We start from the raw sequence: 144,179 nt of genomic DNA on the forward strand, positions 1-144,179 counted from the left end.
TTTTCACATGATTCTGACATGATTTTCTAGGAGGAGCCGATTCCATAATAGGAATATTTTTCTCATTTCCTAAAACTTGAATTCTTTTTGGTGGCCACTAATAAAGAAGAATAGGTTCACTGTTCATCATAACAACAATTAAACACAAGTAAACAACCCTGTACACAGTTTATTCCCTACCTTTATGGTGTTAGGTTTGTCCTTCAAAAGAAGCATTTCCTATACTGTCTTATTGGCCTTTATCTTGTTTATTTCTACTGTTTACTTCTAATTTATACTTTTGTCTTCTCCCACTTATTGCTTTTCCTTCCCCCAAAGCTCCAGAAAATACCAGTTTTGATTTACATGTTCAACGAGAATGCATACATTTCTAGGATGCTGCTCAAAAAGGAAAAGATAAACAATGCAGCGCCCAAGGCGGAGACGCACAGCGCAGCACTCCTGACAGGCTGTCGCTGAGTAATCCTGTTAGGCAAGTGTGCACTCACTGTCAAGTTCACGTTAAATATCATGCTCAGACAGACTCAAGAGTTTGAACAGAATCAAATAGTTCCCTTAATCTATATATATACTTTGGGAACTTTGATAAACATCTGTTAATTTTAACCTTAGACTAAAAGTTTTTGAGATTAAAATCCAAACATCAATAACTTTTCACCTAAAGATGACTTACGTGTTACATTATATCAAAGCACTCAAATGTAACTGTTCTCTTCATAAGAGAAGAACAGTCATGATGTGGCTTTATGATTATGAATGGGTTGTCATATCACCTTACTTCATTTTGTTTAGTCACTGAAACACAGACTAAAACCAAATATACATGTCTTTCATATAGCTATATAGATATATAAAACATTGACCATACTTTGTAGAATATATGCCATTCCCTAAGTTACAATCTACATTACAAAAGCCAATAAAACAAAATATGTTCTGTACATGTTTAAAACAAGACGAAAAATTCGACACATTTTTCTCCAGTGCAAAGCCTTTGAAGACAAACTCATTCAAAGGTGTTGTACAGCTCTACGTTTAGCTAGCTGTCTATTTTCTATAGTCATACAAGATCCAGCTAAAAGAAAACAAGGAAGGAACAAATTAACAATAGTGGCAATACAGTAACTTGAAAATTATGTTTGGATTGGATGAACTCAACCTAAGTTAGCTAATATTTGCAACAACCCAAACCATAATTTAACCAACATTCTAATCAGTTCTAACTTTACATTATTATTCTTTTAGGAAATAAATTCATTAATAACAGTGCTACCTCCTGTAGCTAATTTGCAAGGCCTTGTTATTGTTACCTCCTAACTATAAGATTCATCTTAGGATGATTAAATAGAACTTCTTTACTAACATTTTCAGAAGATTGTAGAACCAACCAAAAATGACTTTATTAAAAATTTTTTTTCCACATCAAAAAGATAAATAATACTCATGTGGTCAGAAATTCCACAGAAGCCAGCAAGACATTAAAATAAACTGAACTTTAGTTTTAAACAGTAATTTTAGTGTTTAATACTTGAAATCTGGATGGCTTATTTCTTTGAAAAATTAGCATTACTTCATCAGATAAAGGAATTAGCCACTTATAAAAAGGTAATTCAGAAGTGAGACTGGAAAATAAATTCAGAGCTCATCTCTTAGGTCAGATTTTTCTCTTTACTTAAAGATTAAGATAAATGACCCGATTCTAACATGAAGAACCTAAACTACCGTTACTTTAAGCCTGCTTTTATTAATATTTTCTTTTACAACCATAGATTTTTAAATCAATGAACCTATTTGATATAGAGGAAGCACCCATATAGTTTGGAAGATTTTCCTTAACTATCTGAAAATTGACTGATAAAATGGTATTCAATGTAGGAACACTGTTTCAGTTCCTAGCAGACCCTGAGTAGGCACTGGGACATTTGACAAGAACAAAGCCATGAGGAGCGTTGCCACTATTGTGTTTATGTTCAGTAAACAGCAGAGTTTTAAATACATACAGTAAATTTACACCGCACCACGGTCACCTGAAACATAGGTGCAAAACCACATACTCTACATCTGTCCTAAACTAGAAATGCTAGATACCTATTTCAAATACTCTAATTTGCAAATTAATATGTTATACAACAACAACATTTTCCATAACAATTTTGCCAATTTTATAGATTAATTTCCTTAACTAACCTTACGATTATATAACATTGGTTTGCCTTTTTTTAAAACCATGCTATACACAACTATAAGATATGGAACTAAGTTTAATCACACTTCAATAAGTTGAATACTCACTTTGTGTTGTTATGTTTGTGTTAAAGAAAGAATGATGTGTTACTATAACACTTTTAATATAGTGACTTTCAATAAAGATTGTGAAAAGCTTGAATTATTTCCCTCCAGACATGTTTGTTTCAAATTTATACAGTGTGTTTAGTCAGCTGAACAAAAAGGGGAAAAAAAAGAAATGGAAAAAAGATCCTTAGCTAGATGAGAGAGAGAGAGAGAAAGCTGACATAAAGGTATAAGATGGCGTTCTTCATTGCTCTGTCCCGTTTGCCAGTGCAGTCTCAGCATGCCAATGCACTCCTCCCTACACAGAACGCCAGATCAGTCCATTCTTACTGGGCTCAAGAAAATTCTCTATCAGAGCTTCAATGAGTTTCTTTAATTCTTCTTCTAGTAAGGCAGTGTCACTAAGGAAAAAGATTAAGAGTTGTGAAATACTTGTTTTTGTAGGCTTAAATGTGTATAAATTATTTTTAAATGGGCACATACCTGATGAGACAAGTAAATAATTGGTAAACAAAAGCTAAATACATTCAGTTAAAGCAAAATACTCTCAAAAATCATATACAGAGAAAAAAATACCAGTATCATAAACTTAAACTGCGTTAATAGGAGTTCCTTAGGACATGATAAAGAATAAGTTACATTATATCTAAAACATTCTTTTAGATCAGGCAATTTAATAGCTTTAACACCACTCTCAGGTATTATGATAAAATGCCCTCCTACAACACTTTGCAGGATTCTCAGCAAAGGTATTATGGGATAATGTGAAATTATCTTTCAGATAATGTTTAAATAATAATTATAATATATTATATATAATATAATAACTATAGACTTACAGGTAAATCCTTCAGAATCATCGTTGAGGAGTGTGTGTGTGTGTGTGTGTGTGTGTGTGTGTGTGTGTGTGTGTGTTATAATAGGGACTGAACCCAAGGGGAGTTCTACCTCTGAGTTACATTCTTAGCCCTTTTTATTTTTTTTGAAACAGGATCTTGCTAAAGTTGCTGAGACTGGCCTTAAATTTGGAGTTGTACTGGGATTACAGGTATGTGCTGCAATGCCCAGCAAAGACTGCCTTTGTGTGTGATACTGGGGATTGAACCCAAAGCTGTTCTACCTCTGAGCTACACTCACCAGCTCCCTTTTTTTTTCTTTTCTTTTTTTTTTTTCGGGTCTGGGGATGGAACCCAGAGGCCTTTGACCTCTGAGCTACACCCCTTACCCAATTTTTTATTCTTTATTTTGAAACAGGGTCTCACTGAGTTGCAGAGAGCGTCGCTAAGTAGCTGAGGCTGTCTGCGAACCGCGATCCTCAGGTCTCTGCCTCCTAAATGCTGGGATTACAAGTGCATCACCACGCCTGACTCAACCTGCTCCCTTTTTTATGTGTTTTTTCTTTTTTCTTTCTTTCTTTTTTTTTTTTTTTTTGGTGGTACTGGGGTTCCTGGAAGCCCTTCTACCTCCGGGCTACACTCTCAGACCTATTTTTACATTTTTATTTGGAAACAGGGTCTCTTAAGCCAGCGCATGCGGCTGGCTTTGAACCTGCGCGATCCTCCTGTCTCTGCCTCCCGAGTGCGGGGATTACAAGCGTGCGCCACCATGCCCGGCTTATGTTTTGTTTTGAAACAGAGCTTTGCTAGGTTGTTGAGAGTCTCACTAAGTTGCGGAAGCAGGTCTCAAATGTGCGCTCCTCCTGTCTCAGCCTCCAAGTACTGGGATTACAGGTATACATCACCATGCCCAGCTTAGACTGCCTCTTTTAAACTACCTTCACAGTCTTTTACCAGATACACAAAAAATCAGTTTTTATTACTTTAATAATTGTCCTTCATTTTTAACCAAATATAGCACTGCCCAATTTGGTTAAATGCTGCTCTGAATGACTTTAGGAGGCCTTCTTTCTGTCCCTCCCTCACCCAATAGAAATAAAAATTTTAGTGCAAAGGAGTGGGGAATTACAAAATAATGTTTTCTAGTTAGTCTCCAAATTCAGTTTTTAAAAATCCCAGCTGGGCGTGGTGGCCAACTCTTGTAATTCCAGCATTCGGGAGGCTAAGACCAGAGGATCGCAGTTCACAGACAGCCTCAGCTACTTAGTGAGGCCCTCCTCAACTCAGTGAGACCCTGTTTCAAAATAAAGAATAAAAAATTGGGCAGGGGGTGTTGCTCAGAGGTCAAATGCCTCTGGGTTCCATCCCCAGACCCGCCAAAAAAAAAAAAAAAAAAAAAAAAATCCCCTTCCCTGGAAATGTATTGGTCTATGACAACATTATAGGAGGTACTAGTTGTTTTTTTTTTTTAAATTAAGTTTAAATATAGGCTTTGGATATGTTGATTAAACATATTAGCAATTTGTGAGGTATTATTCATAATTCATATTCTTACAAGGAAACGAACTGTGAGATTATGTCAAACCATATTAGGCATAGAAAAATATTTGGCAATAAATAACAGATTATTTGTTGATTTTTGTGTGAGTGCTAGAGTGCCACTGGGTTCAGGCCCTAGTTTCTCAATAAAAGATGCCAGTCACAAAGGACCACATATTTTATGATTTCATTTATATGAAATGTTTGGAATAAGTAAATCCATAGAGAAAGACAGTAGGGGGTGGTTGCTTAAGGATATAGGAGAGAAAATAGGAACTTATTTCTAATGGGTCTGGGACTTCTTTTGGAGCTAGTGAAAATGTTCTGAAATTGATCGTGGTGATGGTTGTACAACCCTGAATATACTAAAACCCACTGAATTGTACATTTTAAATGTGTGAACTGTATGGCATGTGAATTATATCTCAACTATATCTCAATCATTTAAGATATGTATATATCTTAAAAACCCCATTCTCACCTCTGGTCAGGAGACGCACACATCTCAGCATAATACTTTATCTTTGGTTCTGTCCCACTTGTCCGAAGAGTAGCAACACAGCCATTTTGAAAAGTAAATGTAATCATTTGGCTATTTTTACTCACAGGCAGCACCTATGAAAGATGGCAACAACAGTTTAATTAAATCTGGTATATTATTAATTTTCAAGAATTATAAAATATATTCCAATTATATGAGGCATCTGAAGTAGTTTAATTCATAAAAATAGAAAAATGTTGGTTGCCAGGGGCTGGGGAGATGAAGATTGGAAGTTGTTTAATGAATACAGAGTTTTATTCTAACAAGGTAGAAAAGTTCTAGAAATCTGTTGTAAAACAATATGAATAAACTTAACACTATTGAACTGAAGACAAAAATGATTAAGGCAGGAAACTTTGTTAGGTTTTAACCACAATTAAGACATCTTAAATTTAAAAAGAATTATAAAATATAGAAGAAAACTACCTACATAATAGTTCATAAACATACCATTTACTGAACTCTTATAATATTCCCAGCATTGGTTATACACACACACACACACACACACACACACACACACACCATACATATATGATCTCCAGATTTCAACAATAATTCTGCAAAGTCAGTATTACTACCATTTTATGCAGAAGGTTCAAAGACAGTAAACAGCCCACTTGAGACAACCAGACAAGTGATAGAACAAGAAATAGCAGCGGAATCCATAGGTTCCAAAGTTCAAAGTGTCTCTGTATTTTCAAAGCCCTTTCAGTTTACCAGTGGTCTCCAAAGAGGAGTAGACATATCCTAGAGGACATGCAAAAGGTACAGGGTGTAGAAAAAAAATCCTCTTTTTTAAATAAAAAATTTAAAAAGAAATGAAGCTTTACTGACACAGACTATATGAATTAACACCACTATTCTTCCTAGTGTACACACCAGCCTGTTGAAGTCTTTCAAGCAGACTATGAGGGATGACCTATGACAGAGCACTGAATATGGTACTTTCCTTCATGTATTTCAAGCTCTGGCCCTGCCTTTGAGCGCCCTCTCTCAGTCAGTGTGTTATCATATAGCAGATGCTTGAAATAAGACTTCTTTTTCTTTCAGAACATAACATAGCAAGTACTGTTTATTAAATCCTTTATTTAACATGCCAATTCTTTCTATCATTATTGCTATTATATTATATTGAAAATACCATCATCTTTCACCTACACTGCTGAAACAGCATAGTAACTGATCTTCCTGCTGGAAGTTTGCCCTTGTAACACATTCACCAAGTAATTCTTCTTCTAAGCCCACACTCCAGTTATAGACGACTACTAGTGGTTTTCTGAAGGAGAACATGCCTTCTCACTCTAAGACCTTGTACTTACTTCTCCCTTTGCTTGAAACAGCTTCTGTTTCTTTCTTCTACATCTGGTAACTGCAAACCATGCTCAGAACAGTTTCAGCAAGAAAGACCTTTCCTATGCTCTTCCATAAAACCCTATGCACTTCCTGGTAACACTACTAAACGTGTGTGTGTGTGTGTGTGTGTGTGTGTGTGTGTGTGCGCACGCGTGCGCCTCATTTTACTTCTTATTTTGAAATTGGGTCTCATTAAGTTTCCGAGGCTGGCCTCAAACCTGTATTCCTCCTGTCTCAGCCTTCCAAGTTTTGGGATTACTATTCTCTTCTCTCTGTCTCTTATTTTTTTGTCTTGTATTAAATCTATTTCATACCACTATACCTAAATACACTGATTACTAGAATCCTCTTATATATTCACTATCTGTAATCTCTACCACTATACATAAACTTAATACACTCAAACTCTCATTCTACTCAATCCTATCTGCTACTTTACCCCATTCTTGCATCCACTTATCTAGCTTTTGCTCCTTACTCCACCTTCACCACTGAATACAACACAACTTGCCCTTGTATATGCCAGCTGACACCTACAGAGTGAAAGAAAGCTATCAAAAGCAACAAAGATACCAACTTAAGAAACCTGAAATCACGAGAAGGAAGAATAGCAAGGAAACAATGAGCTCCTACGACCCCACAATAACAGAACCTTCCAATACATAATTGCAGAGATCACCAGAAGGACAAATCAGAACTTTAAGAGTAGAAATTATACAGAATTTCCAAAAGGGATTTAGAGAGAGCCTGAAAGAAATATAGAAACAAAGAAACAAAGAATTTGACACCCTGAATAGGAATCAGAAAGAAGCTCTGAAGGAAGTGAAGGATGCAATAATTAAAGTGAAGGCATCAATACAAACTATAAACAGTAGACTAGACCACATGGAAAACAGAGTCTCACTTTTAGAAAATGATTACTCTAAAAATGAACGCATAGTATATAATTTAGAAAAAACAATTTGACAGCATCAATTGGACACTGAAGAGATATGGGCCAATTTTAAAAGAGCTAACCCAGTACTGTGCCCTATGTGTCTTCCATCTGGCTATTCCTATAGAAGAGGGACTAGAAGCTTGAAACCAAAGGAATCAATAATCTTTTCAGAGAAGTAATATCAGAAATTTTTCCAAACACAGAAAAAGAGGTCAACACATGGGCACAGGAAACATATAGAACTCCCTTCAGACAAGATCAGAGAAAAGGTTTACCATGCCACATAATAATTAAAGGAGGAAGAGGGAGAGACTGGAGTGAGAATTGGAGAAGAGCTAAATGTGATGTGTATACCTCTACCACTCTTTACCACATAATGATGTGTAATTATAATGCACCCTCACTTCTCGGCCTTTTGGCTAAGATCAAGTGTGTGCATTAAAATGCACCAATATTTTTTTAAATGCCAAAAAAAGAAATGGATCTACCATGTACAAAACAGTAACATGAATAGAAATAAAAAATGACACATATTAAAACCTGGATGAAATTGACAGATTTCTAAGCACAGTTAACCTTCCTACACTCAACCAAGAGGACAAGCCTAAACCAACCAATAACAACCAAAGAAATAGAAATGGCAATAAAAATTCTTCCACCAAAGAAAAGCCCAGGCCCAGATGGGTTCCCAGCTGAATTCTACAAAACCTTCAGTGAACAACTAATACCAATACTTCATAACATGTTCCGGGAAATTGAAAGAGATGGAACTCTTCCAAATTCCTTCTATGAGGCCAGTATCACATTAATCCCCAAACCAAATAAAGATACCTCAAGAAAGGAAAACTACAGACCAATATCCTTAATGAACATAGATGCAAAAATCCTAAACAAAATACTAGCTATATGCATTCAAAACTATATCAAGAGAATAATACACCATGACCAAGTCAGTTTCATCCCAGAAAAACAAGGCTGGTTCAACATACACAAATCAATACATGTTAGTCACCACATAAATAGAACCAAGAACAAAAACCACATCATCATAGCAATAGATGCTGAAAAAGCATTCGACAAAATCCAACACCCATTTATGTTAAAAACACTGCAAAAAATTGGGATAGAAGGAAAGTACTTCAACATCATCAAGGCAATATACTGCAAACCCAAAGCCAACATTATATTGAATGGGGAAAAACTGCAAGAATTTCCGCTACAGTCAGGAACAAGACAAGGATGCCCACTATCACTACTCCTTTTCAATATAGTCCTTGAGACTCTTGCTGCAGCAATCAGACAAGAGAAGGAAATCAAAGGAATCCACATAGGAAGAGAGGAAGTAAAATTATCCTTATTCGCAGATGACATGATCCTTTATCTGGAAGACCCAAAGAACTCAACCAAAAGACTTCTGGAGCTGATTGACAAATTCAGCAAAGTCGCAGGTTACAAAATCAACCTAAAGAAATCAGTGGCCTTTCTTTATACCAACAACGAATCCACAATGAAAGAAACAAAAACAACAATTCCATTCACTATAACCTCAAAACCAATAAAATACCTAGGAATAAACCTAACCCAAGATGTAAAAGACCTCTACAACAAAAACTATAAAACATTAAAGAAAGAAATAGAAGAAGACCTTGGAAGATGGAAAGATCTCCCGTGCTCATGGATAGGCAGAATAAATATCATCAAAATGGCCATTCTGCCAAAACTGATCTATAGGTTCAATGCAATTCCCATTAAAATACCAGTGACATTCTTCAGAGACCTAGAAAAATCAATCATGAACTTCATATGGAGAAAGAAAAGACCTAGAATAGCCAAAGCAATTCTCAATAACAAGAAACACGCAGGAGGCATTACAATCCCAGACTTCAAACTATACTATAGAGCAATAGTAGTAAAAACAGCATGGTACTGGCACAAAAACAGATATACTGACCAGTGGATTAGAATAGAAGATACAGAAACAAACCCACACATCTTTAGTCAATTAATCTTTGACAAAGGGGCCAAACACATACGCTGGAGAAAAGACAGCCTTTTCAACAAGTGGTGCTGGGAGAACTGGCTATCCATTTGTAAAAAGATGAATCTAAACCCCTATATCTCACCTAACACAGGAATCAACTAAAGATGGATCAAAGACTTAGAAATTAGACCTGAGACTGTGAAGTTAGTAGAGGAGAACATAGGTTCAACACTACAACATATTGGCACAGGCAGTAACTTTCTCAACAAAACCTCCAAAGCTCAGGAAATTAAAGCAAGAATAAACAAGTGGGATAACATCAAACTAAAAAGTTTCTTCTCATCAAAGGAAACTATCAATAACCTAAAGAGGAAGCCTACAGAATGGGAAAGGATCTTTACCAGCCACCATTCTGATAGGGGGCTAATATCCAGAGTATACAAAGAGCTCAAAAGACTCTACACTAGCAAAACAAACAACCCAATCAAGAAATGGGCAAATGAACTAAATAGACACTTCACAAAAGAAGAGATACAAAGGGCTAATAGATACATGAAAAGATGTTCTTCATCACTGGCCATCAGGGAGATGCAAATCAAAACTACACTGAGATTCCATCTAACCCCAGTCAGAGTAGCAAGCATAAAGAAATCAAACAACAACAAATGCTGGCGAGGATGTGGGGAAAGAGGAACTCTTTTACACTGTTGGTGGGAGTGTAAACTAGTTCAGCCACTATGGAGATCTGTGTGGAGATTCCTAAGAAAGGTGGGAATAGATCCACCATATGATCCAGCTATACCACTCCTGGGTATCTTTCCAAAGGGGTTGAATTCAGAGAAATACAGCAACATATGCATACCTTTAGAAGCCAGATTTCTGAAGTATTAATGCCAAATTAAACTGGCCTGAAACAGCTATGCTGCTGACCAACCATATCAACAGATGAATGGATAGCAAAACTGTGGGAAATACACACAATGGAATTCTATTCGGCCATAAAGAAGAACAAAATTATATCATTTACAAGAAGATGGAAAGCCCTGGAGAGCATCATGTTAAGTGAGATCAGCCAAGCACAGAAGGAGAAGATACACATGTTTCCTCTAATATGCCCAAACTAGAAAACACAAAGGATACCAGTGGGACTCCAGATATTAGAGGGGAAATACTAGCTAAGTTTTAATGGAAAGATAGGAGAGGAGAAAGGCCGATCTTGATTAATGAGGGTCTACACCTGAACATGTGTAAAATTATGAATAAGACATGGTTAACCTGGACAACCATTGGTGGGAGGGGGGAAGAGAAAACGGGGGTGGGGGGGAGAGGGCACCAAATATAGTGTAAATGTATACTATTTATGTTCAATAAAAAAATTGTTAAAAAATGACACATATTATTTAATAAAACCTCAGGAGGAAGATAGGTGGCTATGGGACCTGGAGGTCATATTTGCCTTAAGTCTTACATAATGGCAAAGTATGAACTTGTAGCAGTAAGAAGAAATATATAAACTAAGGAAACAACTTGAACAAAAATACATAAATTTAAAAATTATGTTTGTATGTATACATGCATATATGTACATATATAAGTTGTTTTTGTTTGGCTAGAGATATAGAAAGTAAGGTCAGAAAAGGATGTTAAAATTAGAAAAATGTACAGATTTGAAATGATAGGATTTGGAGTTTTATTTTCAACATTATTTAGCATCATTGCACATTGTCTCGTCTCCTTCTTTCTCCCTTCATTCCCCTGCTTCTGAGGTAATGCAGAACAGATGACTGCTTGGGAAGTGTTAAAAATCACCAGTCAGTGTTCTAAAACTATTCAGGAGTGAAATAATGGGTTCTAGTCTTAAGAAACTCAGAGGCCTAAAGTTCTACTATTGTAATAAAGTGTTATAGTTTTTTTAAAAATAGGTACTATTGCCGGGCGTGGTGGCGCACGCTTGTAATCTCCGCTCTTGGGAGGCGGAGACAGGAGGATCGCGATGGTTCGAAGCCAGCCTCGCTGGCTTAAGAGACCCTGTTTCCAAATGAAAAGGTTAAAAATTAGGTCTGGGAGTGTAGCCTGTGTAAGTGTATCCCAGAGGTAGAAGGGCTTCCAGGAACCCCAGTACCACCACCAAAAAAAAAAAAAAGGTACTTTTGCTGGGTGTAGTGACACATGCTTGTAATCCCAGCACTTGGGAGGCTGAGACAGGAGGATCGTGCAGATTCGAAGCCAGCCTCAGCTACTTAGTAAGGCTCTCAGCAACTTAGTGAGACCCTGTTTCCAAATAAAGTATAAAACAGGTCTGGGAGTATAGCCTGGAGGTAGAAAGCTTTTGGGTTCCACCCCCAGTACCAAACACACACAAAAAAGGTACTTTCAGGAGCTTCCAGGGTGATTAACACATGGACTTCTGGTAGGGTTGTGTTCCTGGAGAGATATGGAAGCTCCTACTCTATACCCAAACCCAGTACTGTGCCCTCTGTCTCTTCCATCTGGCTATTCCTAACTGTCATCTTTCTAATACACTAGTAAAAATGAGAAAACTGGTACCTACCAGTTCCTACCTCCAGACTTTTTTTTTTTTTCACTAAGAACACCAAAATGTTTTATATCAGGTTCACCTGCTGAACAACCAATGTGACTTGTAGATGCAAACCCGAATACACTGCTGAAAAGGCACAGAACTATTCAAATTAGTTTCTTCTAATACTCGTTCTTTCACAAAGCCAGTAACATAATGAGTGATCCAGCATTCTCTTGTGATAACAGATCAACTTTAATTCCAGCACCTGAAGCTACCCAGGATATACCCTATAAACGTCACAGGACTGTTGTACACATTCAATAAAGTGACAACTGTGCAATACCACTCAGTATCTCAAAATCAGTAATCAAGTTGAATTGTTTAAACACAATCCACAGAATTAAAACAAAATCAGAAGCCATCCACAGTTACACTAATTGTCAATTTAACGTTTTACACTTAATACTTGAAAAACAGTATCTAGCAAGGGATATTAAGAGTGATTTCAGAGTCTCATCCTGTTGCATTCTATTGGGAAGATTTCTTGAGTAGAGATATGGCTGGCCAAAGGTGCAGACAACCAAGACCAGGCCAGCAAGAAAAATTTTGTCAGTTAAAAGTGAACAGTGAGAGTTAAATACTCATCTTTACATATATACAAGGTATGCTGTGAAAGCATATTTGCTTACAAACATATAAAAATACTTGTTACCTAGTTTTATAAGAAAATAATGTATAAAAGTATATAGCAAAAACATTAATCATCTCTTGACTCTGGAAAGATCAATTCCATATTTTATATTACATCAAACAAAAACAGTTTTAGTTTTTGAATCCCAGAAATACTTGAAAAGAAAGACAGACAAAAATTATTCATTCTTACCCTTAGCATGGCTGTGAAAAGAGTTAAATTAAGAAACCAAGTACACATTGAAATGCCTAAGATCAGAATGAGTTCAAATATTTGGCCACATGGAATACTATCATCTTCAAGAGGAGAAGTAATAACAAAGGCTTGATAAGCAGTTTAATCCATAAATACAATAGGCATTCTGGTATTTTGGCCACTGGAAAACAAAAGCTATAGCATCAAGAAAGGTCTGAGATGTCTCATTTTTGTAGATTCCATTCAGTGTATTTAAGGTTACCTACAGTTGACATCAAAATTTTTAAAGATAGGCAAAAATTCACATTTAAAAAAAAAATTCCCTATGTTTCTATTTAGAGTAACAGTAGGCAACATGATTCCAGAAGTTAAAAATTATTTTGCAACCTATGACTTCAGCTTGGCAAACAGCTTTAGTTCCAAAACTGATTCATCTCTATTAAAATGTAAGCCCTTAAAAAAAGAATGTCTGTGTATGTAGACATATATTTTAAAGGAATCAGACAAATCTCTGAAAGCAGCCTTAGTGTTTCCTTTAAATTGGTCTGGAAAGGACCATTGTATCAGCTTCACTGAAAGGATTAGCCGGCTTCTTGGTCTAAGGCTAACACGGTGATCATTTGTCTAAGGCCTGAAAGGTACCAACATGATGTAAACCATGAAGAGAAGGAGAAGATGAGGGCTTTTCCTGGCAGTCGTGAGCTAACACTTCAGGGATCCTTAGAAAATGACACAGTGGCAGCCTTTCTTGTCTTTTTCTTTTCGAGTTGGTTCTGGTGAAGGAGGACATTCTTGCTCTTGAAATTTCCTTATAACCCGGACAAGTTCATGGAAAGCTTGATCTACATTCATCCTAATCTTTGCTGATGCTTCCATGTATGTTACCTTAAGTTGCCGTGCTAACTGCTGCCCTTCTTCCTGTGTTACCTGTCTTTGATGATCCAAGTCTGCCTTATTTCCAATTAAAATCATTGGAAATTCATCACGGTCCTTCACTCTGAGAATCTGTCTTTGAAACTTAAAGATTTCTTCAAAACTGCCTCTATCTGTGACTGAAAAGACCAACAGGAAGCCCCCACCAGTCCTCATATACTGCTCTCTCATGGCTCCAAACTCTTCTTGTCCGGCTGTATCTAAAATATCTAGCCGGGCTGCTCTGTCATCTATCACGCACTGCTTTGTGTAGGAATCTTCAATGGTTGGATCATAATCTGTTACAAAATAGGACTGGATGAACTGGATGGTGAGCGCCGACTTGCCCACGCCGCCCCCGCCGACCACCACGAGCCGGTACTTCTCCTGGCCGGAGCCGTCCCGCCAGCCGGCCGCGGCCATGGGGCCGCCGCGAGCCCAGCCCGGCCGCGCCGAGCCGCCCGCTGGGCCTGGCTCCGGGGTGCGCGGCGGGCGGCGGCGGGCGGGCACGGAGGCGCGGGGCGAGCGAGGGCACGGCGGCCGCGGCTCCGGCTCCTCCGCAGCGCCTGGCAAACGCTGCCTCCAGCGCTGCTACAAATGGCCGTCTCCCTCCAGACTTTTTGATGGCATGAACCATTAAGTTTTTTTTTTATTATATATAAAAAAGTACTTACTGATTTCTTATTAGGCTGGCTGCTGTCATATCCAGTGGTAATATCCCGTATATGCAGTATAGCAAATGTCCCACAAAATTTTGGATATTCTTTAGGAGAATCAAAATTTCGAAGCCTTTCAAATATATTTTTGATGGTAGGTGGATCATAACACAAGAAATATGAAGTTTTTGACATATGATAACCATATCTGCAACAAAGATTTAAAGTATTAAAATTATATATTTATTTATTTATTGCAGTACTGGGGTTGGAACCCAGTGGCATTCTACCTCTGAGCGACACCCCCAGCCCTATTTTTTTATTCTTTATTTTGAAATAGGGTCTCACTAAGTTACAGAGGGCTTCACTAAGTAGCTGAGGCTGTTCACAAGCCTTAATCCTTCTGTCTCAGCCTCCCAAATGCTTGGATTACAAGTGTGCGCCACCATGCCTCGCTCCAGATTTTAAACAACTCTTTAGAAATTACATATTACAGTTAAGTCTAGCCAGGTGTGGTGGCGCACGCTTGTAATCCATACTTGGGAGGCTGAGACAGAAAGATGGCAGGTTTACAGCCAGCTTTAGCAACTTAGTGAGGCCCTCCACAACTTAGTGAGACCTTGTTTCAAAATAAAGAATAAAAAATAGGGCTGGGGCCGGGCATGGTGGTGCACGCTTGTAATCCCCACGCTTGGGAGGCAGAGACAGGAGTGATCACGCAGGTTCGAAGCCAGTCTCGCTGGCTTAAGAGACCCTGTTTCCAAATAAAAAATATAAAATAGGTCTGGGAGTGTAGCCCAGAGAAAAAAGAGTTCCATCCCCAGTACCACCAAAAAAAAAAAAAAAAAAAAAAAAAAAGGGCTGGGGGTGTAGCTCAGAGGTATAATTCCTCTGGGTTCAATCTCCAGTACTGCAATACACACACACACACACACACACACACACACACACACACACACCATATATAACATATATATATAACACATATAACACACATATAACACATATATAGCATATATAACACACGTAACACACATGTACCACACACGTAACATATATAACACATATATAACATATGTATAACACACATAACACACATAGCATATATAACACACATATAACACACATGTACCACACACGTAACACATATATAACATATATATAACATATATATAACATTTAAGTCCATTACAATATTTTGTAGAAAGTAAAAGTCCCTAATTCAGATAATTTTAATACTTTTTTAAAAGGATGTTAAATGTTCCTCAAAAACAAATTTAGCTGGACATGGTGGTATGTGCTCGTAACCTCAGTACTTGGGAGGATGAGACAGGAGGTTTGTAGGTTCAAGGACAGACTCAGCTACTTAGGGAGGGCCTCTGCAAACTTAGTGAGACCTTGTTTCAAAATGAAGAATAAAAAATAGGGCTGGGGGTGTCGCTTAGAGGTAGAATGCCCCTGGTTCCATCTCCAGTACTCTCCCCCTGTCCCCAAAGAAACCAAATTTAGAAAACTAAGCACAGGCCAGGTGTGGTGGCGCATGCTTGTAATCCCCATGCTTGGGAGGCGGAGACAGGAGAACTGCACAGGTTCGAAGCCAGCCTCACTGGCTTAAGAGACCATGTTTCCAAATAAAAATATAAAATAGGTCTGGGAGTGTAGCCCAGAGATAGAAGGGTTTCATCCCTAGTACCGCCCCCCCCAAGAAAGAAAGAAAGAAAAAAAGAAAGAAAGAAAGAAAGGAAACTAAGCACAGACTCAAAAAGAAGAAAAAAAGGACAGAAAAAGAAAAAAAGAGTAATATCTAGCATGTGAAACTCATAATAGAACTTACTTTTCATAAACCTTAATCAGTTGCTCCTTCAAGGTTATATTCATGGTTTCCAGGTAAGAGGCCATCTCAGCAACGACAACAGCTGCACTCACCCCATCTTTATCCAAAACTGAAGTTCCACACAGAAAACCTGAGGATTAAAAGCATCTTTAAAAGCATCTTCAAAGCCTGGCACCATGCTGCTCTCCTGTAATCCTGGTACTTGGGAGGCTAAGACAGAAGAACTGAAAGTTCAAAGCTAGCCTCTACAACTTGGTAAGGCCATGTCTCAAAAAAAAAAAAGTCTGGAGGCTGAGAGTAACTCAGTGGTAGAGCACCCCTGAGCTTAATAGCCAGCAACACACACACACACACACACACACACACACACACACACACACTTTAGAAAAAGGGGACATTTTAGTTATAATTTCAATAGTTTTATATTTCTTCAGAAGGTCCACTAAATTTAAGAGTCTAGTAACAGACAGATGAAACTTATCAATGATGAATGTATTCAAGGGACCTTTAAGTGCTTTTTTTCTTCTCATGAGAAATTCATCTACATATTTCTGAGTTCTCTGCAGTTTTACAACTCAAAATAAAACACCAGAAGGCAAAAAACTCTCTCCTTAGAATTACATTTTTAAAAATTTTCTCAAATTTCAATGATTTTAATATTTACTACATACCAATAGACTCTTCAAATGCAAAAAGGACTTCTTTCCCATTTTCCAGAAGGTCTTTTATCCTGCTTCCAATCCACTTAAAACCTGGTAACGTTTCCTGAAATGCAAAGAAGCCACTCTAGTTAAGTGACACACTCAGGAATGTGTCAGAGAAAAAACTATCACTAAATAGATATAGCACTCATAGTGATCTTCTGTTTTGATATTTGGTCCACAAAAACTTCCAAAGTGGCAGATAATACATTCATAAAGTGCTATAAATACACACACCACCACTACTGATGACCTACTATTTATACTGCACGGTATCAGGTAATTTATACTAGGTATAATTCAATGTTTATACATGATGATTAATATAGATACAAAGTGACATAAATACCTCTGTTATGGTCATCTGCTATTTATTAAGTACTAAAATAGGTGCTTTACATCTTTATCCTAACGCTCACAAATACTGCTGCTAAAACAGATGCTCAGAGGTTATAAAAATTTGCCCAAGTGCTGCATTTAAGAGCTAGAGGCGAGTGGCATAACACGGGTGGGGTGGGACAGTGAGGCAGCCTGGCTGGGTGCCCGGCTGGCTCCGGGTGGACGGGTAGCAATTGGCTCTGACCCACTGGCGCCTTTGGTTCGCGCTGGAGGCCGCCTCTTCAGAGGCTTAGGCGGGCAGGTGGCTGGAGGTGGAGGAGTCCGTCATGCTGGCGATGGCGTGCACACCGAGCCCTGCTATAGGCAGTTTCCCCAGCTGACCAGCTCCTAGGTGATCCAGGCTGAGTTGATGCTGTGCTGGGTCACGTCCCATATCCAAATCCTTCCCAGTGGACAGATGAAGAATTAAGTATTCCTCCAGATGATGAAGACTGAAACTATAGCCTCAACTCTTTACAAGAGCCAAGTGACAATTTCAAGAAATTATGGACTTCATATTGTATGTTAAAGTTATAAATTAAAGTAGATTGGCCAAGGGGGGGAAAAAAAAAAGAGCTGGAGGCAGGGTTCAATTACACTGCTTCCCAGAAACTGTCCTTTAAATGATTCTATAACCATTAATATAAGACTGTGTATGAAGACTGTGATTTAGTCTCCCCAGGTAATCAAAAGCTATTATGTTTTTAGTGCTGCAACATTATCACTACATGTGCTTGAACAAAACACACCTTTCCATAACACTGTGGCCTAAATAAAGCCACCAAGATGGTTATTAAGTCTGTTTTTGGTAATTATATTTGAGGATTTTTCATCTTGCCTTGTTCCAAAGTCAACAGAAAAAGCATATGATACACACTAATTTTAGAGCTATACTTACCAACTTAAGTTTCCTAATTCATTTCTCTATATTCTCGCCAAAAACAGAAACAAAGAAGGTACTATCCCTCCCCAAAAAACAAACACATTTATAATGCTGGTTTTTAGAATCATGTTCTTATTCTCTTTTGTGCTCATGATATATTCTTCTTTCTACTGATATACACAAAGAAAATATTAACATTATTGTAACTCAGAATCTTAGACTTGAAAAAATATTCAGTTTCTTCTCTTTTGCTATTTGTGTTTTTAAAAGTCTAAGATGAAAAGCTATATTCATAAAGAAAAGCACAACATGAGAAGGAAGAAGGGGGAGGGAATGAGGTGGGAAACTGGGTAAGGGTTAATTGAGTGATGTGTGCATGTATGCCTCTACCATCTTGTACTCCACTAAGATGTATGACTACAATGCACCAATAAAAAAATTTTTTTAAGTACAATTTTCTTCTAGTATAGTATTCAGATCTGTAACTTGACTGTGGCTCAAAAAAATGTCATGGGTGGCACTTTGGAAGATAGCAAAATAAAAGCAACTCAGTTGGCATTAGTCCAAGTAGCTGTAAAAATGGTCAACTTAACTATGTGAGGGTCACAAAAGTTAATGATTGGGGTTGAGAGAAGGTCACTATTTTTTACTTTTAATGAAGAACCACTGGATCCTAATTTCCAATTTAGAAGTCTACTTGAAAGCTTCCTAACACTAGTTTGAAGAGTCTAAACAAAGGGGCTGGCACAGACAAGATGCTGGAGTGGAGTCTCTGCAACTGATGAAGGAACCAGGAACCAGGTTTTCTCAGTATGAAAACCAGATATTGCTTTGTGGACTAATATGTATTAATTTCTTTTTTTTTGCGGTTTTGGGAATGGAACCCAGGGGCATTCTACCTCCGAGCTACATCCCCAGCCCTATTTTTTGTTCTTTATTTTGAGGGTCTCGCTGAGTTGCAAAGGACCTCACTAAGTAATAGCTGAAGCTGTCCTCAAACTGATCCTCCTGTCTCAGCCTCCCAAATGCTAGGATTACAAGAGTGTGCCACCATGCCTGGCTCAATATATATTAATTTTGAAGAAATATCTCATCTTAGTAAAAAAAAACTGCATATAGATAAATTTGACTCAGGGTGTCTAAACTACCAAAAAGTATTAAACAGTCGGGAGATGATGCATGTCTGCAATCCCAGTACTTGGGAGGCTGAGACAGGCGGTATGAGGACAGCCTTGGCAATTTAGCAAGGCCCTCAGCAATCTAAGATGATCCTGTTTCAAAATTTAAAAAAATTTAAATTTGAAAAGGCTGAGGGTGTAGCTCCTAGGTAGAATGCCCCTGGGTCAATCTTTAGTAACAAATGTGCAAGCGCGCACAAACACACTAAATAAGTGTAAATAGAATTAGAAACATGGGCTGGGTATGGTGGCGCACACTTGTTATCCCTGCTCTTGGGAGGTGGAGACAGGAGGATCCCGCAGGTTCAAAGCCAGCCATGCTGGCTTAGGAGACCCTGTTTCCAAAAATAAAAAAGTATAAAATAGGTCTGGGAGTGTAGCCCGGAGATAGAAGGGCTTCCAGGAACCCAAGTACCACAAAAAAAGGGAGAATTATAAATGAAATCAATGAAAATCAGTTATGAAAGGGAGATACCTTTAACATATAAAATATATTTATAAAACTAACAAATGGATATTATCTATTCTTACTTCAAAATGAAATCCTTCTTCAAGTGCAATTGCCTTCAAAATTTTAGAAGAGACAGTGGTGGCTAACATATAAACATTCTTCACATCAGCATTTTGTGATTTGTTTTTCTTCCAGCAATCAAACATCCACCATCCAAACAATGCTGCCAACTCATTCCCTGTGAAAATTTTCCAATGACCACTGTAGAGAGAATGGAAATTCAAAGTCAAGACCTTTCTAGCTTCTCACTAAAACTTTTTGACTACAAGGATCTACAAATTACCATCCTCCAGAAAGGAAAAACTAAAAGCTATTATATGGCACTTTTCAGAAAATATTTACACCAGGTCTTTCCTAATTGACTGGGGTGACCTTTAGGGTAGGAATGGTTTCAATGTCTTTTTTTTTTTTGGTACTGGGGTTCCTGGAAACCCTTCTACTTTCAGGCTACACTCCCAGATCTATTTTTATATTGTTTATTTGGAAACAGGGTCTCTTAAGCCAGCGAGGCTGGCTTTGAACCTGTGCGATCCTCATGTCTCCGCCTCCCAAGTGCAGGGATTACAAGTGTGCGCCACCATGCCCAGCTGGTTTCAATGTCTTTTGAAAAATTATTACCATGTTAAGTTCACTTTTTTACTTAATGATAAAAATTATGATAAATATTTAGGTATTTCTATGCAAGGGCATTTATACATGACAATGGTGAAAACACATAGATCCCAGTGCTTGGGAGGCTGAGACAGAAGGATCGCGTGGGATCTCGGCCAGCCTCAGCTTCTTAATGAGGCCCTCCACAACTAGTGAGATCTTGTTTCAAAATAAAGAATTAAAAAAAATATAGGGCTGGGGGTGTAGCTTGGGGGTAGAATGCTCCCGTGTTCAAATCCCAGTACTGAAAGATATATATATATATATATATATATATATATATAGAGAGAGAGAGAGAGAGAGAGAGACAGACAGACAGACAGACAGACAGACAGACAGACAGACAGACAGACACAGACACTCTACTTACTTTTCCTGAAGTTCTGCTACTGCCAGTCGGTCTGCATCAGGATCTGTGGCTAGTACTACCCGGGCATTTTCTCTCTCTGCCAGTCTCAGAGAAAGTTCCTGAAATAGTGATCCAAAAAGGTAGATTGTACCAAAGAATCTAAACTCAATGCTCATATTCCTAAATGTAGGCACTATGTTAGTGATATGAATTTTAGAAGGCATAACAGTTTGGCTAAATTTAAAATAAGAAGCCTAGAAGTAGGGGTACCTGTCACAGAGATTTCAAATAAAACACAACCTATAGCTTCAATATAATTTAAAAGATATAAATTACAGTGGACTCTGTTTTTTAAGTAATCTTTGAATTATCCATAAATTCTATCTATTCTGATGGCTCAATAAATTAATGATAATTTAAATATTTAAGAAATACCAGCACAGATTCTCCTTCTTCAGGATTTGGGCATTTAACAGTAGAAAAGTCTGGATCTGGATCTTTTTGTTCCGGTACTGGAATTGGAGGCTTAAAACCAAATGCTTGAAAGGCCAACTGAACATAATCATGTCCGACCCCATGAAAGGATGTATGCACAAATTTCAAGGTAGTCTTGGCGTTTAATTCTCTGTAAAGGAAAATCACCATTCAATCAATATAAGAAAATTTGTTACCTGTGATGTAATTACAAACACTTAAATTCTGAGAAAGTGATTAAAGCTTCAGTAGAGCTGAAGGTTAAAAAAAAAAAAATGTAAAGCCGGGCGTGGTGGCACTGTGCTTGGGAGGCTGAGACAGGAGGATCACACGAGTTCAAAGCCAGCCTTAGCTACTTAGTGGGGCTCTCAGCAACTTAGTGAGACCCTGTTTCCAAATAAAATATAAAATAGGTCTGGGAGTATAGCCCGGAGGTAGAAAAGCCTCTGGGTTCCACCCCCAGTACCACCAAACAACAACAACAAAACTATGTAGTATTAACTTAAATTTCAGAAAAAAAAATTAATACAACTATATTCTCACTTTGTAGTTTAACTTCTTGACCTGGATGGTTTCTTTCCATACTCTGTACCAGTATCTTTTTTTTTTTTTTTTTTTTTTGTGGTACTGGAATTCCTGGAAACCCTTCTACCTCTGGGCTACACTCCCAGACCTATTTCACATTTTTATTTGGAAACAGGGTCTGAATTAAGAATAATTTCCTAATGTTATCTAATACCCTACTTGTGTTCACATTTTCACCAAGTGTCTCAAAAACACTTTTAACAACTAGTTTACTTGAGTCAGGTCCATATTATTTGGTTTTTATCTTGCCTCAAGTCTGTTTTAATAAATGTTTCTTCTCTCATCCCCATGTCATTTATTAAAGAAACTGAATCACTTGCCCTAGAGAATTTCCCATATATCAGGTGTACAGATGATACCCTTTGGTATTAACATGTTTCTCTAACCTATTTTTTCTATAAATGGCAGAATTAGATTCAATTCCAAATCTTTAGGTAAAAATATGTGTTATATATATTTTCTATTGGGTCACAAAAAGAGGCACATACTGTCAATTTACTTTCTTTTTTTTTTTTTTTTTTGGTGGTACTGGGGTTCCTGGAAGCCCTTCTACCTCTGGGCTACACTCCCAGACCTATTTTTACATTTTTATTTGGAAACAGGGTCTCCTAAGCCAGCGCGCGCGGCTGCCTTCGAACCTGCGCGATCCTCCTGTCTCTGCCTCCCAAGCGCGGGGATTACAAGCGTGCGCCACCATTCCCGGCAGTCAATTTACTTTCAATGGTGTTAAATTAAGATTCATCAGTGTCTTGTCATCCCGATCCATCCAATATAAAATTTCCCATCAACTTTCTAGGAGACTTTGTTCCTTTTAGTGGGAAATTTTATTTAAAGCCACATCTGTGCTTTATAAGTAGTCATAAGCCTTTTTAGTAACTGATTTAGTATTTTAAGAAGGGGTAAGTAAATCATAGGTTTATAGTAATATTTAAAATTTTAAATATAAATCTATAATAAGTTATTATTATTATTAATATTATTATTTTGCGGTACTGAGGATGGGACCCAGGGACATTCTACCTCCGAGCTACACCCACACCCCTATTTTTATTCTTTATTTTGAAACTGGGTCTCACTGAGTTGTAAAGGGCCTCACTAAGTAGCTTAGTTTGTCCACAAACTGCAATCCTCCTATCTCAACCTCCCAAATGCTGAGATTATAAGTGTGCGCCACCATGCCCAGCTGAATTATTTTGTTTTTATATATGCTTCTCTTATACTAAACTCTTAGTTCCCTGTTGACATTAACATAATTATCCATTTGTTGTGTAACATATATATTTCTATAAAACCATCAATATTACTATCAATAGAACAGCTATCAAATATATTTTTCAGATTGTAGTTCTTTATCTTAGGATTTAAGCCATTAGGAGAATATAATCAAATAAAAACTTTCTTAAAATTGCTTTGTGATTATATTTTCAGTTTGATATATCGTTAGATTCATTTGTTAATTTTCTTTTGCACATATATTCTTTAAAAAACAAAAATGTAAATTAGAAAAGATAGGAAATATATAAAAACAATAAAATTGTTTTAAAATTAACTAAAATTACCAGCGTTTAGCTAATAGTCCAGCCTACTTCTCATTTTGGAAGCAGAATCAATGATATCTTGATGTGTATACTTTTGAAAATAAGGGCCAGATGTAGTGGTGCATGTTTGTAATCCCAGCATTTGAGAGGTGGCGACTAGAGGATCGCAGGTCGCAGCTACTTAGGCACTTCACAACTCAGTGAGACCCTGTTTCAAAACAAACAAACAAACAAACAACCCCAAAAAACTAAAAAACTAGGGCTGGGGGTATAGCTCCGAGGTATAATGACCTTGAGTTCCATCCCAGGTACTGCAAAACACCAAAAAAAAAAAAAAAAAAAAAAAAGGTAAACTAGAGAAAAAACTATAATATGTTTTGTAGAATAGGAAAAATACACTCAGTAAAATACTATTTTTAGCAATAGCATTATCTATCTATGAATTAGTTATAGAAATAGTTATGGGCAACTTCCGGGAAGATGGCGACCGAGAAAAGCGGGGCTTAAGAGCCCCGCTAACAACCAATCTCCATTACCACAAAATCAGCGCCTTTCATAGCCAGAAAACACCATCACCAGAGAAACAAAAAAAAATCACCAGGCTCCAGAGAGAAAGCGGACTGAGAACAGAGCTCAGAGCCACAGAGGAGATACACCGGCCTCACGCCCGAGGATGTGGCAGCAGCGCCATACTGCCGGTGGCAGCAGCGCCATACTGCCGGCGGCAGCGGCGATTTCACCGGACGGCTACAGAAAGCCAAGGTGAGCCGCTGCGGAACAGCCAGGCGGGATTTCTCGGTGAAGGAACATCTAAAGCTCCCAGTGGCTGAGCTCAGCACATGCTGCAGGGATTCAGAGTGGAAATCAAAACCAAGAAGAAATACACCAGCCTCACGGCTGAGGGCAGAACAGCGGCGCCATATTGCCACTGGCGGCAGCAGCAGCGAATTCACCGAGTCCAGTACGGCTACATCTGCATACTCAAGAACAGTGAGTCAAATTGCGGGCCACAGAGGAGAAATCCCAGTACTGTACTCCCTGGGACTTGACCCAGTGGGGGAGGTGCAGTGGCAGAGATATCACACCATAGGAGAACGTGCAACCTGGCACCCCCCACAGTCTAAAGCAGCCTCTATCGACTCTCTGGGTCAGAGACTCTGTGATACAACCCAGTAAAGGAGTAGTGGGGTCTGAGATACTATAGACTGGAGATCCAGAGCACCTTAAGTGAAGTCATAGTGCCCCAAGGGAAGAACCCAGAGAAGGCACAAACTTCCGAAATCATGGGAAAGAGGAATAATACTAGAGCAATGAATGCCCACAACCCCACAACATCAGAACTCGATAAAACAGAAAATCAGAGATTTCTAGAAGATCAAATCAGGAAAATAACTGTAGAAATAATAGAGGTGCTTCGAAAAGAACTCAGAGAGAGCCAAAAAGAGATAAAGGATGCAATTAATGAAGTAAAGGCCTCAATTCAAAGCACAAACAACCGATTAGAACACATGGAGAACAGAATCTTGCTCTTAGAAGACGATCATTCCAAAAATGAACGCATAGTTTCTAATCTAGAAAAAAATATCTGACAGCAGGAATCTGATATTGAGGAAATATGGGCCCATTTTAAGAGAGCTAACCTAAGAATAATTGGAATAGAGGAGGGAAAAGAAAGTGATACCAAAGGGATCAACAATCTCTTCAAGGAAGTAATAGCAGAAAATTTTCCAAACATAGAGCAAGAGGTTGATACACAGGTCCAGGAAACTTATAGAACTCCCTTTAGACAGGATCGGAGAAGAGGATCCCCACGCCACATAATTGTCAAAATGACCAATGTGGAAGCCAGGCAGAGAATCTTAAAGGCAACAAAAACAAAGGGCCAAGTGACATTCAGAGGAAAACCAATTAGAATCACTCCAGACTTCCCAAACCAAGTCATGAGAGCCAGAATAAGCTTGGAGTAACATATTCCAAACTCTGAAAGAAAACAACTTCCAGCCAAAAATTTCCTACCCAGCAAAACTTTCTATCAAATTAGATGGAGAAATAAGAAGCTTCCATGACAAACAGAAACTGAAGGAATTTATGTCTTCAAAACCAGCACTAGAGAAAATACTCAAAGAGATTAACTACAAAGAAGAAATAGGTAACACACACCAGAACCAGAGAAACAAGATTTTCCATCCAACAGACAACTAAGATTGGTTATCTGTGGAGATTCATTATTTATGTTAGTCTTTTACCTATCTCTAAATTGTATTGTTTGCCTTTATTGTTGTTAATTTTTAGGATGTCTAGTTGGAATATTAATATACCTTCAGATATAGCATTTGGAAATATTTTATCCCATTCTATTAGTAACTTTTAACTCTGTTTACATTGTCTTTGGATATACAATATTTTTTTATTTTTTAGGGAGTTTGTATACTCTTCTGTTGCCTGTGCCATTGAAATCATATCCAAGAAATCACTGCCAATTTCAATGTTGTGAGGTTTTATGACCCAGATTTTCTTCTAAAAGTTCATAGTCTTAAGATTTATATTTAGGTTTTTTTTTATCTATTTTGAGTTAATATTTGTATATGGGATTAGGTAAGGGTCCAGTTTTATTCTTTTCCATGTAATTATTATTTTTCAACAATATTTAGTTAAAAGATTATTATTTCCACCACCAAATGTTCGTGGAAACCTTGTCAAAAATAACTTGACAATATAGGGAAGAATTTAGCTCTAGGCTTGTATTTAACTCCAATGGTTTATATATCTGCCTTTAGAACAGTACTACACTGTTTCAATTATTGTAGCTTTATATGGTTTGTAATCAGAAAATATATATCTTCTAGCTTTGTTCTTTTTCAAGATCGTTTTGGGTATCTAGAGTCCATATTCCATATTAGGATAGATTTTTTTTCTGAAAAATAAATATATAAATATATGATAGTTTCACCTAAAAAAATAGAAAAAAAATTTCTCTGGTAAGAAAGAAAACAAAAAGAAATATTGAAATGTTATCTTTAAGTCATCAAAAGCTTGGTATCAGACAAATGAAACTGTTATGTGAAATTATCATTTTTAATTTTGGATAAATTGCTATAATACTAGATGTCAACCACTAAGCCAAGCATGGGAAGGAGGGATGGGGAGGGAATGGGGTGGGGATTGGGTGGGGGCTGACTGGGCGATGTGTGCATGTATGTCTACAAAAGTTTGTATCCCACTATGATGTATGAATACAGTGCACCAATAAAAAATTAAAAAAATAGAAATAGTTATGGAAATAGTTAAGGAAAGATAACATTTTAAAAGAAATTTCCTGATCTTCCATAGAGAAAATACATATAGTTAAGTATAATTTTATAACAGTTTTATTGAGACATAATTTACTTATTATACAATTCATAGGATATAACTCAATAGCTTTCACTATATTCATAGCTGTTCATTAATTATCAGTATTAATTTTAGAACATTATCACTACTCCCAAAACAAATTCTGTACTCCATCGTTACCCTTCCCCCTCAACTCTCTGATTCCTCCCAGCCATAGGCAGCCACTACTCTGTTTTCTTTCCATTTCTACAAATTTACCTAGTCTGTATATTTCCTTAACATGGGATCATATAAGATATCCTTCTTAGTGACTTTCACTTAACATAATGTCTTCAAGGGTTATCCATGTAGTAGTATCTGTCAGTACATTTCTTTTTATTGCCAAATAATGTTTCATTGTATGGATATATCATATTCTGCTTATCCATTCATCAGCTGGACACTAGGGCACTTGCCCTCTGGGGCTATTATGAGTGGCACTACTTAGCCATAGTTTTAATACAATGAATAGATGACACTTTACCACTTTTCTTTTCTCACAGGTTAACCTTATCCTACGGTAATATCATACTATATTCCTACGTAGATACCTGTGAAAACAGATCTTTTCCAGATCTTCCATGTATCTCCTGCAAATGTCCTGTAGAGGATCTCTCTTCAGTGGGCTGGTGTCCACTAAGTTGTCATTCCAGGAACCATTCCAGGGTTCTACACATTCTTCTATACATTTCAAAATTTCTTTATCATGAGGAGATGTGATTTGAGCACCAGTTTCCCAATAAACCTAAATGATAGGTAAATGTAGCTATAATTACTTAAAATATTTGTCAGATCTTTTCTTAGCTACAGTAGAGATCTTTGGATTTATGAAGAAGCGTATCAAATTAATCAAATATAAAATATCAACATGAAACTAAAAAGTACCAAAATATATTGATGGTAATAATTCCACAGGAACACATCAACAAATAATCATATTATTTCCCTTTTTGGAATTTACTTTAATTCTAAAAAGGCATGGTGGCACATGCTAGTAATCCCAGCACTTGGGAGGCTGAGATAGGAGGATCTCAGAGGTTTGAAGCCAGCCTCAGCTACTGAGTGAGGCTCTCAGCAACTTAGTGAGACCCTGTTTCCAAATAAAGTATAAAATAAGTCTGGGAGTATAGCCCAGAGGTAGAAAATCCCCTGGGTTCTACCCCAGTACCACAAAAAAGAAAAAGAATTTACTTTAATAGCAATACAAGTAAAATATAAGCAGGACATCATTTTTACAATATCATAATATACATATACTTAGTGTCTAATCATATTCTTAGATTTGTAACTATATACAAAAGATAACCTAAGAACTCATGGAATAACCCATAAAACTTTATACTAACTCAATACCATAATGTGGTTCTATTATATGATATAGAAGAAATCATTTTTATGTTATAAAGTAGAATTTATGTCATACCAAATAAAATCTATATCTAGAGAGACAATTAGCATGTTAACTATTCATATACTTTTCAATACATTTTATCAAGTATTTTGATCAACAAGGCTTGAGGAACAGTTACACACAAAAAAGAAAAATAAAAAAGTGTAATTCTAATAACTCATGGCATCCCAAAGTTAAAAGGGACTTTTCTTAGTAGAGATCATCTATGATAACTTCTACTGTGTATATGACATGAATCCTCTCTACTGCATCCTGAATGAAAGAAAGAAAATACACTTGAATATGTACTAGTACTAAGCTCTGTGCCAAACCAGATGACTTAAAAATTCTTGCTCTAGCTGGATGTGGTGGTTCATGCTTTATTCCCAGTACTTGGGAGGCTAAAGCAAGAGGATCACAGGTTTGTGGCCAGCCTCAACAAGTAGCGAGACTCTCATCAACCTAGGAAGAACCTGTTTCAAAATAAAGAATGAGAAATTGGGCTGCAGGTGGAGCGTGGAGGTAGAATGCCCCTGGGTTCGATCCCCAGTACCAAAGTAAATAAAAATAAATAAATAAATAAATAAATAAATAAGTAAATAACCAAATTGGGCTGGGGTGTAGTGTGGAAGTAGAATGCCTCTGGTTTCAATCCACAGCACCAAAAAGTAAAATAAATAAATTCTTGCTCCTAGGTACAATTAATGTGCGATCATACCCAGCTTAGTTCACAAGAGGAGAGGGAAGGCCCAGGCAGTGGTGGGCTGTGGGCTGACAGCACAGCTGCCTGGGTAGGAACTACCCATCAATGGGGGTCCTGTGCAAGGTGGGGTTGGGATTGAGACCCCTAACAAAAAGAGGAGCCCCGAAGTACTTCATTCTCAGTGAAACAGACAATAAAGAGTCCTGCTCTCTATTATAAGGGGATGAGAAAGTATGTCTGTTTCTTCTTGGTTCTAGAATATTAAAAAAATATTTCAAATGTAAGCTCTGCAGTTCAATTACTTTAAGATGAGAATAGGTACGTTAACACAGAAATTGCTCCCAGTCAATAAAACCCCTGAGGTTCTGATAGACATTAAACAAACAAACCTGCCTGGAGAGAAGTCCCCACATTCAAGTCCCCAAAAGAGATTCTCTCCATAAGCCCAGAAAGCTCACAGTGAAAATTAGTAAAACACAGGAAAAAAAAATGTGTCTTTTCCTCCTGGCCCCCTTCTTGCTTTGCATGTGGACATGATGCCTGGAGGTACAGCACCCATCATGTGATGACCATGCCTGAGAAAAAGGCAGAACAAAACAAAACATACAACCACCACCACCACCACCACCACCATAAAAACAAACAAACAAAAAACCTGCAGAAGCTGGACATGGTGGTACATGCCTATAATCCCAGTATTTGGGAGGCTGAGACAGGATTGCAGTTCATGGATAGCCTCAGCTACTTAGTGAGGCCCTCCATAACTTAGTGAGACCCTGTTTCAAATTAAAGAATAAAAAATAGGGCAGGGGTATAGCTCAGAGGTTGAATGTCCCTGGGTTCTATCCCCAGACTCGCAAAAAAAAAAAAAAAAATTAAACATTTCTGCTCTAGGAAAGACATTATCAAGTGAATGAAAAGATAGGAAATAGTTCAAATAATGGTATGTCCACACATGAAGGTAGTATTACCAATCTCACATGGACAGGGAGGGTAAGGAGGGAAGCAGATCAAGTGCTGTGTGCATGTATGTTGCTACCACTTTGAACCTCACTATAATATATAATTACTGTGCATACATAAAACTGTACTTAAAAAATAAGCCACCGACTGGGAAAAATATTGCAGAAGACATACCTAATAAAGAACTAATATTCAAAAGATATTAAAATTCAATAATAAGAAAAACCCCTTATTTAAAAAAGAGCCAAATAGCCGGGCGTGGTGGCACACACTTGTAATCACAGGATTTGGGAGACTGAAACAGGAAGATCACGGTTTGAAGAAGCCTCAGCTACTGCTTATGCAGCCCTTTGCCACTCAGTGAGACCCTGTTTCAAAATAAGGAATAAAAAATAGGGCTGGGGTGTAACTTGGAGGTAGAATGCCCCTGGGTTTCACCCCTAGTACTGCAAAAAAGGGGGGCTAAATACCTGAACACAGCTCACCTAAGAAGATACACAGAGAGCAAACAAGCATATGAAATATTGCTCAACATCACATGCCATCTGGGAAATGCAGAGTAAAATGATGAGATATCACTACAAACCTATTAGAATAGCCAAAATATAGAACACATCAATACCAATGCTGGCAAGGATGTGAATCAACAACAACTCTCATTTATTGCTAGTAGGAATTAAAAATGGCACAGCCACTCTGAAGATGGTTTGGCAATTTCTTAAAACACAAAGTATACTCTTAACACATGATTCAGCACTCACATTTCTTTTTGTACAAACTCATGGAGTCAACAACACCCAAAGTGAACCCTAACATAAGCCATGGACTATGGGTGATAATGATATGCCAATAGGTTCATCAGCTGTAACACATGCACTCTGGTGGGGATGCTGTCACTGGGGAAGGCTGCCTCATGTGTAGGGACAAATGGAAAATTTCTGGACCTTTTACTCAATTTTTTTTATTAACCTAAACTGTTATCAAAAATAAAATCTTGCCGGGCATGGTGTTGCACGCTTGTAATTCCCGCTCTTGGGAGGCGGAGACGGGAGGATTGCGCAGGTTCAAAGCCAGCCTTGCTGGTTTAAGAGACCCTGTTTCCAAATTAAAAATATATATATATATAAAATAATAGGTCTGGGAGTGTAGCCCGGAGGTAGAAAGGCTTCCAGGAACCCCAGTACCACCAAAAATAAATAAATAAATAAAATCTGTTAAGAAAAGTACCTTAACATACTTCTCAGGAAGGGAAAAAAACAAATATTTTATAGATAGAAAAAAAGATGTATAAAGACAGGTAACAGATTAAAGTTAATATTTTTCCTACCCAACTGACAAGAGATGAAAAAAAGTTTGATAATACAATAATGGAAGGAAAAATACACTCACATATTGTTAGTGTTAGTAGAAGTATCAATTGGTTACAACTACCTCAGATAGTGAATGCCACACTTTCTTTGAATAGAACCTTTGACCCATAAGTTTTATCTGTGAAAGTTTATCCTGCAGATCATCAGAGCCCACAAGAAATGTGAGTCACAGATGCAAGCCACATATAAAAAATTAAATTTTCTAGTCGTATGTTAAAAAAATGGAATTTATTTTAAAATATTTTCTATAACAATACTTTTGAAACATCATTTCAATACTTATCAATTAAAATGACTGAGATATTTTATATTATTTTTAATACTAAACTTCTAGAATCCAGTAATTATTTCACACTCAAAACACACAACTCAGTTCAAACTAGCTATACATTATAAGTGCTCAGTAGCCATGAGTAGCTAGTGGCCACTATATTGGACAGTGTAAAGATAAGAATAAAAACAATAGCTCACAGTTGCTGAGCCCTTATCAGAGGCAGACATTGTGGTAGACCTTTTACATGCCTTTTATCCTTTAATCTTCACTCTTGCCCTATCATGTTGGTTCTATTATTCTCCTTGGTTGACAGATGATGAAACTAAAGCACAGAAAAATGAAGCAATTTATCTGAGATCGCAGAGCTTCTCAGTGGCAGCGGTAGGTTTCAAGCCAATCGCCATAACCACTACTCTACAGTATACATACATCTACTTGCACACATGAACAAAGGTAATCATAGAAGAACATTGATGAGGCATGGCTCATAAGTAGCAAAAGGTCTGAAACAAGTGAAATGTTCATCAATAGAAGATTGGTTATGTAAATTAGAATGGATCTAATTTAAGATAATGAGGCATAAATGCAAGAATATATACACACACAGACAGTAGGGAAAGGAGAGGGAGAAGTAAAAGAATTATCTGTAGCACATATTGTTTTGTGAAATAAGCAAGACACAGAACACTGTATATACTGTCCTACCATTTATGGGGAAAATAGGGATATGACAAATACATATTTGTTTATAAAAGCACAGAATATTTGTGATAGAAAACTAAAACTGGTAATAGTATTTGTTCCTAGGAAAATATACTAGGTGAGGTAGGAGAAATACTTTTTATTATATAACTTTTTATACTGCTTAGCTGTTTAACCTTGTGCTTGTTATTTTAAGAAAGAAAAAATCTTTAGAAACCACTATGTGCCACCGGATTTAGTGGCAAACACCTGTCATCCTAGTACGTGGAAGGCTGAGACAGGAGAATTGCAGGTTTGAGGACAGCCTCATCAACTTAGGGAGACTCTGTTTTAAAACATAATAGATGCCGGGCGTGGTGGCGCACGCTTGTAATCCCTGCGCTTGGGAGGCAGAGACAGGAGGATCACGCAGGTTCAAAGCCAGCCACGCGCGCTGGCTTAGGAGACCCTGTTTCCAAATAAAAATATAAAAATAGGCCTGGGAGTGTAGCCCGGAGGTAGAAGGGCTTCCAGGAACCCCAGTACCACCAAAAAAAAAAAAATAATAAATAAATAAATCAAAAGAGCCGGGTGTGGTGCACACGCTTGTAATCCCAGTGCTTGGGAGGCTGAGACAGGAGGGTCGCACAGGTTCAAAGCCAGCCTCAGCTACTGAGTGAGGCTCTCAGCAACTTAGTAAGACTCTATTTACAAAAAAGTATAAAATAAGTCTGGGAGTATAGCCCAGAGGTAGAAAAGCCCCTGGGTTCCACCCCCAGTACCATAAAAAAATAAAAATAAAAATAAAAAGAGCTAGGGGTGTAGATTGGAGGTAGAATGCCCCTGGATTAAATCCCTAGTAACAACAATGAATATCAAGGTGGACTAAGTGTTTCCATCCTTTAGCTTATATTAGGGAAGGGAGGAGTGGGGATAGAGAGGGTCAAACAAGTCAATAAATAAGATAATTAATCATAAAGAAACTAAATTATAGATAGTGATAAATTCTGTGAGGGAAATAAGGCCATGTGAGTCACTGATAAGGTGGCCAGGGAAGGTCCCTTCAAGGAAGCAGCATCTGAGCCTGAACCTGAATGCTAAAATGAACACGCCAGTGAGATTCAGGGAAAAGCAAGCACAAGGACTCAGAGGCAGGAAAGCAGTACTGGAGGAACTGGGGAATAGAAAAATGCAGCAGTGTGGTGAAATCTAGACAGTCATAAGAAAGCCACTGAGGAACTTTAAGCCAGAAAGTGATACAACTTGTTAAATTCTTAAAGATGACCTGCCCGCTTTATAGAGAACAGACTGCAGGGAAGAACAACAGAAGTAAGGGAGAGGCAGCCAGGATGCTGTGGTTCAGCCAGAAGATAATGATGATTTAGAATAGCGTTGATAAAAGAAATAGGCAAAGGTAAATATACTCAACACACATTTTATTTATTTATTTATTTTGTGGTACTGGGGATGGAACCCAGGGACATTCTACCTCCAAGCTGCACTCCCAGCCTTTTATTCTTTATTTTGAAACAGGGTTTCACTGAGTTGCAAAGGGCCTCCCTAAATAGCTGAGGCTGTCTTCAAACTGCAATCCTCCTGTCTCAGCCTCCCAAATGCTGGGATTACAAGTGCGCACCACCAAGCCCAGCTTCAATACACATTTTAGATATAGAATTTGTAGAACCTGACAGCAGGTTCTTAATGTGTGATCAAGAATGTTTTATTGATTAGGTAGGTGGCAGTGTTAATCTATAGAGAAGGAAATGCTGGCGAAGGACTACTTTGGGCTGTCTATGTGTCAGGTTGCTGGGGAATCGAAACATTATGTTCTGGAGATGCTAATTTTGAAATTTCTGTTAGAATTCTCATGGATAGAAAACAGACAGTTGGATACAGAACTTTGTGTTCAGAGAAGAGACCTGGATTTCTAGCTCTTTTTGAACTCCAACTCTTCACAACTCTTTTACTCTCTTTGGTTTTCATGACAACCATTTTTTTCTGGTCCTCCTGCTTCTCCAGGTTTTTGGTTTTTCTCTCCTTTCCTTTGATGTTAATATTCCCTAGAGATCCATTCTTGACTTCTTTCCTTTCTACTCCACCACTGAATCTTGAATATACACCCAAGTAAAGAACTTCCAAGTATTATTGAATGCTTTAGTAGGTGTGGTGGTCTCCAAACCTGTAACTTCAGTCCAGATTTCTTCTCTGAGTTATAGATCTATATATTCCACAGCCCATAGGACATGGCTACCTGACTGACCCACAAATACCTCAAACTTAATATGTTCCTAAATGAATTAATGAATTAATGAATGGTAATACTACTTGTTGAGCAAGCCAGGCCTAAATCTTAGATTAGTAGTAAATCTTTTTTCCCAGTAAGAGAGAGCTCAGTGTCTTGAGTCCTTCCAAACAAGAGGCAAAACAAATTTAAAAACATCAGGCTTGCTACATGTGGTGGTGCACACTCGTGATCCCAATACTTGAGAAGTGGAAACAGGAGGATCACAGGTTTACAGGCATCCTCAGCAACTTACTGAGACTCTCAGCAACTTACTGAGACTCTGTTTCCAGATAAAGAATAAAAAAGGACTGACTGAGCGTGTAGCTCAGGTAGCATTCTCCTGAGTTCAATCCCCAGTACCAACCAACAAACAACATAAATTATGGCCCATCACTCTGAAGCCCCAAGCATGGGCTCAGTACTCTGTACTATATCTTCTACTTGCCTCTACAGAGCCACTTTTAATCCTTCCCCACTATGCTTCCTGCCGCCAGTGGGCATGTGGGTGGAATGTCTTGGGGAGGGGAGAATGATCGCACAGTACTATTCCTCTAACTCTCTTCCTGGAAATTACCATTCATTTTTCACATTCTTGATACAATATGACTGTATTTCTGAAATGGTAGGATAGATTTGGGATGGAATGGTGAAATCAAGGGCAATAAGAAGTAAAAAGACAAGTGAAGAGACCTTTGTAATTGTATCCATTGAGAAGCAGTACAGACCATTAGGTATACACATTCTATGAGGACTGTGTTTTTATCTTCCTGTTCCCAATGTCTACCTTTGTTTCCAGTGTATAAAATAGGCTTAGCACATATTACTCCAATAAAATAGGAACTATAAAATAAGCAAATGTCAGGAGTCCAAGGTGTACCTTGTATCCGTTGTCTTCCTTGCGGTTGTGAGATGCGGTGATCATCACACCTGCAACTGCTTTGAGCTCCTGGACCGCGTATGGCTGAAAAAGCAACAGCACCATAATTCTATGTGGCTTCCTAACCACCTGCACATTTGACAGGAAAGTAATTTAGACTAAGTAACAGGAAAAGACATTAGGGCGTAAGACCTAAAACCTCATCAACTCCAGACTTGCCTGAGCGGAGTCTATTTCTAAATATGGGGTTTGCGAGGCCTGGTGGAGCATGCTTCCCTGCACTTGGAAGGCTGAGAAAGGAGGACCACACAGGTTTGAAGACAGCCTCAGCTACTTAGTGAGGCTCTCAGTAACTTAGTGAGACCCTGTTTCCAAATAAAATATTTAAAAAATAGGTCTGGGAGTATAGCCCAGAGGTAGAAAGCCTCTGGGTTCCACCCCCATATGTTGAACCCATATGTGTGTGTGTGTATATGTGTGTGTGTGTGTGTGTGTGTGTGTGTGTGTGTATGGGTTCAACAATTATCCAGTCATTAGACTGAGTATCATTCCACCCTGTTTCCTGGCTAATTTAACAGTATTTAATGAGCACATACTACATGCCAGACACTCTATCATAACCTAGAGATAAAAATGGCAAAAAAAAATCATAAAATATTGACATTGGAAATAAATTTAAAATTATTAGATCCACTGGACTTTACACCATTAGGTAGAAGAGTCAAAGTAGAACTCAGGCTTCTTACTTTGCAATGTGAAGATTTTCATATATATTCTGTGTTCTATACATGTCATATAAGGGCCAACTCACCATCTTTTCTGCCACAGTTAATTCTCAGGTTGGCTCTCTCCTACTTTGGAGTAGCCTTTATGTATCTCTGTGGGACATTTCCTCTCCTGCTTCCACCATCACATCTGACTACCCCTCACCACAGTTGGCGGAGAGGATACAAGACCCAGGTCTGACCATAGTAACCTACTCCTTTATATGATTCAAAAACTGTCTTGTAACCCAAGCCTGATCAGAGTCCTTTTCCAAGCTGCTCTGGCGATTGGCAGTGGAGTAAGATTGCCTGTGACTTGAAGTCATGGTGATAAAGAGTATGAAATATCGGATTGCTAAAAATACCTTTTTTTTACTAGTTATAGCAAATCTATCTGCAAGAAGAGAAAAGCCAATACAGTGGGATTGATGGTAGCTGGAACTAACAACTCAGAGGCAGATTCTTACAGAGATGGTCTAGATTTCTTTGGTCTCTATTATTCATTGTGGAGCTAAGTTTTAGTGATTCCATCAATTCTTTGAACCATTCAATGTATTTTCAATAAATTACTAGAACATTTTATAGAGACATTATCTATTCTTAAAATTTTTGTTCAAACTTGCCTATAAAATCATCTAGACCTGGTATTTTAAATTTGAGATTTTTTTTTTTAGGTACTGTGTATTGAACCCAGGGGCATTCTACCTCCAAGCTATACCCCAGCCCTATTTTTTATTCTTCATTTTGAAACAGGGTCTCACTAAGTTGTGGAGGGTCTCACTAAGTAGCTGAGACTGGCCAAGAACCTGTGGTCCTCCTGTCTCAGCCTCCCAAATGCTGGGATTACAAGAATGCACCACCACGTCTGGCTAGTTTGTGGGCTTTTTAACTTCTAATTTTATTGCATTGGGGGCCAGGTATATAGCTTGAGAAGCAGTTATCTGGTAATGTTGAGACTTCTTTGTGACTCTGCTAAATAATAATAATGATAATAATGATAATAATAATAATAAATAGTAATAATGTGGATCCTATCATCACCAAACATGGGGTTTTTACACACACCCACAGCAGATGAAACCTGCTACAATCAAATTTTTCTGTAATAATTTTTGTCTTTCTGATAAATAAACTTCTGAAAGAAAAGTACTGTAATTTCTCACCATAACTGTGGACTTGTCGACTTTTATAGATCAAGTTCTTAAGAGGTTCAACAAAATAAACTCAGGGAAAAATTTTCCCTTTGGTTCCTCCCATCACTCAATACAGAATCCATATGTGATAAAGATTTAACTCCTAGTTGATTTAAAAAATATTTTCAAGGAAAGTAAACTAAATTAGCATTAACACAACATACTTACTACAAAAGGTGTAGGAACATATCTTGAAAAAAGGTACACAGGAACATCTTTAGCCAGCAAGACTGCAGCAGTGAGTTTAGCAAGCCTAAAAAGAAATGACATCTAACTTAGTCCTTAGCTTACCATATTTTAAAAAATTCAACCTTCCACATGATACATATATCATAATTATTTTGAATATATACTAGCTTGATAAAAACATTTCTTTCTTTTCTTTCTTTTTTTTGGGGGGGAAAGGGGGTACTAGGATTGAACCTAGGGGGCTCCACCACTGAGTAACATCTCCAGCCCTTTTTATTCTTAATTTTGAGACAAGGCACCCTGAAATTGCCCTCGCTGGCCTCAAACTTGTGATCTTCCTGTCTCAGATTCCTGAGTTGCTGGGGTTACAGGCATGCACCTCTGAAGTCTGGCTAAACTGAACCCTTAAGATCACCGATTACTTAGGCTTCATGCTCCAACTGCAAAATGTTAAATAAATAAGATATTTTTAAAAAGGACCTTGAGGCTATGGATGTAGCTCAGTGGTAGAGAGCCTGCTTCGCATATGTGAGGCTCTGGGTTTATCTCCATATCACAAAAGGAGTAAACACGCTAAATTAGAAAAAGCTTAATAATGAACAGAATTGACATTACAACTCTTCTTTTTCTCTCATTCGTCTTTTAATGGTTCTTTTACTAAGAAATAAAACCTGCAAAATGTAACAAAAATGGAGGAAAGTAAAATTAAAGGAAAATAAACCAAATACATATAAGTTCCCCCTGAAAAAGTATCACTGCATCATATTTTTATGAAAATACTCTAAAGTTAATCAAATAGATTAAAACAAGAGAATACAAGCTACATAATCATTCCCACATAATGGTGTCCTTATCAAAATATTAAACTTGTAAGCTATGCTATCATTCTAAATGTGAACTCTAAATATCTTAATTATTTCTTTCTGTAAAAGCCAGAGCTTATCTTTGTTGTTTTGCTTTGATTTTGTGTTACTGGGGACTGATCTCAGAGGTATTCTACCTTGAAGCCACACCCCCAGACCTATTTTATTTTGAAACAGGGCCTCACTAAGTTTCAGAGGGCATCACTAAGTTGCTGAGGCTGACCACATGCAAACCTGTGATCCTCCTGTCTCAGCCTCCCAAATGGTGAGATTACAGGTATGTGCCACCATACCCAGCTTCAAAACTTGTTTTTGAAATGCTTTTTCTTCTATTTCAGCTTTTAATTAAACACTGACATATGATCATGCTTCTATTTGACAGTCTCTTGTTTCAGAAATCTTGCTACTGGTAAAAAAAATTTTTTTAATGTCTTATTCCATTTCAATTTAATCCTTGAAACAATTAACAATGTACCTCTGGCTGCTGCAGCTGCTAGTTACTTGACCTCGAGTGTCATAACCAACAACAAAGCCTCTTTGCTTGAAGTCTGAGAAACATTTCTCAAGGTATGTATACATCCCCTGAAGCAAATAAATGCAAAAGATTAGTTCCTGGTGAATGTTTACATTTTATAAGACTTCAAATCTCTCTGTGTTTGGTGTACAGCTTACTGGCTCCAAGGGAACTAGTTTTTGTCTTTATGCACTGTACTAGTGTGGAAGCAATACTCTTCAATGCACAAATATGAGATGACAAACATTTTCTGGATTTTAGATACAGTTAATACTACAGAAATACCAATTTGTTAGTATTTACTTATTGGTAACCATTGAATTTATATAATAAATAAAACATGAGGGAAAAAAAGATGGAACACTGTAAGCTAAAAAAAAACTTTCTTGCTTCAAGACTCTATAGAACATATTTTTAATCATTTAGGCCCTTGGCAGATTCTAAGATTGAAGATAACCAAAAAATATGACCTATTAATGACACTAACATTAAAACTAATTTTTTTGGTGGTACTGGGGATGGAACCCAGGGGCTTTCTACCTCCGGACTATACCCCCAGACCTATTTTATACTTTATTTGAAAACAGGGTCTCATTAAGTTGCTGAGAGCCTCACTAAGTAGCCGAGGACGGCTTTGAAACTGTGCAATCCTCCTGTCTCAGCCTCCCAAGTGCGGGGATTACAAGCGTGCACCACCACGCCTGGCTGACACTAACATTTTTAATCAGCCACATGGTTGGTTCTTCACTGGAACATGATTTTTTGGTACTTTATTATTTTTGTAGTGGTTCATTGTAATCATACATCATGATAAAGTTCAGGGTGACAGAGGCATGCGTGTACACTGCACTCATTGAGCCCACCGTTCCCACCCCACTCCTTCTCCTTCCCCACCTTCCCATGCATGACACTGTGATTGGCATTGATACATTTCTTAAGATGGCCTTTTTTTCCCTTTGTTTTAAAACCTCATTGGGAGAGGGAACCCTGATAGACTAGGGAAAATTTCAGTAAAAAGTAAAGAGTAACCAAATAAACGAAATAATTCATATTAATAATACAACAGCTGGGTGTGGTGGCACACGCCTGTAGTCTCAGCCTTTGGGAGGCGGAGACCAGAGCATTGCAGTTTGAGGACTGCCTCAGCCACTTAGTGAGGCCCTTTGCAACTCAGTGAGACCCTGTTTCAGAAATAAAAAGACTAAAAAATAGGGCTGGGGGTGTGGCTTGGAGGTACAATGCCCCTGAGTTTCATCTCTGGTACTGCAAAAACAACAACAACAATGATAAACTAAAATCATTTAAGTATCTTAGGTATGATTTGCTAATTTTAATAAGCATTTTCACCTCTAAAAATAACATTCATATTCTTATAGCTACTTACACACACGCACACACACACACACACACACACACACACACACACACACATTCTCTCTCACACACACACACATTCTCTCTCACACACACACACAGGAAATTTAATTCTTACACCCCTGAAAAGAAAGAAATGCAGATACGATTTTTTGTCTCTTTTAATATTTCTCTTGAAAAAGGAGACGGAATAAGACTGATGCTTCATGAAATGACTTGCCCAAGGTCATTCATTCAACTAAAACTGCCACTGAGTTACTGAAGACCTAGTACAGGGCGAGCACTGCTAAGTTTGCGGCAGCACCAAAGGAAGCCCCAGTGACTGTTAGGACATGAATCTTTCAAGTATAAGGATTTCTTTTATAGCCTACTCTCTCCATGAACAATTGAGAGACAGAAAATATAGATAAATTAATATAGCCCAAGAGGGCTAGTTTCACCAGCTTATTTCTAAAAATGATACTATCCTACTTCTAACGATAATACTATTTCTAACAATGATACTTATCTTAAAACTTTAGAGCCTCATTATCTGCTATGAGAATCCATTTTCCCCCCTTATATCTAGAGTCTGAAAAGAGTTAGTGCTTAAAAATCAGATTCCACTGGATGTCGTGACACACACTTGTAATCCCAGTATTAGGAGACTGATACAGGACTGCAGGTTCATGGCTAGCCTCAGCTACTTAGTAAGACCTTCTGCAAGTTAGTGAGGTCCTGTTTCAAAATCAAGAATGAAAAACAGGGCTGGGAGTGTGGCTTGCAGGTAGAATGCAAGGGTTCAATCCCCAACTCCATAAAATAAAAATAAATCAGATTTCATTCAGCTTTACATATGAGGAAACTCAATATGTATAAAAAGATTGAACTAGCCAGGTGTGTTGGTGCGCACCTATAATCCCAGACACTTGTAAGTGCAAGACCAGCCTGGGCAACTTAGCCAGACCCTATATCAAAAAAGGAGTGGGGTCTGGGATGGGGGCTGGGGATGTAGAGTTCAATCCCTAGCACCAGAGAGAGAAAGAGAGGCAGGCGGGCAGGCCGGCTGAACTAAAAACATTTTTGGTTGAAGACTAGAAAGGAGATGAAGAGGTATAGGTAAGGAATGTGGCATGTATCCTACCCACCCAGTAAGTACTCTTGTCTCTTTCATTCCCTGCATTATCCCTTGGCTTTAGAGAATCTTTCAGAATAAGAATAAAAATGATTTACTATTTGGCAGTATCCATAGTATCCATTAAAATTATGTCCACTGAGGTATTCTATAGGTCGGAGTTACACGTGTGTGTGTGTGTGTGTGTGTGTGTGTGTGTGTGTGTGTGTATGTGTTTGTGTTACTGGGGATGGAATCCAAGGATGACCAATCATTGAACTACACCTCCAGCCTTATTTAATTTTTTGTTTTAAACAGAGTCTTGCTAAGTTGCCAGGGCCAACCTCAAACCCGAGATCCTCCTGTCTCAGCCTCCCAAGAACTGAGATTACAGAAGTGTGCCACCATGCCCAGTTCTGTACAACTGTCTTAAAGAACTCTCAAATGGATTAGGAAAACCATGTTTAAGTATAATATTTTCAACTGAATTTTTCAATTATCCTGGAGTTAACCTTTATGAATGGCCAAAATGAGTAATCCTCATTCTATCTGAGTCTGTTTTTTTGTATTAAGTGAACATGTTGATATTCATTTCTTGGTTTCAAAAGTAAATTAACACTATCAAGAAGTTGACAATGGCTGGGTGTGTGGTGGCACATGCCTGTAATCCCAACGTTTGGGAAATAAAGACAGAAGAATCTCAAGTTCAAGACCAACCTTGGCAACTTATCAAGACCCTATTTCAAAATAAAATATAAAATAGGGCTGGAGGTATAGCTGAGAAATAGAAGAATGCCCCTGGGTCCAATTCCCAGTACCAAAAAAAAAAAAAAAAAAAGTTGGCAATGGCTAACAAAATGACTGTTATTTAGAAAATTCGTTGGTAATCTTGAAGATATATAAATGACTTCTAAGATAAATCTGGGACAAGACCAAAGGTCAAAATTGGGTCTATAGTTATTAAAGTACCTTCCTGGACAAAAAGGCCTTTTTCTTTTTAAAGTTAAGCACTACCTAATATATAAAACACAATAATACAGTGAGAAAAGGTATATATATTTAAATTTTTCTACATATATGCTTTATATATACATACATATAAATGGTTTATGATACTTACCTGTGTCGACTGTATCACTGTCAGGTCATTGATATAACAAAACCCTGCCCCCATAGCAGAACGAAGTCCCGCAGTTCCAAAAGTCATTCGGCAACAAAGACGATCTCGTAACTCCTTGTTCATCCCATTCCGTAACAGATTTTCAATCTGCTCTTTTGTTTTGGGATTCTACAAAAAAAGAGGTTAAAGCTAAATCACGATTACAGAATCCTAATATCAAGCTCTTCTGATGGCCCAATGCGTGTATATCACAAGGTTCTACATTCACTACAAATCCCCCAGTGCTACTTGTTAATACTGATATTAATATGCCACTTGCTGAGGCCCTAAAGGAGCTAGGCCTTGTTGACAGTGATCTGTATATATCTAATTTTTATATCATTTGAAAATAACATACTCAAAATGTTCTTTTAACAATTTGATAAATTTAAAAGCTATGGATCCAAAATAAATGATATAAATTAGAGTCTATATTAAATTTTAAAAATCAAATCTATAGCCAGGTGTGGTGGCACACACTTGTAATCCCAGTACTTGGGAGACTGAGACAGGAGGATCGCAGTTCATGGCCAGCCTCAGCTACTTAGTGAGGCCCTCTGAAACTTAGTGAGACCTTGTTTCAAAATAAAGATTAAAAATTAGGGCTGAGGGATAGCTTGGAGGTAGACTACCCCTGGGCTCAAGCCCCAGTACCACACACAGAAAAATCAAATCCATATTTAAAAATAATTAAACAAAACAGTTTTTATTTAAATTTTACTGGATAAATGTCACCCAAACATTTCTATCAACTACCTACCTCAACCTCTGCAAATCAAAATGACTAACTAGATAAATCTTATGACTCTTGAAAATCACAGGAAACCATTCAACTTATCTATAGATGAACATAAAAAGATTTTAGGTGTCAAGTGTATAACATTAAGCTGAATTTTCTCTAAAATCCACACGTGGCTGGAGCGGCAGAGCATGCCAACCAACATCTCTATCTAGAAGTTTGTATTTTATTATCATGCATCTTAACTTATTCTCATAAGCTCAAAGATACCTATAACTGAAAATAGTGCTCCACAAAAAGCAGTTTTTGACTCAACATATAGCTCAGTTGTAGAACATGCGCTGAGCATGTGTGAGGCACTGATTCAATTTTTTATATATAAAAATAAAAAGAGCTGGATGTAGTGGCACACGCTTGTAATCCCCACACTTGAGAGGTGTAGACAGGAGGATCGCGCAGGTTCAAAGCCAGCTTCACTGGCTTAAGAGACCCTGTTTCCAAAAATATATATAAAATAGGTCTGGGAGTGTAGCCCAGAGGTAGAAGGGTTCTATCTCCAGTACCACAAAAATAAATTAAAAAAATAAAAAATAGAGTAGCAGATTTCAAACAGAAATGAAATTATAATAAAAATAAAACTTAAGCAAAAATTTTTAGGTTTTTTTTTTCTTTTTCTTTTTCTTTTGTACTGGAGATGGAACCCAGGGGCTTTATATCTCCGGGCTACACTCCCAGACCCATTTTTTTATATTTTTATTTGGAAACAGGGTCTCAGTTGTTGAGAGCCTCACTAAGTAGCTGAGGCTGGCTTCAAACTGCACGATCCTCCTGTCTCAGCCTCCCAAATACTGGCATTACAAGCATGCACCACCATGCCCGGCTTAAAACACAACTCTTCTTGTGACTAGTATGGAATAAGTTTGTACTTATTTACATCTTCTACATCTAAAGCCTACATAATAATAATGAATATTCAGAATAGCAAACCAAGAAACTTCAAAAGGCATAAATATTAGTACATAACTTCTAAAGGCATAGAACCATATTAATATGTAATTTAAACAAAACACAGTTCTCTGGTTACAGAAAAAATTAAAGTAACCAGATTATATGGCCAAACTAATGAGAAAATATAAAAATTCTGATTAAAATTTTAATCTGCTTAAAATTGATGGATATTAAATATATATATATATATATATATATATATATATATGTATGTATGTAACTTGGACTCAGGAAGTTTCTATTTTATAAATAGCACACACAAGTATTATGATATGCATTGCTGTTAAAAGAAATATGAATAGCTATTAAGAGAAAATCTAAACAATCATAATATCTGGGTTACAGACATATTACTCTAATGTCTATGATATCAACAGGTTTGGTAGAGAGGTCAAAGAGACTTGGAGAAGGTTAACATTTAAAGGCAGGTCCAAGAGTGGCAAAACTGAATGTTTTGTCATGTGTACAGGGTACATAGCACTGTCATATAGTTAGACTGTAAATTGGGACAATCTTTTCAGAGTGATTTTGCAGCAAAGTGTCAAATTTTAAACTGCACATGCCTTCTGGCTCTCAGATTTTTCTGTCCATGACAATATCTTCACGTTAACAAAAATATCGATATATGTCATTCATTAAGCCAGGCATGGTGGCACACACCTGTAATCCCAGTACTTGGGAGGCCGAGATGGGAGGATCCCAGGTTAGAAACCAGCCTCAGCAACTTGGTCAGGCCCTCAGCAACCTAACAAAACCCTGATTCAAAACAAAAAAATAAAAAGGGCTGGGAGTGTAACTTGAAGGTAGAATGTTCCTGGGCTCAACCCTCAGTCCACCCCAAAAAGAATATTCATTACAGTGTTCTTACTGGTTCTATTGTTATCAATGTACAAACAAAGAAACTAGTATTTACAGAGAAAGCCTAGTAGCGCTGAGATGGTGCTGGAGATTTAGATAACATTGGAACCCAGGTTCGTCTGTCCCTAAAGCCTATACCATCCCACTCCAGCAAACAACTGTCTTGAGAAAGTTAATGATTCTAGTAATAACCCCAGCTTCAAAGAAAAACAACGTAATTCTAATCAGAGCTATAAACATATACATGGCAGACTATAAGTTTACTGAATCTATTGCCTAATATTTAACTGCACAGCTACTAGAGCCAGGCATGGAAATTCCATTCCCCATTACAAACTGTACAACCCGTACCAACCAAATTCCTGGTTCTTACAAGCTTTATAAGTTAAATTACTTACGGTGGCTCATGCTAATGATTCCAGTACTTGGGAGGCAAGACAGGAGGATTGCAGGTTTGAGACCAGCCTCAAAAACTCGGCAAGACCCTGAGCAACCTAGCAAGACCCTGTTTCAACACACAAAAAAACTTTTAACCAGGCATGGTGGCACAAAACCTGTAATCCCAGTACTTGGGAGGCTGGGACAGGAGGATTTCAGGTTTGAGGCCAACCTCAGGAATGTAGTGAGGCCCTCTGCAACTTAGTGAGAACCTGTTTCAAACTAAAAAATAAAATAGGGCTGGGTGTGTAACTTAGAGGTAGAACACTCCTAGATCCAATCCCCAGTGTCTGCTTCTCTCTTCTCTCATCTCCTCTCTTCTCTTTCTCTCCCCCCACACACAGAGTAAAGCATATAAGTTAGAAGAAAATAATAATTGATAAAGAATAATGATACATTAAACATAATAAGTACACTTGAATGGTAAAAGAACTAATGATTATAATGACAGGCATTTAAAATCTACTTGAAATTCAAACTCTCTACTATTTAATAGCTAGACATTAAATTACATGTTCTTGTTATAAACTTTAAAAACATAACTTAAAACCTGTCTGTGTAACTATTTTTTTCCATTCAGATAATTAAATTGTTTGTGTTTTATTAAAAAATCTTTAAATTGCTATGATTTTAATAAATGATAACATGGCCTGTAATCCCAGTACTTGGGGGGATGAATAAAAGGATCACAGGTTTAAGGTCAGCATGCAATAACTTAGGGAGACCCTGTTTAAAAATTTAAGAAGTTGGGCGTGGTGGCGCACGCTTGTAATCCCAGCACTTAGGAGGCTGAGACATGAGGATCACACAGGTTTGAAGCCAGCCTCAGCTACTTAGTGAGGCTCTCAGCAACTTAGTGAGACCCTGTTTCCAAATAAAGTATAAAATAGGTCTGGGAGTATAGCCCGGAGGTAGAAAAGCCCCTGGGTTCCACCCCCAGTACCACCAAAGAAAAAAAAAATTGAGAAAAATTAAAAAGGGTTTGGAATATTGCTCAGAGGTATAAACACCTCTGGGTTCAATCTCCAGTATCAAAAAAAAAAATGATAAACTATAACATAAAGAGCTATACAACTATAGGCAAATTATTTTTAAATGCAATTTCCATGTAGAACTCAGATATAGTAAATGAAAACAAAATATATAGTGTTTTATACATAGTGTTCTAATTTGTAGAAAAATAAGTATTTATATATTTATATACCATACAGAAATATTCCATTCCAAAGAAACCTAAAAAAGAGTGATTACCTCTGAAGGAGATATCAAGGATGGGATCTATGTAGAAAAGTGACTTCTTGTCACTATCATGATTTACATTATGATGTGAGACTATAATGTGTGTGTGTATGTATGTGTGTGTATGTATGTGTGTGTGTATGTATGTGTGTATGTATGTGTATATATATATATATATATATATATATATATATATATATATATATATATACACATTGCAGGTCTGGGGATGGAACCCAGGGACATTCGACCTCCAGGCTACACCCCTGCCCTATTTTTTATTCTTTGTTTTGAAACCGGGTCTCACTGAGTTGCAGAGGGCCTCACTAAGTAGCTGAGGCTGTCCGCGAACTGCGATCCTCAGCCTCCCAAATGCTGGGATTACAAGCGTGCACCACCACACCCGGCTAAGAGTATATTTTTTAAAAGTGACTTTTTTTCCTTCTTGGTGCTGGGAACTGAACTCAGGAGCATTCTACCTCTGAGCAATACCCCCTGTCCTAATTAATTAGAGGGTTAATTTAATGGTACTGGGATTAAATCCAGAGTGTCCTACTTTTATCTATACTCCAGCCTATTTTACTTTTATTTTGAAACAAGGTCTCATGATTCTCCTGTCTCAGTCTGCCAAACTTTGGGTGGCATGTGCCACCACGCCAGACTTTTTTTTTGTTTTGAAACAGGGTCTCTCTAGGTTTCTGAGAGTCTCATTGAGTTGCTGAGCTGTCCTCAAACTTGCAATCTTCCTGTCTCAGCCTCCCAAGTACTGGGATTACAGTGTGTACCATCAGGCCCAGCTAAAAGTGATTTATTTTTATTTTACAGCCTCAGTATTGTTTGGATATTTTATGCAAATATTACCTTTTTTTTTTTTGGTGGTACTGGGGTTCTTGGAAGCCCTTCTACCTCCGGGCTACACTCCCAGCCCTATTTTATATTTGGAAACAGGGTCTCTTAAACCAGCGAGGCTGGCTCTGAACCAGCGCAATCTTCCTGTCTCCGCCTCCCAAGCACGGGGATTACAAGCATGCGCCACCACGCCCGGCTCATATTACTTATTTTTAATGGTAAAACTAGTTGGACATTCATGATGGCTGAGAAAAATCACTACGGTATAACTATGCCTTTCACCTTACACTCTGCCACTCTCCCACCCACAGAAAGTTAAGAAGATTTGAATCTATAAGACATATTTTGGAGCTTTCTCTGGATTTTTATTTATTTAGTTTTTGGTACTTAGGTTGAACCCAGGGGTATTCTACCTCCAAGCTACACCCTGAGCCCTTCTTAATGTTTTGTTTTAAAACAGGGTCTTGCTGAGTTGCTGAGATACTCACTAAGTTTCTGAGGCTGGTTTCTAATCTGCGATCCTCTTTTCTCAGCCTAGGTGTGTGCTACCATGCCCAGCTTAAATTTGCTCTTAACTAGCATATCTTAGAATCCTAATAATTTTAGTATCCCAAAGAAGTAATCCTGTAGAAAATGCTAAGAGATTTTAGTGACTACTAGCATTTCTATACTTCATCATGAATAAAGCTAGTTGATTAGTAAGAAATCAGTAAACTAAAGTACAGAATTAAAACCATGCATTATTTTTAAATTTTACCTGTATACCCAAAAATTTCCTTTAGGCTCTAATCCTATGGATTGCTGCAACTTTATATGGCTGAAATGAAGAAAAGAAAGTATCTTCTTACACAATACTCATGGAGTTTCATTTTTCCGTATCATAGAACCCTAAGGTCCAAATTCAAAGAGAATATGACAGTGATTAACAAGTGTTTCTTTTAACAAATGTGACCTGCAAACTTTCACAGATGTGAAGAAAGCTATATCCCAGGCCAAAATCATACCCACTCTGCCTGCCATCAAATGAAAGTATCAGCATTCACTTATGAAGGATCATTTTAGAATCACCAAAGCGTTTCTAAATCTACTGTGTTTATAATCAGGGACTTCCATATTATTTATGCATAATAAGTATAAATGCATATAAAAGTATGTAGAAAAAAGCAATCAAATTTGCCAATGAGCTTAACTGTCTTTATTCTACTTATTTTATAAACCTATTTTTATAATTCCTATACAACTTGAATCTACTTTTTTTTTTTTTTTTTGGTGGTACTTGGGGTGGAACCCAGAGGCTTTCTACCTCCAGGCTATACCTCACTAAGTTGCTAAGAGCCTCACTAAGTACCTGAGGCTGGCTTCGAACCTGCGCTATCCTCCTGTCTCAGCCTCCCAAGAGCAGGGATTACAAGTGTGCGCCACCACACCCGGCTGAATCTATTTTATTAACATTCTAGTACTAGACCTAACAACTTAAAAAGAGAGAAAATAGGAAACAGGGACTTGAGATAAATTAGTAAAACAGTGGAAGTTATGGGTGGAGAGAAGTGGGGAGGGGGAAGGAGGCTTGATGAAGGAAACAGTTCAAATAATGCGATGTCTATACATAAAGGTATCAGTGCCAATCTCTCCAACATGTATATGGAGAGCGGAATGGGGGTGATCTGGAGGGAATTACACCCAGTGCTGCAGGCATGTATGTCTGTAACACATTGAATCCCATTGTGATTTATAACTACAGTGCACCAATAAAAAGTATCATTTTTGAAATCTAAACCATGAACTCCATTACTTAGATTAGAACAGATCTAAAAGAAAATAATAAACATTAATGGTCCCAAATTCTAATATTATTATTCATCTAAAGGGGAGCCAAGATGCAAAATTAACTCAAATAAATCTAAAATTATAAAACTACAAATATTCTAAAATGTTACTGCCAAAGACTTATGCCTAAATAAAAAAATACTAATTTAGTGTGACTACAGAGAAAAAATAGTAAAGTTTATTTCTAAACAGAAGTTAAAATAGGAAACTGCAACCTGAAAATTGGGCTGGTGAGCACGGCTGACATTTACTTCTAAGGGTCAGCCAGCTTGATGATCCATTTCCGGAGTCCTGGAATAGAGTAGGTTTTCCAAATCAGCTGCTTCCTCACTAAGTCTAAAATATAGTCATGCTAAGCCAATCAGTGTTTTCCCATTTAAAGAATCTTCATGTAATTCTAAATTTAATTTGATAGGAATTAGCATAAATTGGCTTAGGTTAAAAAAGCTTGAATGACTATGCTTATATACAATGAGATGTACTTTAATAATTACATGAATTAATAAATACAGTCTCAACCTAGGAAATGAAGATGTTAATTACCCCCAAAATAGGAAATAAGCTTTGAAATATAGCATATTGCTATTAATTAAGTATAATATTGGATACATTGGTTGGTATAAAGGATAAATTTTCATTGTTAACTATTTTATTTTAAAACTTAAGTCTGCCTAGATAGTCATTAAAAAATACTGTAATTCTTCTCTAACAAAGCATACACATTAAAGTTAGGCACTGTGGCACATGCCTGCAATCCCAGTACTTGGGAGGCCAAGATAGGAGAATCACAGGTTCAAAGCCAGCCTCAGCAATTTAGTGAGACTCTCAGCAACTTAGTGAGACCATGTTTAAAAATAAAAATAAAAAGGGGTGGGAGTATAGGTGAAAGGCAGAATGCTCTGGGCTCAATTTCCTGTACCAAAAAAAAAAAAAAGCACATATAGTGAGCTGAATTTTACTGTTCAGTGACATAGCTAAACTTGTTTTTGTTAATCTTTAATAAAAATATTTTAAATTAAATATTTTCCATATAGGGTAGACAACATAAAACATTCCAAATGCTCACTGTCTTTCTTAGGTATCTGACACATCATACTCTTCATGACAAACGAAGGATCCAATTATTGGTCAACAGTTCAATGGATCATTACAGGGTACTGGAAAAGATCACTTAGCTGTGATTCTAGAAAGGTTGGCCCTGATCAAATTATTTGATCTCCTCCTGGACTTTTTCTTCCAAGCAGCGTGATGACTTTTCAGATGATCTTTTCAAGTTCTCTAAGTTTTCTAGTAAGCAATCTGTGAAACACTAAGTGTAATAAGTTCAAGGACTCCCGTCAGCACCATCTACAACTAGCTTTATGGCCCTGAACAGGTAATTTCACTCTAGTCTCCTTACTTGCAAAAATCAGGCATAATGTTTTAGTCTTCTTCCTGGGCACATGGCTAGAACATATTTCCAGTGTCTCTTGGAGCTAGATAAGACATATGACAGGGTTTGGATCAATGGGTAAGAGAAAGAGAGGTGCACCATTTCTAGGCCTTGCCCATAAAACCTTCCTCCCTGATCCTATTTCCCCCTTTACTTACTAAATAGAGAACTCTAAGTGCCTACAGGAGTCTGTAACAAAATGATGGAATAAAGGACTCCATGAAGTAAAAGGCCCTCTTCTTTATCTCCTATCCCCTGGGCCAACCTTAGACAATGTGAGCAAGCAATAAACTTTCATTGTTTAAACCAATTAAATTGTGGAATTCTTGTTACCACAGTTAGCTTGCACTACTTAATAGTTAGTATACAGAATGAAATATTTATACCCCCCCTCAAAACTTCATATAAGATGGTTGATTGAAAGAACTTGCTTCATTTTCTATGTTTATTTTTTCAATGCTTATGCAAAATCTTGGTTGGGCTTAGACCATGATGTTTTTAGTTTCTTTACAGACTAACTTCAAAGGCTTATATTCTTACTACATCTCTTCTTTCAAATAAACCTCCATTAAGCTTATTAATACAATTTAGGGTTTGAATTTAATCTGAAAATATCTCCCTCCTAGTTTCCAGTTTATATATACACACACATATATATACACACACATATATTTATGCATATATATTTAAAAAGAAAAGAGCCTTTAAAATTCAAATGGTTTGATTATTACAAACAAGTCTCACCTTGGAATCTAGTCAAGAACTCAACCTCTTAATTACTTTCTATTTATTTTCCTCCAATGAAATTTATTATTTAGCCAATAAAATACATCAATTTGTTTAAAAATTTTTTGTGTGGTACTGTGGATGGAACCATACATTACAGCCTAGTTACTGGCTATTTCTCTTCTGACTTTATAACCACATAACAAAGCTCTGGCCAATAGCATGAAAATGGAACTATGTTCCAGCTTCAGATCTTGCCTTGTAAAGGATTAAAGGTATAGTCTCCTAAGTCTTATCTCCCCTCCAATGGTCTGAGAAATATGAAAGCTAGGGCAGTCACCTAGGACCAGAAAGGAAAGTCACATATTGAGAAAGGAAGACACCCCACCACCCTGGACTACTCTGTCCTTTGAGTGTTGTGAAAGAAATGATCTTCTTTCTCCTTTAAGCCATCATATTATAGTCTTTGCTTGAGCTTAGACTGTGCCCTATGTAATATAGTAGGTAATGTTTGTACCCAATGTGAGATGAGGACTGAGTTTTCTGACAATCTTGCCCCAACCTTATGCTTTTTCTATACACTGAATTCCACCCATCGGCCCTTCTTCTTCTGCTTATCCTTATCCATTCTTCTCGCAATCCATACATTAAATCAACATTCATCAAAGCCCTTATTTTGCAAACTTCTTGAGGGAAATGGTTATGTGTTCTTGGTGTTCCATATGGTACCTATATTATACTTACAGTGTTACTCAAAAACTAGTATTAGAAAAAATTAACAAATGATAGTGGGAATTCCCTTAAAAATAGCAATCAATGATTCACATAGTGGGAGTATCTGTTAACAACAGACACCATTTCAACTTCTTTGTACTTATCCTGCATAATACCTTGTACACAGAAGATGTTTAACATGTGTCCACTGGTTATTATTCATAATAGTGGCAAAACAACCCTCTTCTTTCAGGAAAAGTAAATATTGGAGAAACAAAATTTTACCCATTCTTTTTTTGAGAAATAAAATTTTAGAATAAATCTAAATTACCACACAAATATAAGGACCCCTAAGAAATGAATTTCCTAAATAAAGGGACAAATAATTTCATGTTTTCTTTGAGGATTAAATATATACTTCATAAAATACACTCAAATATTTGTTATAATATATATATATTGTACTTTTGTGTGTGGTAGTGGGGACAGAACCCAAGGCTTCACACTTAAGTGCTCTACTATTGAGTGACTTCCTCTTTTAAGAGAAAAAAAAATCTTATTTTGAGACAAGATCTCGCTAGGTTGCCCAAGAGGGCCTTGAACTTGTGATCCTTTTGCCTCAGCCTCCCAAGTACCTGAGATTACAGGTTTGCAGCAACTTGCTTGGTTTATATTGTATTTAATTACTACTGTTTCTTTAGTACCAAGAACAGAGCTTGACACTCAGTGGTCATTCAATAAATGTTTTGTCTTAAATTAACTTTTAAAAAATACTTATTTATTAAGCACATACTATTTTCCAGGCGCAGGAGATACTATAGGGAACAAGAGGACATTCTTTTTACCTTCACAAAGCTCATCTGGTGAGGTATAAAGATATGCAAAATGGCGCTTACCACAAGAGAACATGAGTAAGTTCTGGGTGACAGAGGAGTACAGGAGGTAACTCTCTAGGTCCAGAATGGGTTGCAGGGCAGAGTGCAGAGCCAGGGAAAGCTACAGAGAGGTAGTACTAATTGAATCATAGAAAATTAATAGGATTGTCGAGGGAGAAGAGCAAGGAAGAATGTGGGAGCAGAGAGATAATGTGTTCAGTGTTAGACTGAGTATGAAATAAGATCGATACTCAGCATGTTAACTATTGCTTCCCTACCTGAGGAAATGAAAATCAAACCAAGATATCATTTTTCATCTAAAGATTTATTATGAGTGTTTAAAGTGAACAAGCCACATTCTGGGGAGGGTATGACTGGGTAGAAAACCACTCCAAACTTAGTGGCATAAATCAGCAGTCACTTGCTACCCACCGCACTTTCTGTGGGCTGGGGATTCAGATAGGGTACAGCCAAGACAACCTGTCTGGGTCTACAACGTCTGGAGCCTCCAGGGGAAGACTCAAAGACTGGGGGCTGGAATCGTCTCAAGGCTTGTTCACTCATACTTCTGGCAGCGGTGCTGTTGGCTGAGGGCAAACTGCTGTCAAATGGAACACCTACAGATGCTCTCTCTTGTGGCTTGGGCTTCTGCACCATGTTGGGTTCCAAGGGCAGGTTCCAAGAGCAAGCAAGCCATGTAGAAGCCATTCTACCATGTGTGCCCCAGCCCCAAAAGCCAGGCAGCTTTATTTCCACTGCCCTGTATTTGAGACAGTTATATGGTCCACCCAGGTTCTGGGAGAGGGAACATAGACCTCATCTTTCAAATGAGGACTACCAAAGTCACACAGGAAGAAGAGCCTGTGGGATAAAATAAATAAATAAATAGGTACAGCCATCTTTGAAAAATATAATCTGCCATAGAGAGACCATAATTGTTATAATATCTCAGATGATAATTCACTAATTTTATAAATATTGGGTATGGTGGTGCATGCCTGTAATCCCGGTACTTGGCAGGCTGAAACAGGAATATTTCAGGTTCAAGGACAGCCTCGGCAACTTAGTGAGACCCTGTTTCAAAATAAAGAATAAAAATATAGGGCTGGGAGTGTAGCTCAGAGGTAGAATGCACCCAAGTTCAACCCCCAGTATCATAAATAAATAAATAAATAAATAGGGGTTCAATATTGTCAATTTGAAAAATTGGGGTTAGGAATGTTCAACCTATAAAATCTATGCAAATGTTCCAAAATGAAAAACACCATAAACTGAAACACTTCTTACCCCAAGCATGTTGGATAAAGGATACTCAACCTGTGGCTTAATTCTATTTCTAGAAATTTATCCCAAGGTTATAATTATGGGTGCATGTTAAGATTTAATTAGAGCCAGGTGTGGTGGTCCACTCTTATAATCTCAGCCTTTGGAAGGCTGAGACAGGAGAATATTGGTTCACAGACAGCCTCAGTTACTTAGTGAGGCCCTTTACAACTCAGTGAGACACTGTTTCAAAATAAAGAATAAAAAATAGGGCTGGGGGTGTAGCTCAAAGGTAGAATACTCCTGGGTCCCATCCTCAGTACTGCAAAAAAAATTTTTTTATTATGGGAATATTCACTAAAGCAATGTTAACAAAATAACTGTAAGCAAACTACATGTTCAATATAAATCTAGTTAAATAAAAAGTATGATATAATAAAATCTTAAAATAATAAATAAAATCATATTAGAATTTTAATAATATGGGAAACACACATGATATTAGGGAGAAAGCATATAAAACCATATGTGCAGGTTAAGATCACAGTTTATTTTAGCCTTCTAGAGGGGACATACTAGAAATAAATTCTGGGAACCACTCCAGAAAATCTATGTGTAAACAGGCATATTTTGGAAAGAAATCCGGCAACACTGAAAAACACTGGATATTGGATAATGTGCCACACCTAACACTAAAATTATTTTTTGTATTTTTTTAAAAAAGATGTTGGCAGGCACATGTAGACTACATCTGGAAGACAAAGATAAACATTTGTTATACTGAAATGCCATCCAATCAAGCACTATGAACTTGCAGTTTATTACAATAAAACTTCCTACTGTGGAAGCACACTAAGCTCTGACTCTAAAAAAAGAATATTTCCTAAATTCTATAACAAGTATGTGGATCACTGAAATGGAATTGTATGGTTCAAAGTTGCAAATTATGAAGTCTTTTTTACTCAAAAGTAGGAAGGATCCCTCACAGAATATCAATTCACCAACCCATATATATATATATGGTTGTTGATATATACATGGGTGTAGCTTGGAGGTAGAATGCCCCTGGGTTCTATCCCTAGTACTGCCAAAATAAAAATTATATTTTTATAATATATAAGAATAATAAAATAAGAATACATGTCATTTTATATATAAGTTAGTAATATATAATTAATAATGTATATATTTTATATATTTTATTCATATATAAGTATACATATATAAGATAAGAATATATAATAAATAAAATATTATAAGATAATATAATAAATAAGATAATAAGATAAGATATATAATAAGAATATATATATGTGTGTGTGTATATATATATATTCTACCTCCAAGCTACACCCCAGCCCTATTTTCTTTTTTTTTTTTTTTTTTTTTTTTGGTGGTACTGGGGGTGGAACCCAGAGGCTTTCTACCTCCGGGCTATACTCCCAGACCTTTTTTATATTTTATTTGGAAACAGGGACTCACTAAGTAGCTGAGGCTGGCTTCGAACCCGTGCAATCCTCCTGTCTCAGCCTCCCAAACACGGGGATTACAAGTGTGCACCACTATGCCCGGCTTATTCTTTATTTTGAAACAGGGCCTCACTAAGTAGCTGATGATGGCTGTGAACCTGTGATCCTCCTGTCTCAGCCTCCCAAGTACTGGGATCACAAGTATGTACCACCGTACCTGGCTCACATTTTGTTTTAAAATTTTTTAACATCAATTTTACTCTTAAGTACAAAAGGTAAAAATAAGAATCACTTGAATGTTGGCTAAGTATTCTCAATTAATTAAATATAGGTCTTATCTATGACAGTTATATAGCTACTTGCTCCAACTTATAACTCATGTAAAAAGTAAGATAAATAAGATCTAATGAGTTTAAGGGCAAAATAAAATCATTTATTTATTTAATAAATATTTGCTGAGTAATATGTGCCAAATACTCTCAGACATACCTGTGAATTCCCTGCTCCACCTCAACACCAAACATGTGGTATCAATCCCAACATTAATCAATTATCTACTTCCCAACACTAATCAATTATCAATTGAATACTTTAATATTCAATTTAATTTAATTCTGACACTATCTACCCAAAGTTACCATCAGATACTTGAACTGAGAGCTTACAAGAACTTATTCCCACAAGTCTACCCCCATGTTAGATGCCAGCAACGGTTCCAGGCCCCCAGTATTTATGAACTGGCTACTAACCTCTCGGGTGGAATTCTGTTCAAAAGTTTGCTAGAACGGCTTACAGAACTTGGGAAACACTTGACTTGTGTTTCCTCTTTGATTATAAAGAATACAACTTAGGAACAGCCAAATGGAATAGATGGATAGGTCAGTGGGCGTCGGGGCAGGAGGCCTGAAGCCTCTGTTCTCTCTCCAGCACATCACCCTCTGGCTACTTGGATGTGTTCTCCTACTGGGAAGCATTCTGGATGGAGTTGTTCAAGAGTTGTTTCAGAGCTCTATTTCCCACCTCCCCCATAGGTCAGAGGTTGGTGGGTAAGCTAAATGGTCTAGTCCTCTAATTACTTGGTTATTCAGGTCAACAGCCATATTATAAGGGTATCTAGAGGCTCCACTAAGTCATTTCATTAGCTTAAATTCAGATGTGATCAAAACACAAAGCACAAAAACATCCCTAAAACTCAGGAAATTCCAAAGGCTTTAGAAACTCTGTTCCAGGAACTGAGAAAAGAATAAAAAAAAGATTTCCTATAATAACACACATTAAAAAAAAAATAGTTGGATGCTGTGGCACAAGCCTGTAATCCCAGCTACTAGAGAGGCTGAGGCAGGAGGATTGCAAAACTGAAGCCATCCTGGGGAGCAAGTTATCAAGAAATAAAATGAAAAGGGCTGGGGATCTATGTCATGGTAATGCACTTGCCTAGCATTTGTGAGGCCCCCGGGTCAATCCCCAGTACTGAAACAACAATATATATATTTTTTTTCTGCTTAAAGACAATCCTTAAAGTTAAGCAGCTCCTTTATTTTAAGAAAAATCACTTAAGCTGGGTGTGGTGGCGCACGCTTGCAGACAGGAGGATCGAGCAGGTTCGAAGCCAGCCGTGCTGGCTTAAGAGACCCTGTTTCCAAATAAAAAAAATATAAAAATAGGTCTGGGTGTGTAGCCAGGAGGTAGAAGGGCTTCCAGAAACCCCAGTACCACCAAAAAATAAAATAAATAAATAAATAAATAAATAAATAAATAGTTCACTACAAGATTTTCATAAATTAGTTGCTTAACAAAATGCAGATCAGAAATAAAATAACACAGCAAACAGTTTAAAATGTTCTCTAAGTAGCAATCTCATACTTTACAAAGATATTAAGTTCCATTTGTGGTTTCTATAAATTTGATTTATGCTTATACAAAATAAATGGCTTAACTACTCTCCCCTAAATATAAGTTTATATAACTATAAACAAAAATTTAAAAGTAAGAGTTGATAATATACAATTCAAGCAAACATGAATCTATTTTTTTTTTTTTGGTGCTGCAGATTGAACCAGGGCCTATACACACTAATCATATACTTAACCACTGAGGTCTTTACTCTCAGACCCAAATCTACCGTTGTAATTTGCATGAATTAAAAAAAAAAAAACTTGGCTTCAAGTTTGTATTCAGGCATCTTTCAAGTACTGTGTTTTTAATATTTTTCAGATCTTGTATAAAGGGAAAGTTAGAATAATATCAAGTATTGTTTGCCACTATATTATACCATTAAAAGGCAAAATACTATCCATATTTTCTCTACAACAGGAGTTTTAGAATTTTTCTGTACACTTTTTATAAGTTTATTAAGATAAAATTTAACATTTACATGGTAACAGTAAATATTATCCTTTCAATCATTCAATTTAGTGAGTTTGTACAAGTATGTTCAGTTGCATAAATGACACTACAATAAAGGTGGCTGTGCCAGGCATGGTGTACATCTGTAATCCCAGTACTTGGATGGCTGAGACAGGATGATCATGGGTTCAAAGCCAGCCTGGTGAGATCCTCAACTTAGTGAGATCCTCAAAAACTTTTAGCAAAACCCTCTTTCAAAATAAAATAAAGCTGAAGGTTTAGTGCAGGGGTAGAGCATCCCTGGTTCAAGCCCCAGTACCACATATACATGAAAAAGATGGTTGTGCTTAAAGTCAGCAATATTGTATTACACACTTGAAAATATGTTAATAGGGCAGATCTCGTGTTAAATGTTCTTTCCATAATAAAATAAAATTTTAAAATATACAACTCTATATACCTACAGATCTCTATCTCTTGATATATCTAGATAGAAAGTCTGTGTGTGTGTGTGTGTGTGTGTGTGTGTGTGTGTGTGTGTGTGTGTGACTGAGGATTGAACCCAGGGGCATTCTACCTCTATGCTATATTCTAGCCCTATTTCATTTTTTAGTTTGAAACAGGGTCTCACTAGGTTGCAGAGGGCCCCTCCAGGTTGCTGAAGCTGGCTGCAACCCTGCAATCCTCCTTCCTCTGCCTCCCAAGGGCTGGGATTACAGGTGTGCGCCACCGTATCCAGCTTGAGAGAGGTCTTTTAAAACCCATGTGTTGCCGGGCGTGGTGGCGCACGCTTGTAATCCCCGCGCTTGGGAGGCAGAGACAGGAGGATCGCGCAGGTTCGAAGACAGCCGCGCGCGCTGGCTTAGGAGACCCTGTTTCCAAAAATGAAAATGTAAAAAATAGGTCTGGGAGTGTAGCCCGGAGGTAGAAGGGCTTCCAGGAACCCCAGTACCACCAAAAAAAAAAAAAAAAAAAAAAAAAAACCCATGTGTTAAAGGTTTGGTCCCCAGAGGGGCACTAATGGAAGGCAGGGTATTATGGGAGGTCCATAAGTCGTTGGCATGTGCCCTTGAAGGGGATGTAAGCCTCCGGCATATTTCTTTCTCTCTCTCTCTCTCTCTCTCTCTCTCTCTCTCTCTCTCTCTCTCTCCCCCACCCCCTCTCTTTTCTTGGCCATGAAGTGAGTAATTTTGTTCCATCTTCTGCTCCTGCTGTGACGTGTTGCCTTGCCAAAGTGATGGGGCCAATGGATCATGGGCAAGAAGCTCCAAAACTATGAGCCAAAATAAGCCTTCTCTTTTCATAAGTTGATTATCGCGCATAAGTAGGTATTCAGAGATTAAGTGACATGAGAAAATTCTGAAGCAGAAGCACAAAATAAGAGACTTCCTAACAAGTTGGGTTCTGGTTAGCTGAAAACTAAAATGCTTTTATATCTGAGAAAGATAGTATTTTTAATTTATGATATTATAGTCTTCATATTATTTCAGGAATTAAATATGACAATTTCCATTTTTTTTGTAAGATGCAGTGCTTATTCAATTATTTAGTGTAAAACATGCTATGCAGGATTGGTGACACCATCCTGCTAGGTGTTTCCCTGCCTCTTCTCTACCAGTATAAATCATTTTCTCTATTAACTCCAAACACTAGAGGGCAGCAATCTCTGAAATAATTAGCAGTAATTCAGAAAGCAATTGACTAATGAAAAAAGATATTCCTTTAGTAAAATCTATATTAAATTACTAATATTTGAATAAAACACAACATATGGCCAGGCATGGTAGCACACATCTATAATCCCAGTACTTCAAAGACTGAGACAGGAGGATTGAAGGTTTGAGGCCAGACTCAGTAATTTAGAAGGGCCCTCTGTAGTTTAGTAAGACCCTGTTTCAAAATAAAAAATAAAATAGGGCTGAAGATGTAGCTCCGAGATAGAATGCCTTTGGGTTCAACTCCTAGTATCCCCCCCACCCATGCACACATATAACAAATGTAATAAATGAAATAAAAACAATGAAACAAGTCAGTCTTTTTATCTACCTTTTTATATAAAAATAATCTATTTTTATTATTATTCAAGGAGAAACCATGAAAATCTGAATGAATATAGTAATTTTTGTAGTACTGGGGATGGACCCTAGGAGCTTTCTACCTCTGGGCTATACTATTAGACATAAGTTGCTGAGAGTCTCATTAAGTAGCTGAGGCTGACTTCAAACCTGCATGATCCTCCTGTCTCAGTCTCCCAATTACTGGGATTACAAGCGTGCACCACCAGGCCTGGATATAATATAGTAATAGTTACATTTTTTTGTTAATTCAATATATCTTACAAGTAAAATCTGGAAGAAGCAAATGATAATAAATTCTTTTTTGGAGTGTGTGTGTGTGTGTGTGCGCGCGCGCGCGTGTGTGTGTGTGTGTGTGTGTGTGTTTACTGGAGATTGAACACAGAGGTATTCTACTTCTGAGCTACACCCTAGCCCTTATTTATTTATTTATTTATTTATTTATTTATTTATTTATTTATTATTTTTGTGGTACAGGGCATGAAATCCAGGGGCATTCTGCCTCTGAGCTACACCTCCAGCCTTATTTTTTATTCTTTTTTTTTTTTTTTTTTTTTTGTAACAGGGTCTCACTGAGTTGCAAAGAGCCTCACTAAGTAGTAGCTGAGGCTATCCATGAACCGCAATCCTCCTATCTCAACCTTGAAATGCTGGGATTACAAGTGTGAGCCACCATGCCTAGCTTAAAAAAAAATTTATTTTTAATGGTCTCTCACTAAGTTGCTGAGGGCCTCACTAAGTTGCAGAGGCTAGCTTTGAACCTATGATCCTCCTGTCTCAGAGTCCCAAGTACTAGGGTTATAGTTATGTGCCACCATGTCCAGCAGTAAATTCTTTTTTATTAGAGTCTCCATATTTTCTGATTTTTAAAATAAGAGATAGGGAAAATAATTCTAGAACAGAGATATATCCAAATAGATTTTCTAATGGCCTTGTAGGAAACTTAAAGGAACTAAATAAAAATCCTTTCTGAAAGATAAAATAAGGCAATGAAAGTCCTCAAATGATAAGCAGAAATAGCCAGTCTTACCTATTTTGAAAACTGCCAGTTGAGGAAGAAAGTACTTTCAAATATGAATCTCTTCCTTTTTAAATTTATACACAGAAAATAAAACTATTTTTAGAGCTTTTAGGTTTACAGAAAATCAAACAAGATAGTACAGGGTGAGGTATATTTGTTATAACTGATCCAGTATGGTGGGGCGTGGTGGTATGCACAACCTATAATCCCAGCAGTTGAGAGGCTGACACAGGAGGATCACAGAGTTGATGCCAGCAGTATGCAGTAATTTAGTGAAACCATATTTCAAAGTAAAAAGTAAAATAGGGCTGAGGGTGTAGCTCAGAGGTAGAAAATCTCTGAGCTTTGGGTTCAATCCCTAGTAACACACACACACACACACACACACACACACACACACACACACACATACACACACGGCTCAATATGGATATACTCTTATTAAAATACATAGATGGCATTAGGGTTCAGTCTTTGTGTTTAAAGTTCACACTTTGCCGGGCGTGGTGGCGCACGCTTGTAATCCCTGCGCTTGGGAGGCGGAGACAGGAGGATCACGCAGGTTCGAAGCCAGCCGCGCGCACTGGCTTAGGAGACCCTGTTTCTAAATAAAAATATAAAAATAGGTCTGGGAGTGTAGCCCAGAGGTAGAAGGGCTTCCAGGAACCCCAGTACCACCAAAAAAAAAAAAAAAGTTCACACTTTGTGTTTGGATGATTATGTAAGGACATGCACCCACCACCACTGCACTACACAGAACAGATTTACTGCCCTAACGATCCCTTGTACTATACCTACTCCTCCTTTCTTTAACTGTTCCCTTGACTCCCTAGTAACTACTGATCTCTTTACTGTCTTTATAGATTTACCAAAATTTTCCAGAATGACATGCAGTTGAATACTTAAGAGTGTGCAGATTTTTTTGCACCTGCTTCTTTCAATAAGCCATCTGCACTTAGCACTTCTCTAGGTCTTCATGGCTTGGGAACCCATTTCTTTTTATCACTAAATAATCTGCCACTGCATGAATATGCCCGATTTGTTTAAGGGTATCTTGGTTGATTCCAGGTTCAAGGATTTTTTTTTATTTGAAAAAATAAAAGACAAGGGTCTTAGTTCAAGATGAAGACTCGAATACTTGTCCCCTCTACATTTTGTTCTTAGCAAAATTAGATCTTATCTACAACATGGATGGACCGTGAGGACATTATGTTAGAAATAAACCAGTCACAAAAAAGACAAGTACTGCATGTTTCCACTTATATGAAATACACAGAGTAATCGAATTAGTTGAAACAGAAAGTAGAGCGGTGGTTGCCAGGGGGAGGGAAAGAGGAAATGGGGCCTGTTTCATGGGTATAGTTTCAGTTTAATAAGATGAAAAAATTCTGGAGATCTGTTACACAGCAATGTGAATATCCTTAAAAACTAATGAACTATACACCTAAAAATGGTCAAGATGGTAACATTCATGTTATGTGTCTTCTATCACAATAAAAATTAAATCTTGAGCTTTGTCTTCCACTAGTTGATCCTAAATGTTGAAAATTATGTAATTGCTATGTATTATGGTTTAGATCTGGAATGTTCCTCCAAAACTCATGGGGAAGACTCAATCAGCAATGCAACCACATCCAGAGGTGGGGCTTTGGGGGGAGTGATTGGAACATGAGGGCTCTAACTTTATCTGTGGATCCATCTATTTGATGGATTAATAATTTGAACGGATTGCCATTACAGGAGGTAGAAACTGTTGGCAGGTTAAGGCATGGTTGGAGAAAGTGGATCATGAGGGGGCATGGCTTGTTCCTGGGCCCTTTCTTTTTTCTCTCTCTCCTTTTTCCTTCCCTTCCTTCCTTCCTTCCTTCCTTCCCTTGTGTGGAGCTGTGCCGCCTTCCCCTGCCACACCCTCTGCCATGATGCTCTGCCTCACCTCAGACCCAAAGCAATGGAACCAAGTTACCATGGACTGAAACCTCTGAAACCATGAGTCAAATAAACCTTTCTTCCTTGAAGCTATTTGTCAGGCATTTTGGTCACAGTGACTGATATACTAGGTTAAGACCATATAAATATTGTTCATTTTAGACCCTAGTAATGGGCTCATATTAAGCTTTTTTCCTCTTGATGTACACTTTGTATCACCTGAAGGTATTGAAATCAAATGGATTTTTTCTTCAGGTCTATCAATTAATTATTCAGAATCATGCCCTGTTTTAGTTTGCTTCATTTTGGGACCATAACTTACTTACTCCGGTCTGTTCTTCGTGTGTATGTAGTGTAGGGATGGAACCCAGGGCCTCACCCACACTAGGCGAGTGCTCTACCACTGAGCTACACCCCGCACACCAGCCCTCTCATTCCTTCTTGCTTAGTCAGGTCTGCCCTCCCTGCCTCTACTGCCATTTCTTCAGTAATGCTTTTCTTTTATTGTTGACAGAAAAAACATGCCATCTTCACCCTATCACTAACATCTTCCAGCTGTTTACTAACAGTCTCATAAGTGCTGCATACTTTTTCAAGACATATTTCTTGAAGCCCAGTGGGGGTCTAGTACACCAATGTCAACTAGGATTTTTAACACTGGTCTCCTGGAGAGTTAATTCATGTCAAATATCTCTCATATTTCCTACTTCCTTTTGCTGTGTTTCTTCAACTTTAATTTTTACATTTTTCATTGCATATGGCAGGGGTGAAGGTGCGATCACTTTTTATTCTTGATTTTCCACCACTACCTCTTGTTTCCTGTTGTTTTTTTCATAGTATCTTTTCTTACTTGATGGAATAGTAGAAAATGTTAAGTTCCTTTGTTCCCTGATTTAATTTTTGTGTGTGCTCACTGCTTCATCTTATTTTTTTCATATAAATTGTTTTCTTCTTATAGCTTGATCCTTAGTTATTGATATCCATGGATTTTGGGGGAAGCCAGCATGGGTTCTCTCAGTTTTTGTACATAGAGTTATGCTTTTTGCCAGTCTCCTCTAAAACAGAATGGCCATTTGGGAGGTCTGTTTGTTGATTTATTGTTCTGAAAACTTTGCTCACACTCACTATATTGTTTAAGCTTTCAAAAGAATAACTAAAATACTAATAAGATAACTTGAGAAATTTAGGAGGTGCTACTTTGGATTTGGTTTGTCTCCGGGGGTTCATTTTAAGGTGATGGAAACTTTAAGAGGTGGGGCTAGTGGGCAGTGACTGGGTTGTTGTAGGTACTGCCCTGGGAGGGGGATGCTGGTCTTGTGGAGTAAGTTATTATTATTATTATTTTTATTTTTTATTTTTTTGGTGGTACTGGGGTTCCTGGAAGCCCTTCTACCTCCGGGCTACACTCCCAGATCTATTTTTACATTTTTATTTGGAAACTGGGTCTCCTAAGCCAGCGCGCGCGGCTGGCTTCGAACCTACGCGATCCTCCTGTCTCTGCCTCCCAAGCGCGGGGATTACAAGCATGCGCCACCATGCCCAGCTTGTAAATTATTATTAAAACAAAACAAATGAAGATTTCCTATCTTAACCTGTGGCCGTGATGCCATCAGCCACGAGGCCTTACAAATAGGACCACTTGATAGTAAATTTTCAGTCTCTAAAACTGTGAGTTAAATAAAGTTTTTTTCTGTATATATTACCCAGTCTCATATATGCATTGTGGCAACATAAAATGAACTAATGAAGAATATAGAAAGAGTAATGTAATTGAGCTCTCATTTTTATAGCATGGTCATATATTTGACAGATAATATCTAAAGCCTTAAAAAATTAAGAAAGAGCAGGATCAGCATATATTGTCTTTTCATGGTAAGTGCAAAAATAACTAATAAACTGTTAAAAACTGGTATCTAAGCAGCAAACCAGAGAAGAAAAGAAGCAATTAGTAGCACTGCTTTCTGTTATTATCCCTCTGCACTATCTTCTTAAAATCTCAAGCATGTGTTTATTCAAAATAAATGAAAATAGAGCCGGGCGTGGTGGTGCATGTTTGTAATCCCAGCATTCGGAAGGCTAAAACCGGCGGATTAAGGTTCACGGACAGCGTTAGCTACATAGTGAGGCCCTTTGCAATCAGTAAGATTCTGTTTCAAAATTAAAAGGACTAAAAAATAGGGCTGGGGGTGTAGCTTGGAGATAGAATGGCCTTGGATTCCATCCCCAGTACCACAATAAATAAATAAATAAATAAATAAATAAATAAATAGCCGGGCGTGGTGGCGCACGCTTGTAATCCCCGCGCTTGGGAGGCAGAGACAGGAGGATCGCGCAGGTTCGAAGCCAGCCGCGCGCACTGGCTTAGGAGACCCTGTTTCCAAATAAAAATGTAAAAATAGGTCTGGGAGTGTAGCCCGGAGGTAGAAGGGCTTCCAGGAACCCCAGTACCACCAAATAAATAAATAAATAAATATAAAAATAAAATGATGGAAATTGAGGTAAAATGTTAAGAAATTTGGAAATAAAAATAAAAAAATAATTTTAATTGTAAGAAAGAAAATTTCAAATACTTTTTTATATATACTAAACTTCTTGGACAATGGAAGAATATTATTACCAAGAAGACCAAAACAATTGTTGAGTAGGTCTTTAGAAAAAATTCCATAACAATTTATTCTGTGGATATTATACCCACCTATATTTATAAAAGCCAATAAAATTATTTAATGAGGTCCTTGAAACTTGATTCATGAAATCACTATGATTTATTAAATATTCAATTTACAAAGTCTATTACTAAAAAGTAGAATAAAAATCACATAACCTAAGTTCTGGTCCCAAATCTTCCACTCAAAAGCCATGTATCCAGGAGTAAGTAGTTTTCCTTTTCTGAGCCTGTTTCTTTGTTTGTGAAATGGGATAACTACCACCTGTCTATGACACTGGGTTTCTGTGAATATCAAATGAGAATTTGAACATTATATAATGGTTGAAACACTATACAAAGAAGTTCAAGGAATAAGGACAAACATTTCCCAAAATTAATAAAGCCATATGTCCTCTCTACTCTTCACTGAGTAAATGCCAAATTAAATAAGGTATTAGAAAAATTTTTATAAACTAGTATCATAAAAATTGGATTGAACTAGGTGGCAGATCCAAACCTTGTCCGCTTTCTACAAAAAGATAATTTCCACAACTTTTTTTTTTTTTTTTCTTTTGGTGGTACTGGGGTGGAACCCAGGGGCTTTTCTACCTCCGGGCTATACTCTCAGACCTATTTTCTATTTTATTTGGAAACAGGGTTTCACTAAGTTGCTGAGAGCCTCACTAAGTAGCTGAGGCTGGCTTTGAACCTGTGCGATTCTCCTGTCTCAGCCTCCCAAGCGTGGGGATTACAAGCGTGCGCCACCACGCCCAGCTTACCTCTAGCCCTTTAAATTTTTTTTTTTTTTTTGAAACAGGGACTCACTAACTTGCTGAGTCTAACCTTGAATCTATGATTCTCCTGTCTCTGCTTCCTAAATTACTGGGATTATAGGTGTGCATCACCATGCCTGGCTAATTTCCACAAATTCTTTGGGTCTCTACACAATAAAATTGGACTATAACACCTTTGCAGAGACACTTCATGGATGTTCCATCATATAATGACTTAAAAGCAAATTTGTTCACTGCCTTTTTTATTTGGGCTACATTTTGTTTGAGAAAAATACTTCTGTTGTTAGGTGTTTGAAAATCACTGGCTTATCGTGAAGTCTTTTATTTTCAGGATTTTTATGAATCTAACTTGTTTTTTTTTTTTTTTTTGGTGGTGCTGGGGTTCCTGGAAGCCCTTCTACCTCAGGGCTACACTCCCAGACCTATTTTATTTTTTGGAAACAGGGTCTCCTAAGCCAGTGAAGCTGGCTTCGAACCTGCGCGATCCTCCTGTCTCCGCCTCCCAAGCGCGGGGATTACAAGCGCGCGCCACCACGCCCGGCAGTCTAACTTGTTTTAAACTTAATATTCTACTTGTTCTCAGCACAGACCTACAATCTGAGACCAGTGTGTTCTACTATTTCTTAAAATGCCATGGCCAATTTCAGCCTCCACACTATTGTCAGTATACAGGAAATTTAACACCTTAGCTGCAAAAAGCGTTGTCAGTGCTTAATACCTTGGATATATAACTGCTTTCAAAGAGTTAAAATTCACAGTAGATCAGAAACAGGATGCAATTATCATGTTAAAGAGAACCTGGCTTCTAGGCCAGCACAACTTGTCTGTAATTTGACAATGCATGAAAGCGCTGAAAGAAAGAAGTAGGAAGGAGGTAAGAGTCTTAGCTCTAGAACACAGAAGGAGCGCACTATGTTGGAAAAGGTTTCTCTGCACTGCCTGGAGGAGGAACGCCAGGATCCATGGACTTACTGGGTTCTAGTGGTAGGATATCCCATCACAGAGAGGGAGGTATTTACACCTTACAAGCCAATGCTGTTAAATGCTCAGATCATATATCTGAATCACTCTGATTTGGTTTCACAATTACTAAAAACCTTCTGATTCTTTGGCTTCCCTTATGGAGCATCTAGAAAATGCCCTGGCTAGAAACAAAGCACTTAGCTATTACATCTGTGCCATAAATTAACAAAATAGCCTTTTAGTATAGGACATTAGTTTCTGTGACCTTGATTAGAGTGAATCCTTCCTTTGACAAGGTAAGCTAACACATCAGACTGAAGGCTGGGAATCAGGAGGTCAGGTCCTAGACTGGTGAATTCACCAACAGAAAGCCACTCCATGGAAACTATATGGGTACCCCAGATTTTTCCAGTAAACCTCATCTTCTTGCACTATTGTGTGTGTGTGTGGGGGGGTATTGGGGATGGAACCCAGGGGCATTCTACCTCCGAGCCTATTTTTATTCTTTATTTTAAGCAGGGTCTCACTGAGTTGCAAAGGGCCTCACTAAGTAGCTGAGGCTGTCTGAAAACCATGATCCTCTTGTCTCAGCCTCCCAAATGCTGGGATTACAAGCGTGCACCACCACACCTGGCTTCTCTTGAACGATTTTATTTTTTCTTTTCCTATGTGTATATAGTGTGTGTGTGTGTGTGTGTGTGTGTGTGTGTGTGTGTGTGTGTGTTTTATTGGGGATTGAACCCAGGGGCATTCTACCTTCAAGCCACAACTCCAGGACTTTTTATTTTTTTATTTTTTAAACAATATCTCACTAGGTTGCTGAGAGTCTTGCTAAGTTACTAAGATTGGTCTCAAATCTGCAATCCTCCTGTCTCAGCCTCCCAGGTACTGAGATTACAGGAATGCACCACCATACCAGGCTTATCATTATCTTTTTTTTTTTTTCTTTTCCAGTACTGAGGATGGAACCCAGGGGCATTCTACCTCCGAGCTACACCCCCAGCCCTATTTTTTAATTCTTTTTTTTTTTTTTGAAACAGGGTCTCACTAAGTACCTGAAGCTGTCTGCGAATTGCAATCCTCCTGTCTCAGCCTCCCAAATGCTGGGATTACAAGCGTGCGCCACTACGCCCAGCATCATTATCTTTTTAAGTATGCTTTTATTTGTTTGAGGTAACTAAATACATACTAAAGCCCTTCTAAGACCTGATTTTCAGCTATCTTTCCAAAAATTTCTCTATATGCACTTTAAGCTAGAGCAAAAACAAATGTGTTAAGTACACAAATTAAAGTTCCAATTTCTCTACTTGTCACAGTCCTCTCCACCTTGGACGGTCTAAAGTTTAATCCACAAATTTCAATACATATAACTTTTTTCATTAATATTTTTCAAAGTACACAACCCATCAGGCTAAAATGAGTGATTTTGGTAACCAAGGAAAATAGCAAATTGCCCTGAAATAAATTTATAACTTATTACATGCCTCACCTGAGTCATGAATAATCAGCAATATTTGACAGGTTCCATTTTTAACTACCTTAATATTAATAAGTGTTAAACTCATTTTCTCTACATTAAAAGACTATATGTGCTGTCAACATGTAATGAAACCAATGATGTAAATCTAATTTATTATTTTACACTTCTGTATTCTAAATTTTAGTGCCCTAGGACTTAGCTTAGCTAACTTAAATTATTTTATCCATTAAGAAATGAATCCATACATTTGTTATTTTTATTAATAATAAAATTTATTTAAATCGATTTCTCTATTAAAGGCACTTAATACTCCTTGTGTTATATTTGTAAACCTTTGGTTTATTTTCCTTTCTATATTCTTTGACGGTCTAATCTATATCTACTTCATCTTTCTATCTCCCACAGGTTTTCAGTCAGTGACCTGTAAGTAGAGGAGACTTGAAAGACAGATTTAGACTTTCCCCACCACTTTAAGTAAATGTGCGGTTCATTCTTTTTATATGTATTCCATCTTCTCATAAAATCTTCCTTGACCTTTCCAGTCCACAGACCACTCCCAGTTTTGACCTTCTAAAAGAACTATCTGCCTGTAAGCCATTTAATCACCATCAAAACTATTTGAAACTATCTTTTTATGTGTATTTTATGCTTTTTAATATTTCGGTATATCTCAACAGTATCTAGGCATAGCATAGATAATTACTAAATGTTAACCAATCTTTATAAAATTAATCAGGGCATTCATTCAGGCACTGAAAGAGAAAGACCCACTACTCTAGTCCACAGACTAGCAGCATTGGTATCCCTGGGAACTCACTCACAGGCCCCACCCCAGGTCTTGAGTCAGAATCTGCACTTAGAGAACCCCAGTTTATCTGTAAGCACTTTAAGGTTTGAGAAGCACTGTTTAGACTCTAGAAGAACTAGAATGTACAAGATGCATATGACCAAGCAACACCAAATACCGCACTGCAATTTCTTATCTGTTGGTCTTCATCTGCTAACTGAAGGTTGCTGAGGACAGGGACCCTTTCTACCTTCTCCACCACTTGTATCTCTTGACCTCAATAAAGCCCAGAACATTACCCGATTACCTAGGGCTCAGGGTTTTTTTTTTCCCCCCTCCCTGTTTACTTGTTTTTGTGTGTTTTCTTTTGCTGAATGCACGAAGGACTGAAGAAAGTAAAATTAAAACTTTCTCAGAAAGAAAATCCTTTAGAAATTGTTTCATACAACATAATTTTACAAACTGCAATATAAACTCCTTAATTTGGTATTAATAATTCAATTGTAAAATATGTTGCCTTCTCCAGCAAATGTATTTTACACACTAGACAAAGCCACAGCTTGAGTTTGTGTCCTCTGTTGCAGCTTCCAAGGGCCTGTTTTATAAATGAGATAGCTGTATTTAAATTCTGGTTTTCATAAATCCATTCCATCCGCCTGCACAAGACAGGAGGAGAGCAGAGGAGGGGTTAGGCAAAACCAGTTCTGTATCAGGGGTACCATATGTAATCCAGAAAACACCATCTTTTGAATAGAATACTTCCAGAAAAAAATACTGCCAGCAAGGGAAAGAAATAACATTTAGGAGAACCCCTGCCTTTCTCAAGAGCAAAAGGTGATACTACAGAACACCAGGGTGTGATAAAGACCTGTGACTACCTAGTGACAGAAGGTGGAAACGCACCAGACCGGTACCAAAGCGGAAAGCCGTTAGAAACGCCCTAGAAGGCTGCCAGAAACCACTTTCAGGTTTGCAGAGAAGGAAGTCAGGGGGGAAAGGGGAAAGGAAATAGCTCTGTGAAGGATACCACTTGCCATGATGCTGATTATTTTTGAGAACGAGAGATGACATGCACTGGACGGGAAGAGGGCGAGAGGGGAGGAAGAAGGCTTGCATTCAGCGCACTGCAAAAGGAAGCGGCTGCAGAGGACCCTGCCCAGCCCAGGCAGCCCGAGGGAGGCAGCCCGGGCTTGGGGGTGGCGACGCCGCCCCGCTGGCCCCGCGGCGGCCGGAGCCCTCTCCTCTGCAGCCCGCGGAGCCCGGGCGGGCGCCGGGAAGGGCGGCGGGAGGAGGGCTTGGATGCCAGCTCACCCGGTACCCACCTTGTCCCAGCGGAGCCACTGCCCGACCGCTGTGTCCAGCTGAGGGTCGCCGGTGCGGTAGGGGGCGTGGAGCAGGTTGGAGTTCAGGTCTCCCTCTGCGTTTTCAGCCATGGCAGGCAGGCTGCGGTGTGGGCCTGAGCAGCCGGCGAGGACACGGAACTGGGGGTCTGGGTGCGCTCACCAGAACGCGGGCGCCCCCTCCTCGCCACAGGGCACCGGAGACCAGCCGCAGGTGAGTGCCAGCGCCTGCCGCGCCTTGAAGGAGCCGCGAGAGAGGGCGGAGACGGCGGCCGGCGCCCCTGCGGTCCAGGTCCCGCCTCAGGGCCGACTGACCGCGGCGGGCGTGCGACCGGAGAACAACAACAGTCCCAGATGTCTGGGTCCTGGCCGCCGCCGCCCTCGCCGCCGAGGCCCCGCCCCGCCGAGGCCCCGCCCCCTCATTTGAATCCCCGAGGCCGGAGGCGCGAGCCCGGGAGCGCGCTCCCGACGCCTCCGCAGCCGCTCAGTTACACTCCGCCGGGGCGGTGAGGAAATGGTGCGCGGCTCTTTATGTTTTAATTTGCCTTTCGCCCGGCGTCTTCTCCTGGTTACCATCCCCACACTCCCACGCGTCTCTTTCCGGCGATCTGCTGTCACAGACACCACTGGCGGCGCGCCTTTCTAGCCCCGCGCGCGCGCGCGTCCGGGCCGGCTGGCGGGCGCGCGCACAGGTCCCCTGCCCGGCCTCGGGGCACGCGCCTGCGGGTCCGCGCGCGGCCTCACGGGAGTCGTAGTTCTCTCTGCAGAGACCGCCGGGCTGCTCCAGGCTCCCGCGCTCTCTCCCTTTCCTCAGAGGGATGCGTTGGGCCTCGAGGCTGCTCCTCTGCAGCACTCTCGGCGCCTGATAGGCGCCGCTTTGTGCTTGTGGCGTCAAGCTAAACTAAACAAGGAATGTCCTAGTAAGGTAGCAATGAGTAGCCACTTGGTGCTTTTCTGTGTCCGAATGGCGATCTGTCGCTTCAGCCATCCTGTGAGGTAGGTGGGTGGCATCCATGCCCATTTCACACACAAAGAGGAAATTGAGAGCCAAGTCGAATTTCCTAAGAGGCCCTGGCCCTGAGTGTTGGAACTAGGGCTCTAATCTCGTCAGATCTCTTCAGCTCAGTTCTTTTTGCTCAGCTGCTACAGTGGACTAGGGGTAGGAAGAACAAGATGACTGGAAAATAGATAAGGAAGGTGCTAGGATGGTTAGCATTTAACCGTAATATAAGTAAGAATGTACAAGCATGATAAGATTCACAGAGCAATGGCAGTAGGGATGCAGAGGAAGAATTGGTTCTCCAAAATGGAAATGATTCTCAATGCTTCTCGTCTTAGCCTCTCTTTTATGGAATGCTTACCTTTCAAGTCACATAACTTGAGGTCTGGGACATGCTGAATTCTTGTCACCCATCTGCTCCTGAGTTTCTTGGTGTGGCCTTCTTACAATAGCTATGATTTTGATCAAGTATCTTACAACTCTCTCTAGTCAGCTTTTTTGTAAGGAGAGTATAATAATATTTATAGCATGGCTGTATAGTAACTTAATAAATGGTTTTAGAATGTTGTGAGGTTTGCAGATAAAAGAAGCAATAAATCCAAGGTATTACTTTCTTTCCTTTAAAGTGTCTTTAACCATAATAAAATCCAAACTACCAAGGTAAAAAAGGATTGTGGTACCAGTTCCTGAAAGATATTGAGCCATAGTTGCAAGTTGCTGTTTTTACCAAGCAATTGTTTCTTTATGGAGTCAGCAGATTCTTTTCATCAGAGAAAGCCTGGGAAACAACCATACACCAGAAAGAGAAACTCATTCTCCAGTCTCGTGATTACTGCCCAAGACATATATTAAAAATTTATATAAAAATATACATGAGACTACATGTATATTATATATGTATATATATATAATTGTTTATTTCAAAAAACAAAATCTGTATAGAGAGACAGGATAAAGGCAAGAAAATACAGCCCATAACTGAGCATAGTGATACATGCCTATAATTCTAGTAGTTGGGAGGCTGAGCTAGGATTGCAGTTTCAAGGCCAGCCCATGGTAACTTAGCAAGGCCTTGTTTCAAAACAAAAAATAGATCTGGTAATGTTGCTCAGTGGTAGCATGCTCAGGGTGAATCACTGATTCATCCATCAATTTCTTTCTTTCTCTCTCTCTCTCACACACACACAGAGAGAGAGAGAGAGAGAGAGAGAGAGAGAGAGAGAGAGAGAGAGGGAGAGTGCGCTCATGATAAGAAGCAAATGCTTGCTGCAAAAAGCCCTTGAGTTAAGTCTGAGGTAGTCCATAAAAAAAATCAAGCTGCACTGGAACCTGCACTGGGCTTTCAGAAACAAAAAATAAACAAATTGAGGGAAAAGGTAGAGAGCATTTGAAACCTACAACCAATGATTCTCAAATGATTCTATGAAATTGTTTAAAATGTACTATATATTCCTGGACACTGTCCCCAAAGATTCTGAATCAGTACATTTCGATAGGGCGTAGTAACTATGTGCAAATATTCATTGACTGTAATATAGGTGGCCATAATCTTGTAGTTTGAAGGACCAATGTGTTGGCACCCCCCTGGGACCTTATTAAAGCATACAGAATTTCAGAGCCCAAGCCAATTCTTCTAGATCAGAATCCACAAATCTACATTTTAACAAGATCGAAGCCAGGCAGAATCCCAATACTTAGGAGGCTGAGGCAGGAGGAGCCCAGATTTGCAGCCAGCTTCAGCACTTAGGCTCTCAGCAAGTTAGTGAGACCTTGTTTCTATTTAAATAAAAAATAAAATAGGGCTGGGAGACTGCTTCTCGGTTAAATCCCTAGCTCCACAAAAACAACACAAGATTCAATGATGATTTATATTTAAATTTTAGAGTTGGTGGGGGGGTTCGGGGGGGATGGAACCCAGAGGCATTCTACATCTAAGCTACACCCCAGCCCTGTTATTTTATTTATTTATTTATTTATTTATTTATTTATTTATTTATTTTGGTGGTACTGGGGTTCCTGGAAACCCTTCTATCTCCAGGCTACACTACCAGACCTATTTTTATATTTTTTTATTTGGAAACAAAGTCTCTTAAACCAGCGAGGCTGGCTTCGACCTGCGCAATCTTCCTGTCTCCGCCCCCCAAATGCAGGGATTACAAGTGTGCGCCACCACGCCTGGCTTCCAGACATATTTTTTTATTCTTTATTTTGAAACAGAGTCTCACTGAGTTGCAAAGGACCTCACTAAGTAGTTGAGGCTGGCTGTGAACCATTATCCTCCTGTTTCAGCCTCCCAAATGCTGGGATTACAAGCCTGTGCCACTACTCCCAGCTGAACTAGTGGTTTTTATAAGACAATTCCTATTCAATGCTGAGAAATATTACCAAATGAACAGAATGCTCAAGAGATGGAATTATTTAGGACAAGTATAGAAGACAGGAGAAAAATACATGGTTTAATTCGATACCAGAGTCAGCCAGCCTTCACACTTATCAGCAAAGTCATGACAGACATTAACTGATTACCAGAAATCTTGTCCAACATTTAGGTTTATTGCTTAAGAGGCAAGGAAGGGTAACCAAGGAGACCTGAAACTCATCAAATCTAGGAAAATGTCTAAATCTGTCCAGAAGGGGGAGTATAGTAGTTTCCCTAGGTAGAAAAAGATCAGATTTCATTTCTGTTGCAATTTGTTCAGGGCATCCTATATTTTTATTTGTTAAATCTGTCAACCCTAAGAGTGGTCAGGTATAATGAAAGAGAATATTCCTCTTGGTTCTCAGAAGAGACCTATCTTCTAAGAAATGAATTATTAGGCGGTTTCATCATTGAGTGAACATTATAGAGTGGCTACAACATCACTAGAAAGAAAATCTTATGGTATTACCAGTATATGTGCAGTCTGCCTTTGACTCAAATGTTGCTGTGTGGCATATGACTATATAATTAATATCTCCATAATATGAATGATATATAATAATATGTAATTATGTGGTATTGTATTATTTAGCTTTCTGTTACTGTGATAAAATAACTGAGATAAATCAACTCAGTAAAAGGAACGATCAAAATATTGATTCACAGTTACAGAGGTTTCAATCCATGAGTCATGGCTTTGAAGTCTGTGATAAAGCAGCATATAATGACAAGGAGCACATGATGTAGCAAAGCTGTTCATCGCATGGGGGCCCTGGAAGTGAAATAGACTGGAAAGGACCAAGATTTCACTATCTTCTTAAAGGGCACATCTCTAGCAACCTAACTTCCTTCTGCTAGGCTTCACTTACCTCCCATCTGGGGCTGCACTTTTTTGGGGTGGATAGTTTTCTAATTATTAATTCAATCTTTTCATATATTATAGATGTATCAATTTTCCTATTAAGACAATTTTAATTGTATCTTTGTAGGAATTTGTCCTACAAATTTTTATTCAAGTTATCTAATTTGTTGACATGCAATTGCTTACCCTATTCCTTTATAATGCTTTTCTTTCTGTAAGGTCAGTAGTAATGTTTTCCTCTTACATTTTTACTTCTAGTAATTTGAGTTCTCTCTCTCTCTCTCTCTCTCTCTCTCTCTCTCTCTCTCTCTCTCTTCTCTCTCTCTCTCTCTCTGTCAGTTTGGCTAAAGGTTTTTCAATTTTGTGATTTTCAAAGAACCAACTTTTAGTTTTATCGATTTTCGTTATTGCTTTACTGTTTTCGTTTCATTAACTTCCAGACTAATCATGATTGTTCTTTTCTTCCAGCTTACTAATTCTCTTTCCAATAATACCTAATCTATTAAACTGACCGTGTGTGTGTGTGTGTGTGTGTGTGTGTGTGTGTGTGTGTGTGTCCCCCAATGAAACTATATTTACAAAAACAGGTAGCAGTGCAAATTTGTCCCTTGGGCTGCAGTTTTTTCATCTCTAATCCAGAAAATTGGTTCCCAACTTGGACACAAATATTTTAAAGAAATTGAGCCCTAGGCTTCACTCTCTGCTCTCTGACATTCTAATTCAGTTGATTTGGGTTGAGGCATCATCAGTTGTTTGTTTGTTTGTTTGTTTGTTTGTTTGTTTGTTTTTGTGTGTGTGCTTACTGGGATTTGAACCCAGGGGAATTCTACCTCTGAACTATACCCCCAGCCCTGTTTCTTTTCTCTTTTTTGAAACAGGGTCTCACTAAATTGCTGAGGGCCTTGCTAAATTGCTGAGTCTGTCCTGAGACCTGTGATTCTCCTGTCTCAGCCTCCCAATTGCTGTAATTATAGCCATGTGCTACCACACTTGGCCAGGTTATTTTTAAAACAACAGAAATTTATTATCTCAGAGTTTTGGAGGCCAGAAAATCCAAAGTTGAGGTATCAGCAGGGCCAAATTCCCTACAGAGGCTCTAAGGGATAATTCTTTGCCTCTTCCAGCTTCTGGTGGCTCCTGGTATTTCTTAGTTTGTAGCTGCATAATTTCAATCCCTGCCTCTATCTTTACATGACCCTCTCCTTCTCAACCTCTGGAACATCCTGGTAGTTTCTTTGTGGCCTATCATTTATCCTCTGTGACTTAAAAGGAGGTTAAAATTTATTGTTGAGCTTTGTTATTTAGTTTAAGCAAGATGATTAGTACAAATGACCTAGTCTGCCATTTTGGAAAATAATATATTTTGATAATCATCTAGTGACTGAAATACTGTCAAGTTTAATATACTGTGTATTTTTTAATGATTCTCACTTTGCAGGATGCTTAGCTGTCTTTAATTTTCTCCTGTAATAAATAGCATCATTCCATACATCTAAATTCTTAAGAGTATAATTACTGGACAATATGTTACAAGTATTTAAGACATTTGATTTCCAATTTCTTTCTTTTTTTCTATTTTTTTCGGGTTTGGGAATGGAACCCAGGGGCATTTGACCTCCGAGCTACACCCCCTACTCCATTTTTTATTCTTTTATTTTGAAACAGGGTTTCACTAAGTTGCAGAGGGCCTCACTAAGTAGCTGAGGCTGTCCGTGAACCACCATCCTCCAGTCCCAGCCTCCCAAATGCTGGGATTACAAGCGTGTGCCACCACGCCCGGCTTCCAATTTCTTATTAATCAAATAGCATGATCTTAATCTTTTTAGTTTTGTCACAGTAATATTAGTATCTTTTAAAACCTAGTCCAGTCAACTACTCCTGGGAACCTGAATACATAAGCTCTCAGGAGAGAATAGACCTTTCTGAGGTTTTTTTTTTGTTTGTTTTTTGTTTTTTTTGGTGGTACTGGGGTTCCTGGAAACCCTTTTACCTTCAGGCTATACTCCCAGACACCTATTTTTTATATATTTTTATTTGGAAACCGGGTCTCTTAAGCCAGCTGAGGCTGGCTTCAAACCTGCGTGATCCTCCTGTCTCTGTCTCCCAAGAGTGGAGATTACAAGCGTGCGCCGCCACGCCTGGCTTCTTCTGAGTCATTTTTAATAAAAACTCTTACATAAATTACTTAAATTCAACTTAATGCAATAAATACTTACATGTCTATAGCATGCAGGTATCTTTCTCATTATTATGGATTCAGGGATAAACACAATAGACAAGTCTGGTTCTTGCCTTTATGAAGCCTTAGGTAAAAGAAAAATTATACATCATTGAAATACACTATGACAAGTGTTTTGATGACTATAGTTAAATATACTATGGGACAAGAAAGGAAGGGCACTAAACTCGTGCTATAATGGTCAAGAAAGTATCCTAGAGGAAGACATAGCTAAATTTGGTAAGTTGTGAAGTCAGGCAGCCAAAGTTCCCCAACTCGTCATTATTTTTCAAGATTATTTTGATTTTCTAGATCTTTTGCTTTTCCATATAGTTTTAGAATATGCTTGCTAGTTTCTGCCAAAAAATATGTCTCCTGAGATTATGTTAAATCTCTAAGTCTATTTAAGGATAATTGATATCTTAAAAATATCGAGTTTTCTAATTCATGAAAATGGTGTATCTATTTTTAAAAGATTATCCTAATTTCTCTCAGCAATGTTATATACTTTACAGTGAAGTAGTTGTATAAGTCTTAAATATATTCTTAAATATTTTATGCCTTTTATGTAAATGTAAATGATGATGTTTTATAGCATAGCTTGGAACTGAAGAATAAATAGAAGCTAGCAAAAAAGAATATGACATTATTTTTATTTTTACTTTTATTTTTTGGTGGTACTGGGGGTGGAACCCAGAGGCTTTTCTACCTCCGGGCTATACTCCCAGACCTATTTTATACTTTATTTGGAAACAGGGTCTCACTAAGTTGATGAAAGCCTCACTCAGTAGCTGAGGCTGGCTTCGAACCTGTGTGATCCTCCTGTCTCAGCCTCCCAGGCGCGGGGATTACAAGCGTGTGCCACCACGCCTGGCAGAATATGCCATTCTAAGTAAAGGACACAAAATTAGAAGGATATTTGGATGCTGAGAGTTAAAAATAATAAATATCTGCTATACGCTCCTTTTTACATGCTGACATGGAAAAATGTTGCTGAGTAAATAACGAAGACATAGTCTTCTATTTAATTTTTAGAAGCTACTACTAAAACCTAATAACATGGTACTATTGAGTAATATTTATCAGTTAGATTTTCTTTTTTTTTTTTTTTTTTTTGGTAGTAGAGATTGAACCCAGAAGTATTCTACCTCTAAGCTACACCCTAGCCTTTTTTATTTTTTTGGTTTTTTTGTTTGTTTGGTTTTTTGGTGGTACTGGGGTTCCTGGAAACTCTTCTACCTCTGGGCTACACTCCCAGACCTTTATATACTTTTTTATTTGGAAACAGGGTCTCTTAAGCCAGTGTGGCTGGCTTTGAACCTGAGCGATCCTCCTGTCTCCGCCTCCCAAGAGCGGGGATTACAAGCGTGTGCCACCACGCCCGGTTTGTTTTGGTTTTTTAAAAACAGAGTCTTGCTAGATTGCTGAGAGTTTCACTAAGTTACTGAGGCTGGTCTTGAACCTGCAATCCTCCTGTCTCAGCTTCAGATATTCTTATCTAATAATAAAACAATACTATCTAATATGTTCTGAGTTAGTTCATACTCTTTTGGAGAAGAATAAATTTGGAGAACGTATGCTACCTGACTTAAAGACTTAATATGAAGACGCTGGGCTTGGTGGCGCACGCTTGTAATCCCAGTGCTTGGGAGGCTGAGTGAGACAAGAGGATCACACAGGTTCAAAGCCAGCCTCAGCTACTTAGTGAGGCTCTCAGCAACTTAGTGAGACCTAGTTTCCAAATAAAGTATAAAATAGGTCTGGGAGTATAGCCCGGAGGTAGAAAAGCCCCTGGGTTCCATCCCCAGTACCACAAAAAAAAGAGAAAGAAACAAAGAAAGAAAGAAAGAAAGAAAGAAAGAAAGAAAGGAAGAAAGGAAAAAGAAAAAGAAAAAGGCATACTACATGAAGCTACATTGGTCAAGAATTTGTAGTACCAGCATTAGAATAGATTAAAAGTAAATAGATCAATGGAACAAAGGAGCTCAGAAATAGACTCACGATCCTTTGAATCTCAACCAAGTGCCAAAGCTAGTCAATGAGAAATAGAAAAATCTCTTGAGCATATGCAGTTGAAACAACTGAATATCCATTTGGAGGAAAAAAAGTCAATCCTGACCCTTACCTCACACCAAATGTAAACATTTATTTTATTTATTTTTAGCGGTAGTGGGAATGGAACCCAGGGGAATTCTACCTTCAAGCTACATCCCCAGCCCTATTTTTTGCTCTTTATTTTGAAACAGGGTCTCTTATTTGCAAAGGGCCTCACTAAGTGGCTGAGGCTGTCTGCGAATCGCAATCCTCCTGTTTCAGTCTCCCAAATGCTGGGATTACAAGCATGTGCCACCACGCCCTGCTAAAACATTAATTTTAAACATATTCTTAAATTTAAAAAGGAAGCTTAGCCATACAGCTCCTAGAAGAAAATAAATTAGAATATCTTTGCTACTTGGGAACTGGCAAGTTTTTTTGTTAGTATTGGGGCAGCACTAATTATGGAAATATAAATTGATAAATTAAATCACTAAAATTAAAAACATTGCTTATCAAAAGACAGCCTTAAGAAAATTATTTGAGCCAGGTATGGTGGCACATGCTTGTAATACCAGAACTTGAGAGGCTGAGATAGATGGATCACAGGGTCAAGGACAACCTCAGCAAGTAGTGAGACTCTCATTAAACTAGTGAGACCCTATTTCAAAATAAAAATAAATAGGGCAAGGGGAGGTGTAGCACAGAGATAGAATGCCCCTGGGCTTAATCCTCAGTACCACCAAAAAAATTATTTGGTAAGCCACAGATTAGAAAAATTATATATATCATATTATATATAATTATATTATTATGCATTGGATATCATATATAATTATATATTATTTATCATAGCAAATTAGTATACAGAATATATTAATAATTCCTGCAAAACAATAAAAACATAAAAACAAAGAGGGCTGAGAATATGGCTTAGTGCTTTCCTAGAATGCACAAAGTTCTAGGTCCAATTCCCAGCAATCACTGGAAAAACAAAACAAAACAACTCACTACATTTCTTGATTGCAAATGACAAAAATAATCTAGTTTAAGCATAAACTTATCTTAATGCTACTGAACTTTATACCTAAGATGGTTAAACAGATATACTCTATGTCTGTTTTCAAATATCTACTTTCATAAATAAACAAATTTTAATTGGATTCATTTGCTATATATCTGAAAAAGGCAAGTTTGGAACTATATTCCCTAGTTTATCTTCATTTTCTTTTCTGCAAACCTAATAGCTCATTTTGAAATTATGTTGCTTTCTGGTTCAAACAATCTCCTTGTGCCTTGGGATGTTACATGTGCTTGTGGTTACTGCACAATTGTATGGTACCTTGTTTTCTTATAGTTTACTTGTGTGTATGTGTGTTCTGTTTATTCAGTTGAAAGAACTGGTATCCTGCAGTCAATTTTATGCCCCCAACTGTATTTCATTTCCTAATGAAATTGAAGATCCACCTCCTAATATAATATGCAGGAAGTATAGTACATAGAAGACAAAGGGAAATTGAATCAGTTGTAGCCATCTCTTGGTAAAAGACTATGATTTTTTTATTGTTATCTCCTCAGCTTGATACATCCTGGAAATATTCTAGGATTAGAAAAAATTACTCATTTTGGACAGAGCAACAGAGAATAAAACCCTGTGTATATTATTTGGTAAGATGAGATTAAAAGGTATGATTTTCTATGGATTTTGTTGTTTGAACATTTCTATGTAAATCATAAGTTGAAACAAGTTATTATACACATATATACATAATTATAAGTTATAATACATTTATACATACATTAGCTTGTGTATTATATATATTATAGACTTCCGGGAAGATGGCGACCGAGAAAAGCGGGGCTTAAGAGCCCCGCTAACAACCAATCTCCATTACCACAAAATCAGCGCCTTTCATAGCCAGAAAACACCATCACCAGAGAAACAAAAAAATCACCAGGCTCCAGAGAGAAAGCGACTGAGAACAGAGCTCAGAGCCACAGAGGAGATACACCGGCCTCACGCCCGAGGACGCGGCAGCAACGCCATACTGCCGGCGGCAGCGACGAATTCACCGGACGGCCACAGCAAGCGGAGGTGAGCCACCGAGGAACAGCCAGGCAGGATCTTTCGGCGCACGGAGCATCTAAAGCTCCCAGTGGCTCAGCTCAGCACACACTGCAGGGACTCAGAGTGGAACTCAAAACCAGAGAAGAAAAAATACGCCAACCTCACGGCCGAGGGCATGGCAGCGGCGCCATATTGCCACCGGCGGCAGCAGCAGTGAATTCACCGAGTCCAGTACAGCTACATCTGCGTACTCAAGAACAGTGAGTCAAATTGCGGGCCACAGAAGAGAAATCCCAGTACTGTACTCCCTGGGACTTGACCCAGTGGGGGAGTGGCAGTGGCAGAGATATCACACCATAGGAGAATGTGCAACCTGGCACCCCCCATAGTCTAAAGCAGCCTCTATCGACTCCCTGGGCCGGAGACTCTGTGATACAACCCAGTAAAGGAGTAGTGGGGTCTGAGATAATACAGACTCGAGATCCAGAGCACCTTAAGTGAAGTCATAGTGACCCAAGGGAAGAACCCAGAGAAGGCACAAACTTCCTAAATCATGGGAAAGAGGAATAACACTGGAGCAATGAATGCCCACAACTCCACAACATCAGAACCCGATAAAACAGAAAATCAGAGCTTTCTAGAAGATCAAATCAGGAAAATAACTGTAGAAATAATAGAGGTGCTTCGAAAAGAACTCAGAGAGAGCCAAAAGGAGATAAAGGATGCAATTAATGAAGTAAAGGCCTCAACTCAAAACATGAACAACCGATCAGACCACATGGAGAACAGAATCTCGCTCTTAGAAGATGATCATTCCAAAAATGAATGCATAGTTTCTAATCTAGAAAAAATATCCGGCAGCAGGAATCTGATATTGAAGAAATATGGGCCCATTTTAAGAGAGCTAACCTAAGAATAATTGGAATAGAGGAGGGAAAAGAAAGTGAAACCAAAGGGATCAACAATCTCTTCAAGGAAGTAATAGCAAAAAATTTTCCAAACATAGAGCAAGAGGTTGATACACAGGTCCAGGAAACTTATAGAACTCCCTTTAGACGGGACCGGAGAAGAGGATTCCCACGCCACATAATTGTCAAAATGACCAATTGTGGAAGCCAGGCAGAGAATCTTAAAGGCAACAAAAACAAAGGACCAAGTGACATTCAGAGGCAAACCAATTAGAATCACTCCAGACTTCCCAATCCAAGTCATGAGAGCCAGAAGGGCCTGGAGTAACATATTCCAAACTCTGAAAGAAAACAACTTCCAGCCAAAAATTTCCTACCCAGCAAAACTTTCTATCAAATTAGATGGAGAAATAAGAAGCTTCCATGACAAACAGAAACTGAAGGAATTTATGTCTTCAAAATCAGCACTAGAGAAAATACTCAAAGAGATTAACTAAAAAGAAGAAATAGGTAACACACACCAGAACCAGAGAAACAAGATTTTCCATCCAACAGACAACTAAGATTGGTTATCTGTGGAGATTCATTATTTATGTTAGTCTTTTACCTATCTCTAAATTGTATTGTTTGCCTTTATTGTTGTTAATTTTTAGGATGTCTAGTTGGAATATTAATATACCTTCAGATATAGCATTTGGAAATATTTTATCCCATTCTATTAGTAACTTTTAACTCTGTTTACATTGTCTTTGGATATACAATATTTTTTTATTTTTTAGGGAGTTTGTATACTCTTCTGTTGCCTGTGCCATTGAAATCATATCCAAGAAATCACTGCCAATTTCAATGTTGTGAGGTTTTATGACCCAGATTTTCTTCTAAAAGTTTATAGTCTTAAGATTTATATTTAGGTTTTTTATCTATTTTGAGTTAATATTTGTATATGGGATTAGGTAAGGGTCCAGTTTTATTCTTTTCCATGTAATTATTATTTTTCAACAATATTTAGTTAAAAGATTATTATTTCCACCACCAAATGTTCGTGGAAACCTTGTCAAAAATAACTTGACAATATAGGGAAGAATTTAGCTCTAGGCTTTTATTTAACTCCAATGGTTTATATATCTGCCTTTAGAACAGTACTACACTGTTTCAATTATTGTAGCTTTATATGGTTTGAAATCAGAAAATATATATCTTCTAGCTTTGTTCTTTTTCAAGATCGTTTTGGGTATCTAGAGTCCATATTCCATATTAGGATAGATTTTTTTTCTGAAAAATAAATATATAAATATATGATAGTTTCACCTAAAAAAATAGAAAAAAAATTTCTCTGGTAAGAAAGAAAACAAAAAGAAATATTGAAATGTTATCTTTAAGTCATCAAAAGCTTGGTATCAGACAAATGAAACTGTTATGTGAAATTATCATTTTAATTTTGGATAAATTGCTATAATACTATATGTCAACCACTAAGCCAAGCATGGGAAGGAGGGATGGGGAGGGAATGGGGTTGGGATTGGGTGGGGGCTGACTGGGCGATGTGTGCATGTATGTCTACAAAAGTTTGTATCCCACTATGATGTATGAATACAGTGCACCAATTAAAAAATAAATTATACACTTTCACTAAAAAAATAATAATAAAGTTAAAAAAAAAATATATATATATATATATATATCATGGTATTTTTATTCTTTTGTGTTTATTTTTACTTTTTCTGCTCACTCTTTCATTAGAACAATCAATAAGAAGTGAAATGGTTAAAAGTATGTATTAGTTATGATTGCATTCAGCTGCATGTAACTAAAATCAAACTAAGGCTTACCCAGAGAGAACTGGTTTTTTTTTCCAGATAAGAAGCCCCAAGCCATATTCAGATAGTGATCATCAGTGACTCAATCTCCTTTTATTTTTCTATTCTGTCCAATGAGTTGCTCTCACCCTCATGGTCAAAAGATGACACTGCCACCTTCAGCATTGTGTCTGAATTCTAGGCAAGAAGGAAGATGAAGGGCAAGAGTTCAGCCAAGTCTTCCAGCCTCCCCAATTTTAACTGTTTTCCCCTGAGCCCCTCCCAGCATACATTTCCTTAAATCTCACTGGCTCCCACTGTGGCATATGGCCATTCCTAACAGATCAAGTATTTGGCTAAGCATGTTGTTGCCTTGTGCAAAATAGGATATCTGATAGTAAGGAAACAGGAATAATGGATATTTGGTAGATAATTAGCCGAGCTGCCATAGGTGGCAATAAGGAAAAGTAAGTATAATTCAAGAACAGGATAATCTATAAATTATATAATATATAATTAAGAGTTTATCACAGTAACTGCTTTAGAAACTATAACATGGATCCTATAAAGCTAATGAGTATCATTTATCCAAAGCCTGGTTCTGTGGCAAACACAACAGTGGATTTTAGTCCAGCAGTGGAAGTCCTGGACAATAACCTTCCCTAGAGTTGAAAGTCTTTGAAAAGCCAGGTGTGGTGGCACACTCTTGGAATCCCAGTACCAGGGAGGCTGAAACAGGAGGATCATAGATTTTTCTGTAAGCCTGAGCAACTTAGTGAGGCCATCTGCAACTTAGTAAGACCCTATTTCCAAATAAAAGAATAAAATAGGTGTGGGGTACAACTCAGATGTAGAATGCCCTTGAGTTCCAGCCCCAATGCCACATACTCACACATATACAAAAGTATATGCAAGGAGCTTTATCAAGCTGAGAAGCAGATAAGAAAAAAATAGAGGCCAACAGCCTCAGCTACTTAGTGAGGCCCTTTGAAACTCAAAATAAAGAATAAAAAAGAGGGCTGGGGGTGTAGCTTGGAAGTAGAATGTCCCTGGGTTCGATCCCCAGTACTGAGAAAAAAAAAGTTATTTTAATTGCCACATACTAATTGTATATACTTATGGAATGCAGTGTGACATTTCAATATATGTATACAACATGTTCATGGTCAGATCAGAGTAGTTGATGTGTCTATTACTTCAGACATATATCATTTATTTGTGTTGGGGACATTCAAAATTCTCTCTACTGTCTATTTTGAAATAATCAATTGTTGTCTCCATTGCTATTCTACTGTGCTATAGAGCATTAAAAGTTATTCTTCCTATTCAACTCTCCCTCCCCCACACCCTTCCCAGGCTCTGATAACCATAAATCTAATCTCAAGTTCTATCAGATCAGCTTTTTAGTTTCTACATAAATGAGAACATCCAGTATTCTGTTTTCTTTGCCTGAATTATTTCATTATTATAATGTCCTCTAGTTTGATCCCTATTGGTGCAAATTACAGAATTTTATTCTTTTTATGGCCAAATAATGTTGTGTTATGTATATATGCCACATTTTCTTTATCCATTCATCTAATAATGGATACCTAAGTGGATTTCATATCTTAGCTATTGTGAGTAGTAGTGCAATAAATGTGTGAATGTACACTTCTGGGAAGATGGCGACCAAGAAAAGCAGCGTTTACGAGTCCTGCTAAAACTTGATCTCTGTTGCCACAAAATCAGCGCTTTTCATAGCCAGAAAACACCATCAGCAGAGAAATAAAAAAATGTAAACACAATGGACAGAGAATAAAAAGACTAGAACAACCAGAGACCAGAAATCAAGCCCGCAATGTGGCAGCGGAGCCGCACTGGCACCATCTTCCCTCACAGCACCAGGCTCCAGAGAAGAAAGGTAAACAAGGAGCTGAAGTGAGCAGCTACGGATCATTTGGGTGTAATTCAGCAGTTCTTTCAGTGCAACGAACGTATAAAACTCCCAGTGGCCAAGCTCATCATGCCTTCCAGGGACTCAGAACGGAGCTCAAAACCAGAAAAAAAAATATGCCAGCCTCACGGCTGAGGGTGTGGCAGCGGCGCCATATTGCCAGCAGCACCAGCCTCACGGCCGAGGGCATGACAGCAGCGCCATATTGCCAGCAGCAACAGCAAGTTCACCGTGCCCCGCCATAGCTCCAGATCTGCGCACACAATAACTGTGAGTGTAATTGCGGCCCCTAAAGGAGAAATCCCTGTACTGCACTCCCAGGGACTTGAGTAGCTTTGATAATCTCCTTGGGTCGAATATTTTGCAGTCCAACCCAGTGAAGGAGTAGCAGTGGCAGAGATACCACACCATATTCGAAGCTCCCCATGGAAAAACGCCCAACCTGGCACCCCCAAGGTCTTGCGCAGCCTCAATTAACTTCCTGGGTATGAGACTTTGAGATACAACACAGTAAAGGAGTAGTGGCGGTTGAGATTACAACAGACTCGAGATACAGAGCACCCAAGTGAGGTCGTAGTGACCCAGGGAAGGCACAAAATTCTGAAATCATGGGAAAGAGGAATAACAATAGAGCAATGAATGCCCACAACCCCATATTATCAGAACTTGATAACACAGAAATTCAGAGATCTCCAGAAGATCAAATCAGGAATATAACTATACAAATAATACAGGACTTTCGAAAAGAATTTAGAGAGTCTAAAAGAAATAAAGGATGCAATCATTGAGGTAAAGGCCTCAATTCAAAGTATAAACAATCGATTAGACCACATGGAGAATAGAATCTTGCTCCTAGAAGAGGATCACTCCAAAAACAAACGCATAATTTATAACTTAGAAAAAAAATCAGACAGCAGGAATCTGACATTGAAATATGGGCCCATTTTAAGAGAGCTAACCTAAGAATAATTGGAATAGAGGAGGGAAAAGAAGGTGAAACCAAAGGGATCAATAATCTCTTCAAAGAAATAATAGCAGAAAAATTTCCAAACATAGAACAAGAGATCAATACATAGGTCCAGGAAACTTATAGAACTCCCTTTGACAGGATCGGAGAAGAGGATCCCCACGCCACATAATTGTCAAAATGACCAATGTGGAAGCCAAGCAGAGAATCTTAAAGGCAACAAAAACAAAAGGCCAAGTGACATTCAGAGGCAAACCAATTAGAAACACTCCAGACTTCCCAAACCAAGTCATGAAAGCCAGAAGGGCTTGGAGTAACATATTCCAAACTCTGAAAGAAAACAACTTCCAGCCAAAAATTTTCTTTCTTTTTTTTCTTTCTTTTTTTTTTTTGGTGGTACTGGGGTTCCTGGAAGCCCTTCTACCTCCGGTATACACTCCCACGAGCTACACTCCCAGACCTATTTTTTAACATTTTTATGTGGAAACAGAGTCTCTTAAGCCAGCAAGGCTGGCTCCGAACCAGTGCGATCCTCCTGTCTCCGCCTCCCAAGCGCAGGGATTACAAGCGTGTGCCACCACGCCCGGCCAGCCAAAAATTTTCTATCCAGCAAAGCTATCTATCAAATTAGATGGGGAAATAAGAAGCTTCCATGACAAACAGAAACTGAAGGAATTTATATCTTCAAAACCAGCGCTAGAGAAAATACTCAAAGAGATTAATTAATTCTCAAAGAGAGAAGAAATAGGTAATACACACCAGAACCAGAGAAACAAGATTTTCCATCCAGCAGACAACTAAGCAAAGAAGAATATATTCATGTGTTTATAGGATAAAACCTATGGAGATTCATTATTTATTTTAGTCTTTTACCTATTTCTCAATTGTATTGTTTGCTTTTATTGTTGCTAATTTTTAGGATTTCTATTTGAAATATTAATATACCTTCAGATATAGCATTTGAAAATATTTTATCCCATTCTATCAGTAACTTTTAACTCTGTTAACATTGTACAATATTTTTTTATTTTTTAGGAAGTTTGTTTATTCTCTTGTTGTCTATGCCTTTGAAATCATATCCAAGAAATCACTGCCAATTTCAGTGTTGTGAGGTGTTATGACCCAGGTTTTCTTATAAAAGTTTATAATCTTAACATTTACATTTAGGTCTTTTATCTAGCTTGAGTTAATATTTTATATGGTGTTAGGTAAGGGTCCAATCTTATTATTTTTCAGGTAATTATTATTTTTCAACAATATTTAGTGAAAAGATTATTATTTCCTTCACCAAATGTTCTTGGAAACTTTGTCAAAAATAACTTGACCATATATGAAAGAATTTATTTCTAGGCTTTTTATTTTACTCCACTTGTTTATATATCTGCCTTTATAGCAGTACTATACTGTTTCAATTATTGTAGCTCTATAAGGTTTGAAATCAGAAAATGTACATCTTCTAGTTTTATTCTTTTTCGAGATTGTTTTGGGTATTTAGAGTTTGTATGTCATGTTAGGATAGACTTTTTCTGAAAAAAAGTGTACTATAGTTTTACCTTAAAAAATATATCCTCTGGTAAGAAAGAAAGCAAAAAGAAATACTGAAATGTTATCTCTAAGTTATCAAAAGTTTGATATCAGACAGATGAATCTGTTATGTGAGATTATCATTGTTAACTTTGGATAAATTGCTATAATACTAGATGTCAACCACTAAACCAAGCATGGGAAGGAGGGATGGGGAGGGAATGGGGTGGGGATTGGGTAGTGGCTAACTGGGCAATGTGTGCATGTATGTCTACACAAGTTTTTATGCCATTATAATGTATGAATACAGTGCACCAATAAAAAAATTAAAAAAAGAAAGAATGAAAAATAGGGAAAAATGTGTGAATGTAGATGTCTCTTAAACACATTGATTTTAGTTACTCTGAATATTTAACTAGTTTGTGGGATTGCAGGATCAAATGATCTGTTTTAAGCTTTTTGAGGAAACTCCATAACATTTTCCATCATATATGTACTAATTTGCATCCCCCAAAATAGTGTATCAGAATTTTTCTTTTCTACATTTTGGCCAGCATTTCTTATTCTGTCTTTGATAATAGCTATTCTAATTGGAGTGTGGTGATATCTCATTGTGGTTTTGACTTGCATTTCCTTGATGATTAGTAATGCTCAGCATTTTTATATATTTGTTGGCCATTTGTATATCCTCTTTTGAGAAACATCTATTCATCTCGTTTGCCAGGTTTTTTTTCAATACTGGGGAGTAAAGTGAAGGCCTTGCACATGCTAGGCAAGCACTTTATCACTGAACTACATTCCCATCCCTTTCATTTTAATTATTTTATTTTATTTTGTGGTACTGGTTATTGAACCTAGAGACATTCGATTGCAGAGCTACATGCCCAGCCCTATTTTTTATTCTTTATTTTGAAACAGGGTCTCACTAAGTTGCAAAGGGCCTCACTAAGTGGCTGAGGCTGTCCACAAACCGTGATCCTCCAGTCTCAGCCTCCCAAATACTGGGATTACAAGCATGCGCCACCATGCCTGGATCTCATAGACTTTCTTTTATTTTATTTTATTTTATTTTATTTTATTTTATTTTATTTTTATTTTTTTGGTGGTACTGGGGGTGGAACCCAGGGGTTTTCTTCCTCTGGGCTATACTCCCAGACCTATTTCATATTTTATTTGGAAACAGGGTCTTACTAAGTTGCTTGTGAGCCTCACTAAGTAGCTGAGGCTGGCTTTGAACCTGTGCGATCCTCCTGTCTCAGCCTCCCAAGCACGGGCATTACAAACGTGCGCCACCACTCCCAGCTTCTTTAGTCTTTTAAATTGTCCTTTGTTGTTCTCATCATCTGGCTGGGTTTTTTCAAAAGACCTGCCTTCAGGTTCAGAAATTCTTTCATATGCTTGATGTAGTCTGCTATTAGGGATCTCAACTGTATTTTTTATTTCCTTTATTGTGTATTATAATTGTATTTTTTTTAACTCCAAGATTCCTGTTTGATTCTCTTTCATGATCTCTTTGGAGAGTTTCTTATTAGGACCATGAATTTTCTTTCTAATTTTATTGAATTGTCTGTCTTTATTTTTTATATCTCATTAACTTTCCTTAAAATTGTTTTGAACTCTTTTTAGGCCATTTGTCAATTTTCTCTTCTTTAGGGCCCCTTTCTAGAAAGTTACTATGTTCCATTGGAAGTAACATGTTCCCTTGTATTTTCATGCTTCTTGTATCACTTTGTTGGTATTTGGGCATCTCACAGATCATTCACTTCTATTAATTTTATAGGAGTCTTCCCAGTGAAAGACTTTCTCCTGGCAATGTGTTTTAGGATGTTGGTAGGATAAGCTGCATTGGCTTTGGTTCCAAGTGGGTGCTTTCTCCTCCTCCTCCTTTTTCTCCTCCTCCTTTTTATCTTTCTTATTCTTATTCTCCTCCTCCTCCTTCTTCTTTTCTTCCTCCTCCTACTTCTTCTTCAGTGTGTGTGAGGTGCTGGGGATCAAACTCAGGTGAGTCTTTAGTGTAGTGTCTGTGTAGCCTGTTTAACTGTAATCATATTAGCAATGCAGGTGTCTCCACGGCCTAGGCTCCAGGGGTTCAGGATTTCACCACCAGCTGTATGAAGCTCTCTTAGGTGCAGCAAGTTTCCTGGCAACTCTGGGAAAGATGTGCTAGGCTTCAAGTATGCAGACCCCATCAGTATCTGTAGGGTTGTGTGGCTGGGAGCTGCCTTGCTGCTTCCCAGGACCACAGTTGGTGGGTGGGGTCACCTGTGCATCATCTTTGTCTTCATCTTTCAAGACACTACTGCATTCTCAGGCATCACATCTAACCAAATGATGTCCAGGGGCAGAAAAGGACTGTATGTCTCTTTTTGTTAGTCTGAGAAACCTTTTCCAGAGGTCCTTGGCAAATTTCTACTCCAATCTAATTGCAAAAATTAGACATAATTAATCCCTAGCAAGGTATATAAGACCACATTAGTGCCTTAGATCAGCCATAATTCCCTCCTGGAGATTTGGAGCTTGAGAACCTTGGGCAGGAAATGGAACCTTCTCAAAAGTGAGGTCCTGCTAGCATACAAAAAGGAAGAAGAGGCATATGGAGAAGCTCCAGCAATATCTGCAAGAGGAAGGGAGGGAAGAAAAAATAACAAGGGGTCCAGGGGGATGCAAAGAGTAACATAACAAAGAGATGAGAGACAGAGAGGTTACATTCTCCTAAGCTCCACCTACCTTCCTTCCTTCTTTCCTTCTTTCCTTCCTTCCTTTTTAAAAAATGTTTTGGTGGTACTAGGGGATTGAAAACATTCTACCTCTGAGCTACACCCCCAGCTATATTTTATTCTTTTGTTTGTAAACGGGGTCTCACTAAATTAGGGAGTGTCTCACTAAGTTTCTGGTTGCAAACCTGCAATCTTCCTGTCTCAGCCTCCAAATACTGGGATTACAAGCACGAGCCACCATGCCCAGCTCTCCTAAGTTTTTGAATGTACAGTGGCATGAAAATATCCTGGGAAGGGCATCAAAACATTATACAAAACCTCAAGAGAGAGAAAGAGACGGGTTCAAAAAGAGGTCAGCAGATACTTATGTTTGAATGCATGAACCTTCACGTAGAGAAAACTGTAATTTGGCCTCGTGAAGTACCTGTTCAAGTGATTGCTATAAACTGTCCCAAGAACAGTCCATTGTCCCTCTGCTATATGGTCATTGAATATTTGTAGATATTGTTTCTATATTTGATCCTAGTCAGGGCAAGTAAGCAAGGTTCAAACTCTGTGGACTACCTACTATTACTTAAAGCATTCCTGATGATCAAGAAATGAATATTGTTTTTCTGAAGTGAGTGAGATTTCATTAAAATCTTTTGTGAGTTACTTTTCAATTTTTTATGTGGTATTTAAAACCCAGAGACAATTCAGGCAAATAGCCTTAAAAGTTGGCAGTGATCCACTTTTAAACTGGTTCAGCCAGCTTTTCTCCCTTTCTTAATTAAGCATGTTATACAGTTAGAACTAACCACAAAAAATGTAGTTTATTTATTACATACATTCAAAATGAAAGAAAGAAAGGAGTCTCAGCAAGTCAGCTGGGGATAGCTCAAGTTAGGTATCTAGCCTTGCTATATGATTTTTTTCCTTGTACATGTCTTTGGGTTACCATGACAACCAGAGGCCACGGGAAGAAGATTATTTTGACTGCTGGACTGAAAACAAGAAGATTTGCAACAGATGTAGAAACACGGAATGGCTGGTTGATTCAGGTAAGGGAACAATGAGAGCTAAAATGTATATGTGTATATGTGTATGTCTATGTTGAATATTTAAGGTTATTTTGTGCAAAAGGCAGTTTTTTTTTTGTTTTTTTTTTTTTTTTTTTTTTTTTTTTTGGTGGTGGTGGTGGTGCTAGGGATTGAACCCAGGAGCATTCTACGTCCAAAATACATTCCTATTTTTTATTTGAAAAAAGGTCTCACTAAGTTACTGAGCCTGTCCTTGAACCTGTCTCAGCCTCCCAAGTACTGGGATTATAGGCATATGCCACCATGCCTAGTTTAAGAAGGCACTTTTTTTTTTTTTTTTTTTGGTAATGGGGCTGGAACCTAGGGTCATTCTACCTCCGAGCTATACCTCCAGCCCTATTTTTTATTCTTCCTTTTGAAATAGGGTCTTACTGAGTTGCAAAGGGCCTCACTAAGTAGTATCTGAGGCTGTCTACGAACTGCGATTCTCCTGTCCCAGCCTCCCAAATGCTGGGATTACAAGCATGCACCACCACACCCAGTTCAAGAAGGCACTCTTGATGCTAAGTAACATCTAAGAGTACCTGAGTGGAGGACCCAAAGATCAACAGGACAGAAGAGTTTTGTGTAGACACAGTGTTCCCTACTTTTCACTGTCACAGATATTTGGTGCCCTCGTCTAAAAGTATGTGAGCTGGATCCACACAAATCATCAGTCAGATAAGTAACGTCCACCTTCATTCCACTCTCCTTCCTATTATCAGGGTATCTTGAATAGAAGAACACAGCCACTACATCAGTTGTCTCTGAAGCCATCAGAGTCCCCCAACTCATAGAGCAGCCATGGAATTTTGGAGTACATCATTTCTACAGCAACCCTGGGGAAAGGTACTAACAACTGGCAGACCGAGTCTTAGAAGAAGGCTGTTGCTGCCTACGTTGGTCTAATTTGTAATACATTGATAGAGACTGGTTCTCACATGGGAAGCCACCTTAGCAGTTCATTCTGTCCAGTCTGCCCTGAGCACAGCCAGGTATCTCTTGAGATCCAAGTCCCAGTTTTACAGTTGTTTCTGGTTTCTATCCATTTTACATGAAAAGCCATCCTTCATTTTATATTTTCTAATTTTGAAAAATATATTTATATTTCAAAATTGTTCTGGTTGCTTTTTCTTGGTTGCAGTATGGACTTGAAATAGGGATAAAACAGCTGGGTAATCTCAGCATTTGGGAGGCTGAGATAGGAGGATCATGGTTCGTGGCCAGCCTCAGCTACTTAGTGAAGCCCTTGCAACTCAGTGAGACCCTGTTTCAAAAAATAAAGAATAAAAATAGGGCTGGGGTGTCACACAGAGGTAGAATGCCCCTGGCTTCCTTCCTCAATAGTGCAAAAAAAAGAAAGAAATAGTGATAAAACAAAGTATTTGTTCCCCCAAAATAAGAATTGGAAATTTTTACTGCTTAAAATTGATGAGTCATTTGACACTCAGAAACTACTTCCTAATGATCACTGACTTGAATTATGTCACTTATTTTTTCTAATTTTTTTCTGCCTTTCTGTGTTATTTCCTCTACTTCTTTGACCTCACGTTTGTGAAAATGGAGTCTGGTAACATGCAACCTTGAAAACTGCTTTCATTATACAGCTCTCAGCATCATGCAGTGTGAGCATTGTAATGCTGGCTCTCTTCTTTGTCTCCTTCCACTTGTTCTCAGTTTTTATTCCTGAATGTTCTGCAGTTTCTCTTTATACATGCTTGAATTGCAAGTATACACAAAAGAGGCCGCTTTTATGACATGCTAAGACAAGGATGTTGTGTTCCAGCTTTATAATAATAGCACTAGAAGAAAAATGTTTTATTTCAAAAAGGCTGAGTATGTTCTACTTCAAAAGAGTTTTAGCTAATTAAATTTAGGGTGCTGAAAACCCTAAAGAGTAATTCTTGATCCCTATAATATTTTTATATAGCTATTAATAAGATATTTTCATTATGTATATGGCTTTACCTATTAATACTTGGTTTTCAATCAGTCCAACAAAAATGGATGTGCATGTTAGAATGCATCCATTATATTTCATTATTTCTTTTTACTACATTATGGCCTATTTTAAATGATCTCATAATTGCCAGTTCAATATTGATGATTCATCCTGGTTGCATAGTTACTATGTGAATGTTTTTACATCTTACAGCAGCAACCTGGTTATTTGTTCTTCTCTCTCCTCCCCCATAACCCATCTGCTTCCTCTCAGAACAGCATTACTGCTTACAAATGTATTCATTTGTCAACCACTTGATATGTTCAAGACAAAACTATACATTGTGAGAAATGTAAAAAAAACTCACTACATTATGTAATGTTTTGTTAGATTTTTTGTTGTAGATGGTGGTGGTGGTGGTACTGGGGATGGAACCCTTCTACCTCTGGGCTACACTCCAGACTTATTTTTATATTTTTTATTTGGAAACGGGTCTCTTAAACCAGCGAGGTTGGCTTCAAACCTGCATGATCCTCCTGTCTCTGCCTCCCAAGCATGGGGATTATAAGCGTGTGCCACCACGCCTGGCCTATTAGAAGATATTTTGAAGTACTGAGATTTGAATCCAGGGGTGCTCTACTATTGAGCTGCATGTACATCTCCAATCCTTTTTATTTTTTATTTTGAGACAGGGCTTCACAAGTTGCCCAAACTGACCTCAAATTTGCTACAATTCTCCTGCATCAGCCTCCTAAGTATCTGAAATTCCAGGAATAAGCCAATGTGCCCAGAAAAGAAAAAAAGTGCAGTGGGTAGGAAATCAGGAGGAGATGGGGTTGATTTGAGATGAACTCTAAAGTAGATGGGCAAGATATTGACAGATAATTGAGAGGGAGGAGGTTCATACATAGATGTGTGATAGTAAAGTTTATCCTTGTTTCTCCCATGTTACCCTCTCTTTATCCAAAACTTGTTCCTATCACATCTCCCTACACCCCACCTACATGAATAGGAACTTCATAAAGATAGAGACTTTTTAAAATCTATTTTGTTCAGGGCCCGGGTCGTGGGACTCTGGGCCCCGGGCTGGACCGTGCAGAGCATGCCAGACCCCTGGAGAAACCGGGCCCAGTAAGACCCTGGGTCCCAGGCAGGGGTTGGGTGGGGCACGCCAGACCCCAGAACAGCTGGGGCCCAGATCGCAGGACTCTAGGCCCCAGCCAGAGTAGTCCGGAGCACGCTGGACCCATGGGGAAACTGGGCCGGGTCACAGTGCTACTGAGTGCCTGATCCCACTATCTCCTCAAACCACACATACTGTCTTCTCTTATTGAAAAAAAAAAAAAGGAAAAGAAAAAGAAAAAAGAAAAATATTGGAGAGGTGTTAAGAAGGCTGTGGCAGATGCCAGGATACTGGAGATGCAGACAAAACTTATCCAAATGAACTGGAACTTATGGAAAAATTCCCTGTGAAGGAGGACTGCTGTTTCTCTATATTGTTAACAATCTTGGACATCACCTGTAAGGAGAGAGTTTAGCGGAGACCAAGGAGAAAGGCGGTGTTGAAAGTGGTCTCCGCGATGGCGGTGGAGACTTGTATTCAGGAGAAGCAGAAATCGGATCCTACCAACCTTATTTTTTGGAGAAATTACACCAAATGTCGAATGCTACCACATACATGCTTAGGAACACTGGACAACATTCAGAGTGGAAAAAGAGCTTGGAATAGATTTGAAATGGTGGAGGCAGTGGCAATGCCAGTGGCCAGTACTCAGGGGAGGCAGAGATCTGATGCATTACACCTGGAACCTTTGAAATAATAACCCTAGAGGCAGAATGCTACCACCACGCACCCTCAAGAATGTGGGAAAATTGGTTGGGAGAAGAGGGTGCTCGGATTGGAGCCTGCCGAGGGGTAAGGCCAGCGACAGACACAGCAAAGCTGGGATTGGAACCTGCTGTGAGGCAAGGCCGGTGCTGGAGCTTCCGAGGCCAGGATCGGAGCCTGCCAAGGGGTTAGGCCGGTGCTGGGGCCAGTGAGGCAGGGATCGGAGCCTACCGTGAGGCAAGGCCACTACTGGGGCCTCCAAGGCCGAGATCGGAGCCTGCCGAGGGGTTAAGCCGATGCTGGGGCCAGTGAGGCCAGGATCGGAGCCTGCTGTGAGGCAAGGCCGGTGCTGGGGCCTTCAAGGCCGGGATCGGAGCCTGCCGAGGGGTTAGGCTGGTGCCAGGGCCAGCAATGCTGGGATCGGAGCTCACTGTGAGGCAAGGCCGGTGCTGGGGCCTCCGAGGCTGGGATCAGAGCCTGCCAAGGGGTTAGGCCGGTGCTGGGGCCAGTGAGGCCAGCATCAGAGCCTGCCATGAGGCAAGGCTGGTGCTGGGGCCTCCGAGGCCAGGATAAGAGCCTGCCGAGGGGTTAGGCATGGCCAGATCAGCATGGTGCCAGGGCAGCATGGCCAGGGCAGCATGGCCAGATCGGAGCTCACCATGAGGAAAGGCCAGTGCTGGGGCCTCCGAAGCCGGAATTGGAGCCTGCCGAAGGGTTAAGCTGGTGCTGGGGCCAGCGGCTGGCATCAGAGCCTTCCATGAGGCAAGGCTGCTACTGAGGCCTCCAAGGCTGGGATCAGAGCCTGCCAAGGGGTTAGGCCAATGCCTGGGCTAGCAGCCAGCATTGGAGTCTGCCGTGAGGCAAGGCTGGTGCTGGCACCTCTGAGGCTGGGATAAGAGCCTGCCAAAGGGTTAGGCCGGTGCCGGGGCCAATGGCCGGCATCAGAGCCTGCTGTGAGGCAAGGCCAGTGCTGGGGCCTCTGAGTCCGGGATCGGAGCCTGCCGAGGGATTAGGCTGGTGCCAGGGCCAGCAGCTGTCATCAGAGCCTTCCGTGAGGCAAGGCTGCTACTGAGGCCTCCGAGGTCAGGATTGGAGCCTGCCGAGGGGTTAGGCCGGTGCTGGGGGCAGCGAGGCCGGGATAGGAGCCTGCCATGAGTCTAGGCCGGTGCTGGGGCCTCCGAGGCTGGGATCGGAGCCTGCCGAGGGGTTAGGCCAGTGCTGGGGCCAATGGCCAGCATCGGAGCCTGCCATGAGGCAAGGCTGCTACTGGGGCCTCTGAGGCCGGGAGCAGAGCCAGCTGAGGGGTTAGGCTGGTGTGGGGGCCAGCGAGACCAGAATCGGGGCCTCCCATGAGGCTAGGCTGCTGCTTGAGCCAGCGAGATCTGGATCAGTCCACCCGGTAGCCAGGCTACCACTGGGGCTGTCAAGAGTGGGATCAGTACTTGCAACGCGGCATGCACAGAGAAATATCTCAGAAAATAAAAATCAGATGCTTCCCCTAATCAGCAAAAACTAGGAGGAAAGGGGCAACAGGAAGAGGTCGAGCTATAGAAAGGGCCCTATAGTGAAGCAACTAAGGTGACCAATCAGAGGGTATGGAAGAGGGGAGGATGGAGCCTCTTTAAAAAACAGGAGGTACATAAACAAATGTATCAAAGTTAATCACCAAACAAGCATGGGATCAAGGGAGGGGGAAGGAATTGAATGGGGGCTGGATGAGGGCTAATGGGATGATGTGTGCTTATATATCCTCTCAAGTCATGTATTCCAATGTGATATATGATTACAATGCACCAATAAAAAAATAAAATAATAAAATAAAATAAATTTAAAAAATAAAATCTATTTTGTTCACTGCTTCACTCAGCACAAATAATGCAAAGCACATAACATATTCTCATCAAATATTGAGTTGTCAAATGAATAAACATATGAAATAAAAGTAACTACTCACAAGGATTTGGTCTCTAAATTTCTTTTTTTTTAATTTTTCATTAGTGCATTATATTCATACATCATATTGGGGTAAAAAAACTTGTGTGTATATACATGTACATATCACTGATTTAACCCCTACCCAATTCCCACCCCATTCCCTCCCCGTCCCTCCTTCCCTTGCTCAGCTTAGTGGTTGACTTCGATATGTTTAAGTACATTGTGTGTTTTAGAGATTTTCCTCTTCCCCCCTTCTTTCTCCTCCTTTAGGTTGCCTTGTTTGCTCCTCTGTAGGATTTCCTTTTTCATCTAGAGTTCCTCCTATGACCCATTTCTCTTTAGCTTTTACATATTAGGGAAAGCATCTGATTTCTTATTTTTTGTGACTGACTAATCTCACTTAGCATAATGTCCTCAAGTTCCATCCATTTCCCTGAAAATGATGTAATTGAGTTTTTTTTAATGGCTGAGTAAAATTCCATTGTGTACATATCCCACAGTTTTGTAATCCATTCATCTGTTGATTGACATCTTGGCTGGTTCCATAGTTTAATTATGGTGAATTGTGCAGTTATGAACATAGATACACATGCATTAGTTTGGTAGTTTGGTTTCCTACTTTTGGGTAGATACCCAGAAGTGGTATTGCTGGATCAAATGGTAGATTTGTTCCCATTCTTCTGAGGATTCTCCACACTGTTTTCCAAAGTGGTTGCACTAATTTGCAATCCCACCAACAATGTCTTAGAGTTCCCACTTCTCCACATCCTCACCAGCATCTGTTGTTGTTTGTGTTTTGAATGATTTTCATTCTAGTTGGAGTTAGGTGAAATCTCAGGGTAGTTTTGATTTGCAACTCTCTGATTGCCAGTGATGTTGAGCATTTTTTCATGCATTTTTTGGCCATTTGAACTTCTTCTTTTGTGAAGTGTCTATTTAGTTCATTTGCCCATTTTGTTATTGGATGCTTTGTTTTCTTAGTGTTGAGTTTCTTGAGTTCTCTGTATATTCTAGATATTAGTCCTCTATCGGTGGTGTAGGTGGCAAAAATCTTCTCCCATTCTGTTGGCTCTCGATTGAGGTTTTTGACAGTTTCCTTTGCTGAACAGAAGCTCTTCCATTTCATGCAATCCCATGTATGGATTCGCCTTTTAATTTGTTGTGCCTTTGGGGTCTTGTTGAGAAAGTGTTTATCTGTGCCTATGTGTTGCAGTGTTGGGCCTATGCCCTCTTCAAGGAGCTTCAAGGTCTCTGGTTTGATTTCCAAGTCTTTGATCCATCTTGAATTGACTTTTGTACAGGGTGAGAAAGTGGGATTAATTTCCAATTTTCTGCATATGGTTAACCAGTTTTGCCAACACCATTTGTTGAAGAGGCTATCTTTTTTCCAGCGTATGTTTTTGGCCCCTTTGTCAAAAATCAATTGGCTGAAAGTATGTGGACTTGTTTCTGGGTCTTCTATTCTGCTCCATTTGTCTATGTATGTATCTGTTTTGTTTTTGTCAGTACCATGCTGTTTTTATTACAATGGCTTTGTAGTATAGTTTAAAGTCAGGTATTGTGATTCCTTCTGCATGGTTTTTGTTGCTGAGAACTACCTTGGCTACTTGGTCTCTGAATTTCTGTCAGCTCATTTTTTCCATCAAATATTGGTCAATACAATTGGTTATCAAACTTTTAAAAAGGTTTAAATTTTCAATTTATAATTTTAATTGTAAGATTACACATATATTGCAGCATAATTGTAAGACTACACACACACACACACACACACACACACACACACACACACACTTGTATGCTTTGTAGCCACCTTTTTAAGTTTAGACCAAGAGGGTAGTATTCTCTCTCTCTCTTTCTTTCTCTCTCTCTCTCTCTCTCTCTCTCTCTCTCTCTCTCTCTCTCTCTCTCTCTCTCTCTCTCTCTCTCTCTCTCTCTCTCTCTCTCTCTCTCTCTCTCTCTCTCTCTCTCTCCCCCTTTCTTTTTGGTGTGTGTGGTACTAGGTATAAAACCCAGGGGTATTATACCTCTGAGCTAAACCCCTAGCCCTATTTTTTTCTTTATTTTGAAACAGGGTCTCACTAAGTTGCAGAGTACCTCAACCCATGATCTTCCTGTTTCAGCTTCCCAAGTACTGGGATTATAAGTGTGTGCTACGACACCCAACTCTCACTTTCTTTTTGGTTCCAAGTATAAGGAAATCTTTATTAGGCCATCAATAAGGACTCAAATAATGGAACAGAGACTTCACTGACCATACATGACAATGAATATAGTCTTTGCAAAAAATAATTTGGAAATGTCACTAAATGAACAGACCTCAACAGTCAACAACAACAAAACACAGAAGAGGGGGAAATCTGATGTCCAAAGTTACTACATTATAATAAAATACTCAGTTTACATTAAAAATTACAAGACATAGAAAGATGCAGAAAAGTTTGGTCCAACTTCACTCTGATGAATAATTACAATGCACTAATAAAGTAATTTAAAAAGAAAACTTTGGTTCACTCAAAAGAACAAAGTAATTGAACAGAAACTATCCCTGAGGAATTCCAAACATTGGACTTAACAAAGTCTTGAAAGAAATCTGTCTTAAATATGGTCAGAAAAAAAAAAAAACAACTAAAGGAAGCTGGGCATAGTAGTGTACACCTATAATCTCAGTACTTGAGAGGTTGATACAGAAGGATTGCAGGTTCAAGGACAGCCTCAGCAACATAGCAAGACTGTCAGCAACCTAGCAAGACTTGTTTTTCAAACAAAAAGTAAAAAGGGCTGAGATTCAGGCGTGGTGGTGCACACCTATAATTCCAGTACTTCAGAGGCTAAGAAAAGAGTATAGATCAAAGTTGGGCGTGGTGGCCCACGCCTATAATCCCGATTGGGAGGCGGAGACAGGAGGATCTCACAGGTTCGAAGCCAGCCTCAGCTGGCTTAAGAGACCCTGTTTCCAAATAAAAAAAACATAAAATAGGTCTGGGAGTGTAGCCTGGAGGTAGAAGGCCCCTGGGTTCCATCCCCAGCACCACTAAAAAAAAAAAAAAAAAAAAGAGTATCGATCATAGATTCGAAGCAGCTTCAGCAATTTAGTGAGGCTCTTAGAAACTTAGAGAGACCCTGTTTCTTTCAAAGTAAAAAGTAAAATAGGGCTGGAGGTGTAGATTGGAGGTAGAATGCCCCTGGATTCAATTCCCAGCATCAAAAAATCGGGGGGGGGGGGAGGGACTGAGTATAGCTTGGAGATAAAATGTCACTGGATTCAATCCCCAGTACCACCACACACACACACACACACACACACACACACACACAGAGAGAGAGAGAGAGAGAGAGAGAGAGAGAGAGAGAGAGAGAGGAGAGAGAGAGAGAGAGAGAGAGAGAGAGAGAGAGAGAGAGAGAGAGAGAGAGAGAGAGAGATATCATGGACAAAGAACTAAATGAAACTAGAAAAACAATATATGAACAAAATGAGAATTCCAACAAAGAGAAATTTAAAAAAGAAATCCAAACATTTCAAAAGGAAAATTGGGGAGCTGAAGAGTATATTTCACCAGAGGAGTTCAATAGCAGATTTGAACATGTAGAGGAAAGAATCAGTGAACTTGAAAATAGAACAATTGAAATTATCCTGTCTAAAAAGCAGAATTAACTACAATTTATCCAGTCTCCTATTGATAGATATTTCACATTTTCCCAACTTTTTCCTAATAATAAATAATGTTTCAATGAACATCCTTGTATATATTAGGCATATATGCATGAGTTTGTCACCTTAGGGCAATAGTTCTTAACACCCATCCCCAAGAGATTCTAGTATAATTGGTTCACAGGAAGCTCTGGGTATCAGTATTTTGTATTAAAATCTCTTTCAGTTAGTTGATGTGGGATTGCAAAGTCAGAGGATAAGCATATCTTCACTTAGGCAGTATTAATAAACTGTCTTTCAAAGTAGTTGTATACAGTCCTAGAAGCAATATATCAGAGTTCCCATCTCCTACATTCTTAACAACATCTTGTGGTTTTATTCTTTGTCAGTTTAGATTGGTGCAGATTTGTATGTCATTTGTTTTATTTTGTATTTCCCTGATTTTTAATAAAGTTGAGCATCTTTTTGTATATTTATTGGTCTTTGAGATTTCCTTTTCTGTGTATTGCCTGTTTTTATCTATTGTCCATTTTGAAATTTAGTCAATTAACCTTTCTCTTATTTATGTGGAGTTTTTATATATTCTGGATATTAGTCTTCATTGCTTTGTTGATGATAAATATCTTTACCTGTTTATGATTTGTGATTTCACTTCATATAGTACTTTCATCATACAAAGGATTAATTTTAATGTAATCAGATCTAGCCATCTTTCCTGTATGGTTGGTGCCCTATGTTTTGTTTAATCAATTCTCTCCTAATTCTGATGTCATAAAGATATTCTTCTATATTTTTCTGGTACTGGTAGATTATTATAGTAATGGCTCCAATGAATCATACCTTCCTGGATCCACATCCTTTTCTACATTAACTGACTGAATGAACTCTATGACTTGCATTGGCCAAATGGACATGAGAAAATGTGATGTAAGCAGAGGCTTCAAAAGTGCGTATGCACTGGGGCTTGTGTCTTGGAGTACAGCCCCCTTGAAGACTTGCCTGCCAGAGACATGTGGCCTAATTTATGGCCAGCACCAACTGCCAGTCATGAAAGAGAGCCTATGTTGCGTTCATATGACTACAGTCATATGAATGACCCTGTAAGCACCACCCAGATGAAACCAGCCCAAGTAGCTGACCACAGAATTGATAGGGAAAAAATGTTGCTTGTTTTAAGCCACTCAGTTTTAGGGTTGTTTATGTACAAGATAAGCAATATGATTTTTCCCTCAAATAACTCTTTCTTCTACACCAGGCATGGTGGCACTGCATGAGAGGCTGAGGCAGGAGGATCACAAGTTTGAGGCCAACCTGGGAAATTTCGTGAGACCCTATCTCAAAATAAAAATTATAAAAGGGCTGGGAGTAGCCAGGCATGGTGGCACATGCCTGCAATCCCAGTACTTGGGAGGCTAAGATAGGAGGATTGCAGGTTCATGGCCAGCCTCAGCAACTTAGCAAGGTCCTAGCAATTTACCCTGTTTTCTTTTTTTCTTTTTTTTTTCTTTTTTTTTTTTTTTTTGGTGGTACTGGGAGTGGAACCCAGGGGCTTTCTACCTCTGGCCTATACCCCCAGACCTATTTTATATTTTATTTGGAAACAGGGTCTCACTAAATTGCTGAGAGCCTCACTAAGTAGCTGAGGCTGGCTTCGAACCTGTGCGATCCTCCTGTCTCAGCCTCCCAAGCGCAGGGATTACAAGCGTGCGCCACCATGCCCGGCGTACCCTGTTTTCAAGTAAAAAATAAAATAGGACTGGGAATGTAGCTTTAAGGTAGAATGGCCCTGAGTTCAATCCCCAGTACTACAAAAAAGTAGGGGGTACTAGGAGTTTAGCTCAGTTGTAGAATGCTTACATAGTATGTTTGAGACCTCGCTATTGCCAAAAATTAGAAATTAAAAACCAAATAAATAAAAAAAACTTTCTTCTAAAGTTTGCTTTCAGATTTGGATTTATAACCCATCTTTATTTTGAATATGATAAAATACGAGGTCTCATTAAATATATTTTTCATAAGGCTCACCTATTTTCCCGGAATTATTTATTGAATAATCTGTCTATATTTGTTTGAAAGGCTACTTTTGTCATGCACCTAGTTCAAACATGTTTTGGTCTATTTCTGAGCTCTATGATGTTCCATTTGCCCATTTAGCTATCTCTGTACCAGTACCACTTTGCTTTGCTTACTGCAGCTTTACAGAGTTCTAGTATCTTACAGAAAGCTTACTTTAGTTACCTACCTGATATTTCATGGTTCCTCTAAGAGATCTGCATGCCATTTGAGTGACCAGAACTTTTTCTAACTTAAGACTCGCCTAATATATAATATTCAATTCTAGAAAATCATCCCCATCTCGGGACCAAATCCTCATGAAATCAAGGTAGGTAAGAGGATACTGAAGGAGTCTAGAGAAGAAGGGTGTTCAGTATGGCCAGGGGAAGTTCTGGGTTTTGTCAAAGTTCATGGCATAAAGTGTGTGCTCTCTATGAAAGGCAGTAAGTTTGGCTGCTGTTGTAATTTCCCAAGGGTCGGGGAAGGAAATAGAAACCTGAGCTCCCAGCGACAGTAGGCTGGGCAGAGGCTCTGAATGTTGTGCCCAGCTCACTTTTGGCTGCATGTCTCCATTCTGTTTTGGTCCCTCAGTGGTTGCTCTTGCTGCTGCCATAACTGCTCTTGATAGAATTTGGCCCAGCAGTTGTGGAACCACATCTGTACTTTGTGCTTCTTTCTAGTCAGTATTTCTTTCTTTTTGTAGCTTGAGTACAAGTTATCTTCAAAGAGTTTCTCCAGCTCTTCTACATGCTCCTTCCTATAGATGGCGCCTTCCTGATGCTGTCTCTGGTAAAGGTGGAAGGTTCTTGCTTCCTTTGCACCTGCTCTACTCCTTCTTGGATTTTAGCTGCCTGACTCCTTTGCTCTGGTCAGTGCAGTATGAAGCTGACTTTGATCCTCCATGTGTCTGGCTGGGGAAGTCTGTTCTGTAGAAATAATGTTCCTCACATGCAGAGCCAAAGCCTAGTCTTTGAGGGAGGTCCAATTCATGTTCTCTAATCCAATTTATCAGAAACAGAGACTGTGTTTTAATTATGATGTTACTTCAATGATCATTTCTAAATTATTTCAGCATTCAGCTGAAAAGAGGCAAAATAATGGGATATCCATCAAATCTCAACAATTTTTGTCTTGTTTGCTTGTTTTTATTTTTTTGGTACTGGGGGGTTGAACTCAGGCACATTTAACCTCCCAGATATACTCCCAGCCCTATTTTTGTTTTTTACTTTGAGACAGTGTCTCACTAAAGTTTCTGAGAGTCTCACTATATTGCTGAGGCTGTCCTTGAAGCCGCCATCTTCCTGTCTCTGCCTCCTATCCTCCTTTCTCAGCCTCCCAAGTCCTGGGATTATAGGCATGTACCACTACCTGGCTAAACCTCAACATTTTTTTTTTTTTTTACGGGTCTGGGGATGGAACCCAGGGGCATTCGACCTCTGAGCTACACCCCCTGCCCTATTTTTTATTCTTTATTTTGAAACAGTGTCTCACTTAGTTGCAGAGGGCCCCACTAAGTAGCTGAGGCTGGCTTTGAACCTGTGCGATCCTCCTGTCTCAGCCTTCCAAGTACTGGAATTACAAACGTGCACCACCACGCCCGGCTAAACCTCAACATTTTTTTTTTAAAAACTGTTCTAAGATAAGACTTGAACCTAATTTTTTCTTGGCCAGTATGTATTCCATCATGAATGTAGCTTTCATTCTTCTCTTTTAATACTAGATACCATTTGTGACTTGTTATAGCTTTATATGCATTATCTTACTTAGCTCTCACCAAAAAAATCCATATATTTCTAATTATTTTCCTTATTGTATAGCTTGAACTTAAAGAACATAAATAACTTGTTCGGTTTCATAAATCTGGTAAGTGGAAGAGTTGGGATTTGAACATAGACTGCTATAATTATAAAGATCCCGCTGTTAACTATTAGACTATAATTTAATAATAATAGCAGTAGTAATACTAATAATGCTTTTTAAACAGTAAAATAATTGCATAATCTAATAATTATAATAAAATAGTTTGCTTACAATTTACTTTTTAATGTTGCTACATTGACTTGAGATACTTTATGATAGACCTAGTCTTGTATTTCAATTCATAAGTAAAAATGAGCCAGGCATGGTGGTGCACACGTGTAATGCCAATATTTGGGAAGCTAAGACAAGAGGGTTGCAGGTTCAAAGCTAGCCTCAGCAACATTGTGAGGCCCTCCAAAACTTAGTAATACCCTGTTTCCAAATTTAAAAAATACAACAGGGCTAAGAGTGTAATTCAGAGGTAGACTACACCCAAGTTCAATCCCCAGTACACAAAAATAACTAGATGTAAGAGGAGGAGTTTGAGGTTGGAAGGCAATCTGATTTATCCCTTGTCAGTTATCTAGTTATGGTAACTGTTCTCTGTTCTCTTCCCTCATCTCTTCAGGTTTGGAAATAGTAACATCTCCCTATCAAGCCGGGGAACTGCACTATACCCTTTGTGGTATTTTTACCTATATTAGACTCTCCTCAGAGTATGCAGTCTGAAAGACTTCTCTTTCCTGTTGAGACCTTCAGTGATATACTGAGGTAGCATGTGATCATGTCCTAGATACAAAGAAAAAAGGTAAGTGTGCAGTAGAAGAAAGAGAGAGAGAGAGAGAGAGAGAGAGAGAGAGAGAAGAGAGAATGAACACATGTGCATGTGTGTACGTCCAGGTGCCATGGAAACTCAGATTCCAGTCCTCATGGACCTGGTTTCTGCAGCTCTTCCTTCCATTCCATGAATTACCTTGTGGAATTATGATTAGAGTACATAGCATTATTTTTATTACTGTTAATGCAGGCAAGTAACAGGAGGCCCATTATGTTTAAGTTGGTTTTTCTGTTAGTTACCATGGATTATACTAGGGTAGTTTGTAGCTTATGAAACTGCAAAGTCCAGAGATAAGTTCTGCTTCAGAATCAATTGATCTACTAGCTTGACAGTATCATTAAAAACTCTTGTTTGTTATCCAGTGTCAACTTTATTCTGAGACTGGTTTTCTAGAGTTGTAGAAGGGCACCTGCATCGACTCTCTCACATTTGGTGGGAGACAATTTCTTCCAGATACCCTCAGGAAATTCTTTCCCAGAAACCCTCAGCAAAACTCTCCTTGCTTCTCGTTCTCCTAGAGAGTGAACATGCCATCCTTGAACCAGTAGTCAGGACCAGGAGGTGGAATTATGCTCTTTCATGTAAACCTGAGCCATAAATTCTGCCCCTTGAATTAGGGGAGAGGTCACCTTCTCCAAAAACACTTGGACTCCATGGGATAGAAGTAGGGAGAATAATGAGGATGAGTAACAGTTAAGAGAGCTATGAAAAGGAAAGAAAACTGGTCTTGGGGAAATAATCACAATATCTTTATCTTTCTATATGTTCCCAGTTACATAAGCCAATAGCGTATATCCATGCCCAAGTCACAGGATAGTCAATGACAGAATTAGAATTGGCATTGAGATCTTACTAGACAAGAAGGAAACTTTACATAAAAGAGTCTGAGTAGAAAATAACCTCCCTAAGCCTTAGCTTCTACTTCTATAAAATTAAGGTTAATAAAATCTGCATACCTGACAAGATTACTGGGAGAGTCCCATCAGATGAGAGAGAAGAAAACACTTGTAACTTATAGTTAATAAATGTAAGTACTCTTTTTTTAGTTTTTATCTTATTGTAATGGGAACACTTAACATGAGACCTGCTCTCTTAACAGATTTTTTAGTGGATAGCACAGTGTTATTATCTATAATCACAGGAGCATTGTCTCATCATGCTCTGGAGACCCTGTTGCTCTCTTTAGTGAACAAATTAAACACTCCCGCTTGACTTGAAAGTGCAAGATTGTTAACAACCTCCCTTGAGGTTTTATCTTCTTCCCTTTTCTTAGCCTTCTCATTGTGCTACTAAGAACCAGAGCTAGATTGAATTAGAGGTTTGTATCCACTACTGGGATAAAGAACCAAAATGTATGGTCATTTTACTAAGTCACTCCAAAAGTAATTATGAAGCACTTTCTGATGTCTCCTATTGTGCAAGACAAATAGAGCTATAACTTAAACCAGTGAAGCATGGCAAGTAATTTGTTGTTAATCATACAGTAGAAAATTTTGCAAATGATTTGCCTTTAGAGCAGTTACAAAGATAATAAAGACTTTCTCATTTGCCTTCATTTCACATTTCAGTAATTTTCTTAAATTAGTGAAAAAGGAGTGGAATTATGATACCATATGTCCATAAATTACAAAGTTTGTTTAACAATAAATAATTCCACATGCAAAACTAAAAAAAGAAAAGAAAAGAAAAGAAAAGAAAAGAAAAGAAAGCTGGGCCTGGTGGAGCATGCCTGTAATCCTAGTATTTGGGAGACTGAGACAGGAGGATCACAGGTTTGCAGTCAGTCTCAGCAATTAGTGAGGCCCTCTGCATCTTAGTGAGACCCTGTTTCCAAATAAAAATAAGGTTGGGGTATAGCTCAGAGGCAAATGCCCCAGGTTCAAACCTTAGTAATTGAAGTAAATTAAATATGGCCACAAGTTCTTTACAGTAGCTTTCATAGAGACCACCATCTAAAAATGCTTGTCAGCTGGGCGTGGTGGTGCACGTTTGTAATCCCAGCACTTGGGAGGCTGAGACAGGAGGATCACACAGGTTCAAAGCCAGCCTCGGCTACTTAGTGAGGCTCTCAGCAACTTAGTGAGACCCTGTTTCCAAATAAAATATAAAATAGGTCTGGGAGTATAGCCTGGAGGTAGAAAAGCTTCTGGGTTCCACCCCCAGTACCATGAATAAATAAATAAATAAATAAATAAATAAATAAATAAATAAATAAATAAATAAGCTTGTCTAGCCTTCTGGAGAATTAAAGGTCAGTGGAAGGCTCCTAGCCAAGCCAGACACATAAGTGAAGTGATGGTGAATCTTCCAGCCGAATGCAGCAGCATGTATGTAAGTGCAGGTGAAGCCAAGAGAGGATGTGTCCAGCCAAGCCACGAAAGTGTGACCAGTCTAAGTAAGGTGGAAAGTTATCATAGAAGAAACAGTAGAAAGACTCTTACAGCACAGTGATTCAGAGCAAAGGCCAGGCTTGAATCCTAGCTCCACCACTCAACAGCTTTGTGACTGAGCAAGTCATAGACCCTCCTTGTGTTTTGGTATTGCCATCTGTTAAAAAGTAGTAAAAATAGAACCTTCGTCAAAGGCTTGTAACTGAGTTAACACAAGTGAAAGCAGAGTGGGAGCCTACTCACCGCGTGCACTCCAGACATGAGCACCAAGTAGATGGGGAAGAGCGCAGGGCAGGAAGCCCAGCCTGCACTGAGGTGAAGGGACTGTCCCAAAGGCAGGGCTCCATTCCGGAGATGATGTTCTCCTGTGGCAGCAGCACAGGCCTTCTAAAATTTATGTCTGAACAATGTTTGTAAATAGAATACTAATTTTTTTTTTGCATTCTTGTGTCAAAAACAGAGAAGAATTTTATTATGGTGATAGCTGGTATCATGAGTCCTTTCAGGGTAAAAAATCCTTAACAATTGTTATGTGTTCACTTATAAAGTATTTCACATCTTTTTGTCATTTGATCACTCCTGTTTAAATAAATGTGAATCATGGACTTAGAGTTCTAGTCATTGATTCAACAAATAGTTATGCAGCATTTGTCAGTTTTGTAGCATTAGTTATGTTCTGGGCTTCTTGCTGGGTCCTGGGGGAAAATAATGGTAAGGGGAAATGGGAATAGTCTGTTTTCATATAACTTACAGTAAATAGATGAAATAGCAGGCAATTAATTACAGCATGAAAAAACTTTTTGTCAGCTGGGCATAGTGGCACACACTAGTAATCCCAGTATATGAGAGGCTGAGACAAGAGAATCACAAATTTGTGGCCAGCCTCAGCTACTTAACGAGTCCCTCCACTATTTAGAGATGCCCTGTTTTAAAAAATAAATAATAAAAACCAGGCATGGTGGTGCACACTTGTAATTCCAGCATTTGGGAAGCTGACACAGGAAGATAGAGGTTTGCAGACAGCCCCAGCTACTTAGTGAGGCCCTTTGCAACTCAGTGAGACCCTGTTTCAAAATAAAGAATAAAAAATATGGCTGGGGGTATAGCTTGGAGGTCGAATGCTCCTGGGTTCCATCACCATTACTCCAAATAAATAAATAAGTAAGTAAGTAAATAAATAATAAAACAGAGCTGCAGGTGTAGCTCAGAGATAGAATGTCCCTGGTTCAATCCCCAGTAACACACACACACACACACACACAACACTTTTTATCAGGATAAATATGGGACACTATAGGGTGCTTAAAGGAAATATTCCTGACTCATACTGGGAAGACAGACCAAATAAAATATATTACACCTTTTGATTTAAAGTGCTCAAAATAGGCCGGGCGTGGTGGCGCACGCTTGTAATCCCTGCGCTTGGGAGGCAGAGACAGGAGGATCGCGCAGGTTCGAAGCCAGCCGCGTGCGCTGGCTTAGGAGACCCTGTTTCCAAATAAAAATGTAAAAATAGGTCTGGGAGTGTAGCCCAGAGGTAGAAGGGCTTCCAGGAACCCCAGTACCAAAAAAAAAAAAAAAAAAGTGCTCTAAATAGATACCTGAAAGATATGTAGAACATGGCCAGAATCCCATGTTTTACCACAAGGCAAGACCAGAGAACTCATGCTGAGAAGCAGCAAAGAGAATATTGCATAATTAGGATGTAGTCTCTGGTATTGAGATTTCATTCCCAACAGCCAAGAATAAAACACAATCTAGATAACAAGAACCCAGGGTGACTAAACAACAATATACTGAAACTGAACCAGAGAAGGTATCTCACAAAGTGACCTAGAGGGATGAGAGAATAGGGAAAAGGTGAGATGGAGGGATTGTTCATTCCTCAGATTATAAACATGCAGAGAAACAAAGGAAAGAATGACGGGAAAATTCAGTGTCAGATAGCCTAGAATCTGATCCCGGGGTAGGCATGAATCTCTTTTTATTATGCGATGTTGCATAAGAAATTGTCCCTCTCTGAGCCTCTGGGTTCTCCATCTATAAGGTATGTGGACTGAAGGAACCAAGAAGGGCATGCTTACTGTGGAAGTGAAAGTGGTCAGACATGCTGTATTGAAGAGCTGAGTGCTGCAGTTCAGCAATATTGCCCTCTAGGCACAGCCTGGCCAAAGCACAGAGAGTAGGACCTGATGCTGAGGAGCTGAAGTCACCAGCTACCAATTCTAGAAAAGGAATTAACCTTTCTAGATTCATGGCTCACTTCTCTGGTTTCTGAAAGTTTGCAGAGGAAAATACACTGTGCTTTTACTTCATTTTCTCTGTCTCTCTTGTTCTTAGCACCCTCCTGCTTTCCTCTCTCTGTTATAGAGAACTCAGAGAAGGGATACGGAAAAATTATATTAGAGGGGCAGGGCCCAAACCAAAGAGAGTTTATTGTAAATAGCAGCACTTTAGGTCTCGGTGGGGATAGTCTTTTGTAGTAGCATCAGTCAGTTTGTCTGCTCTTTCAGTTAGATTTTTCATAGCTGTAACCAAAACACCCAACACAAACTACTTACAGGAGGAAAGGTTTATTTGGCTCACAGTTTCAGAGATTCAGTCCATAGTTGGGCAGCTTCAAAATAGAAACATCATAATGGCAGGCGATGATAGGTGACAGTTGCTTAAATCATGGCAGCTGGGAAGCAGAGTGAGAAAGAGAAAGGAGAAGGAGAAGAAAAGAATGAAGAAGTAGGGGAGGAGGAGACAGGGACATATACAGTCCAGAAGGCCTCACCCCCAGTGACCTCCTTCCTCCAGACATACCCTGCCTGCCTACAATGATCAGTTAAATCATTAAACCATCGGTAGATTTGTCCACTGATAAGGTTGGAGCCCTCCTTCAGTTATTTCATCTTTGAACATTTCTGCATTGCCAACATGTGAGCTTTACTGGGGGAAAACTCATATTTAAACTATAACATCTGCCTAGGACCCATCCTTTCTTCCTGGAACAGTAACCCTCTTCCCTTTTCAACACTGATCCTCTGCTCTGGTCATATAGTTCTAGTAAAGACTGGAAGTCATGGTATCCCTCACCCTTGGCACAGGGGTGGATATGTCACTCTAAGCCAGGGGGAAGGGAGATTATTCCAATTGGAGGTAATGGCAGGGCTTGGGCCTGCTCTCAGATGGCAGAACTGTGATATGGAGCCAGAAGCTGCTAATAGCCATGTCCATTGTGTGGTTGGTGGGCTGACACCCAAACAGAAAAGGAAGGTGAAATGGGTTGGAAATGGTAGTATAAAGGAGAGGAGAATAATGTTATGATTTACCTGCCAGGCAAGGAGAACCATGTCTATAATACTAGCTACTTGGGTGGCTGAAGCAGGAAGACCAAAAGTTCGAGGCCAGCCTAGGCAACTTAGTGAGACCTTGTCTCAAAATAAAATACAGTGGACCTTTGGGGGAGGAGAGTATAGTTCAGAGGTAGATGCCTCTGGATTCAATCCCCAGTACTACAAAATAAATAGGGCTAGGGATGTAGCTCAGTTACAATGCCCTTGGATTCAATCCCAGTACCACACAAACACACACCAAAAAAAATCTACCTAGTAGCACTATTGTTTCTATTTCCAGTTACAACTTTGCCCTTTATGTGAAGCAATAATTTTGTCTTTTGGGGTTTCTGTCCCCAAAAACATTCTGGAGTTTCTGTCCCCAAAATCATTTACCTGACCCAGACTCTCAGGTCATAAATATGCAGAAAAACAAAGGGAAGTGTATCATGGGAACATCAAGTGTCAGATAACCAAGAACCTGATCTTGGGTTACCATGGATTAGCCATGAGCTTCTGTTTATTATGCAGTGTTGGATAAGAAATTTTTCCTCTCTGAGACTCTGGTTTCCCCATCTATGAGCTATTGGGTTGAATTTTTTGAAAGAGGACAAGTTTTCCACTGGAAGTGATGACTTATGGCTCAGCTTCCCTGGAACAGCCCCTTACTTCTCATGTGTTTCATATGTTTATGGTTTACCAGGTGGTCTCTGAATTGTTTTCACAATGGCTTGAAGTGATTAAGGAAAGGATTATCTCTATTGCCTCAACAATACTGGGGTGAAGTGATTTGCCCAAAGTCACATAGTAGGTAGAACAACCTCTTGGACTCAGTATGTAGCTAGTAGTGATTCTATAATGGATAAAAAAAAGCATTGAGGGGGACTTCCAGGAAGATGGCGACCGAGAAAAGTGGGGCTTAAGAGCCCCGCTAACAACAAGTCTCCATTACCACAAAACCAGCGCCTTTCATAGCCAGAAAACACCATCACCAGAAAAACAAAAAAACCACCAGGCTCCAGAGAGAAAGCGGACTGAGAACAGAGCTCAGGGCCACAGAGGTGACACACGCGCCCGAGGACGCGGCAGCAGCGCCATATTGCCGGCGGCAGTGGCGAACTCAACGGACGGCTACAGCAAGCTGAGGTGAGCCGCTGCAGAACAGCCAGGCGGGATCTTTAGGCGCAGAGAGCATTTAAAGCTCCCAGTGACCGAGTTCAGCACATGCTGCAGGGATTCAGAGTGGAAATCAAAACCAGAGAAGAAAAAATACGCCAGCCTCACGGCCGAGGGCATGGCAGCAGCGCCATATTGTTACCGGCGGCGGCAGCAGCAGTGAATTCACCGAGTCCAGTACAGCTACATCTGCGTACTCAAGAACAGTGAGTCAAATTGCGGGCCACAGAGGAGAAATCGCAGTATTGGGCCTCCTGGGACTTGACCCAGTGAGGGAGTGGTGGTGGCAGAGATATCACACCATAGGAGAACGTGCAACCTGGCACCCCCCATAGTTTAAAGCAGCCTCTATCGACTCCCTGGGTCGGAGACTCTGTGATACAACCCAGTAAAGGAGTAGTGGGGTCTGAGATAATACAGACTCGAGATCCAGAGCACCTTAAGTGAAGCCATAGTGACCCAAGGGAAGAACCCAGAGAAGGCACAAACCTCCGAAATCATGGGAAAGAGGAATAACACTGGAGTAATGAATGTGCACAACCCCACAACATCAGAACCTGATAAAACAGAAAATCAGAGATTTCTAGAAGATCAAATCAGGAAAATAACTGTAGAAATAATAGAGGTGCTTCGAAAAGAACTCAGAGAGAGCCAAAAAGAGATAAAGGATGCAATTAATGAAGTAAAGGCCTCAATTCAAAGCACAAACAACCGATTAGACCACATGGAGAACAGAATCTCGCTCTTAGAAGATGAGCAATCCAAAAATGAATGCATAGTTTCTAATCTAGAAAAAAATATCCAACAGCAGGAATCTGACATTGAAGAAATATGGGCCCATCTTAAGAGAGCTAACCTAAGAATAATTGGAATAGAGGAGGGAAAAGAAAGTGATACCAAAGGGATCAACAATCTCTTCAAGGAAGTAATAGCAGAAAATTTTCCAAATATAGAGCAAGAGGTTGATACACAGATCCAGGAAACTTATAGAACTCCCTTTAGACAGGATCGGAGAAGAGGATCCCCATGCCATATAATTGTCAAAATGACCAATGTGGAAGCCAAGCAGAGAAATCTTAAAGGCAACAAAAACAAAGGGCCAAGTGACATTCAGAGGCAAACCAATTAGAATCACTCCAGACTTCCCAATCCAAGTCATGAGAGCCAGAAGGGCTTGGAGTAACATATTCCAAACTCTGAAAGAAAACAACTTCCAGCCAAAAATTTCCTATCCAGCAAAACTTTCTATCAAGTTAGATGGAGAAATAAGAAGCTTCCATGACAAACAGAAACTGAAGGAATTTATGTCTTCAAAACCAGCGCTAGAGAAAATACTCAAAGAGATTAACTACAAAGAAGAAATAGGTAACACTCACCAGAACCAGAGAAACAAGAGTTTCCATCCAACAGACAACTAAGATTGGTTATCTGTGGAGATTCATTATTTATGTTAGTCTTTTACCTATCTCTAAGTTGTATTGTTTGCCTTTATTGTTGTTAATTTTTAGGATTTCTAGTTGGAATATTAATATACCTTCAGATATAGCATTTGGAAATATTTTATCCAATTCTATTAGTAACTTTTAACTCTGTTTACATTGTCTTTGGATATACAATATTTTCTTTTATTTTTTAGGGAGTTTGTATATTCTTCTGTTGCCTGTGCCATTGAAATCATATCCAAGAAATCACTGCCAATTTCAATGTTGTGAGGTTTTATGACCCAGATTTTCTCCTAAAAGTTTATAGTCTTAAGATTTATATTTAGGTCTTTTATCTATTTTGAGTTAATACTTGTATATGGGATTAGGTAAAGGTCCAATTTTATTCTTTTCCATGTAATTATTATTTTTCAACAATATTTAGTTAAAAGATTATTATTTCCACCACCAAATGTTCGTGGAAACCTTGTCAAAAATAACTTGACAATATAGGGAAGAATTTAGCTCTAGGCTTGTATTTAACTCCAATGGTCTATATATCTGCCTTTAGAACAGTACTACACTGTTTCAATTATTGTAGCTTTATATGGTTTGAAATCAGAAAATATATATCTGCTAGCTTTGTTCTTTTTCAAGATCGTTTTGGGTATCTAGAACTCATATTCCATATTAGGATAGATTTTTTTCTGAAAAATAAATATATAAATATATGATAGTTTCACCTAAAAAAAAAGAAAAAAATATGCTCTAGTAAGAAAGAAAGCAAAAAGAAATATTGAAATGCTATCTTTAAATCATCAAACGCTTGGTATCAGACAAATGAAACTGTTATGTGAGATTATCATTTTTAATTTTGGATAAATTGCTATAATACTAGATGTCAACCACTAAGCCAAGCATGGGAAGGAGGGATGGGGAGAGAATGGGGTGGGGATCGGGTGGGGGCTGACTGGGCGATGTGTGCATGTATGTCTACAAAAGTTTGTATCCCACTATGATGTATGAATACAGTGCACCAATAAAATAAAATTAAAAAAAAGAAAAATAAATAAATAAATAAATGTACAAATCTCTAGTAACTAGGCTATTATCAGCACACCATGTATGTATGTGTGTATCATGTACCCAGTGAAATTATGTGTGGTATTCTGCTTCCCAGAAGAAATAACATTTAGGCTGAGATCTAAGGGCCCGTGTGAGCTAGCAGGCTGCCTGCCCCAGGCATGTCCAAGAACTGGGTCAGCTGCCGGAGATGCCATTATTTATTGAGGCAGCAAGGCCCTCCTGTGACTGCTCTGGTGTCCCTACTGACGCCACAATCCCTTCTCCCTTCTTCCTGGTCTCTTCTGGAGCCCAGAGCACTCTTTCCATGCAGGTCATTCAATCTCCTGAGACCTGCTTTGTTTATCAGGGACTGGTTAAGAGTTTGTGTTTCTGGACCATAGCCCTCTGGTGCTTTGTTCAAAAAGGAGAAAAAAAAAAACCAAGAGAAAACCTGATCCTCTCTGGAAGGTAAAGTATCAGAAGAACTGGGGATTGTATAGCCTTTTCATGATTGGACACTAAATTTTCGTTCCTTTGACTGCAGCTTTTTATTTTGTTATCTGTGGCATTTTCTTAGATCAGTAAGAGAAACAAATAAGGGAGCCTGTACCCCTCTTATTCTTAGAATCCTAAAATATTTGGCCTAGGGGGAAAACCCATGGTATACTTTCCCCTACCAGCATTATAATCTGGATGAAAATAAACAGCAAATGCAGATGCAAAGGGGAGTTGAAATGGTTTGTTTTTATAAGAGAAAACTGGAGGAGGGTTTGGTAAAGGACCAGAAGAGTTTCATCTTCTTTGCATTAGTCACATTGGAGGTTCATGTGTTGATGGAATTTATATATGAATCTAAGATCTTTTAAAACCAGATGACAGGTGGAACTATTTTCCTTCTCCAGCCATCTGCATCTCTATATAAAGATGGAACAGAATCACGTTTTGATGCCATGAGTGTCTTGATCAAGAAGTTTTCTCTGCTTTAGAGCTGTTAATGGTTCCCATTGCCAGATTCTACTACCTATCATAATGTTTATTAGGTTTGGGTAGGTTGTTAGGTTATTATGTTATGTTATTATGTGATGAAATATTATTTCTAGGTTCACAAGATTATTTAAAGGAAGCTGCTAGAATCCTAGACTGTTCAAACGGAAGAACTTTAAAGAATATCCAGCTTAGCACAGCAGATTATAGCCAAGGAGCACAGGCCCACAGGGACATTGAGTGACAAAGGTCAGCCAGGGAGAGTAAGAGGTAGAGCTTAGATATCACATCCAGCCTTCTTTCTACCACTGACACTTTTTTTTTTTTTTTTTTTTTGCCAGATGATAAGATTGGGATGGATTTGGTCACGGTTCTGAAAAGCCTGTCTTACCTCTTCAAGCTACAAATCTCTCTTTTCCAGTTCCTCTTCTTCCCTACACTCTCCTCGAATTTTGAGTCTCATCCAGGAGCCACAACAGGTGTTGGGCCTCTCTTTCAGCAAATCCTGAATCTTGGCTGACAAGATCCTGGGGGTGGAGCATGCCCTTGCACCACCAAGCTGGCTGCCAGATCAGTTTCAAGGTCTCTCTGGTAACCTCCAGGACCAATTCTACTAAAAGGATCCTCTTTCCCTGGAGCATCCAGTGACTGGCATGGAAAGTCTTTAAAAGTCTGCTCTGAACTCCTCAGGGAAAAGTGATAATTTATTAGAAACTTGAGCTCTCTAAGAATTATTTTCTCTCATACTAAATTTCACAATAGAGGTGTATGTGTGTGTGTACATGCATGTGTATATTTTACTGGGGCTTAAACCCAGAGGCATTCTACCTCTAAGCTATACTCTCAGCCCTTTTAAAAATTTTTTGTTTTGAAACAGGGTCTCATATGTTGCTGAGAGTCTCACTACATTGTTTAGGCTGGTCTGAAACCTGGTACCTTATGCCTCAGCCTCTCAAGTACTGGGATTACAGGCATGTACCACTACACCCAACACAATGGAGATTTTTAAAGATATGCCCATCACTGACATTAATGGTCATAAAATCCTCACCTGATTGCCTGAATCCTTTCTAGACTAACCCTTCTTGGCTTCAGTTATTCCACTGGAGCAGAAGGGGCTGTTGCAGTGCCTAACGAGATGCCTTTTTATCCACTCAATAAATATTTGTAATAAATATACACAATAGCCTCAGTTTGAAATTAAACTAGTCCGCTTTTGGAATGTACACAGTGTGGGCATGTGCAGTGTGGCATCCTGAGGAAGTGCTGCTCAGATCTCCCATAGAGCCTGCGGGGGAGGGAGAGTTACCTGCGGGCCTTTAGCTGCAGCACCTTCTGGATCTACCACAGTGTCACACGGTCACACTCTCCCTGGCCTTCTCTCTGCTGTGACTGATCCCTGCAAACAATGCCAGCTCATTTCTGTCCAACCAGAGCTCCTCTATGGACAGTTTCTGCTCCCCATCAGCCTAGCTGAGACTTTTTCAGAGGTACATCAAAGTCAGTCTCCTTTTAAATTATATTCCTTTCTTCCCCTCTTTTAAACTGGGGTCAGACCTACATCACAATCTGAGTCTCTCCCACCTGCTCCAGCTGCCTCACCCTTTCATGCTTCACAAGTGTTTCAACTAATACGTTTCTTGCATTTCTTACTGCATCTTGGTGTCAGCTTTCAAGGAGACCCAAACAGCCTGGTGTGGTGGTGGCTGCGCACTCTTGTAACCCCAGCATTCGGGAGGCTGAAACCGGAGGATTGCGGTTTGCGGACAGCCTCAGCTACTCAGTGAGGCCCACCACAACTTAGTGAGACCCTGTTTCAAAAACAAAGAATAAAAAATAGGGCAGGGGTTGTAGCTCAGAGGTCAAATTACCCTGGGTTCCATCCCCAGACCCGCAACAAAAATAGGGGGGACCCCAAAATGCCCAATCCCCCAAAGTCTATTTCTCATGAGGGCTCTAGGTTTCTCCTCAGAGGGAACTCGTTCTAAGTGAGGAGATAAGTAATGTGGGTCCAGTAACAGAATCTTCAAACCCAAAGAAGAGTGAGTCCAAATTCAACGTTAGGTTTATTGTGTCAATTTGTTTCTTGGCCTCACTGTGGCCCTGCCACAATCCTGCCAGTGGCTCATGTTTAGCAATTTATTTAGAGGTGGGGGGAAGGTGGGGATGAAGGAGGAATCAACAAAATATAGACGAACTACTTTACTAAAATCTGAGTCAAAAGGGCACAAGTAATACCTATTGGAAGCCCCGTGACAATGTGTAACATGATGGGTGGAGAAGGCTGTCTCTCCCCTCTGTACATTCCGTATAATGGATTCCATGTTCCAAGGACTCCAGAGGGCCTGCTTCACCTGGTATCTCATCAGCGCAGCATATGATAATCACCTTCTGGACTGCTTAGAAATTAAGGAGAGCATTTCTTTCTCAAGTAAGTAGGGCTCTTTGTTAATAGGTAGGGTCTGTAAGAGGTTTCAAACTATATATAAATTTGAGCCAGAGTCCACTCATCCAGTCTTCTTTTGTGGTGCTGGGGATCAAACTCAGGGTCATTCTACCTCCAAGCTCCACCCCCAGCCCTATTTTTTATTTATTTATTTGGATACAGGGTCTCATTAAGTTACAGAGGGCTTCACTAAGTAGCTGAGGCTGGCCGCAAACCTAGATCCTCCTGTCTCAGTTTCCCAAGTACTGGGATTACAAGCATGTGCCACCATGCCCAGCCATCCAGTCTTCTGATTCCCAAACTATGTTCCATAAATTTTCAAGGGCATAGGAAAAGGAGTGCTACAGATGATATCTAAATGTATAGTAGCTTAAAGATGGATTTGGTTAGGGATGGGATGTAGCTTAGTGTAGAGCATTTGCCTAGAACATGTGAGGCTGTGGGTTCAAATCCCAAGAAGAAGGAGGAGGAGGAGGAAGAGGAGGAGGAGGAATAAATTATTCAATTTGATCCAAGAGAGTACTCAAAGTAAGAGATGAGCAGATGGATTAATCAACATAGGTCAAGTAACTAATAATGGAGGAGATAAGATGAGAATCCTGATTTTCAGACTTCTTAATGAGACTTTGTATGAGACTTCAGCTCTTATTTTTGTAATGTGATGACTGTGAACAAATTATCCAAGATGGAAAGAATTTGGGGGTCATGGTGTATGTTTTTTCTGTATTCCTGCTCCTGGGAAAGAGGGTTATTGCATTTGCCTTTTGGATGCAACTAGGTGGCTCTAAACAACTTGCTTTTCCTGGAATCTGGTTTTCATTATTTTTATATCCTCAGGCTTACAAGTCGGCTGGGACAGGGATGCCGACAGAAAGTCCCAATGGAAGGAATATGTTTGCTTCTAATTTAAAATAAGAACAACCATACCCCACAGATCAAAACCCATGGAAACTTCCACTGCCCTGAAAGAGTGTATAGAGTAACATTTCTGAAAGAGTTTAAAGAGCCTTTTAATAAGCTCCTAAAAAAGGTTTCCATATCAAATACTTTTGTGCAGTGTTCCATATTGAGTCGCTATTTTGGAGATTCATGTTACACAGAAAAAAGTCTAAAGAGTTCTGTTAAATATGTTTATTCAACTCTAACCCAATGTTTTATAAACTTGCTTATTGATGGAAACTTTTATTCATGGGATATCTACAATCATCACACAGAACACACTTGGGAATTGCTGAGAACAAAGGAGGTCTGGGTTACAGTTCCTGGCTCTGCCACCTACTTGCGTTTTTACTCTTATTTCTTTTATTTTTTTTTCAATTTTATTTTATTTTATTTTTTTGGTCTGAGGATTGAACCAAGGGGCATTCTATCTCTGAGCTACACCCAGGCCCTCTTTTATTTCTTATCTTGAAACAGGGTCTTGATAAATTGCTGAGGCTGGCCTTGAAATTGCAGTCCTCCTATCTCAGCCTTCCAAGTACTGGGATTATAGGCATGTGCCACTATGCCCAGCATTTTTACTCTTCTCTGAGCTTCTGTTTCCTTATCTGCAAAAAAATGAGGGTTAGAATCAATAATCTAGAGGGGGAAAAGTACTACAATTTATTGTGTACCTACTTTGTGCCACATTGGTCATGCCATCAGAGCTCTGTGCTTTAGAAGAACCCCACACTTTGTTTAATAAAGTGCACTCTGCTATCACCACCTTGAAATTCTCAGTGATTTTTTTTAATGAGTGACCCTACATATTCATTTGCTATTAACCCTGAAATTTATGTAGCTAGTCCCATGTATTTCTGATCTTAACATCAGTCTAATAAGAATTTGTGGATATTACTATTTATGAAATGTAGATGTGGATGCTAAGGATCAAAAAGGTCAAATAAGTGGCTCAGGGTCACATAGGAGGAAAGGGAAGAACCAGGATTCCAGTCTAGTCCATCTGGTCTAAAGCCTTTGTTCTTCCCACTGGAGAAGCTGCCAGTACAAAAAAGTCTATGGTTCTAAGATTCTTTTGTTCTTTAAACTTCTACTAGATCTGCCTCATTGTTTAACAAGATCATTATATTAGTCCCATTCACTGTCTGAGTGCTTCTCTGGCTAAATGAATCAGTGGGCACTGTCCTAGACACCAGGGAATGAATGGTTCTGGGACTTGGGGAGTCCAACAAATGGTCCTGTCATTTACCTGCCATTCGACCTTGGGCAGTCCACTTATCTGAGTCACTCTCCCTCATAGGTGTGCTTTAAGGACTAAACAAAATAATGCATTGCCCAGCACATGGTAATCCCTGAATAGTTTAGTAGTAGTAGTAGTCAGGCCAGACTGTATTTGCTATTGTATTAAAGCTCCAAATATAACTCCATTTATTTAATATAGAAACATTATATTTCTCTATTTGAAACAAATTAAGCTGGACACCATGGTGCACAACTGTAGTTCCAATTTACAGGGAGCCTGGTGTAGGAGGATCACAAGAGCCTAAGAGGATTACAGGCTTGTGGCCTCCCTACTTAGGGAGGCCCGCCACAACTTAGACCCTGTTTCAAAATAAAGAATGAAAAATAGGGCTGGGGGTATAGCTCAGAGGTAAAATGCCCCAGGGTTCAATCCTCAGTATAGAAAAAAAAAATAGGGCTGGGGTGTAGCTCCAAAATAGAATGCCCTTGAGTTTAATCTGCATTGCCACACACACACACACACACACACACACACACACACACACACAGACATTTTAAATAAGTAAAAATTTTAAAGTCAAATTAAATTTAGCATTACTTCCACCTGTCAGGTTGGTGGGACATCCAATTTCAGAGATTCTGAATGTACCCACTTTATTTGTTTTGTTTTTTGTTTTTTGCAGGTCTGGGGATGGAACCCAGGGGCATTCGACCTCCGAGCTACACCCCCTGCCCTAATTTTTATTCTTTATTTTGAAACCGGGTCTCACTGAGTTGCAGAGGTCTCACTAAGTAGCTGAGGCTGTCCGCGAACCGCGATCCTCTGGTCTCAGCCTCCCAAATGCTGGGATTACAAGTGTGTGCCACCACGCCTGGCCTGAATGTACCCACTTTAGAAAACCTGGGAAAACAGCCTTTAGTACACTGCAGTTGTGGTGAAGCAGGCGTGGATCTGTCAGAAATCTCTGGCCCAGTTGCTTGAGGCATCCATCTATACCTTCCATTGTAAACCTGGACACCAAGAACTTCGTTTAGCTGCCAAAGCCATGGTATGGTATCCTGGAGTGATCAGTGCTTAGGTTATTGTGAGGGCCCAAGAGACAACCAAGCACAGGGCCCCACCATCCCTCCATCCTCCCAGTTTGTAGAATCCAGCTCTGCTCCCTTTAATCCTCAGAGCCTTCCCTCTCCCAGACAACCTGCCTCTGTCCCTTCAGAAATGTATACATTTGAAACAGAGACCTCCAGGTGTTTTCTGTTACAGGTAAGGAAGACCCCTAAGCTATAAAGAATTACAAATGTCCTTCCAAATAGGCTATAGAGAAATATTTCTGTAAGATCTTTTTACCAAGTCCACAGAAGAAAGTTAATTCATTCGTTTGAGTTCCCAGTATTCTCAAACTTTTAATCTTTGTGAAGGCTCCCATGCCCCTTTCTCCCTGTCACTATACTTCACATCTAAGCCCGTTTGTCTTATATTCATTGCAAACTGGGAAAGTAGAAGGGAGGAAGCCAGCTCAGGACTCAACTAATAAGCTTGCTGGTTGATACTCTTTATTTCTAGGTGAGAATTGTCACAATCAACCGTTTGGAATTCCACATTTCACAGCTTCAGAGCCCCTTGGGAGCAATGAGAGAAGTGGGTGGTGGGAGGAAGCAGGGTTTGGAGACCTTGACTTGTGGGAATAAGTTACTTATCCTCTTCTCAGATGCACTCACAAGGGCATAATGGCACAGTGCTAGGACACTGGAACATATCAGGAACTGATGGCCCTGGAATTTGCAAAACAGGCGGGAATAACAGGCCAACAATTTCCCTGTGCTATAGACAATTATGCCGGTATTCTGCCAGATGTATGCAAAATTATGCTCTGGTGTAGCCACAGAGCTGTAGAGCTGTAGAGGGGGGCCCTCTAGTGGCTCATTCTTTTTATCCAATGAACAACAGTGGTGGTTTCTTTACTGGTCTCCATCTTTGCCCTGTCATCTCTTTGGCTCGCAGGAACCACTAACTACCTTCATCCATATTCCATTATCCCATTTTTCTGTCATTACTGATGCTGACTTTGGAACAGGCTCACGGGCCTTGAGGGAAAGACTGATTCCTTTTGGAGATAGACGGAGGTGGAGAGTTGCATGCAGAAGGTTTGGGGTGAGGGAAGTGCTCTTGGCAGATACATGGGTAAGGAAGTGAAGCAGCAGGCTCAGGCAGAGGAAGAAGCTAAGTCACAGTGTGGTTGCAACGGAAGTCCCAGCTGATCCTCTGGGGACTTCTAGAGCTGAGCCTCCTCAGAATTGTCCCTAACTGAGATGATGGAGCCAGATCTTTGTATCCCTGCATCAGCCCATCAGCAGTTGTGAAAGGCCCTTAGCAGGGGGGGGTCACCTTGGTGAGAGAGTTCCCTGGGGCTCCAGGCGATGCACGGTGAGGGATGCAGTTCATCAAATATTAGTTTTTCTGCCAGGCATGGTGGCCCACACTTGTAATCCCAACATTAGGGAGGTTGAGACAGGAGGATCACGGTTCATGGACAGCCTCAACTACTTAGTGAGGCCCTTTGCAACTCAGTGAGACCTTTATTTATTCAAAATAAAGAATAAAAAATAGGGTTGGGGCTGTAGCTTGGAGGTAGAATGCCCCTGGGTTCCATCCCCAGTACTGGAAAAAAAAATTCTTCCCCTTTTCTTTCCTCTACTAATTTCTGACTCCCTTACTCCCAGGAGCTCATTCTCTGTCACAGTTTAATGGCTGCCACAGATGTGGCTTTTTATTTCATCCAGATCATATTCTTGACTTCAAAAATATGAAGAGGATTCTTTTATATTTATATATCATATATACACAAAGTTGGTTGAGAGCCTTGCTTTGTTTATTTCTTCTATACTTACCCAATATCTTAATATTACCTTTCCAGTGAGAGAGCAGACTCATTGGTGCCAGAGGAAAAAAAGAGCAAAAGTCACATTCCCAAGACTCCCCCCTTCCAGGGGCTCAGGCTTAAGCAAATGCGAGCACATCTGGAAGGGTAACTGCTCCTCTAGCAGCCAATGGCACCAACGTGTGGTAGAGAAGGACAGTCACAAAAGGTGGAGCCAAGCCAGGGTGGTGCACACGCTTGTCATCTCAGTACTTGGGAGGCTAAAGTGAGAGGACTGCAGGTTCTCAGCCAGCCTCGGCTATTTAGTGAGGGCCTCCGCAACTTAGACTCTGTTTCAAAATAAAGAATTTTCAAAAAAGGGGGCTGGGGGTGTAGCTCAGAGGTAGAATACCACAACAAAAAAGAAAGAAAGAAGGGAGAAGAAGGAAGGAAAGAAAGAAAGGAGAAAGAAAGAGAGAAAAAAAGAAAGGTGGAGTCAATTTTTTTTTTTTTGGTACTGGGGTTCCTGGAAGCCCTTCTACCTCTGGGTTACACTCCCAGACCTATTTTTTAATATATTTTTATTTGGAAACAGGGTCTCTTAAGCCAGCACAGCTGGCTTCAAATCTGCGCGATCCTCCTGTCTCCGCCTTCCAAGCACAGGGATTACAAGCATGCGCCACCACGCCCGGCAGGTGGAGTCAATTCTGGTGAAAATAGAATCTCCTTAGAACCTTACCCAAGAATCAGACTGTCGCTAATCTCCAACCAAGAGCAATTTCTTGCTTAGCTTCCTTCCACTGTCTCTCCTGCAATAGTTCACTGCTGTCCCTTCCCCACCTTCTCTACAGAACTGCCCTCAGCTGATGGGAACCCCCTGCAACTCCCCCTGGGCCCCCCACATCAGCAGGATGGCTCACAACCACTGACTGATGATTTGGGGATACAAAAGGTTTTCTTGCCTTAAAGGGGTATATATTCTGCCATGTGACTTATGCCCCAGCCATATGTAACAATTCCCCATGGACTCGATCAGAGCTAGACATGACCCCAAGACACTGTGTCCTTCCCTAGCTACTTCACTCTGCCCCTTACCAGTGTTTCTTGCAAAGCACTCCTCTTCAATAAATGTCTGTTTTGTGTTCTGATTTTAGGGCACTCAACATCAAAACACTGGTGTCGGTACTCTGCCTTGATTGAACCTTTTGTTTCCTTTCTTTCCTTTTTTCTTTCTTCCTTTTCTTCTTTCTTTCTTTATTTCTCCTTTTCTTTTTGTTCTTTTTCTTTTTCTACTGGGGACATTCTACCTCTGAGCTACACCCTCCAGCCCTTTTTTATTTTTTAATTTTTGAAACAAAGTCTCGCTAAATTGCTGAGGCTGGCCTCAGACAACCTACCAAATACTGGGATTAAGGCATGTGTCACTATGGCCCAGCTTGCTCTGATTTTCCCAACTCACTTTCTCATTCATTTCTGGAGACTTTCAAATCCATGATCTGGGCTGTGAGTGCCACAGGACCTAAATATGATCCAGGGTATGTTCTGAAGGCCCTAGGAAAAAATAAGTGGGCTTTTTTTTTTATGTGATTATAAGTACCTTCTACCATAGTGTGATTCCGAGGGGTTTTTTAAAACTGAGTTAAAAAAATTTATAAAATGATGATGTGGTAACTTATTTTAAGTATTGGAGTAGGGATTTCTTTGTTGTGTTTACTTATGTAACCCAGTATGTGCAGGTGTGTGCTTGGCACACAGTATGCACTCAGTAAGTAAATATCTGTTGAATGAATGCTGATTGAAGTTTTGCTTTGAGGGATCAGGTGATGTACTGAGATTTGGCCAGCAGAGGGCAGAACCTGTGCAGACAAAGATCTAAGGGGCTGCTGGAGGTAGTGGGACAGAGCTCCTGACAATTAGGCTGAGGGGAAGAGCTAGGAGTAGTGCCTCACAACATACATTTGGTGGTACTGAGGGTGGAACCCGGGAGCTTTTCTACCTCCGGGCTATACTCCCAGACCTAGTTTATACTTTATTTGGAAACAGGGTCTCAAAAAGTTGCTGAGAGCCTAAGTAGCCGAGGCTGGCTTTGAACCTGTGCCATCCTTTTGCCTCAGCCTCCCAAGTGTTGGGATTATAAGTGTGCACCACCACGCCCAGCTTCATGTTAGACTATTTAAATTTCCCTTTTAAAATCCTAGACCTGTATTTAGTCCAAGCCTCAGTGACAAGATACACTGAAAAATTCAGACAAGTAAGTAGTTCTAGGCCCCTAGAACACTAGATCTGCCCAGTATCTACAGATCTTCTTTTGAACTTGTAAGCCATACCACACCTCTCATAAATCTCTTTTTGTGCTTAATGTACATTGGATTTCTGAAACTTGCAAGCAAAAAGAATTTGAGTTATCTTATTATTAAGTTCTGTGACTATGTGGGGGGGGGGTGCTGGGGATTGAACCAGACATTCTATCTCTGAGCTACACCCCCAGCCTTACTTTATTTTTATTTTGAGACAAGGTCTCTCTGAATTGTGAGGGTCTCTAAGCTGCTGAGGCTGGTGTTGAACCTGCGATCCTCCTGTCTCAGCCTCCCAAGTACTAGGATAACAGATGTCTGCCATCACGCCTGGTTTCACCCTTCAGTCTTAGGCCCGATTGCATCACTTGCCACATTGCACAAATTAGATTGAACCATGTGTAACTACCAGTATCTAGCTCTTTATCCTACAAATAGTGATTTTATGTGGTTCAACTTAATGTATCTGAAGCCTAGAAGAGCCAGAACTGATAGACCCCTTACATAGTTTCAAATGTAACCATTGCATTGTGCTGAAGAAGAGAAAGAACCCGAGACAGGTATTCAGCTTAAGGTAGGTCTCACATGAGTGGTGAGCGTGGGGCCGGTTCTGCTGCTGGACCATGTGCTTGCTTTGCGTGCTGCTTCTTTTAATATGATAATCTTCTAGGTGTGATAGTAATCTTCAAGAAGCAGATTCCAACTTTTTATCAGAAAATGTCTCATTGAATTCAGTCAAAGCAGAAGAGACTGCTTTGGAAGTAGTGAAGTCCCCAGGACTGGAGACAGGGGCTCAGTGATATGGCACAAGAGGCACAGAAACCATAGAGCCAAGGGCTTTGCACTTGCACAGGCTTCTTAAGGGCCTGGGGTGGCCCCAGCAGCATGTTAACATGTTGGTACATTGTCATTATATTTGCACAGGTAAGCTATTTCTGAATTCTTTTTCTTAAAGAGAACCCTCAGAATTGTATAGGTATCAGGCCTGGATCCATTCCTATGTGGCGGAAGTGGAGGCAAGGAGACCAGAGCTCCTGGGTTCTACCCATGGCACCACTTTTACAAATGGGCAGCCTGGCACCTGCCCTGCTTTCTGTGCAGGAGAGGTAAAACCACAAATGTTAAAGACATTAAAAAACATAAAATGCAAACAACTACAAATAAGTAACTTTACTCAGATTTTCTATCTTTGAAATGAGATAATCATCACTGCTTCTTATGGTTGAAGATAATGCATTAAAAAAAAAGTGTCCCCAGAGTTTCTTCTGTTTCATTTCCCTGTGTTACAACTTCTTCCTTTAGTCCCCAGTCCTCCTATACTTCAGCCACTGCATCAGTCCAGTCATTGATCATTATCTTTTTGTACTTTTATGTTTTGTTCATGGGCTCCCATTGTTTATAAAGTCAGTCTTTTCCTGGAAAAAGTCTTGTCCACATGGCCCAGGTCTGCCAGCCCCTCCTATCCCACCCTGATGATGACCTCTCTTAGCTCTCTTCCTCGTTGTCTTACAGATAGAGACACTGTGGTGTGGTCCATAGCTGAGTTCTGGGGACTCCAGAAAACAATCCTCAGGTGTCTTAATCTTCTACCATCTCCAGCCACCTCATGTCAGATCATAGACACACGGTTCTTGATGTACACATGATATGGGTCACTACGCTTGTCCACTTTGCGGGAACGGGTATATCCCAGGATGAGGCTGCCCACAGTGACAGCAAACAGGAACATGACAAAGAGAATATACATGTAGGAGTTGTCATCACGGCCAGGGCGGTTGATCCGCGGCTCCTTGGTCTGGTTGTCTGGTCCAGGTCCTGGCCCTGGTCCTGGCTGACAAAGCAAGTTGCTATGAAGAGTGGCATTTAGAGCCTTTAGCACAGCATGCAGGCTCTCATACCAAGTCTCAGTCCTGTTAGTAATCTCCATAGCAACAGAAATTGAGGCTAGAGACGAATCCGAGGATGCTCTATGGTGAGAGAAGAGGGAGGGAATGGCTTCAGTTACCTGCAGTTTGAATGCTCTCCCCCACTCTTCAAACCCCAGATAGAAATCCAATCTCATAGTGTATTCTCATTATTTGTTCATTTGCTACTGTCTTTACTAGACCACAGATGAATGAAGGCAGGAGCTGTATCTTTTTATACACTGCTACATATAAGCACTTGTGGTAACACCACTGTATGCTCAATAAATCCCTGCAGAATAAAGCCTTTGCTGAACATTGCAACCCTATTCATCTCACCTTTCTTTGGATTCTTTAAGTCTCTGAACTTTAGACTAGTTATGCACATAGAAACTAAGGCTCAGAATGAGTAAGTGGCTTGTCTCTGATCACAGAGATTGTTAGAGATATAACCAAGATAAAGTTCCACTCTTAGAAGGTCAGCTTAGAGCTCCTTCTGCTCTCATCCCAACTCTCAGCAGGACTGTGTGGCACCATTAGAACACGGTTAGCCAGGGCATAGTGGCACACACCTGCAATTCCAGTACTTGGGAGGCTGAAACAGGAGGATTGCAGGCTCATGGCCAGCCTCAACAACTTAGGCCCTTTGCAACTTAGTGAAATCCTGTTTCAAAATTTAAAAAAAAAAATTGACAAATACAATAAAATAGGGTTGGGGGTATAGTTCAGAAGTAGAATACCCCTAGGCTCAATCCCCAGTACACTACCAAAAAAAAAAACCAACCCAAAAACCAGGAAAATAAACTCTCCTTCAAAACAGTTCACTCTCTCTCTTTCCATCTCTCTCTCTCTCTCTCTCTCTCTCTCTCTCTCTCTCTCTCTCTCTCTCTCTCTGTGTGTGTGTGTGTGTGTGTGTGTGTGTGTGTGTGTTTGGTAAGTGAATCATGAGAGCATATAGGACTAGTCAGCAAGACTTATCTCTCCCCTAAATCTAGAAGACTACCCTGAGACTCATTGTGTTTCTCCTTTCCCAGCGTCTCAATCGCCTCCTATAAACATGTCCTATATACTTTTGGGACTTCTCTATAGGCCAAATAACCCACAATTCGCCGACAGGTTCAAAAGCCTTCCTTCATCTAGATAGAACTGTTAATATACCAAAGTTAACAATGATTACCTGTAAAAATCTCTCCCCCAGAAAAGGTGATAGTTCTGACCAGGATGAATATTCATGACTAGTTCTATGAATGCAAAAGTTGAGGGGAAGAATCTCAATACTACAGCGGTCCCCCAAGGGCTCTGTATTATTTAGAGCCCCTTTGAGGTTCTCGGCCACCTAGTACTTGTGCTGTCTCACCTGGATGAAGGAGAGGGAATGATCAAGGGCTCACTTAGTGAAGATCCAGGAGACACAGCTTCTCACTTCCTGCTCTTTTTGAAAGACAAGAAATTTGTGTCTTCCCTTGCATGTGCCAGTGGCATGGAGGAGCAGCACATGAACGAAGGACTCCATGGGCTGCCCTTCGTTATTTCTCTAGGCCAGACCTGTGCTGTGACCTCAGGGAAGCTCAAACCCAGTCCCTAAACTCAGGAGCTCCTTTCCCAGAGAAGCCAGGCACTATTGAGGCTTAAAGGAGAAAACGATGAATTCTGATCAGGGCGCAGAGCCTGTTCCCAGTCATAGAGGCATTCCAGTTGGACCCTGAAGGGGTTTTAGGAGATAGAGAAGACAAGGGGAACCGAGTGTGGTGGCGCACGCTTGTAATTCCAGCATTTGGGAGGCGGAGGCGGAGGATCACGGTTTGCAGACAGCCTCAGCTACTTAGTGAGGCTCTTTGCAACTCAGTGAGACCCTGTTTCAAACATAAAAAGACTAAAAAATAGGGTTGGGGTGTAGCTTGGAGGTACAGTGCCCCTGAGTTCCATCCCTGGTACCCCCCCCACACACACACACACAAGACAAGGGAAGGAAAGAGATGAGCAAAGGCACCTCAACAGGAAAGTGCACAAAATATGTTGAGAAGAATGGAAGGTAGCATGAAGAGGCTGGCGTGTTGGGTGCATAGAAGGGTACGGGGATGTGGGACAGGAGAAACTGACAGGAGCCAGATGATGGAGAGCTGTGAGCACCACACTGCAGAGTGGGAACTTTATCCTGAAATTGGATAAAACGGTACCATGAGGGAAACCGAGTGTGGTGGCACACGCTTGTAATTCCAGCATTCGGGAGGCAGAGGTGGAGGGGATAAAATGATAATGATGATATCTGTTCTAGAAAGAATGCCCTGCCCGCTATGTCTATGTGGATTGGAAGGGGCAAGAATTGAGGTAAGAGGCCCAAGGACGAGGGTCTTGAAATTGTTTAAGGGTAAGATGCTGAGTTTTAGCCAGGGCAGAGAGGATGACAAAGGGCCAGGGCAGGAACAGATGTGAAATGTGAGCCATGTTTTGGAGAGGAAATGGCTAACATGAGGGATGAGGGAGGAAGGGGCCTCAGACAAGTTTTTAAGTAGATGACAGTCACAGTGCGTAAGTGTCAGAGGCACCTGCTTTGAGGGAAATAAGTTACTTTTCCTGTTTGGGCTTCAGTTTCTTTATCTATCAAGAGATCATCACTGAAAGTTGTTGTAGAGTGGGTAGAGAATCCCAGTTCTGCAAGATGGAAAAGTTCTAGAGCTCTGTAGCACAACAATATAAAAATAGTTAACATTACTGAGCTATGTACACTTAAAAGGTTAAGATGACAAATTTTACGTGTTTTTAGCACAATTTAAACACATAAGATTATCATCCCTGACCTGCTTCCCTCAAATCCTGCTGTGAACATACACTTTTATTATATTGAAGAGAATTAACTTAAAAAAATTAAGATACATATACACAGCTTTAAAAAACGGAAGCAGTACATACAATGAAAACGATATCTTTCTGTTCCCAGTTATCCAGAACTCCTTTCTAGGCCAGTCATTATTGTCAGTTTTCTTAAGATATCCTTGAAGTGGGATTTTAACTGGCAGGGAAGAGAGAGGGCAACCGCCATCTGAAAAACTTAGCAAACAACAGCAGACAAACTTGCTGACTCCGAGAGGACTTCAGGACTCTCCTTATGGATGCCCTCAGGGTTCCTGAGCCTCTTCAGAATGTCTCTGGACACATCTGGGGCTCAGAATTGACTCTGGGGCTGGGGAAACGGGAAGGAGGCAGAAGAGGAAGGAACCAGATAGAGAAAACAAACCTCAGAATCAGGGCAGATCACTCTAGACCAGTTCCTAAGAGTTGTGCAATAGTCTTGCTGTGGGCTCTGACCTCCTCCCAATCTCCCTCCCGTTCCTGCAGCGGCTGGGTCAGGCCAGCCTAGGGTTGTAGTTACAGGAAGTCTGCAGTGGCCAAGGGGCACCTGATTGCTGTCTCCCTGCTCCAGGCTCACAACATCTTAACTGGCTGTCTTCCTGGGAAATCTCAGTTTATCATGTGGACTCTGGCTCAGAGACCAGCTAAGGGTGCAGCCTAAAACATTCCCATTCCCAAGGATACTGGTACCTTAGTAAGAGTCTTTTAGAATCTCAAGATAATGATGCAAGTGGTTGAATGGCAGTCAGCAATCACATAGAAACAAATGATGTGATGCTAATCAAATCTATTTGGATGGGCAGGGTATAAACACTGTCTCTGAATTAACACCATCTGTAGCATAGTCTTGTTGTAAAAGTTAAAGAACATCATGCCGCTCCATACTCCACACATGGTACGTGCTTTATTTTTGTAGAGCAGAGGCTGAGGCACCTTCAGAATCCCTCTAATCTAAGTTCTCTCACTTTATAATAAAGGAAATGGAAACCCAGGGAGCTGTCTTGGTTTAGCTGCTACTTGTATGACTTTGGGCATGTGACTTCCCTTTTCAGGGCCTCTGCTTCTGTCTACATCTGTAAAATGAAGGGGGCCTGGTCCGCTCTTACATCCTGTCACAATACAAGTCCCGATCTTGGGAGACTGGTTAGGCTGCTGAGAGTTGGTGGCTTTCTAGAGGCCCTCAATTCCCCAAATGGAGAAGGCTGCAGATGTTTTCCTCATAGGGTAAGATATTCCTGAGCTCTGGGACTAACTTACACCTAATATTCCAGCCTGGATCAAGTGAGGACCAATTCAGTTGACTTGTTCATTTTCCCTCTTAGCGGCTCATCCACCAGGGTGACCCAGTCTGGGGAGGAGACAGACTCCGTGGAAAGCGGGGGCTGGGGCAGTGCGGAGGACAGGGTGGATGCTTAGGTGGAGTTTATGAGGGGAGTAGATTCACGAGACCTTTCATCCATCAGGTGGTCCTGCCAGATCCTCTATAGATAGACCTGGATGTTTCTGATGGGAAGAACAAAGAGGCCAAGGTGCTGGGTTTGGATGGAGATGAGGGCCTGGGTGCAAGGGTGACCTGTTTCAGTCAGTTGAGGCACACGGCGGATGCAGGGACAGGTTGGTTCTCTACAATCTGCCTCTGGGTCCCAACTTGGGGGCTGGTAGTCAGCATCACTGGGCATTTTGCTGCTTCTTCTTGAGCTCTTTAACTTCTCTTTCCAGGAAGTCATTAATTACCAAGCTCCTTGGATGGAAGAGAGAGAGCTCCTGGCCTGGGGAAGCCTTGAATTGAAACAAGACACCAGATTGGAAGGAAGATGAAGCGTTCCTGAGCAACCTGAAAGGGCTTTCGCGATCATCTACAGTCTGCATTCTAGGCCCACGCCTCCATTCTGTAGCTGAAAAGCTGATGAACAGAAAGAGGAAGGGACTGATCCAAAACTACGTGGCCAGCAAGTGGCAGAGCTTGGATGAGAACTCAGGGCTTTGGGGTGCTCATCACTACAAATGGCAGTGTCCCCCCCCCATCTGAGCTGCATATTATACCAAACACAGCCTCCTCAAGTCCTGGGGCAGTCTCTCCTCTTATGACTACCTTTTCCTACACAACAAATTCTTGATAATCTTAGTTGAGGAGCCAGTAAGGGGGAAATTGCTAAGTTTTGGAAAAGTTGGCCTTCCTATATGGTCTAGTTTCTCTTGGGTCCTTTTCTCAGGATCTCAATCTCTCTCTGTCTCTGTCTGTCTGTCTGTCTGTCTGTCTGTCTGTCTGTCTGTCTCTCTTCCTCTACACTAGGTTCCTGCTATTTCCATCATGTTATTAGTGTCTCACTAAATCTGCTCTAACTTTGGGATTGGGACATAAGCTGTGATCTGAAGGATGAGTGTCTTGGTATGACAGAGTTTTACCAAGTGTCCCGGTTTCTCTGGGGAAAAGTGAAATTCTGCCATTGGTTCTTTTAGCTCCCCATTCCTCCATTTCAACTCTACTTTCTAAATGAGTGTCTTATGGGTTTGAAGTTGGGAGGAAACAGGCAGGTAAAAACGTCACATTAAGAGGAGGGGACCAATCCAGGCATGGCAGTACACACCTGTAATCCTAGTACTTGGGAGACTAAGATAGGAGGATTTGAGGCCAGCCTTAGCAACTTAGTGAGACCCTATTTCAGGACCTGTGCCTCATGTATTTCTTGATTCTACAGCCTGAGTATATAGCAGGCACTGAAGAACAACTGAATCAACACTGCTTCCTTCCTCTGGTATATGCTCACACACACACACATTCATTCATTCATGAAAACAATTTAAAAAATTAAAAAAAAAAAGCAACTTCACCAGGCGTGGTGGCGCACACTTGTAATCCCAGCGCTTGGGAGGCAGAGACAGAAAGATCCCACAGGTTGAAAGCCAGCCTCAGCTACTTAGTGAGGCTCTCAGCAACTTAGTGAGACCCTGTTTCCAAATAAAGTATAAAATAGGTCTGGGAGTATAGCCCGGAGGTAGAAAAGCCTTGGATTCCACCCCCAGTACCACAAAAAATAAGTAAATAAATAAATAAATAAATAAGCAACTTCAAGAGCAAATCAAAACAGATTCTATTGCTGGGGTGAGGGTCGCAGGTTCATAGCCTGCCTCAGCTACTTAGTGAGGCCTTCTGCAACTTAGTGAGAGCCTATTTCAAAATAAAGAATAAAGAAAATAGGACTGGGGGTATAGCTTGGAGGTAGAATGCTCCTGAGTTCCCCTGGTACTGGGGGCAGGGGGGGGGGGACTTGATTCTATTTAGTCTGGAAAGGGAAGCCTCAAAGAAAAACAGCTGCCTCTATTAGGCGGAGTATGTTAGAGGAGAAGGAATTCTGAGCGTTCAGACGCTCCCTGCACCTGAACCCCATTTAATCCAAAGGGCAAACATTCTTGGCCCCAAAACACCAGCAATAGCTCTGCAACCCTCTTCCCTGTGTACCTACTCAGGGTGTGGCTACACACACCCACAACACCACACACACAGTCCAAGTCCCAGTCTTGCCCTGTGATCTTGCTTTTCAAGGGTTCCTTTCATGATTCCAATCTTGGCTGTTGGTTTGGCTGTGCTACCTTGAACACCACACTCATTTCCTGGGAACCACATCTATAAGATGGGGATAATTATCTCTGCCCTGCTTACCTCCCATCAAAATTGGAAGAGACAATATATGGGAAAGTGTTTTATTTATTTATTTATTTTTTTTTTTTGAGGTCCTGGGGATTGAACCCAGGGACATTCTACCTCCAAGCTACATCCCCAGCCCTGTTCGTTCATTCTCTTCTTCCTTTCTTTCTTACTTTCTTACTTCCTTTCTGTGGTACTGGGGGTGGAACCCAGGGGCTTTCTACCTCCAGGCTATACTCCCAGACCTATTTTATACTTTATTTGGAAACAGGGTGTCACTAAGTTGCTGAGAGCCTCATTAAGTAGCTGAGGCTGGCTTCTAACCTGTGTGATCCTCCTGTTTCAGTCTCCCAAGTGCTGGGATTACAAGCGTGCACCATTATGCCTGGCTTTGGGAAAGTGTTTTAGAAACTGCAAATGTAAAAGAAAATTACTGGACAGCCTGGTCACACTGTTTCCCTTCCTGTCTCTCTCCACCCCATACGATCAAGCCATTCCTATGTCCCCTTCTCCCCACCGTGGCTCTCCTGCCTTTGGAAGAAGCCAGGAGGTCTTTTAACTCTTCTTGATTCTCAAGAACACTTACCTCCTTCAGAACCCTTCCTTGTTTCCCAGCCTCTCTGACCATCCCTGTAGTCCCTGACCATTAGAAGAGCGATTCTCGCTGGGCGTGGTGGTGCACACTTGTAATCCCAGCACTCGGGAGGCTGAGACAGGAGGATCAAGCTTCGCAGACAGCCTCAGCTACTTAGTGAGGCCCTTTGCAACTCAGTGAGACCCTGTTTCAAAATAAAAACTAAAAAATAGGGCTGGGGCTGTCGTTTGGAGGTAGAAAGCTTCTGGGTTCCATCCCCAGTACCACAAAAACTAAAAATAAAAATAAAAATAAAGAAGTACGATTCTGTAGTCTCAGCAATCAGAGACCTGGGTTTTGGCCTTTATTTTGCCAACATGTCTGTCTAGCCATGTGTCCTGGTTAAGTCCCTTCTCCACTCCACATTTTCCTCATTAGTATGATGGGTTCTCTTGTCTCGCCTCCATCTTAAAATGTATTTTGAGCAGCCACACATTAAGTTTCTGAGAAGAAATGTACTTTATATTATTATTATTATTATTATTATTATTAATTATTGGTGGTCCTGGGGTTCCTGGAAGCCCTTCTACCTTCTGGCTACACTCCCAGACCTATTTTATACTTTTTTATTTGGAAACAGTGTCTCTTAAGCCAGCTTTGCTGTCTCCGCCTCCCAAGCGCGGGGATTACAAGAGTGCGTCACCACGCCCGGCTAGAAATGTACTTTAAGAAGCGTCAAGTTAGAGGTGAAACAAGAAAGAAAGCACAAGGCACAGAGACGGTGGGTGAGTGGCACAGGATTACACAACCTGCAAACTAAACCTGAGTCTCCTGACCCAGCCTATCCTAAATTACTAGCCCTAGAAGATGCCTTTGGGAGTCCCCTCGCTTTCCCCAAACTGGGTCGGATAGGATGAAAGTCACAAGGGAGCAGAGAATGGGCAACTCCGTAGAGCCAGCAGGTCTGGCCAAGCAAAAGACTGGTTGCACGGCGGTGCTAGAATGCCTTTTCCTTGCGCACTCGCTGGGGACCCTCAGGTGTTCACCTGCATATCTATAGACCCGGAGGAGCTTTTATGCAGCCCTGCAGAGGCCTGGGAGCCTTGGTAGAAGCCCTGCACGGTTCCCAGGCTTATTATGCAAGAAGCCCGCTGCCCCCAGGATTCCTGCTTGTCCGCCCTGGGAATATAGGCTTTGGTGTTTGAGCTGCACCCCATGTCAGATCTGACCTGTCGAGGAGAAAGAGCCTCGGCCCTCTGAAGGAAGACAGGCGGGAAGACCCTGCATTTTTACCCTGCAGCTCAGCCTTCCCAAGCCTGCCGGTGCGCCTTACCTGCTTCTTGGCACGGCTCGGAGCGCGCCCTCTGCTCGGGGTAGCCTGGGCACTGCGCCTTGCGCTCCCGCGCGGCTCTGGCTCTCACCCGCGCGCAGAAACCTTTTCCCTTCCCGAGGGCCGTCTCCTCCCCCGGCCCCGCCCGGTCTCCACACACCCTCCGGTCCTGGGGCTGGTTTCTGGAGATCCGCCCAACTCCAGGGCCTCACCCAGCTGTGGGCTCCAACCTTTCCGTCCCCAGTGCCGCCCGTTTCCTGGTGCTGAGACCAAATGGCTCGCGCTCGCCTCGCCTCGGTCCAAGAGGCCGAGCTCCAGGCGGCCCCGCTGGGCGCTGGTGGGATCTGCCTTCCTCTCCGCAGCCCTGCGGTGGGGCGCACGCCTCGCTGTAGTTCCTCACTGTTGAAGTGAGTACCCGTCCTACATACATACTTCACAGGCTTATGGTGGGGTCAGATGAATTCTGAGTCAAAACTATGAAAACTGGAGGATCATCAGAGAAAACACCCAATTCGAACACAAATCTTTTTTTTTTTTTTCCAGCCAGAATGCAGACACCCGAATTGGGAAAGGGACTTGCCCACACTTTCCAAGCAAGTCTGTGGCAGAGTTCAGACTTCCCTACACCCTCCTCTCTCCTTAGCCTGGCAGGTGTCTCTTGCCACCACCACCCAGCAGAACCTCCCATGCCTGACCAACTGTGTCCAGCCACATCTTTAATGGTCTCTGTCTCAGGACACCAGGCCCTCACTCAAGTTGCATTGCAGGTTCCAGAGAAGTAGGTAGGGACAGCTGAGAAATGAGAGGCAGCAGGCTAGCAGCTGCAGAATGGACAAAGACAGAGAGTCTGTGAGGAGCTCAGGGATTCTCGGGGACTCTGAGGAGCCTCATCCAAGCCCTCTTTACCAGCCTAGGACTGCACAGTCATTAGCAATAAACTCAGGCTCCCTCTCCCACTCCCTTACAAACAAAGGTCTGCTCTAGGATATTAGAGGCTCATCCTTTCAATCACAGAATCTCAGGACATAGAGCCGGGCGTGGTGGCTCACGCTTGTAATCCCCGCGCTTGGGAGGCTGAGACAGGAGGATCTCACGGGTTCAAAGCCAGCCTCAGCTACTTAGTGAGGCTCTCAGCAACTTAGTGAGACCCTGTTTCCAAATAAAATAGAAAATAGGTCTGGGCATATAGCCTGGAGAAAGCCTCTGGGTTCCACCCCCAGTACCACCAAAAAAAAAAAAAAATCTCAGGATATAGTATCTAAAAAGTGCAACCATTTAAAAATAAACCCACCACATGATGGACATTTTGTACAAAATTGCTAATCTCCACCAAAGCACTCTCTATTGTTTCTGTGGTCATGGGATTCCCCCCCCCTCCCTTGAGGGTCTGGGGATGCAACCTAGGGGCATTCGACCTCCTAGCTACACCCCTGCCCTATTTTTTATTCTTTATTTTGAAACAGTGTCTCATTAAGTTGCAGAGGGCCTCACTAAGTAGCTGAGGCTGTCCATGAACTGTGATCCTCCCGAATGCTGGGATTACAAGCGTGTGCCACCACGCCCAGCTTGGTCATGTGTTTTGATCCAACTTCTCCTCCTTCTCAGCCTGGAAATCACCTCTTAGACCCTACATTTTAGGCATGCAGTGTCAATTTTCAGTCTGCTGAAGAATCACCCAGGAACTTGTTTTAATACTGTAGATTTTGGGGCTCCACCCAGAGGTTCTGACTCGGGAGATATGGAACAGAACCCCAAATCAGCATTTTTTAAACAAGATTCCCAAATGCTCTGATGCCAGTGGTGCTGGAGACCAGCCTCAAGCGAAGAGCCCCTGCTCAGTCAGGCTCCCTCCCAGAGCCTGACCCGCCTTGCCTTCACTACATAGGCTACTTATTACAGTTATTGCAACAACTACTTGCCCACCTCTGCTACTAGACTGTTAGTTCTTGAAAGACAGAGATCGTCTCCTAGTCTAAGAACATTTTAGAATCATAGTTTTAGATCCGTACCATCTTGGAGTTCAAGAATCATTTTGTGATAGAAACTAAGTTGAAAGGAGTCTTAGTTTTCCAGTCAGCTTCCTCCCCAGTGAATCCTCTACATTGCACATGTATTAAGGCTGTCCAGCTTTGCTGGCACACTTCAGTGACAGGGAGCTCATCACCTCCAAGGCAACCACATGGCTCGGATGCCTAGGATGCTCTCACAATCGACAAAAACAGCCCAATCTGGGTTTCCTTTTACAGTCCTTCAGGACCTAAGGTCTATTTATCCCCGCCCCTTCTCTGGAGTGAGAATGAGCAGGAACCCCGTTAGGGAAGGCAGCTGCCCACAGGGGCTGTGGGAGAGGAAACTGAGTGGCTTCATTTCCCCCACTGTGGCTTACAGGCCTGCTATGAACCTTAAATGAAATAATGCGTAGAACATGTCCAGAGCTGGGCCTAATGTGAGATGTGTGCATGATAAATGGCAGCTTCTATTGTTATGGATTAGAAAGGGAAGGAGGAAACAGGGTTCTTGTCCCTGGAGATTCCATGAGTGGGACCTTCAAGGAACTGCCTAACTGAAGGAGACAAGCCCTGGCTTTGGGATGTGGGTGGTGAGGGGGCAGCGTAGAGGTTGAGGCTTCGAGAAGCTGACTGAGAGGGTGAGGAGAAGACTCACCTGGAGAAATACTTCCTTCTAGACTGTTTAAATGCCACACCTAGGTGACACTCTGAAAGTGGGCAATTTGAGGGGACGATGATGAAGGCTTAGGAAGCCAACAAGGAGCAGCGGGGTACACCAAGCTAGCAATCACGGGAAAGAATCACACCCCAGACAGAAGGAGAGGAGCCAGGCATGGTGGCGCACACCTATAATCCCAGTGCTTTGGAGGCTGAGATAGGAGAATTGCAGATTTGAAGCCAGCCTCAGCAACTTATTGAGGCTGTCAGCAACTTAGTGAGAACTTGTTTCCAAGTAAAAAATAAAATAGGGCTAGGGTGTACCTAAGAGGTAGAATGCCTTGGGTTCAATTTCTAGCACTCCCCCCCCAAAAAAAAGGAAGATCAAGCCGGGTGTGGTGGCGCAGGCTTGTAATCCCAGCGCTTGGGAGGCTGAGACAGGAGGATTGCACAGGTTCCAAGCCAGCCTCAGCTACTTAGTGAGGCTCTCAGCAACTTAGTGAGACCCTGTTTCCAAATAAAGTATAAAATAGGTCTGGGAGTATAGCCTGGAGGAAGAAAAACCTCTGGGTTCTACCCCCAGTACCACCACCACAGAAGAAGAAGAAGAAGAAGAAGAAGAAGAAGAAGAAGAAGAAGAAGAAGGAGGAGGAGGAGGAGGAGGAGGAGGAGGAGGAGGAGGAGGAGGAGGAGGAGGAGATCAAAGAAAGAAAAAAAGAAAAAGTGAGGAGGAGGAGGAGTTATTGGAGGCTGGAGAGGACAGCCAGGCAGGACCCATGGCCTTTGCTAGAGGCTACAACCAACACATCTGAGCCAGCAGGGAGGGAGCCAGGGGAGTAAATACCATCCTCTCCCTCCTTTCCCACTCTGAGACCTTCCCCCGACCTAAGCTCTAGAGCGAGGAGGCCTGTGGTGGGCAAAAAAGGACAAAGGCCCATGGAGAGCAAGCAGAAGGATCTATAACAGACAGTGGCAACAGTCAGATGGGTGGGTGGGCTCTTCCCAATTCCTTCCCAGCATGCCCTGGGCTGAGGTGGCAGGGAGGAGTAGGGGAGCTAAGGAAAGGGGGCTGTGAGCCCACCTTGTTCACCCTAGGCAGGAGGAGGAAAATCTTCAATTTCTCAGATACCTACCAGCTCTCCATCACATCCAGGCCTTAGCCTACACTGTTCTCATGGCCTACACACCCTTCATCCCAGAAACCTCCCTGCGCTGAATGAGATGCCCTTGTCAGTGTCCCCAGACTCCCCTCTAACTTCCCTATTTTCCCCTTCTTTGCAACACTCTGGTGTTGTTGGGGAGTCCCCGTCTGATGTGGGAAGGATGACCCTGACGTCATCGGCCTCCAGCGTGATGGAAACCTTGCCCTCACTGGGTTACCCCTGCCCAAGGAGGGTGGCATGGTAGCCCCAGGGGCCATTGGAGTTATTTGGCTTTTGGTGCTTGATTTTACACCTCCAATGTCATCAAACATTTTAGAAACAGTTAACACCAGGTGTGGGTGCTTTAATGAAACTCCATCTGACCCCACAGAAAAATGTGGGATTATCAGAGGTCACCTGGATGATGCTGATACAGGCACCAACGGAGGAAGTGGTCAGATATCATTGACTCTAGGCCCTGGGCCAAGGCGCAGCACCACACAAGCCTCTGGTTCCTTACCTGCCAAACAAGAATCTTGTTCCTGCAAACCTCCCAGGGTTCCGAGAAGCAAAAGAAGTCAGTGCCAGGAAAATGCTTCAGAAGGATTATCAGTGACTTCCTCATCAGATCAGGAGCTTCAGGGAGGAGTGGGCCATATCTCACGTTTTAGATATTTGTAAATCCACATAAGTCAATAGGACAATATGGCAGCAAAGCAAAACAAACACATTAGCAGTGGCTTAGGTCTTTCTTTCTTTCTTTCTTTTTTTCTTCTTTCTTTCTCTCTTCTTTCTTACTTTATTTATTTATTTATTGGTGGTACTGAGGTTCCTGGAAACCCTTTTACCTCCAAGCTACACTCCCAGACCTATTTTATATTTTTATTTGGAAATAGGGTCTCTTAAGCCAGCGAGACTGACTTTGAACCTGCGCGATCCTCCTGTCTCTGCCTCCCAAGCACGGGGATTACAAGCGTGCGCCACCACACCCGGCTTAGGAACCTTCAAATACCCATATAGGACATGCCCCCAGAGTCATCCCTCACTAGAGGTGAAGGGCTAGCAGTCAAGGGCTATTCCTGGGGACATTAATTCTCCAGCATGTCCATCCTGGTACATGGGTCAATCCGCTGCCCTTGCCAAAGCCCTCAACAGAGAGTACAGATGCTGGTATTTAGAGGTAGGCCTGTGGCGTGGGAATGGAAAAGTCCAAGAGTTTCTATTCATCAAAGGAAACCATCAAGAGTCTAAAGAGAGAGCCTACAAAATGGGAGGTCTTTGCCAGTAACTCCTCTGGTAGAAGAGTAATATCTAGAATATGCAAAGTACTTAAAAGATTTAACAATAAAAAAACAAATAACCCAATAAAAAATGGGCAAGTGAACTACCTATAGACTTCACAAAAGAAGAAATACAAATGACTAATTAATATATGAAAAAATGTTTTCAATATCATTAGCAGTCAGGGAGATGCAAATCAAAACTACACTGAGATGCCATCTAACTCCAATTAGAATGGCAATCATCAAGAAGTCAAACAATAAATGCTGGCAGGGATGTGGGAAAATAGGAACTCTTATACTTTGTTGGTAGGATTACAAATTAGAGCAGCTGCTATGGAGATCAGTGTAGAGATTCCTCAGAAATTAGGAATGTATCTAACATATGATTCAGCTATTCCACTCCTGGGTATCTTCCCAAAGGGACTAGAATCAGAATATTATAACAATACATGCATATCTATGCTTATAACAGCAAAATATAAAACAGCAAAATTATGGAATCAACCTAAGTATCCATTCACAGATGAATAGATTACAAAATTTTGGTATATATGCACAAGAATTCTACTCAGCAATAAAAAGAACAAAATTATGTCCTTTTCAGGAAAATGGATGGACCTGGAGAATATTAAATGAGGTTAGCCAGTCACAGAAAGTGAAGGGCCATATGTTTTCTCTCATGCAGACGCTATGGAGTGATTGGGATACAAGAGGGACTTTAGATAATGTAGGATATGCCCCAAGGAGTGAGGGAGGTGGTCTAGGGAAGGGTCGGGGAGACAGAAAATCGATGAAGAGAACATATGTGAGAATGACAATGCCAATTTCAATATCACGTATAGGGAAGGGAGTAGTGGGGGGAAAGTGGGGGGAAAGCCCACCAAGGGCTATGTGCATGCATGTCACCATCGCTATTAATTACATTATGATGTGAGACTAATGTACCAACAAAAGTATCAAAAAAGTCAAGAGAATATGCATGGGGCACCTTAATCACCTGCTTTCATTAGGAGCAAGACAGACACTTGGCTTCCTCAGGCACCTCCACAAAGACTTGCTGTCTATCCCCTTTGCCCAAAGCACCCCGTATCTTCTTGTCTACCCTCAAAGTTCCTTTCTTGTCTTCTGATGCTATGGTGGACATCTGATATCTTGGCCTGCTCTGAAACCCTTCTTTTGGGAATAAAACCTCTCTCTTCCTTTGGGGGAGTCACTCCTCCCTTGCTCCTATCCCGCGTGGTTTAGGTGGGGATGAGCCCTCTCTGCTGGCTCCAAGGGGGCACAAGAAGTGTTCGTTGGTACAAGGATTTTTCCAGAATTCTCTCTGGGCTGAACATATATGAAAGCAGGGGTGGCTAAGCTATAGAATCTAGGCCTGGTTTTTATTAGCAGTGATGTTTGGTACCAGAGGGAACAGAGTGAAGCCAGGTCTGAGGTAAGCAGAGCTAACAGATAGAGGAAGAAAGACCAAGTCCTAAGGTCATTTTTGAGATTCGGAGTCAATCATGCCTGGAGACCTATCCCCAGACTTTTAGTTAAAAGATCTGAAATAAAACGGGTGTGGTGGTGCACACCTGTAATTCTAGTAGTTGGGAGGCTGAAACAAGAGGATCACAGGTTCAATGACAGCCTCAGCAAGTAGTGAGACTCTCAACAACCTAGCAAGACCGTTTC

At 40.0% G+C, this 144,179-nt stretch overlaps 3 protein-coding genes across 3 annotated transcripts; all 3 read right to left on the reverse strand.

Annotated features, from left to right (window-relative positions):
• Window positions 1–2,590: 2,590 nt before the first annotated feature.
• Window positions 2,591–71,511, reverse strand: PGM2L1 (phosphoglucomutase 2 like 1; the record flags this gene model as incomplete). The annotated part of the gene is made up of 14 exons (XM_080703695.1): window positions 2,591–2,693; window positions 5,149–5,282; window positions 14,476–14,665; window positions 16,292–16,421; window positions 16,963–17,056; window positions 19,963–20,143; window positions 20,964–21,061; window positions 21,378–21,567; window positions 27,463–27,656; window positions 35,454–35,537; window positions 37,579–37,663; window positions 38,938–39,044; window positions 42,564–42,731; window positions 71,401–71,511. 14 exons carry the CDS (start codon window positions 71,509–71,511, stop codon window positions 2,591–2,593), a joined length of 1,869 nt encoding a protein of 622 aa, XP_080559821.1.
• Window positions 13,610–14,224, reverse strand: LOC308278514 (ras-related protein R-Ras2-like; the record flags this gene model as incomplete). The annotated part of the gene is made up of 1 exon (XM_080718315.1): window positions 13,610–14,224. One exon carries the CDS (start codon window positions 14,222–14,224, stop codon window positions 13,610–13,612), a length of 615 nt encoding a protein of 204 aa, XP_080574441.1.
• Window positions 71,512–128,719: 57,208 nt separating the features above from the next.
• On the reverse strand, window positions 128,720–129,037 carry KCNE3 (potassium voltage-gated channel subfamily E regulatory subunit 3; the record flags this gene model as incomplete). Its single annotated transcript, XM_080715229.1, has 1 exon — window positions 128,720–129,037. One exon carries the CDS (start codon window positions 129,035–129,037, stop codon window positions 128,720–128,722), a length of 318 nt encoding a protein of 105 aa, XP_080571355.1.
• Between the last annotated feature and the right edge of the window lie 15,142 nt (window positions 129,038–144,179).

Source organism: Muscardinus avellanarius (genome assembly GCF_963383645.1).
Source record: "Muscardinus avellanarius genome assembly, chromosome: 1".
Classification (NCBI taxonomy): domain Eukaryota; kingdom Metazoa; phylum Chordata; class Mammalia; order Rodentia; family Gliridae; genus Muscardinus; species Muscardinus avellanarius.